Source organism: Phodopus roborovskii, unplaced genomic scaffold, assembly GCF_943737965.1.
Source record: "Phodopus roborovskii unplaced genomic scaffold, PHOROB, whole genome shotgun sequence".
Classification (NCBI taxonomy): domain Eukaryota; kingdom Metazoa; phylum Chordata; class Mammalia; order Rodentia; family Cricetidae; genus Phodopus; species Phodopus roborovskii.
Genome location: NW_026125554.1, coordinates 1,451,184 through 1,576,918, shown reverse-complemented (window position 1 = coordinate 1,576,918; position 125,735 = coordinate 1,451,184). Strand labels below are relative to the sequence as shown.

General features: G+C 53.7%; 8 protein-coding genes across 26 annotated transcripts; 2 read left to right on the top strand and 6 right to left on the bottom strand.

Moving 5' to 3' along the window:
* Positions 1 to 2,562: 2,562 nt before the first annotated feature.
* On the bottom strand, positions 2,563 to 3,808 carry CUNH19orf25 (chromosome unknown C19orf25 homolog). Its single transcript, XM_051177393.1, has 2 exons — positions 3,521 to 3,808; positions 2,563 to 3,005 (listed from the first exon to the last, which is right to left on the bottom strand). The coding sequence occupies exons 1-2, from the start codon at positions 3,648 to 3,650 to the stop codon at positions 2,806 to 2,808; spliced, it is 330 nt and encodes a 109-aa protein (XP_051033350.1). The 5' UTR covers positions 3,651 to 3,808; the 3' UTR covers positions 2,563 to 2,805.
* A 698-nt stretch (positions 3,809 to 4,506) lies between these two features.
* Pcsk4 (proprotein convertase subtilisin/kexin type 4) lies at positions 4,507 to 13,856 on the bottom strand. The gene is given in 16 exon segments (XM_051177391.1): positions 4,507 to 4,988; positions 4,991 to 5,080; positions 5,207 to 5,329; positions 5,780 to 5,904; positions 6,047 to 6,229; positions 6,527 to 6,644; positions 6,717 to 6,820; positions 6,897 to 6,997; positions 8,200 to 8,412; positions 8,499 to 8,671; positions 8,849 to 8,937; positions 9,036 to 9,112; positions 9,401 to 9,529; positions 9,659 to 9,751; positions 13,176 to 13,280; positions 13,529 to 13,856. Coding segments are annotated over 16 exon segments (2,091 nt in total). The 5' UTR covers positions 13,847 to 13,856; the 3' UTR covers positions 4,507 to 4,938.
* Positions 13,857 to 14,416: 560 nt separating this feature from the next.
* Reep6 (receptor accessory protein 6) lies at positions 14,417 to 19,221 on the top strand. 2 transcript variants are annotated; one of them, XM_051177389.1, is made up of 6 exons: positions 14,417 to 14,616; positions 17,643 to 17,736; positions 17,825 to 17,963; positions 18,089 to 18,257; positions 18,738 to 18,818; positions 19,085 to 19,221. In XM_051177389.1, the coding sequence occupies exons 1-6, from the start codon at positions 14,502 to 14,504 to the stop codon at positions 19,120 to 19,122; spliced, it is 636 nt and encodes a 211-aa protein (XP_051033346.1). In that variant the 5' UTR covers positions 14,417 to 14,501; the 3' UTR covers positions 19,123 to 19,221. The 2 variants fall into 2 exon arrangements, with proteins under 2 accessions (XP_051033346.1, XP_051033347.1); XM_051177390.1 differs by lacking the exon at positions 18,738 to 18,818.
* Positions 19,222 to 22,867: 3,646 nt separating this feature from the next.
* Adamtsl5 (ADAMTS like 5) lies at positions 22,868 to 30,744 on the bottom strand. Of its 4 annotated transcripts, none has more exons than XM_051177385.1 (14): positions 30,533 to 30,740; positions 29,735 to 29,803; positions 29,499 to 29,597; positions 28,297 to 28,488; positions 28,099 to 28,190; positions 27,837 to 27,897; positions 27,594 to 27,702; positions 26,513 to 26,640; positions 25,932 to 26,043; positions 25,376 to 25,462; positions 25,127 to 25,290; positions 24,799 to 24,997; positions 24,642 to 24,713; positions 22,868 to 24,503 (listed from the first exon to the last, which is right to left on the bottom strand). In XM_051177385.1, exons 4-14 carry the CDS (start codon positions 28,426 to 28,428, stop codon positions 24,202 to 24,204), a joined length of 1,458 nt encoding a protein of 485 aa, XP_051033342.1. In that variant the 5' UTR covers positions 28,429 to 28,488; positions 29,499 to 29,597; positions 29,735 to 29,803; positions 30,533 to 30,740; the 3' UTR covers positions 22,868 to 24,201. The 4 variants fall into 4 exon arrangements, with proteins under 4 accessions (XP_051033342.1, XP_051033343.1, XP_051033344.1 ...); XM_051177386.1 differs by having other exon boundaries at positions 28,297 to 28,483; XM_051177387.1 differs by having other exon boundaries at positions 29,512 to 29,597.
* An 8,404-nt stretch (positions 30,745 to 39,148) lies between these two features.
* Plk5 (polo like kinase 5 (inactive)) lies at positions 39,149 to 46,246 on the top strand. The gene is made up of 15 exons (XM_051177221.1): positions 39,149 to 39,296; positions 40,485 to 40,592; positions 40,699 to 40,815; positions 41,154 to 41,283; positions 41,382 to 41,469; positions 41,552 to 41,647; positions 42,241 to 42,439; positions 42,526 to 42,652; positions 42,826 to 42,902; positions 43,293 to 43,365; positions 43,587 to 43,664; positions 43,833 to 43,989; positions 44,890 to 45,019; positions 45,097 to 45,207; positions 46,052 to 46,246. The coding sequence occupies exons 1-15, from the start codon at positions 39,189 to 39,191 to the stop codon at positions 46,244 to 46,246; spliced, it is 1,794 nt and encodes a 597-aa protein (XP_051033178.1). The 5' UTR covers positions 39,149 to 39,188.
* Positions 46,247 to 60,688: 14,442 nt separating this feature from the next.
* Mex3d (mex-3 RNA binding family member D) lies at positions 60,689 to 67,211 on the bottom strand. The gene is made up of 2 exons (XM_051177384.1): positions 66,165 to 67,211; positions 60,689 to 62,422 (listed from the first exon to the last, which is right to left on the bottom strand). Exons 1-2 carry the CDS (start codon positions 66,997 to 66,999, stop codon positions 61,029 to 61,031), a joined length of 2,229 nt encoding a protein of 742 aa, XP_051033341.1. The 5' UTR covers positions 67,000 to 67,211; the 3' UTR covers positions 60,689 to 61,028.
* A 4,813-nt stretch (positions 67,212 to 72,024) lies between these two features.
* Positions 72,025 to 78,777, bottom strand: Mbd3 (methyl-CpG binding domain protein 3). Of its 4 annotated transcripts, none has more exons than XM_051177380.1 (7): positions 78,463 to 78,777; positions 74,881 to 75,040; positions 74,510 to 74,731; positions 74,038 to 74,128; positions 73,340 to 73,517; positions 72,564 to 72,749; positions 72,025 to 72,484 (listed from the first exon to the last, which is right to left on the bottom strand). In XM_051177380.1, exons 1-6 carry the CDS (start codon positions 78,570 to 78,572, stop codon positions 72,569 to 72,571), a joined length of 942 nt encoding a protein of 313 aa, XP_051033337.1. In that variant the 5' UTR covers positions 78,573 to 78,777; the 3' UTR covers positions 72,025 to 72,484; positions 72,564 to 72,568. The 4 variants fall into 4 exon arrangements, with proteins under 4 accessions (XP_051033337.1, XP_051033338.1, XP_051033340.1 ...); XM_051177381.1 differs by having other exon boundaries at positions 74,510 to 74,647; positions 78,463 to 78,772; XM_051177383.1 differs by having other exon boundaries at positions 74,510 to 74,647; positions 78,559 to 78,770.
* Positions 78,778 to 87,742: 8,965 nt separating this feature from the next.
* Tcf3 (transcription factor 3) lies at positions 87,743 to 109,146 on the bottom strand. Of its 12 annotated transcripts, none has more exons than XM_051177367.1 (19): positions 108,997 to 109,146; positions 106,547 to 106,678; positions 103,461 to 103,533; positions 99,187 to 99,260; positions 98,977 to 99,055; positions 98,034 to 98,101; positions 97,501 to 97,633; positions 97,082 to 97,134; positions 95,940 to 96,042; positions 95,715 to 95,872; positions 95,473 to 95,602; positions 95,105 to 95,163; positions 94,933 to 95,011; positions 94,209 to 94,282; positions 93,610 to 93,768; positions 93,406 to 93,532; positions 91,479 to 91,611; positions 91,093 to 91,328; positions 87,743 to 88,484 (listed from the first exon to the last, which is right to left on the bottom strand). In XM_051177367.1, the coding sequence occupies exons 2-19, from the start codon at positions 106,616 to 106,618 to the stop codon at positions 88,342 to 88,344; spliced, it is 1,953 nt and encodes a 650-aa protein (XP_051033324.1). In that variant the 5' UTR covers positions 106,619 to 106,678; positions 108,997 to 109,146; the 3' UTR covers positions 87,743 to 88,341. The 12 variants fall into 12 exon arrangements, with proteins under 12 accessions (XP_051033324.1, XP_051033329.1, XP_051033332.1 ...); XM_051177372.1 differs by lacking the exon at positions 91,093 to 91,328 and adding an exon at positions 88,614 to 88,840; XM_051177375.1 differs by lacking the exon at positions 91,093 to 91,328 and adding an exon at positions 88,614 to 88,837.
* Between the last annotated feature and the right edge of the window lie 16,589 nt (positions 109,147 to 125,735).

Here is a 125,735-nt window from a genome sequence, read left to right as displayed (position 1 = left end):
CTGAGGGGCGAGGAAGGGAGAGCAGGCCTAGTCAGCTGGCATCCCTGGGGAGGTGGGGCGAGGACCAGCACTGCCGGGAGGAGACAGGTCCATCTGTGAGAGCCTGGTCCTTCCCAGTGTCTTGTGTGTCTATTACGATGCAGGGAATGTCAGGATCCTCATCCCTGGCTCACCCACAGCCTGGAAGCAATGTGTGGAATTGCAGGGAGGCCTGGGGCTGCCATGGAGAGCAGGGATCAAGAGTTTGGTAAAGACCGAAGGTATGTGGGCCTTTGAGGTCTTGGGTCTCAGCTCAGCATGTCTTCCTGCAGAGAGAGCCAACAACCTCTCTCCTGTGGGACCCCAGGCTGCTCTCTACAAGGGGACCTGTAGCCACGGTCACCTGCAGTTGTTCGGAGGACACCACCCTTGAGCTGGCCTCAAGTCCCTGCTCTGAAATGAGGGAAGTGGTTTCTGAGAAGGTGGGAGGCCCTAGAAAGGACTGCAGGCATCACTGCCCCTTCCCGCCACAATTGCCATTACAACTGAAAACAGTGACAACCAGGAGACACCACCAGGGCTGACCCTACAGAGCTGTGCAACTTAACATCTGTCCTAACATGTGTATCCTAACACCTGTCCAGTGCTTTGAAATCCCAGTCCCAGAGATGCCTGGTGCTTTCCTTGCCCAGGGCTCTGCCCCTCATCACAGCAGGAACACCAGGTACCAACTCTTCAATTCCAGGACGATGCCTTCTGGACAGGGCTCTGGCAGAGTCCAGAGGACATGCTGGCCTAAGTGAGACTGTAGGGAGAGGATGAGGAAGCAAGGCGACTCTGGGACACAGCTCATACCAACCATGGACCCTAGGATGTCACCTGTGGTGGGGACATTGGCGCTAGACAGATGTCCTGCTGGGGCTGGAGAGGTGACCATCTTCTGCAGAGTGACCTGTAAACCACACACTGTGAGACCCTAGGTGGCACACATGCTGCTCTGTGCCTCAGTTTCCCCATGTGGGTCGTGAGGAGGACTCAAAGTGGAGCAGAGAGGACCATCACTCTTTTTCGTTGTATTTTTTGAGACAGGATTTCTCTGTGTAACTGTCCTGGAACTCACTCTGTAGACCAGGCTGGCCTCGAACTCACAGAGATCTGCCTGCCTCTGCCTCCCAAGTGCTGGGATTAAAGGTGTGCGCCACCAGCGCCTGGCGGACCATCACTCTTCTGGCCACCCCCTCTGTCCTGTCGCCTTGGGTCCAGCAGCCATGTTTGCCTTCTCCACCCCACACAGTGGGGTATATAAGCCACAGAGCAACATCCAGGCAAAGGTAGGTAAGAGCTGTCCTGAAGGGTGACCAAAGCCAGGAAACCAGCCTGTCTCTGGAGTGTTCTTAGAGATGGAAGAGGGGCCCGCTGTCCTCCAGGTTGGCAATGGCTGCGGGCACCCTGAGCTGGAGACCAGTGGTCCATTGGAGACTAACCACTGGGTGCTTCACCAGGACGACACGCCCACCACTTACCTCACCTCCTGTCCTGAGTGTAACACTGCCATATGGCGAATGTCATCTCCTTGCTCACACCTGGGTGGTTTGTCCTCTGCCGCATCTCTGTCCTGTCTACAGGGTTAACGTTTCTGTACATACTGACCCCTCAACCCCAGGTAGATACACCCAGCAGGACACCTAGCCTGGCTTCTGGTTCTTGTTCACATTTTAATAAAGTCAGCCACTGAGAGTTCCTCTGGGGTTGCCCAAGGCTTTAATCTTCAACATGGGCTCGGGGCGGGGGGTGTCATCCCAGAACCTTCTACTGAACCTACAGTCCAACCCCACAAGGCATTGGTGCATGGAACTGAGCTCCCCACAGACTGGACACTGCACTAAGTCTCCACATGCTAGAGTGGAGGTCAATTCAGGGTCAACCAAGCCATACCTGGCCATTTGCTCTCACACACCAGGCATGGTGTGGAGCTAGGAACTGGGAAACCCAGAGTAAACAGGTCTCTGTGACTACTAGGAATGGCCACCTCTGACACAGTACCGGCCAGCTTGGGGCATGATAAGGTATGTGGGATGGGGGAGGGTGTGAAGGGGCTGATATGGACTTGGGCTCCAGTGAGTCCAGCTCAGGGGAGTTCTAAGCTCCACAATCAACTCTGATGTTCCAGAAATAGAGCCTGTCCACTCAGGAGTGGTGGGTCTTCAGCAAGGTCAACTGAACCCCAGGTCCAGAAGGGGCAGAGTCCACCACACCGGAGTCCTGTGGGTGCCCAGTTGAGCTTCTATGACACATGGACCTGCAGAGATCCCTGAAATGTCACCCCCTGCCTTTGGGTTCCTTCTGTATCCCTGGACTCCCCAGAAATGAAACCCCCTTGCTGAGTTCCTCTAGCCACAGAGAAAAGGGACAGGAGAGCAGGGAAGGCCATGGGCGCTGCAGGACCAAACCTGGCTCTAGGAAGAGGGCAGTCAACCAAAGTGACACTGGACATATAGATTCTGGCCTGCTATGGATGTTTGGGATGGAGACCCTAGCTGCCCAGGGCAACATGGGACAGGAAGCAGGACCAGAGCACAGTGGTGGAGGGCTGGTCACCCTGGGGCAGCCAACTCTTAGATTCAATTCAGAATAGTGCCCCCATGAATAAGGAGGTAGCCACATAACTAAGCCCCACCACAAAATAGAGGGAACCAAGACCCAAAGCCTATTGAGTGGGCCACTGGGACCCCTCAGTCCAATGCTGGGCAGCAGATGTTGACCCAGAGCCTCCGGCTGACAGCTAGGTGCCTGGCCATGGATGGAGGGCCTCAGGTGTCCTTGGCTCTAGGAGGTGGCTGAGGTCACCTGGCTGACATCCCGCTCTAGCCTCTGACCAGCCTGCCGAAGGTCCTCGAACTTCTGCCTCAGTGTGTCCTTCGCCTGCCGAAGCTTCTCATTCATGGCCACATAGGCCCGGCTCTGCTGGTAGATCTGCTCATGCTGCCCTTCAGGGTCCTCGGCCCTTGGGGATGAATCTGGGGGGTCTGGAGAGGAGAAACAGTGTCACCACCCACAGGTCATCCTTGGCTATACAGTGAGCTGGAGGCCTGTCTGGACTACATGAGACCTATCTAAACCCTAGAAAATAGAGTCACAGTTACAGGCCTGAAAAATCCCAACGTTTGCGGGTCACCAAGTGGACAGGACCCCTCCAGCCACCATGGCCTTGCTGTCCCATCCAGGACTGCCTAGGTTCCTGGATTCTAGGGCCGGACTTGCAAAAAAATGGCCCCTTCTTGTATAGTTTCCCCAGATTTCCACTTAGGAGCCACGCGGCATTGGGCCTTTTTCTTTTTCTCTTTGAGACAAGGTCTTGAACTCACAGCAATCCTCCTGCCCCAGACTCCTGGGTTGGTTTAGGTTACCAAGCTCACGGGCCCCTCAGCTTTGCTTTTGATGATTCCACTTGAGTCAGAGAGGGTCGGTGACAGAAAAAGATTCGTCCCTAGGGGAGCGGCTGCAATTAGGTTTGCTCCTGATCGGACAGTCGTCCTCCTACCTTCTGGGGCCAGGGCGGTAAAAACAGGATCGTGGGCGGGCGCCCCTCGCACGTCCTCCAGGATCTGCTCCACTGTGGGAGGTGCGGGGCGCGTGGGCAGCACCACGCGTTTCTTGCCCTTGGAGCTCATCTTATGGCGGAGGAGCGCGAGCTAACTGCAGGTTCACTCTCTACTTGGCTTTCTCACCCCGCGAAATTCTATGCCCGCGTTACGGCCCTGCGCCGAGGCCCAGTCCCAGTCTTGCCTTCCCTTTTGCCGGGATCTCAGTTTGGCTCAAACTTGATTGGCCTCAGTTTGTCCCCAAAATCCCTACAGCCTATCTCCGCTCCAAAAACCTGCACCGCCGGCGCAACTTCTGCTTCCGGTTTGAGCGCCGCTCGGTTCTTGCACTTCCGGTCCGCTTCAGCTCGGCTCTTCGCGAAACCCTCCCCTGTCTTAAAGAGCCCTAGTTCTAGAGGGTACTACGAGTTATCTAAATGGACCAAAGAGAGCTCAGCTTCCCTGTCCATGAGTGGGGAGCGTGAGTTCGAGTCCCCCTGTCTAGGCAGCAACTAGGAGTCAGTGTCTAACCACTGCCAGGTACACAGTGGGCGCTTAATAGATGCTGGATGGTGCCTAAATAAAACGTTCCAGGAGCTGTGCTTCCTTGTCCCGAGTGGCGGCCCAAGCTGTAATCCCAGCACTCGGGAGGCAGAGACAGGCAAATCTCAGTGAGTTCAAAGCCAGCCTGGTTTACAGGGCAGCCTGAGCTACACAGAGAAACCCTGTCTGGAAAAACACTACCACCAACAACAACAAAGGGGAGAGAACACCACACACCTATTCATGGGTGAAAAAGTAAAGTGGGCACTACAGATGGTGCTCATGGGCCTGTGGCATTCCCACACTGGTATGAACAGTGGGCCTACTAGGGTTCTCTGGGCCTGGAGTAGTCTTCCTTTATGGCTCCTTAGTCTACACCCTGCCCTGAAGGACACCACAAATGTGACATCTTCTATTTAACTTTTATTTAGCAACTATGAGGTCAGACACAGGGCTTGTGGACGGTTCTGCACCCTTGTCCTCCAAAATGAGCAGCTGTGGCCCATGCAGTGGCCTGCTGATGACCTGCCAGGGCCTTTTGGGGCAGGGTCCTATGCCAGCCTGGAAGCGGGGCCGTGGGGTACCGCCCTCCTGTCCTTCTAATGAGGCATCTCTGGCTCCCCAGCCTTCAGGGTCTCGGGCATTGGGGTGTCTAGCCTAGGGGGGGGGTGGGCCTTCCTCAAGCCGAGAGGGGTCTCCTGAAGGTCCTGGCCAGCTGGGCCAGCACCATGGCCTGGGACTGGTAGCCAGGGAGGCGGCCGGAGACAGCGGGCCTTGGAGGAGCCCTGGAGCTCGCCCAGCACAAGGGATAGGGGACAAGCAGTTTAGTCACTGGTCAAGCTGCCCCAGCAGGTGTAATAGGAGGGTGACAGCTGGCCTGTCCCTGGTCACTGGCTGCTCTGTGTGACTGTCGAGCCACCATTGCCGGCTGGAGACGAGGCAGAGCCTGGCCAGGATGTCGGGGGGAATGTGACTTTCTGTATTGGGACAGAATGGAAATGGAGGTGAGGCTGCAGGTGGAGGACACAGCCAGTGCCCGCCCACCCATCCCTGGCCGCTGCGCCTCCTCCCCCATCAAGTGACCATGCGCTGCGGCCACTCACCCTGGCGCAGCCCCTCTGTGTCCCTCTGCACACACGCGCGGCTGGTCACCTGGGGGCCCTGGGGCCGCGCTGTCATGTCCTCAGCCGTCCCGTACAGCAGCAGTGTGTAGTAGTAGAGAGTTCCTGGGCAGGGGTCGCGGTGGGCACCGAGAGGGACAGGTTGTCGGTGGCCTGCCAGGCTCTGTAGCCAGCCTTAACAGCTCCCACCCAGGGCCCCATATCAACGGAGTCTGGCTGCTAAACATCTACTTGTTCCAGTGGCTGGAGGTCCCCACTTCCTCAGGACAACTGCACCTGCTGTGCACTAATGGCCAGACTCCCCAACTTCCCAAGGGTATTACACCTACTGTGTGCCAGTGGCCAGATCCTCCCTCTTCCATGTTACCCATAACAGTACACCTACTGTGCATGGGTGGCTGGGATCCAACCATCATCCTGGTAGCAACATATACTGCTAAAGTATTGCATGGTCTTTCCAAGAAAACCCCAGGATCTTCTGTGGCTGTGGGTTAACTAGAACAGGGTCCCCAGCCCTACAGCCCACAGCCCAGCAGCCACAGCCAGCTCTCTCACCTGTGTTAAAATAGTAACCCTTGTTCTCCAGGCCCAGGGTCCACAGGCCCTGCGGGTCCTCATCCCAGTAGTGGGTGGACATGAAGATCCAGTTGTTGTAGCCTTGGCCGCTGATATCCAAAGGTCTGTGGCAGGCAGGTGGCAAGGGAGACAGGACCGGTGGCGTCTAACACACGTTTTCTGAGTCCCACCCTCGCAGAGTAACCATCTGCAAGAGGCTAGGCAGGTATCCACTGGCCCACGAGGTCCCTTAGGAGGATCTCACACCTGATGGCCACGAGCGTGGAACGTGTACCCATAGGGCTGGTGAGGGAGATCTCCAAGTCCCCGCGGCGGCTGTAGGAGAGTGACAACTGAACCTGCACATGCTCGAGTGAGCGGATGAGGCGGTGCGAGCCATCGGAACATGCGGACACGTTCTTCGACACCAGCATCCGAGTCAGGATGGGGCTAATAAGGTGAGGATGATCCTGTGGGCCTGCCGTGGGCCGGGTAGCGCCGGGAGGCGGGCCTGGGGATCCAAGGGCCTGAGGGCACTCTCCTTCCTCAGATGGGCAAATTGAGGATTTGGGGCATCTTCCCTCCTTTGGACTAGGGTGGGGAGGTAGGGGAGGAGGGAGGCTGCAACAACGTGCAAGGTGGAGACAATCTGGACCTGCCTCCTTGGAGTATGGGCGGGGCCTCCCTCCAGTGGGTGTGTCTGGGGCCCTCCCCGGAGGGGCGGAGTGGGGGCGGGGCCTTTCTCACGTGGGGGTGCGCACCACCCGAATGGCACATTTCTTCTGCGGCTGCGTGGGAAGCCACACGCGAGCCAGGTCCACCAGCAGCCCCGCGTCCAGCAGCCCGTAGCCGTAGTGGTGGCTCACTGCGCGGGAGAGGTAGCTGTCACTCGACCTGCGTGCATGGCACCCCGGTCCCCTGCCTGGCCCCGCCGCACCTTGGCGCCCCACGCCGTTGATCCTCCAGTCCTCCGCCTGCAGCTGCGCCGGCCTGGACGCGCGGACCACCAGGTGCTGTAGGTCCCTCCAGGTCAGGAGCGGGCTGGGGGGGCGAGGGCGGGTGAGCCGGGCGCCGCCCGTGGGGGCGGGGCGGTGGGCGGGGCCCCACGGTCACCTACTTGGCCTCCAGAGCCAGGGCGATCATGCCAGCGGCCAACGGGGCGGAGGCCGAGGTGCCCGTGTGCTTGTCTGTGCACTGGTGGTGCAGGTCCGTGGTGACCTGGGGACAGACAGCAGAGGGATCTTGAGCACAGTGCGTGGCCCAGATGGAGAACTTGTTGGAAAGGTACTAGGGACTAAGTTCACAAAGATTAAGTGCTGAAGATTAAGCTAAGTATGAAGACAGACGGAGGAGGATAAAATTCAAAAGGTACTAATAGCCCCAGGCCTGGACGGGTGTTGGTGGTGCATGCCTTTTGTCCCAGCACTCGGGAGACAGAGGCAGGCGGATTTCTGTGAGTTCGAGACCAGCCTGGTCTACAAGAGCTAGTTCCAGGACAGGTTCCAAAGTTATAGAGAAACCCTGTCACGAAAAACAAAAACAAACACAAAACCAAAAGCCCCAGGCCTGGTGATGCAGGCCTTCAATCCCAGTATTCATGGGGCAAAGCAGGTGTAATTGTGACTCCTGTCTTGGTCTACATGGTGAAAACAAACGACTAAGTTTAGCAGGTACTTAGTCAACAATGACTAGGGGCCAAGATTTAAAACTGCTAAGGCCTAGGTTCCAAAACCACTGGATTCAAAATGACAAAGGGCCCTAAGTCTAAAAAGTACCAAGACCAGTTGGCTGTGCTGGCGAAAGCATTTATTTAATTCCAGCCCTTGGGAGGCAGAGGTAGGCGGATCTCTGAGTTTGGGACCAGCCTGGACTACAGAGTGAGTTCCAGGACAGTCAGGGCTAGAGAAAAAGCAAACAAAAAACAGTGTCAAGATTCTGAGACTCAGTCTCAGCAAGTGCCCAAGTCCTGGTGCTTGGCCCCTATCTGAGGGACAGAAGTGCTGAGGGACAAGGAGCCACAGGGACCCCATGTGTCACCTGTAGGGTGGGAAACCTGGGAGCCGGTAGCACAGCCCTGCAGGGTGTGTGTGTGTGTGTGTGTGTGTGTGCGCGTGCATGACCTCAGGGCCAGCCCCAGCAGAGGCAAGGAGCTGCAGGAGGCCTCCAGGTAGGCAGAGGGCAGTTGCCAAGTGAGCCTACATGGTTGCCTCTCAGTTTTGAATGGGGTCAGAGGGGCTGTAAGCCTGGGCAGGAAGGGCAGGGCCTGTGTGGGCCATGTCTTGTGGAGTGGGACTTGCTTGGGAATCGGGATCTAGAGGGATGAGCTCTCTGCCCAATGGAAGTCTTGGGGTTGGGCAGGAGGACACGGGCTAGTGAGGTCCCTGCGGAGGAAGGGCCTGAGGTGTGGGCTGGGTGCTCACGATCTGTGGGTCGGTGACCACTCCGCTGCTGAAGGTGGTGGTGAACGTGGAGGCGCAGGCCTCGCTGTACCAGGGCACTCGGCCCTGCTGCGTGGTGCTGCCCACTGATAGTGTGTGGATGCTGTTGGTGTAGCCATCACAATTGCAGTTGTCGTAATGGAGGCCACCATTTCCTGAGGCCCAGATGAACAGTGTGCCCAGCCCTTGGCGGCCCTGGGTGGGGAGTGACCCAGGAGAACAGAGTCAGCCCTCCAACCTCAGGGTTGGTACCCTCCACCAAAGGTGCGCTCCCTGTGCACCTTGGTCACGCCACGCCTGAAGGCCTCCCGAGTGAGGATACCCGGTCCGTCCACCGTGCGACCATCATCCTCGGGCCCCCAACTGGCGCTATAGATGTGTATGTGTTGCGGCTGCAGGCTGAGGGACTGGGCCTCCACGATGTCGGTGATGGTTCCATCCAACATACGTACGCCTGGGCGGGTTGTTGTGGGCCTTGCGCCAGCACCAAAACTAATTGCCCTACTAGGCCACCTCCCTGCCACCTTTTAGTCACCCTCAGTAATCAGTGGTAGAAATGGGGAAGGGGTTACGGGTGGTGTTTCTCCATCGGTCAGCCTATCTCATATCCCCCAGCCTCCACCCCTGGTACCTCCAATTCTGGCGTTGAAGGCCACACCAGCACCACAGAAGCCGTTGTTAGCTGTGGCAGACACTTCCCCAGCACAGCGGGTTCCATGCCTAATTCCACGGCAAGGAGGAAAGCATTCATGGGTCTCAGCCTGCCCTGGCATTTCTGCAGGCCCAGGGAACACCTGCCACAGCAGCACCTAGCTCACCGGTTCTCATCACTGGGTGTGTAACGAGGCTGGGGATCTGGGTCATAGTCATTGAAGTCATAGCTGGCCAGAGGATCCTGGAGGGTAGGCAGAGAAAGAAAGATAGGAACGAGGTGAGCACAGGTCCATCTGGGGAGCTGCCCTGCTGCCCCTTTCCTGGGAGAACTCACATAATTTTTTTAAAAGATTTATTTGTTATATACAGTGTTTGCCTGCATGTATGCCTCCATGCCAGAAGAGGGCACCAGATCTCATTATGGATGGTTGTGAGCCACCATATGGGTGCTGGAAATTGAACTCAGGACCTCTGGAGGAGAAGGCATTGCTCTTAACCACTGAGCCACCTCTCTAGCCCAAGGACTCACATAATTAGCCCAGAGGTCTGGATGGTCTTTCTCAATGCCGTCGTCTAAGATGGAGACCACCACTCCCCGGCCAGTCAGTCCCTGGTTCCAAACCTTCAGGATGTTGAGATCTGGCTGTATCTCGTTGTTCTATGACAAAGAGGCCCCTAAAGTCAGTAGGCCTCAGGCTGGTATCATGTGTGTCCCTCCCCCCGCCCTGTCCAGTCCCATCCCCCGTCCCCATCCCCCCAGTCCACTTAGTCCATCCCAAGTACTCACCATGTACCACTGCTTAGAAAACCAGGGGTCCGTGGGCACCACCAGGGAGCGCTTCACCCGCCGCCTCAAAGTCTGCTGCTCAAACCACTGCACCTGCAGAGGGCACAGAGGCTGGAGCAGCCACTACCAAGGGTGTGAGAGTTTAGACAAGGGGACTGTGGACCTCCATGGAGGTCCTTGCTAAGACTTAGGGATGTTGGCTTGGACTGCTTTTGGCTGTGTTCTCAGAGACAGCTGAAGCCTGAGGATGCATGAGTGAAGCTGCTGGGATGGACGGGTGCGGCTCTTATGTTTCCAATCCTACTCCTTCCTCCTTCCTTGTTCTGGATCCTTCTCCCCAAGTCCTGAGGGCGTGTTACACAGCACTAGGGTTTCTTTTGAGACAGGGTTGTGCTGTGTAGCCCTGGCTGGCCTGGAACTCACTGTTTAGACAAGCTGGGGTATGCCACCTTTCACTCCTGGCCTGGCAGCACTTTGAAAACCCACCACTTCCTACTACGCGGACCTCAGAATTATGCAGTGAGAGTTCAGTGCATACTTCAGCGGTTAGCCCATCAGAGACACACATCTCATGGAGGGATATTGTCACCAGAGATGCACATCTCATAGGCTTTATTTAGCTAAGCGATAAGGAATCCTGCCTTCCGATTGTCTTAGCTGTCTTCATTGCAGACTTCTTGTGTGAAGAGCTCTTCCCATAGCACCACAGTGTATTAATTGTTTACTGGGCACATTTCCCCCTATGCATTGGTATATTGGATGACTCCCCCAGCTATGTGTGATTCTGGCAAGAAAGAAATCACAGTCGATACCTTACTCTCTCAATAAGGTCTTTTTTTCCCCCTATAAACTTAGAAGTCTGCCTTCCCCCTTAATTATCTTCTTTTGCAGACAGATGGGCAGTGTTAAGTGTCCAGGCAAAGAGGCCCCAAATGAAACATTTACAGATGCCCAAGGACAAGCATGTCTGAAGTTGTTCAGCCATAGTTCTCAGAGATAGAGAACAAGAGAGTCCTGGACTCCCTCTGCCAGCAGATAGGGAGTGCTAACCCTTAAAGCAAACCGTAACTCTCTACTTATTTTTACCTCAGTCTATTGAAGCAAGAAATAGCATAGGGTGTGATCCTTAGAGCCAAAAGGTTCCCTTTAGCCAGCTAACATCTGGCAAGAGTGCTAATACAAACCAAAAGCCACATGCTTCCCCTGTTGTTTACATATGTTGCCTAGTTACCCAACACTCCTCCCACCTGCTGGAGAAAAGCGGCACACTAAGATGACTCTTGTCTTGCTTGTGATTTAGTTTATTTACTTAATCTCATTTAAGGAAATAATGAAAAAAAGAAAATATCGAAGCGCATGCATTCCAGTCTTAAATTTTCCAAATGATTTAGCCTCTCCCTCTCTCTTAATTTAACCCCCTTCTCCTTTAAGAAGTTCTTGGAAGCTTAACTACTTCCACTTTGAGCCATAAAGAGAGGCTGACAGTTACCACTTGGTGTAAAGCTTTTATCTGTTTCTATGACACAGAATTGCTGATTGTGTCTGTGTGTATATATAAACTGGAAACTGGATGATGGCAGGACAGGATAGCAGAACAATAAAGAGCAAATGAAATGAAGAATATGACTGTCAGATGGTGTGTGAAGTTACTATAGAAATCGTTTACCGCCTGGCAGTGGTGGTGCACACTTTTAATCCCAGCACTGGGGAGGCAGAGGCAGGAGGATCTCTGTGAGTTTGAGGCCAGCCTGGTCTACAAGAGCTGGTTCCAGGATAGCCTCAAAAGCCACCTGTCTCGGGGAAAAAAAAAAAAAACAAAAAAAACTTTTACCCCTCCTTCACTCCTGAGAAGCATGTCACCTTTGGGACCCTGGGTAGGGGTTGGAGCTGGTCTCCTGGCCCTCACAACTTCTGACACTCTTCTTGGGCCAGGACACCCTTGGCCCCATGTCCACAGCTTCTGCCACCTCCTAATGTGTACTCTCCCTCTTGTTTTACATTTGTATATTCTCTCCCGCCCTCTCGTCTCCTCTGTCTCTCAGTGTGCATCTGTGTCTGTGTGTGTGCCCCACAGCATATGTGGAGGTCAAAGGACAGCTGAAGGGACTGAGAGATGGCTCAGTGGTTAAGAGTACTGGCCGCTCTAGGAGGGGACCAGGGTTCAATTCCCAACACTGGCATGGCAGCTCACAACCACCTGGGACAAGTTTCAAATACATTTTGTGCCCTCTTCTGACTCCCAAGGACACCTGTGTACATGTGGTGCACATATGGGCAAGCAAGGAGGAGAAACACTAATACAAGTTAGTCAAAGGAAAGACAAAATTTTTTAAAAAGTAACCATGGGAATCAGTTTTCTCCTTCCACTATGTGGACCCTGGGGAGAACTCAGCCAGGTTGGGCTGCAGCCATCTTTACTCTCTGAGCCATTTCACTATTTTCTGAGATAGGGTCTCATCTCATGTAGCTGAGGATGACCTTAAAAACCTGATCCTCCTGCCTCTACTTCCCTAGTGCAGGGATGACAGGTGTACGTTTCCATGCCTGCACTGGGATGGAACTCGGGACTGCCTGCTTGCTGAACAAGTGGCCCACCCACTGAGCCTCAGCCCCTGTCATGTCCCTCTTGGTCCAACATCACCAAACTTAATGCCCTGCTGGCCTCCAGCAGTCAGCCTGCTCCTCACTCAGTTACGCGTAGCAACCAGGAAGGAGCTCATGTATTCTCATCCACCCAGGACCGCTACATGTGCTGTTCTGCCAGCCCAAACCAGCTCCTTACACCTCCATTTTGGTCTCACGAGCCACGCTCTCCTGGGTAACCTGGCTTGACCTATAGGTCCATGTACCCATCCACCTCATCTCTTGTTCCCTCCACTGTCCCAGTGTGCCAGTCCACCTGCCTGCTGCCATGCTCCTCGACATGGTGGTCATGGGTTCACCCTCTGGTTCTGTAGTATCCAATTAACTCTTCTTTCTATAAGTTGCCTTGATCATGGCATTTTTGTCTCAGCAATAGGACAGTAACTACAACAGTTCCCCATATAAGTGAGTACCTCTTCAGTGTATCTTGTAACCAACCCTCTATGGCTCCCACTCACACAACTCCATGCCATTCTTTGACTACTGTCTAAGGGCTGTTTCCTATGGAGGACTGGCCTACTGTGGATGTATCTAGAGAATCCAAGGCACCATAGGCTCCGCTCCTGATTCAGTTGCACACTCACTGATTCACAGTTTTCCAGTCTGTTAAGATGGACCAGTTCCCTTCCCTACATCCTATGGCTTGGAGCAGGGAAGGACCAGTGCACGAGAACCTCTTTCCTTGAGAAGTAGGGCAGGGGCTGTCAGTAAGAGACTCCCTGCTCCAAGTGCCATGTTGTGGTAGGTGTCATGCTCATACATGACTTCCCCCAAGCAGTCCCCACTTGACACACCTACAGGCCACTCATAAAAGTAACAAGAATGACAAGGTGGCTGGTTGGCCTTAGGAAATGGCAGCCATGGGCCCACTCACCTTGGGCTCTTTCTTTAGGCGCAGACGATGGCCCCAGTGTGGGGTCAGGGACTGCTGGGCCACACCCCGGTGCCGTAGATGGAAGTAGTGGTCGTCAGGAAAGATCTGGGAATGTGATGGACAGGGGCATTGCTGGGACCTGGCTCCTTTGAATAGTCCCAAAGATGGAGTCCAGTTTCTGCGGCTTATACACCCCAACCAGGTGTGCAGGATCTCAAATTGAATATGGAGGGGGCACGCAGACACGTTCTTCATATCCGGGGAGGTCTTGGGTGCCCCCTCCCATCTGTCCAAGTCTGAGATCATCCAGTTCCCACCCATGTCCCATCCACCCAGATCCCTCTCCCACCCACCTGTCCCAGGTTGATGAAGCCAAATTTACGTGCCAGGCGCTCAGCCTCCTGGTAACCTTTGGTCACCCGCACGGCCCAGCTGCTGACATAGATGGGAGCCCGGGCTTTGGCCCACCCCACAGCCAGGAGGGCCAAAGCCAAAGCCAGACCCAGCCACAGCGCAGTCGGGGAGGGCCGCATAGCGGGGGGCGGGGTGGGGGGCGGGGCCTCAGGAAGCCACCCCATCCCGGACTCCATAGCAACCCCGAAGCTTTCAACTCCCAAGGGGCCTTGCGGTTTCCTCTTCCCCCATCCATGAGGGGTGGGACTATCCCACATGAAGAGACATCCACACAAACCTAAGCCTTCAGGAGCCTCAGTTTCCCCACTTGTACATAGGCAACCACTCCTTCTGGCCCTTAGGAGCAGGTTGAAGATCACAGGGATGCCCTCAACCATTTATTCGGCCCCGCCCACTTTCCTCCACGCCCCTCCTTCGAGAATCAACCCTGCCTCTCCACATCTTCCAACCAGCATCGTTTTTGTCCAGTGTAGTCCCGCCTCCTTTGTGATCAACCCCGCCTTCTCTAGTCTGTCCAATCAGCGTTGGCCCCTCCCACCTGTTCCTCAACTAGCTCCACCCACCTTCACCGCTCTCCGTCAATAATCTAAGGCCACTCCCTCTTGACCAATCAACGCACCGGCAGCCTGGCGCCCCGCCCCCTCCGGCCTCCTTGCGGCCCGGCCGGCTTTAGCCCTGGCCAGAGGGCGATGCGGCGGGGGAGAAGGGGCAGGCCCCACCTCCTTTGTCCGCCTTGCCCTCCCATTGGCCAGAGCCGGGGGTCGGGGGCGGAGCCGGGGCCGGGGGAAAAAAGCAGCGGGTCAGGGGCGGGGCCTGGCCAAGCGGGAGAGGCTAAGGCTTTTCGCCGTCGGCGGGGCCGGTGCGCGAGGCTGCGGGTGTGCTTGAGCGGCCTGCCCCGGGCCCGCCGCTACCATGGACGGTCTGCGCCAGCGCTTCGAGCGTTTTCTAGAGCAGAAGAACGTAGCCACCGAAGCTCTCGGGGCGCTCGAAGCCAGGACCGGTGTAGAGAAGCGGTATCTCGCCGCGGGTGAGTCTGGAGAGGGGTGCACGTCGCGGGGCCCCCGGCGGGCACCATAAAGTCCTGGGTTCCCATCCTGGAAGGGGTGCATGGCCCAAGTACCGGATGGGCACATTGAAGTCTTGGGTGCCCTCACCCTGGGAAAGGTTCACACCTTAGGTCTGACGGTTATGGGAGGCTCCAAAAACTCAGAACTAGGTGCTGTATCCTTGGTCCCTGATTAGGCGTCGTGAGGTCCTGGGTACTCTGATCTGGAAGGAATGCCTATCTCAGGTCCCTGATGGACCTGATGAAAGGCCTCGTGAAGTTCTAGGTGCCCAAGCATGACTTTAGGGTCTCATACTTCCTGTAAAGGGTGCACAGTTTGGTCTCCAACAGGAAGCCAAGATATCCTGAGACTCCATCCATGGAAGGGGAACATGTTCTGGTTTCCTCGTGGACCCTGACATTATCTGGGGACTCTGACCTGCATGTGGCGTCTTATTCTAGATTCTGGAGAAAAGGGACTTTAATTTGCCTGCACCTCCTCCAAAGTCTTTGGAAAAGGCCACCCCTGTGTCCTAAAGTACTCTGCTGTGCAGCCTGCAGGCAGGCCAGGCCCCAAGCCCCAGCAACTTTGGTTTTTAAGCTGACCCCTATGTGGGTAGACAAACAAGGGGCATCCTCCACTCAATCCCCTTCGTGTTCCCAACTCCTTGAATGTTCTCATGGAGAAATGACCCCATACGTTTCTGGAACACAAAGACTGACCAAGCGCCCAACACTGGGCCTTTCTTCGTCTTTGCCCCAACTCAATAGCTTTGAGTTAATATTTGTTGATCTGAGGTGTCAGCTACGGTTTGGGGGGGTGGGGAACCTGGAAGAGGGAACACCCAAGCATCCCAATTGTAGGTCCATCCTAGTTCCAGGTTCTGTCAGCAAGTATGGTAAGGGCCCCTGTGTGTCTTTACAAAATGATTTTCGTGTGCCCCTTTTTTGTATCTTCAGAAGCCCACAGCCTTGTCCCAAAGTTCCTTTCTGAATCACAGGACAGAGGGGTCTGTGTGAAGGACTAGTGTCACAGGTCATGAAACCCCTTCTCCAGACAGATCCTGAGTTCTTTACTCTCACTTTCCTGTCAGCTGGAGGGTGGGCTCCCATACCCCAGTGTGCGTGTGTGTGTGTAGTGTGCTAATATCTGTGCCCAGACCCCAGGATGCCCTTCTCTTTGGGATGACTCAGCACCCCTAGACAGCCCATTGTCCCACTGTATGGGCCCCAGGTACCGGCTGCAACCTCTGTTCTGGCTTTCCACATCACTAGGGAAATTGCATCATAGTGCCCTGGGTGACCAGGAGGGTAACAGCTTGGGCATCACTAGGAAGGAAACTGAGGCAATGGAGTCAGAGCTGTGCTGGAAAGCTGTCCATCATCTCCACATGTGGCCCCCTCTGTCACTGTGCCTCCTCTTCCTGCCCTACAGCAGCTTGGTGTCCACAGTTATCTTCCTCCTGCTGAGGTTGCAGTTAAAGAGATTGAGGGGACTAGTACACTGGGACAGCCCTTCCCCCATCAATGCCAGAGACAGAGTGACAGCCCCCACCTGCTTCAGGACCCTTAACAGAGACAGATCCCTGGATTTCAGCTGCCCCAAAGGCCACCCTGTGCCCCCAGACACTAAGTGAGGCAGGCTTCTTAGACTTGAGGCAATGATGGGAAGGTCACCCTGGCCAGCTGGGGGCCCCCTCCTCTTCAGCCTCAGGTCCAGGAGGATAAGACCCAGAGCAGATGGAAGGAGGGGCAGGGACTCTGACCTTAGACACAGAAGCCTGTGTCCCAGCAGATAGCAGCCTGGGGGAGGAAGCAGGACACATCTCAGTCCCGGCTTCCCCAGGGCAAAGGTCCCCTCTAGTAGATAAGCCCTTCCCACCTCCCCAGCTCAGCCCAGCCTCTGACCTTCACTGGAGTAGATAAAGCCCCAGGTCTCCCAAGCACTTTCCCACATGTCCCAAGCTCTCTGGTTTATAGCATCAAATTTATAATGGTAGCCGAGTCCCAGGCTTTTCATTGCTAAGAATGTCTCAGTGGGCAAAAGGCCATTCCCTAGAGTGTGGTGAGGCAGACTGACTGAACCACAGCCCAGGAGTGCCAGCCATACCTGCATGTGGAGAGTCCAGCCTTGTGCAGAGATCTGATCAGGTGAAACTGTAGAACAAGGAAAAGCTCAATAGCTTACCTTGTTTGTTTTGGGGCTTTCTAACATGACAGAGGGAGAGGGAGAGACACACAGAGAGAAGTGTTTTCTCCTTTCATCAAGTTGTTTCAGTAGATTAGGTGTCCTGATTGATTACTTGGCAAGTACCCTCTGGCTGGCTACTCTCCACTTTCTCTGGGGATGGCATTTCACTGAACTTGTAGCTCATCACTTCAGTTTCACTGACTGTCCAATGAGGTCCAAGGATCCATTTGTGTCTGTCACCCTCTGCCAAGTGCTGGAGTAGCAGGCACCCTGTAGCAAGCCCATTTTGTTTAGTTTGGTTGGTATGTACTGGCATCTAAGCTCGAGTCATCATGCTGCAAAAAGAGCATTTCATCAACTGCGCCACCCTCCAACCCTTTTTTAGGTAGTGGGGTTTGAGACATGGCCTCATGTCGCCGAGGCTGGCATTGAACTCACTACTCGAAAAAAACAAAACAAAAAACAAGACAGGGTTTCTCTGTGGCTTTGGAGGTTGTCCTGGAACTCGCTCTGAAGACCAGGCTGGCCTCGAACTCACAGAGATCCTCCTGTCTCTGCTTCCCCAGTGCTGGGATTAAAGGTGTGCCCACCACCTCCCAGCCCCAGAAAAGAACTCTTCACCCAGCCTGGAGCTAAATGAGGTCTTTGCCTGCTCTGAGGCGCTCCCACCCCATGAGGGAGATGCAACAGACTTGAGACTGTTCTCAAGTCTGTTCAAGGCAACAGCAGGGGAATGCATTGCCCAGAGTGTCACCAGGAAGTGGGTGCAGGTTGCAGACTCCATCTGAGGCATTTCGTGCTGCTCTTGTCTTCACAGGAGCCCTCGCCCTTCTAAGCCTGTATCTTCTATTCGGCTACGGGGCCTCTCTACTGTGCAATGTCATCGGATTTGTATACCCCGCATATGCTTCGTGAGTGAGCAGGCAGTCTACAGGGGTGGGGAGGCTTCTGGGGGTCCCAGGACCACCAAAGAAGACATGTGTGTTCCCATCTGGACAGAGTCAAAGCCATCGAGAGCCCAAACAAGGAAGACGACACTGTGTGGCTAACCTACTGGGTGGTGTACGCCCTGTTCGGCCTGGTCGAGTTCTTCAGCGATCTACTCCTGTTCTGGTTCCCTTTCTACTACGCGGGCAAGGTGGGCAGGCCATCAGCCCCATTGGGGAAGGGCAGAGAAAAGGGGCAGGGAGCCTATGTGACAGTGTGATGTATCCTGTGTGTGTGGCAGGGCCCTGTGTGACCGCACGGTGTGTCTCCATACAGTGCGCCTTCCTGTTATTCTGCATGAGCCCGGGACCGTGGAACGGGGCTCTAATACTGTACCATCGCGTCATACGACCACTATTTCTAAAACACCACATAGCCCTAGACAGCGCCGTGAGCCAGCTAAGCGGAAGAGCATTGGACATAGCAGCTGGGATAACCAGGGACGGTGTGTACCGGGGGTGGATGCTCAATGGGTGTGATCTGGATTTGGGGGGGTATTTGTTTTTCCCTTGGGGTTGTTTTTTGTTTGTTTTTTTGAGACAGGATCTTATGTATACCAGGCTGGCCTGGAACTCATAGAGATCTTGGAACCTCCCAAGAGTTAGGATTGAAGTTGTGTGCCATCAGATATGTAGCCCAGGCTAGCCTCCACCTCAGTAGCTGAGGGTCACCTTTGGATTCTGATCTTGCCTTCCTGAGTGTTGTGATGACAGGTGTGACTGTCACACTGCCCCAGCTGGCTCCTGGGTCTCAACTGACCCTGCCTCCGTTGTCTGTTCCCTTGGCTGGATTTGCCTCTGTCTGTCGGCCTGTTTCGAGACTCCTGACTATGGCTACACTCCCTGTCTTGCATCTTGACCACCCCCTGCATGGCTCTGCTATTCTCTTACTGTCCGCCTCTCTCTCCCTGGCTGTCCGGAACCAGTACTGCAGGCCCTAGCACGGGGCCGAGCTCTCATCACCCCAGCATCAACAACGGAGCCCCCAGCCGCTCTGGAACCGGACCGTATGTAATTCCCAGGAGGGACTATGCAGGGGTTGTGTGCATTCAGTGTGGTTCTGCATCCGTGTGTGTATGTATGGTGGTGCTACTGCAGGTGTCCATGGACAAGTGTGTGCATGCGCCCACGAGGGGTAGAGTGTGTCGGGTCTGTGTTCGGATGTCTGCAGGGGATGACCAGCTCATCTCTGCACCTGAGCTGGGGACACATTCCCACCAGCTCCCCAGCCACTCTCATCTACCCTCATACACCATCCCTTTCCTCTCCACAGCCAAGTCAAGTCAGACTCCGCTCCTGAAGCACAAGTGAGGTCCCCTGGCAGTCTGTGCGCGGAGCCCCTGGCCAATGACAAGGGACATGCTGCTGACACCCAGGCCACTGACTCCTCCTCGGACTCCCAGACAGAGACCCAACACCAACGCCGAACTTCGAGCCCAAGTAAGACAGCAGGAAGCCCGTCACGAGCCATGAACGGGCAGTCCCCGTCCCCAGTCAGCCCAGGCTCCGCATCTGCGTCCCGGGGCCAGCTGGCCACTGGCTCTGTCAGTGGCTCCCAGGTTCCCAGCAAGGCCCGGGGCCATCGCAGCCGGGGCAGTGTGACTTCCAGGCCTGCACAGCGTACCCGGCTCCCCAGTGCATCCTTGGGGCCCTCTCAACCAGCCATGCGATCTGGGGGGCCCTCACAACCAACAGGCCATTCTGCAGGACCCGCTCGGACAGCAAGCCGGTACCTAGGAAACAACCAGCAGACCCCTCAGGCCCCAGCATCAGGCCAGCAGGCTGGTCGATCGACAGCAGTTTCATCAGCACCCACCTCTACACAGCGTGTCAGCGTCTCCAACCAAGGCTCACCCAGGGCCCAGTCACCCAGCACACTCCCTGACCCTAACCAGGCTGGCAACAAGGCCCCCAGTGAGCCAGGGGATGTGGGTTCTAAGAACAACAAGCAAAGTCAGAAGACACAGGTCACAGAGGTGGCTGGCAGCAGCTCAGTGCCTGATTTGATGGCTCCCTGTCATTCTGAGTCCTCTCTGGAATATGTGTCCGAGTCCACAACGGAGATCACCTGTAAGTGGCCGAGCTATAGTCACCAGCTGCGGTGCCCGAGACACTGCTGGCTCTTACAGCACCTGGCATACTAGGGCCATGCTTAGACACCTGCCCACAGGAGCCACATGAAACACTAGACCACCAGAGCACCATATGAGTCACATCAGACACCCATCCATGAGAACCACAGAAAACACCCACAGAACAAAGTCAAACATCCACCATGGTACCATGTGAAACACTCACCGGATGCCCCCCCCCCCCTGTAAAACCTGCCCATGGATTCCCATGTGATGCATCTACCACAGGAACCTTATGAGGAACACCATCTGGGGGTCCCGTGCATAACATCTTTCCTCCAAGACACAATAAAATCACCCGCTCAGGCCCACGAATGTGTCAGTTCAGCTGCTGGGGGGCTGCTATCAGAAATTAACAACTGTGTGGTCAGAACCAAGGAAACTGAGTCGGGGAGGCAAGGTCACTTACCTGAGTCCTGCCTAAGGGGCCAAGACATGCAAAAACCCAGGGAGAAAACCCATGTTCTCTCTCCCTGAGACAGCATTTTGGTGTGTAGCCCAGGCTGGCTGGAAACAGTCTCCTGCCTCAACCACTCAGGTTCTGATATCACCACTATAAGCCACCCTGCGTGGGAAGAAAATACTATTAGTGTTCGCTCCAGATAGACCAGGCAGGCACAGGCCAAAAACATGCAATGGGCCAGGTCTGGCTGGGAGTGGAGTTTATTGAGATCACCCCAGCCAGTCCTCTCCATGTCATTGTTCATAAGACCACAAAGATTTCTTGGGGTTTTCTAAGATTTTTAATTTTTATATCTGTCTGTTGGTCTGTGCATGAGGTGCCCATTACTGCCAGAGGCACAGTTGCAGCCACCAACATGAATGCTGGGAACTGAACTTGGATCCTCTGTAACAGCATCACACCTGGTTCTTTGGACAGTTTCTTGAGGCTCCCTCCTCCGTTTTCTTTCTGTTTTCCCCTCCTTATATCAGTTTGAACAACACAGCCACACACAGATCAATCACACCACCACCACCTCTGTCATAGACTTGTGGCCAAGTTCCTTCCCCAGAAGCAGAGGTGGGAAATTCAAATCCTATATATAGATTTGCTTGAAGAGGAAGCCAGGAATATCAAGCAGGTGATGTCATGGGAGAGGACAGCTCTTGACACACCTGAGACTTTCTGGGCAGGTGCAGTGCTGGACTATGCACTTGAGATCAGTACTCTGCAGACAACCTGATCACAGACCAAGACTGTCGGTGTTTACATTTTACTTTTTATAGTTCTGGGATGGAATCCAGGGATTCCTGAATACTGTACCATTGCTCCAAACCTGACCATACCCCAGACTCTCACTGAGGAATTCTAGGCAGGGCCCCACCCTGACCACACCCTCAGCCCCACACTATCCACTCATAGCCTTTCAAATGGAATATCCAGTAGAAACAGCAGTAGGATCAGCTATAAGCTCTAATGTATTTGCTCACAGGACTGTCACCGAGTGGCCTCTAGGCATCCAACATGATTTCCAGAAAGTGGAACAGCTTAGAGCCGTCAACAGCCATCCCCCTGCCTTGGTGCATTCAAATGTAGAAGGGGAAGACTCAATGCGCTAAGATCACCCTCTCTGCGGAGGGAGTTAGAAAAAGCTAGTCTGGGCTATATAAAGACCTTTTCAGTAGCATTTGGGCTAGGTGTGGTATCACAGATCTTTAATCCCAGCACATGGGAGGTAGAGGCAGGAGGAGGATCTCTGAATCTGAAGCCAGTCTGGTCTACATAGCAGTTCCAGGCCAGCCAGGGCTAGCTACATGACAAGTTAAAACTCCTAAAAAACTGGGTGATGGTGGTGCACACCTTTAGTCCCAGCACTCGGGAGGCAGAGAGGTAAATCTCTGAATTTGAGGCCAACCTTGTCTACAGAGTGAGTTCCAGGACAGGCACCAAAGGTACAGAGACATCCTGTCTCAAAAAAGAAAAAAAAAGTTAATAAAATGTAAGCAAATCATTGCATAAATAAGACCATGAAGACTTTGGACAGCAGTCCAAAGGCTCTGGGGCAGAGGGCAGCCTGTGCAAAGTCCTGAGTCAGGATGGAGACTAGCATGTTGGGGAGGCAGTGAGCAAAAGCCCTTCTCCCTGTAGCAGATAGGGTGATGGAGCCTGAGAAGACAAGGGAAGCCTGAGGGCAGAGCAGCCTGCATTTTCTTGGAGATCCTGGGGAGGACTTTGGCTTTTGCTCTGGAAGGATCCAGGGTGGGCATTAACCTCCCTCAGGCCCAGGTAATTGTCCCCTTGGACACTAGAGACAGGTTGCAACAGCTGGTTTGAAAATGTGATCTGACCACAAGTTTGGCCTGGGGTGAGGCATGATTGGGGTAGGTGGGAATCCAGCTTGCTTAGAGTTGGGGATGGGACGACTACAGAAGGGAACTTGCAATAGCTTCTTCCCTGTAAGGTGGTCCCCACCCACCCAGGTCAGCCAATGGAGATACAGTGGAAGGGAGGGGCCCTCCTCATGCCAGAAGCAGACTTTGTTTCTCACCTTGGCCTGTTAATGTAAACCACAGATCAGCCATGTATGGGTTAGGTTAGGATTGGGGGATACCAGGGTAGTCTTCATTACATAGTGAGTTAGGGTCTAGCCTGGGCTACATGAGACCTTACCGACTCTCCATCTCACTAAACCAGGAAGTCATGAATTTGGCCTGACTGGCCGTCAGCCCCAGGATCCTCTGTCCAGCTTTTTACACAGCTCCAGGGGATTTGAACTCAGGTCCTCAGGCTTGCGGAGCAATCATTTTTCCACCTGAGCCACAGCTTTGGGCCACTCTATCTACTTTTTATTTTGGAACAGGTTCTTAAGTTTCCCAGGCAGCCCCGATGATCCTCCTGCCTCCACTCCCCGCTGGGATCACAGTCCTGGACCAGAGAAGCCTCTTCCTATGGTTTTATTTCTATTTACTAATGACTCTCAATGTTTTCAAATTAAAACATCCCCCCTCTTTATTGGTTACCACAAAGATCCAAATTTGAGATGAACAGCATTTGTGGGGATGGCTACCTGTCATTGGAACCAGCAGGCTGAGCAATGCTGCAGTCCAGGGGAACATCTGGCCTCTGTCATGTGCACTGGCCTCAGCACCAGGACCTGGCCAGAGATGACCTGTCCTGGTCTCTAGTGTCACCTTAGACAGCCATTATGGGTGGGTGTGAGGTCTCCAAGACCTGCTGAAGCGGGCCCCTGCCAACCATCTCCCAGCCTGGGGGATTCAGCCACCAGGGGGCGCTGGGACCCCACAAATCCCTGCAGACCCCCAACTACAAGTTTTGTGGAATTTTGGAGAGATTCTTGGTGCTCTCTGCACCCCACCCTGTGCCATAAAAGACTACTACATAAAGCCCTATTTTAAAAAAAGTGACCCTCTTCTTACCCCATAACAGTACTGCACTTCCGCCTGGGTCTCCACATACAGTCAGTGCTCAGTAAGTATTCATGGGAATAAGAGTTCACAGACAGAGCTAAGAGATGGGAAAACAGAGGCCTTTGGAAGTCTGAGGTGACTGACTGCTCTGCCCTCAAGAGTGCAGTTGCAGTCAGAGGCCAGAGGGGCTCTTGGGAAGAAGCAAGGACAAGGTTGATAGTCCAATGGCCTCTGGGTCCCAGAGCTGGATGGTCACTGTGGACAAGTTAGACCACATGACAGAGACAGGACCCAGACAGGACAGCTTTAAGGAATGCCTCACTGGGAATGGTTTGCTGAGTGGCCATGATGTTCAGAAGCTACAGTGAACTCAGCCTGAATAGAGAACAGGACAGGAGACACATAAATTCTCATGCTTCCTGTGCTGGTCTGGTAATGGGTTCAGTGCACTGGGAGGCAGGGTCAGGAAAGGATGGTAATGGGGTGTCTGAGCACAGTGGCTGCCACTCAATTGGGGGTGTCCTCACACCTGAACAGCTAAGTAATGGGAAGGGCTTTGCTCTTTTTCCAAGTTCTTGTGAAAATTAAATAGTAGTTTAAAAACGGATGGACCAAAGTCTTTTGGTGGAAAGGAAACCAGGATCTTGAAGGTCCTTAAAGTTCTTGGATACAGCACAGGTATGTCTTTAGTCCCAACACTCGGGAGGAGAGGCAGGGGGATCTCTGTGACTTCGAGGCCAGCCTGGTCTATTCAGCAAACTCTAGGCCAGCTGGGCAAGGTTAACATACACAGTGAGAGACCTTGTTTCAAAATATACTGGCAGGAGATTTTCCCGAATTAGTTGCGACACCAGAACAAGAGCCTGGTGAGGCTCCAACCTCTGGGGGTTTAGACTGGACAGCGCCGGGCAGCCAGGCGAAGTCTGCTGTCCTCTGCAGGACTCCAGAGCCGAGCATAACCAGCGTGGGGCAGCAGTAGCCGGTCCTGTGTGCCATCATGGCTGACCAGTCGCCTGGCAGCCAACAGGTACTCTCGATGGGGAGCCAGTGGTGGGCAGGGACAGTGGCCTGGCGCCCACACATACTCTCGAGTGCGCAGCGGTGAGCGGCTTTTATAGATGAGCAGGATACGCACCTCATAGCGCGTCTCCTGGGCCTGGCGGTGCCGGCCCAGCACGCGGGCCTGGAACACTGCATAAAGGTGACAGAGGGTCAAGTGGGTCCTCAGGCCGTTGAGTCAGCTAAGGTCAACGGAGAGCGTCAGAGCAACTATCCAGGAGTTAAGGATCATGGGGGTTAGTAGAAGGGGCCAAAGGTCAGGAGCCTCACCAAAATCGCTGCCGCAGTAGTGCAGAAGCCGGTGTGCACGACCCCGGCTGTCAGGGCATGGCCCGCAGGAGTCTACGGGGTGGGGTGTTGTGAGTGACACGGTCCTTGTCACCTGCCTGATCCCCCGTCCCCCTCCCCTCGCGTTGTTCTGTCTCACCTGGTGCCAGGGATGCAACCTGGGCAGGGATGGCCTCCCGGACCACAGGGGTCTCTGCAAGCTGAGGCTCCACCTCCCGAGGCTGAGGCTGTCGCAGGGGCCAGCTCAGGGCCTGTGCCTGAGCCTGGAAGAGACCATAGCGCTCCCGGGGCAGCCAGAACTCGAAGTGCACGCCTGGGTTGGGCTCCCGCAGCAGCACCTGGAGCGGGAGGGCGCTCTTGAGTTGATGGCCCACCCTCCGCCTCAGGCCGCTGCCTCCCCATCTAACTGACACCAGTGTTCCGCCTCTGTCCCAGGCTCCCGCCTCAAGTCATCCACGCCGGCCCACCTGCAACAACAACTCCTGGGAGGTGGGCCCGATCGCCTGCAGGGTCTCTTCCGGGCTCGCGTCCCGGGTGTAGACCACGCGGGTATCCGCGACCTCGTAGGTGCCAGGCGGGCTGAGCACCCCGTCGCCATTGATCACGTAGTGCCCGTCGCGGGCCACCAGAGCTGTAAGGAACCAGTCAGCCTGTGCTCAAGGGAACTGCCTGTCCCCTACACCCCAGCCTTAGTTTCCCTAGACGCCCCGCGGTACCCAGGTGATTATGGCTGCGCTGTGCCACGCGAATGTGTCTGGCGCCCTCGGGGATCAGAGTCACGTTCCAGTAGCCGGCGAAGGCACCTGGAGTAGGCAGGAGGTTGTGGGTATAGCGCGGCAGGATTTCCTGGGATGCGCTATTGTGCGCATGGGTGTGCAGTAGCTGGATGCACTGGGACGTACTGGGGTACCCCGGGCAGCGATGCTCTGAGGTACATAGGGGAGAGATGCTCTGGGGTACACAGAGCAGGGGTGAGCTGGGACGCGCAGGGGAGGGATGCTCTGGGGCTGACAGTGGCGAGGTGCACTTTAGGTGCGAGAGTGTGCACAGGGAAGGAAAGCTCCGGATTAAACGAGATGCTACTGAGAGGCGGGGGAGGGGTTAAACCTGTTCGAGAGAGGGTGGGATGCTCTGTCAGGGGAAATGCTCGAGGAGGGGGTCCTCGGAATGTCCAATCAACGAGTCTTGGCTCCCGGGAGCCCGACTTGTTAAAGGGACACCCCTCTCCAGGATACTCCTCAATGGCATGCTGAGGCGGGACGGGGCAGTCACCGGCGTCGTGGAACACGCGCTGGACGAACAAGCACGAGTCGTTGGCGCCACCGCAGAGGCCGCAGCGGTCCTCGAGAGCGCCGGAGCCCAGCAGCCCGTCACAGCCGGTGCTCTGCGAGTGACACTGGGTCAGGATGGGCGGGGAGCAGTGAATGGGCGGGGCTAAGGGTAAAGAGGCAGGGCTGGAGAGCGCACGGAAGGGACCTAGTGAGAGCTAAGCAAGGTGGGCGGGCAGGGTCTGGTGATAAGGTCCTGTAGTGGGCGGGGCAAGTTGTGGTGGGCGGGGCCTGAAAGGAGGAAGGGCCTAGGCAGAACCCAGGTAGGATTGGGGGAGCCACGAGCATGTGACTAGGGGGTGGGTGGAGCCGGGCGTTAAATGGGTGTGGCTTGAAGGAGACGGAAAGAGGGGCTTAGGGCCCTGACCTGGATGATAGGCAGGCTGTAGTTTGTAGGGGCGGGACTTATATAATTGGCTGGAGGCAGGGCCACATATAAAGGCGGGGTCTTAGGGAAAGGAGAGTGGTGGAGGGGGGATTGAGGGGGGGTGAGGGGGCGAGGAGGGGGAGGCAATGGGTCCTCACCAGACAGCGGCCTGCTATGCAGAGGCCCTGAGACCCCGGGGTGCAGGGGGTGCCATCCAGCACACGGCCGAAGCTATGGTAGAAGGCGTGGCCCTCAGCCAAGCAATTGAGGTCACACAGGTTAGGTGCTGAGGGTGGGAGGGGTGTGTGAGTCCCGGGCCTCCATCCCATTTATTGCCAGTCCCTACAGCCAGCTCATTGTAGCTCCCCCAGCTTAAACTAGGAACGCCAGCCCTCACCTGCAGCTTCCTTCCTCCACGCTCTGCCCTCTTCATGGCCCACCTCCACCCTCCCCTCTCCAGGCCATGTACTTTTTGTTTTTTGTTTTATTTTTGAGACAGGGTCTCTGTACTACTAATTGCTTTGTAGACCAGACTGGCCTCGGACTCACAGGGATCCACCTGCCTCTGCCTCTCTTGCCCTGGGTAAGGCATCCTACACCCCCAAGTCTTCTCCATTCCCCATTGCTCCATTTCTCCAAGCCCTGCCCCTCCCATGCCACACCTCCATTCCCTTCCCTCCTTCCCATTCAGGCACAATAAAACTGCCCTGGAGCTTGGCTGTATTACCGGCCTGCAGGGTACCTCAGTTTCCCCTCCCTGTCAGATGAGACCTGCAGGTTGGCTGACAGCAGACCCTGCCGGTGACAAGGCCAACCTAGTCAACACTGTGGGGGTGAGATGGGGCAAATGCAAGGAAGCCCCAAGAGTTGATGGAATGTTCTCTGTTTTAGGCTGGTCTTGTCTGTCTCCACCACAACAGCCAGCCGCTGAAGCTGCCTGTCTCCCTTCAATGTGGAGGCGTGATGCCCGGGGCACCCAGTTATATAAGCTGCTATTTTCAGCTCCGTGCGACAACATTTCCTGTTAGTGGGATCAGCTTGAAAACTATTGGCCTCTAGATAAAACTCTAAGTCACCCCTCTGCCTGGAGTTTGTCCCTGTGCAAAGGGACCACTTTCTTCCTTCACCAGCTCCTATAGATGCTTCAAACCCCATCCCAATGCCTGCTCTTCTGGGTATTTCTTAACTCCTTTCAAAGTTCTCTTTTTCTTTTTAACCCCAGGAGGTCAGGTTACTCACCCCCATGGAAGGGCACCCATTGATAGGTCTTCTGGATGCCCAGGACAGGATGGCCATTATAGAGAGCACACTGCAGGTCTCGGAAGGGTATTGCCCCTGGGGGGCAGTTCTGAGAGAGGAGATAGAGAGAGAGAGATCTGGGAAACCAAGTAGGGATGTTTGCAGTGGGTATGAAAAAGCATAGGGATGTTTGCAGTGGGTATGAAAAAGCAAGAGGGAGTAAAGGCGGACCCTAGGCCTTACCGGCTGCTGGCACACCCGATATTCATGGCTGTCCCCCCAGCAAGGTTTCTCCCCAGGAAGTCTACAAGAAACAGAGTGGTCAGAGTATAGCAGGACTCCCCTACATCAGGGACCCCTTCCCATCACCCGCCAGGCCACCCTCCGCCCCCACCAGCCCCACCCGCATTCCAGCTGGCTCCATGGGATTAAAGGGCACACTGCGTGTGTGGGCAGGCAGAGGGCGCGGCCCGGCAGGCGGCAGAGGGAGGGGCTCCCGGCTTACTGGACACAACGGCGGCTGCGCACCGAGACGCCCTGGCCGCATGAGCTGGAACACCTGCTCCAAGACCCCCAGGGCGTCCATTCCCCCAGACCCTACTTGAGGGCAGAGAGGAGAATCAGCCCAGAGGAAAGCTGGGGTCCCCCCTCCTCCGCCACATCCATATTCCTATGTGCTTCCTGGGTTCCTTCACCCCTTTACCTGAGCAGTACCCCCCAAATGACAACTCAGGAGGGTCCACAACAAGAGCAGAAGATTTCGGAAGAGGCAGTGTCTGAGGGAGCACAGGATTCCCAAGAGGCAGTGACCAGCAGGATCAGGGTGGATTGCCATCTCATCCCTGGCTGGCTGTGTGATCTCCGATGGCGACTAAACCTCTCTGTGCCTTCTTGTCTCTAAAAAGAAACGAGGTAACAACAGCCCGGCCCTTTTCGGAAAGCTTTGTGAGGGGGTTATTGGCTCAGGTCAGGCACTCAGTAGGGACTAGGAAATTTATTGTTACTTATTTAAAAATTAATTTTATAGCCAGGTGGTGGTGGCCCATGTCTTTCATCGTAGGGCTCAGGAGACAGAGACAGGTAGATCTGAGTTCGAGGCAAGCCTGGTCTACAGAGTGAGTTCCAGGACAACTAGGGCTACACAGAGAAACCGTTTCTTAAAAAACAAAAACAAAACAGAGGATTTATTTCTACTTAACGTGCAGCGCCTGAGGATGCAAAATCGTCATCTCCATTTGAGCTGAGTCAGGTTACTGTTGTGAGCAGCCTTGCAAGGTACTAGGAAGCAAACGTGAGCTCTCTTAAACAGTGGGATGAGATCTTGAACCCTAAACATCTCTCCAGCTCTTTGTTTATTTGAGATGGGTCTCACTGTGTAGCCCCAGGCTGGTGTGGAACTTTCCAAGTAGACCAGGCTGGCCTCCAACTCACTGAGATCCACCTGCTTCAGCCTCCCGGGTGCTAGGATTAAGGTGTGTGTCACCATGCCTGGGTTATTTAATTTTTAATTTTTTTTTTTTGTAGCCCAATCTAGCCTTAAATTCCCTAGGTAGCTGAGGGTGACCTTGGTCTCATTTCCTTTGTGCCTTCCCTTCTAGTTCTGGGACGACAGGCATTAGGTGTTTGCCTTAGGACCTGGCTTCTCTTTCTTCTTCTTCTTCTTCTCCTCCTACTTCTCTTCCTCTTCCTCCTCCTCCTTCGAGACAGTCTTGTTCCGGTAGCTCAGGTTAGGCCTGCCTCAGCCTCCTGGGTCATGACTAATAGGCCTGGGCTGCCACACACTCAGCTTAATCTACTATTATTATTGGTAGTGTGTTCTTTTCTAATGCACACAGTAGGTACCTAATGCCAACGACAGGAGGAATCCTGTAAGGACAGTGTTTGGGTAGCGGAAAGTTTATCCACCTCTTCCATCTACCTTCCTGGATGGCCAGGAGCCAACCATTCCGTTTCCTCAGGCCTCTATTTTCCTAGTTTGCCCAGTGTCCATGCATCTCCGAGACCCTGTAGAGGGGGCAGCCAGGGGGGGCTCATTCAGAAACTCGGTATACAAAGAATGCCACCCTCCCAGCTGCTTCCCAGCCTCTGGGGATCCCTCATAGCCTAGGGAATCTCCCTGTGGTGAGGCGTGTTAAGCTGACCTGGCCTCTTTCCAACATGTGCGTCATGATTTCATCTGCCAGGGGTGTGGGCTGCTGTGCCCAGCGGGTCTGCAGAGAAAGCAGGCAGGGTAGGGTTGAGTAGAGTCCTCAGTTTCCCCATCTACATGGACAGGATGAAGTCATTCTCAGCCCACACCCTCCTCGTGATCCGAGCCTGGCAGGCCAAGCCAGGAGGGAAAGGAACCAAGGCCCCATGAGTCCCTTCTGGGGCCAGGGCCAGGAGCTCTGAAGGGCACACAGGATCTCAAAAGTTCCGTTCAGCAGCCTGCAGGGTCCAGGTACCTGATAAAGGGGAAGGCCGGAGGTTCCCCAGCCTGGCTGGAGCTAGGGTTTCCCCGGTTGTCAGCTAGTCTGATGCTGTCATTCCATTCTTTAGAGCACTTTGGGGACCGAGGTGCCTGTAGAAGTTGGAGACCCTGGGGAATTGCTCCTCGATGCCCATCGGGAGCCCGTCCTCTGAGGCCCTAGAGGCTGGGCTTGCTCGGGAAAGAAGAGAGGCTGCAGAGGGGACTTGGCAGTCCCACAACCCCTTCGTGGGGAGCCTCCTACCCACGCCTGTCAATGCGCTCTCCGAATCAGTACACCCATCTCCTGCACTGGCATAGAAGTCACTGGACAAGCCAGTCCTCAGAACCTCAGTTCCACCCCGGAGGAAGTGCAACCTCCAAACTCACCACCATCCTAGGGATCGCTACTTTCGGCCCAAGGAGGGAAAGAAGCCAATTACATTGTTGCTACGCCAGCTGGGACAGTGGCAGGATGAGAAGAGGGACTTACCGGCTGTTCAGAGCCCAAGGCAAGGCGTCCAGGCTTCCCTGGGACGCCCCAGGGACTGGCGGAAGCGGCGGGGCCCCGAGGTGCGGGACTGGGAATTCAGTCGGTCCCTCCCACCCGGGCCTCCCAGGCGCGCCCAGGCTGGGGTCACTGAGGGCGCAGGCCCGGGGCGCCCTCGTGCGGCAGGAGAGGGTGCACGCGTTGGGCATGGAGCTGAGGCAGGGGACTGGCTGACTGAGCCCGGCAGTGTCGTGGCTCAATGTTGGTCCTGGTATCCTGGGTGTCAATGACATTGGAAAATCTAGCTGCGGTGCGCTGCGCAGGTGTGTGTGTGTGTGTGTGTGTGTGTGTGTGTGTGTGTGTGTGTGTGAGAGAGAGAGAGAGAGAGAGAGAGAGAGAGAGAGAGAGAGAGAGAGAGAGAGAGAGAGAGAGAGAGTGACCGGGCAGCACTCAGAGCCAGGGAATGTTCCTGGAGCTGGGGTTTGGAGTGGATACTAGGGTGCACACTAGGATGCCCTCCCACCCTGAGTACCCCATCCTGGTCCGCATCACCCTGCAACCAAACTCTCCACACCAACCCTAGTCCCCATCATCCACTCATCCCAGGCTCCTCGACCTGTCCCAACTGTCCATCTCAGGGACTCCCAATTCGGTCCCATCACCCCCAATTAGACTTCCCCACCCTGGTCCCCATTTCCCCTAATTAGTCCTTCCCGTCCTGGTCCCCATCTCCCCTCTATAACCAGACTCCCCACCCGGGTCCCCAGCATCCCCTCACGAGGCCCCAGGCCCACAGGCCCGCTGTGGGTGGAGGGACTCTCCCTGCCACACATTCCCCAGCGCTGCCGTCACCGATGCTCCACCCAGTCCCGCCCTCCAGGCTCGCTGCCAAGGCAGTTTCCCTTGCCTGGTTCTGGCCTCAAGTCCTCCGCCTCAGTTTCCCCAACTCCGGTACCCAGTCAGCTTGTTCTGGATCCTCCAAAGCTCCTACTATTCCCATCTCCATGGCGTACCCTGGCAGCCCGGTGGAAGTTAGTGACACTGCAATGGTCAGCCCTGTGTGGACCGTGCTGTTCCTGGGTGCTGAAGTTGCCTTCTCTAGGAAGCCCACCTGGATGCCCCGGTTTGGAGTGCTTTCCCTTCAGGGCTCAGTGTCTCATGTATGCAGTCCCTGAAAAGCAGACCGCCTGTAGTGTCCACTCCATGCAGGGCACAGTGCCTTTGTATACTCCTGCTTCAGGGCCCAGCAAGGGACAGCCATTGGAAACATCTCAGAGTGTATCCACTCAGTGTCGTTTTGCAGGCTCCTGTGTGCACATAGCTGTAGGCAAAGCAGCCAGTTCCAGCATGGGGAGGAGGCCACCCTTGGCCCTCACTCCAACTTCAATCATCCCATTGAAGAAAAGATTTAAGGCCTAGCATGGAGTGTCAGAAGGGGTCCCACTGAACAGGGGTCAGAGAGAGGGATGGTCTAGCCCGGGCCAGCACAAAAATAAAGGACAGTCCTGAAGTCCTGGTGTGGGAGGAAGGCACCTCAGTGAAGCAAAGATGAGGACAGTGTGGGGGAAGGAAGCTCAGGCAGCAGACTGATTTCCCGGGGAAAAATGCAATAGGAACTGTGCTTTTTTTTTTTTTTTTTTTTTTTTTTTTCTCTGTGTAGTTTGGAGCCTGGGATTCTGTCCTGGAACTAGCCCTGTAGACCAGGCTGGCCTGGAACTCACAGAGATATGCCTGCCTCTGCCTCTCAAGTGCTGGGATTAAAGGTGTGGGCCACCAACACGGGGCAGGAACTATACTCTTTAGGGGGTGCATTTAGCGGTCACTGAAGGGGAGGTACACATCAGGCACCATGTACTTCATGATACGTGTATACAGGAAGCATTGTGTTTTGCAGGATGTGCATACAGCAGGCACTGTGCCCGGCATGGCAAACATATACTATAGGCATTCTCTCTTGTGGGGGTAGTATACAGCAGGCACTCTGCTCTGCAGCCACTGCCTACAGGAGGCATTATGCCCTGAAGAGTGTGTCATTGGATGTGGTTCTTTTCCCAGAGTTCCTACAGCAGTCGCTATACTCGGTAAAGCAGGAGCGCAGCAAAAGCGCTGCAAAAACTGAGCCTTGCAAGGAGCCATACAGCGAGCACTGATCCTACCAGAGCATTCACTGTAGGTGCGGAGCTCAGGAGGTGTGTTCGGAGCAGGCGCTGTGCGGCGCCTCATGCAGTCCCGCCTTCATCTGGCAGAGGGCGCAGCACAGCACCAGAGTTCCTGCTGTCCCAAGAGTTGCTGCTGGGGACAGCTTAGCCCCAAACCTCCCAGCCAGCTGGGTCCTCACCCTCAGAGCGCCTAGGACCCATTTCCCCCGAGGTTGGGCCAGAACGAGATGCAAACAGGGAACAGAGTGTAGTGGGCTCTTGACTACCATATGTTCAGGGTCCTGGGCTTACAAACCAAATGGCCAACAGCTTGGCTTATGCTCTTTAACATTTATCAAGAGGGTACAAGTGGGCTTGCAAAGAGTTTAAGGTCATCCTCAGATCCATAGGATGCTTGAACCAACCTGGGCTACATGAAATTCAGTCAGGAGCTGTTACAAACACTTGGCATCCCAGAACTTAGGAGGGTGGATGCAGGAGCATCAGGAGTTCAAAGTCATCATTAGCTACAGAGTAAGACTTCCTCAAAAAATCAGGAAGGAAGGCTGAACCTCGTCAGAACTCTCCTGAGGTCCTTGGGGCCTGAGGCCTTGCCTCCTGGTTCCCCGGGTGCTCCCTCATGCCTCCCCAGGCCCTGGGGTCCCAGCACTGCTATCCAGACTCTATGCCTCTCTGGGGCTCCTGGCTGTCCCACGGCACAGGAATGAGGGGGACAGAACAGGACCCACATTGACCAGGTCATCTTGTGTGTTTGTGAGTGTGTGTTGAGGAGCTCTGGGCTCCTGTCTTCCCTGTGGGGTGCTAACTGATGGAGGAAACATTTTGTTGTCTTTTGGCTTTTCCCAGTGGCTGGCACTGGGCTCATACACCTGGTACCTGCTGCATTGTCAGCCCAAGAACTGCAGGGAGGCAGAAGCAGGGTCTGAGAAACTGGAGTTACTGGATCTAGCATGATCTGAAGGCAGATGACTCAGTTGTTGTCTACTTTGGCAACATTGGGTTCAGTTGGCTTCTGTGTATGCATGCGTGTGAAGGCCAGGATGAATTTCAGGTGTCTTCCTCAATTGGTGTTCCCCCATGTTTTTTCAAACAGGGTCTTTCACTCTCTGGAACTCACTGGTTCTCCTAGGCTGGCTGGCCAGGGAGCCCTGATCCTCCCCATCTCCAACTCCCCATTGCTGGGGTTATAACTGTGTATATTATCTTGAGACATGATTTCAAATAGCCCAGGCTGGACTTGAACTCTTTCTGTAGCAGAGGATGACCTTGACCCTAAACTCCAAATCCTTATGCCTCCATTCCTGAGTTTTGGGATGACAGGTACGTGCTACCATACCTGGCTCAGTAGCTCACTTCCCCTCCCCCGCTACACACTCAGCTTTTTCCCTGCCATTAGCAAAAAGACCCACACAGACAAAAACAGATTACTTCTGCAGAAACCTCACCAGTTCCAATGTCCACACAGCACCCTGCTCAGCAAAGTTGATCAATGTCCCCACTTGGAGGTCAATGCCATGTCTGGAAGGGTAAAGGATTTGGGGAGGGGCCTGTGCTGCAGGAGCCCAACCTGCTGGTCAGTGGCACCAAGGACACAGATCCCCTGAGGACACTGAGACTCTCAGCAGGAAGGCAGGAGAGCAGGGATACCTCAAGGACAAATCAGACCTTGAAGCTGCAGGTAGAACCACTTGGGGGCAACAAGGGGTAGGTGAGATTTCAGGGCCTACCCCTCAATTCTCAGCACTCAGGAGGCAGAGGCAGGCAGATCTCTGTGAGTTCGAGTCCAGCCTGGTCTACAGAGTGAGCTCCAGGGCTACACAGGGAAACCCTGTCTCAAGAAAAGAGAACAGAGGTTGAAGAGAGGGCTCACAGAGTTTGCTTCTGCCAAGTTCAGCTCCCAGAACCTGCATTGGGCAGCTCTGGGAGAATCAGGGTGAGGGGGGTTGGCAAGTACATGCCCATACCCATACCCAGACACACACAATTAAAAATAAAATAAAAATTCAATAACTATAAAATGTAAAAAACAAAGAAAAAGTCAGAGCAGACCCATTCAGCAATAGAGAATTGTTTTTTCTCTTTTCAAATTTTATTTTCATCTTATTTTTTAATGTGTATTAGTGTTTTGCCTGCATTTATGTCTGTGTGAGGGTGTTGGATCCTGGAGCTAGAGTTACAGACAGAGCTGCCATGTGGGTGCTGGGAATTGAACCCAGCTCCTCTGGAAAAGTAGTCAGTGCTCCTAACCCAAAAGCCATCTCTTCAGCCAGGGGAGTTATGTCCTTGATTCTCCAGTTGCAGCATTGTTCGGAGAGCCTCACTCCTGTTTGGGCTGTATGATATTCCAGCCTTTAGATGGGGCACACTGTGTCCACATCCATCTTGGATACTGGGTTGTCCTGGAAAGATTTGTAATGAGAGTGCTCTGTGAAGATGCCACTATGTGTGCAAAGGCCCTGGGGTAGGACAGGCTGGGTGTGGGTGTGAGAAGTTACAGGAAGACCAGAGTAACCCAACCCTGAGGCTACTACAGCGTCGAGACCTTCTTGAGCGTCCTGGTGGTTCTGGAGTGGACACATGACAGTTGACATCCAGGGTGTGGCCACTGGCCAGTGAGGATGTGTTCAGATGTGGTCCATTGTCACTGTGAAAGTCTCACGGGTTCTGATTCCCCAGTTGGGTCCCTGCCTCAGTGGCCTTGAGAGTGAGCAGCTTCCAATTGGCTCTGCCCAGAGCCCTTGCTTCAGGCTCTGAATTTGAGAGGCTGAGACTGAGAGGTGGGAGGGACAAGAGTAGTTCATATCAGCCCACTCCCACCACCACTGCTAAAGTCACCTTCCTGGGCAGTCAGCACATTAGGTGTCCCTCCTACACACACTCATGCTGGGTCACTTTGCCCAGATCCTGGGGTGTTGGGAACGCTCAGGATAGTCACTGTACTCCTGCCTCTTAGTGCTCGGGACTCCAAGTCTCTGGGGACATTTTGTGAGTGACTGAGGGCTCACGGGTGCAGCCACGTGGAGCCCAGATAGGGACAAGGCACTGTTTCTCGGTCATGTGGTTGGGAAGCCTGGGCCACCTCGAGGACCCATGCACAAGCCCGGAGAGTCTCAGTGGCGGGCAGCAGCCACCCCCTCCACCTGCAGCAGGCATTTTAAGCAATGCTTCCTAAAGCTTCTCCAGAGGAATCTGCTGAGTCTGAAGGGTTATCTCAGTTCAGCAAAAGCACAGAGATGGAAGGAACCAGAGCTGGGTCTGGGGCGCAGCAGATTCAGGGTGTTTAGGCTGAAGTTCATGCCTAAGACCTCAGGCTATGGAGGCTCAGTGATGATGTCTAGTGTAAAGCTGGCCAGTTTTTGCCAGGTGTGATGGTATTTGCCTGTCATCTAGAACCCAGGAGGTTGAAGCAGGAGGATTAGGAGTTCAAGGCTATCCTATGCTACATGGGTATTTCTATCTTCTTACTGCATGGCTCATTCACATGCAACTGCCCCTACCATCCATCTCCAGAACTTTCCATTTACCTATGCTGAAGCTCCCTTGACATTCACTATGAACTCTCCAGCACCCACAAACCCACTTCCTGTCTCTAGGGATTAGCCTGTCCTGGACATTTCCTGTTCTGGAGTCCATACTATATGGCCTTTTGTATCTGGGTCTCTCACTGAGCACCATGTCCCTAAGGACCCTCCATGCTGTAGGTGCCAGAACCTCACTCCTGTTCATAGGGCATGATATTCCAGTATGGGAACAGAACCCACCAAGTGTTTGTCCATCATGATTCGTGGGCACTAGCTGCTTCTGCCTTCTGGCTGTGGTGCATCTTTTTTTTTTTTTTTTCTGTCAGTTTTTGTTGTTGCTGGTGGGTTTTGTTTTTTCAGACAGGGTTTCTCTGTGTAGCCCGAAGACTGACCTGGAATTCACTCTGTAGACCAGGCTGGCCTCAAACTCACAGAAATCTGCCTGCCTCAGCCTCCCAAGTGCTGGGATTAAAGGTGTGCACCACCAAGTGGCTCCTTTAAGTTTTTGAGACAGGGTCTCAGTTAGCACAGGTTACCTCTTGAGCTCACTCTGTAACTAAAGCTAGCCTGGAACTCACAATCCTTCTGCCTTAACCCCTGAAGAACTAGGCTCAAAGCCCCTCCCCCAGCCTTGTAATGTGTGCAAAGCACACACACCATTCACATCTTCCCAGACCCACTGCACAGTGACACTGGAGTGTATTTCACTTAGACAGTTTTTTCATCACTCCCAAAGGAGACCCCAAACCCATCCTACAACCCTCCATCTCCTAACACTGCCAGAGACCTTCCAGGAGAGCCAAGAGTGGCTTGGACCAGGTGGGGGGGGGCAGGGGCTCTGGGGAGTAGGGTGTGTCAGTGAGGCACAGGCTGGCAGGAGGCTGCCGCTCTCAGGTGCAGGCTCAACCACAGACATCCCAGGAGCAGCCAGGAGGGAGAGGGTGGGGGGAGAGCTGTCAGCGGATGCACACTGCAGGGCTCCAGGCCAGGAGCTCTGTTTCTTCTATCCCAGGAAGTTGCTATATTCTGTGGACTCAGCCACCCACCCAAGTGCTTGTCCCTGGGGCTGGAAGTCGGGGGAACAAAATACAAACGCTCCACTGGGAGACCCTGAGCTTGAATGAGCCTCCTTGCCTGCCACTTGGGGTTTGAATGGCACCTAACTTAGGGACTGGATCCCAGAAAAAAACCTTGGAAGTCTTGGCTTGCAGCCCACAATGCCTTTTAAATTTTGCCATTGTTACTACTGTTTGTGTGAGCGAGAACACGAACATGGCACAGCACATGTGTGGAGGGATGTTGCACGACACCTTTTGGGAGTCTGGAATTTGGTTGCCCAGAATCAAACTCCTGTTGGCAGTCTTCCCAGGCAAGTGATTTTAGCTGCTGAGCCATCTCACAGACCCCCAGACATTTCCTCTTCCTCCATGTGCTTGAACCTTGGACCAATTCCTTGCAGCTTCTTCTTCTTTGTTTTGTTTTGTTTTTGTTTGAGACAGGGTTTCTCTGTATTGTTTTGTAGCCTGTCCTGAAACTCACTGTGTACACCAGGCTGGCCTGGAACTCACAGAGACCCACCTGCTTCTGCCTCCTGAGTGCTGGGACTAAAGGTGTGTCCATCAATGCCCAGCTTCCTTGTAGCTTCTTAAACATACCATTTTACATGACTGGGCTGGGGCTGTCTGGGAGAACAAGGTAAGTACTCAGCCAATCCAAAGATGCTTAGCAAACACAGTAGATGTTCAACCCACAGTAATCCAACACAGAAAGAGGGGTGTATGACCGAGAAGGTTCCACCCCCACCCGCACCAGCTTAGAGTTATCAGGGATTCTGGGCTCTCTGGCTGAAGCTGTCTGGCCCCTAAGCAACTGGGGACCCTTACCTCAGCCGCAAAAGAGATCCACAAGTGACTTGTATCAGCCTTGTTCCACAAGATACACGGGGCTCATCCCTGAACTCATCCAGGGGGACACTAAGACGTGAGCACTCAAGGGGTGTTTCTTGTCTCCCCTCAGTGGCACGGGCCAGGCCAGATTCCAAATTCTGGCTCTGGAAAATTCCATAGCCTGAATCCAGCCGCTCAGAGTCAGGCTAATCCCTCCCCATTTATTGTGTTATATAACATTCGGGGATTAATACTAGAGACAGATGGCGGGCTCACACCCTGCCCTGTGCCTGCCTGGCTTTGTGAGTGAGGGGACTCCCACCTGGCACATGGAGGCGGGGCCCAGGGGCCTAGATTCCTGCGGTGCAGAAATGGTTTATCGCAGCATGTGGGTGTGGTAGAAGTGGGAGGTGAGGGGTGGGCTCGGGTAAGAGGTAGCCCGAGTTTCTCAAAAGTCCCATCCATGGCTACCTTGGTATCTCTTCTACCAGCTCCATCTTAGCCTCTACCTACATCTTATGGGTTAATTCTAATTCAGCCATCAGAGCCAGTATCACACACCATCTGCCCCTCATCCTGGTTGCCCTGTTGTGCCTGTAGTCTTCCAGCCCCGCTTCTTTGGTCCCTAGGTTGTCAAACTTCCCTAGGCGGCCCTCCCTCTAAATCCTGCTGTGGCTTTCCAGTGTCCAAGGTGATGAAGCCCCACAGGTCGCTCATGTATGGAGGACCCAGCCAGATGCTTCAGGCCTCCGATGTACCCCAGACGGACTCTTGGCCACCCACCCCTTTGCAAAGGAACCAGCTGAGTCCTGTGGGCTTCAGTTTCCTGGGTGGGTGAACCCGACCCTGTCAACAGGTCCCAGGAGACTAGAGAGTGGTAGAATTGAGCCTGGCTCCGGGTTGGCGCCAGAGCACCTGCCACTCCACCCCGACTCTGGCAGGATCCCACGGGAGTCCGGGACCCGCCCCGCCCCGCCCCCCTCTCCAATAAGACCCGCTCCGCTAATCGCCCGGCCCAGAGCAGCGGTGCTGCAGGCAGCACTGGGTTGCGCAGTCCCTGCTGCCGCTGCGTGCCCAGGCCCATCCCGCGCAGATGGAGTCCCGGTCACAGCGGCGGCGGCGGAGTCGCCAGCTGGTGGCCGCCTTCCTGCACGACCCAGGATCCGGGCGTGTGTACCGGCGCGGGAAGTTGATCGGCAAGGTGGGGGATCCCGCGCGTGCTCACACACACCCGAGTTCAAAAGGTGGGGAGGTGGAGAGCTGGGGGTGTGTGTGTGTCTCGGGCAGGGCGGCAATTCCTGCATGATGGCTGGCGTCCCCGGTTCCCTGAGTTTGGGCTCCAGGGGTGGATGGCGAGGCTGGAACCGTATTTGGCACGCTGTGTGCGGAGCGTGTGTATCGCCGGCATTAGCCGGGCACTGAGCGTTCTCTGGGTCCACAGCTGGTGCTCAGCACGCAGTGACCGGGTTGTCACTTTCCTCCGCGGTGGGTGAGGAGATGCGTGTGGGGTCTGCGCCCTGCACCCAGCTCTCTCCTACCTGGCTGCGGCTGGGGATTGCTCCCTTCGTAGCCGTGTGCTAGGCTTGGACTCTAGAGGGTGTTAAGCTGAGTCTGAGTGTCGTGCCATGTGTCCAGAGGTTGTATATGGGGTGTACCTGGGTGCTGTGTTTTGTGTCTGGGTGCTGTGTTTTGTGTCTGGGTGTTGTGTTTGAGGACCTTCATGTGTTAAATGTTGTATGTGTCTGGATAGTGTGTGTAAGCTGTGTATCTGCGTGTGGTGTGTCTAGCTGTTGTGTTCTGTGTCCAGATATTTTGTATGTGTGTGTGGAGTGTGTTTGTGTGTGTGTCTTGTTTTGTGGGTGCTGTGTGTCTGAGTGTTGTTGGTCTGGGTGCTGTGTGTGTAGTTGTGTGTAGAAATGCTGGGGGGGTGTCTGGCTGGGTGTGTGTGTAGGCGTTTTGTATGTAGGTGCTGTGTGTGTATGTTGTGTGTGTGTGTGTGTATGTGTATGCCAAGTGGTGGGTGCTGTTTGTAGGTGTGTGTGTGGAAGTGCTGTGAGGGGGTGTGTCTGGGTGTTGTGTATATGGTTGCTGTATGTGGGTATAGTGTGTCTGGGTAATGTGTGTGAATGTTGTGGGGGGGGTGCTGTTTGTCGGGGGAAGTGCTGTGTGTGGATGTTGTGTTTCTGGGTGTCATGGGTCTCTGACTGTCCTGTGCAGTAGAGTTCATGGAGCTCCTGATTGGCAAGGTCCGTGGGACCCATCTATTTAGTGGGCGACTGTGGTGTGAGGTATCCGGGTGTGACAGCTGCGGTATCTTGGCTGAGTGTGTTGCAGACCTGTGTCTCTGGGTGTGGCCCGCTGTCCACACCTTGTCTCTTGTCCTCTGCAGGGCGCTTTCAGCCGCTGCTACAAGCTCACAGACATGTCCACCAGCGGGGTGTTCGCCCTCAAGGTGGTGCCGAGGGGCGGGGTGGGGCGGCTGCGCCTGCGCGGAAAGGTGAGACACCCGCCCAGCCTCTCCCAGGGCAATCCTTCTTCCCTCCTTGAGAGCAAGGGAACTGGGTCGCCTGCACAGCAGCTGAGGGGCTTTCATGGGGACACAGGTGGAGCGTGAAATCGCCCTGCACAGCCGCCTGCGCCACCGCAACATCGTGGCCTTCCATGGGCACTTCGCAGACCGCGACCACGTGTACATGGTGCTGGAGTACTGCAGCCGTCAGGTGGTCGCGGGCCTTGGAGGGAGGGGCGGGGCTTCTTGATGGGCGGGTCTTGGCGTGTGGCAGGGCTTGGTTGATGGTTCTGTTGCTTGAGGGGCTGACTCTGGGGTGAGACTTGGCTCAGGCAACTGAGAGCCAGGCAGGCCTCTTCTCTGTCCAGCCTATGTCTATGTGTCCTCATAACTACCGGTGTCCCCTGTCCCCACATATGACCTCCTCCTGCACCCACTTGGGCCCACACATCCTCAGCCTTGCTCTCCCTGGCAGAGTGGGGTTTCCCTGTGCCCGGGTGTGAACCTAGAATCCACAGCTCATCTAATGAATGCCAGGTTCTCCTATAGTCCCTGGCTCATGTGCTAAAAGTGCGACGAACCCTGACGGAGCCTGAGGTGCGCTATTATCTTCGGGGTCTGGTCAGCGGCTTGCGCTACCTGCACCAACAACGCATCGTGCACAGGGATCTGAAGCCCAGTAAGCATACAGAGGGGACTTTTGGGGGGCCTGGGAGGATCGTAAAGGACTGGGAAGCCTCCCTCATGCCCCCATGCCATGTTCCTCCCTACCTGCAGGTAATTTCTTCCTTAGCAAGAACATGGAGGTGAAGATCGGAGACCTAGGACTGGCTGCCCGGGTGGGGCCTGCCGGTCACTGCCATAGGTGAGGGTGGTAGGGTCTGTGTGGTACTGAGTGGGACCAGGAAGCCCTCGACTTTCTGAACCTCCCGTGATTCCCCTCCCAGGGTGCTCTGCGGGACTCCAAATTTCCAGGCTCCTGAAGTGGTGTCCCGAAATGGACACTCCTGCAAGTCTGATATCTGGGCTCTGGGCTGCATCATGTAAGTAAGGGACCTGGGTCTAAGGAAGGTGGCAGGAGGTGGGGCGGGGAGGGGGAAGGGGGACTAGGTATGGGCAGAAAGAACAATGGGGGTGGGTGTGTATGCATGTGACAGATTAGACACATGTTAGCTAGAGTTGGAACTCGCTATGTACATCAGCCTGGCCCTGAACTCAGAGATGCACTTGCCTCTGCCTCCCCAGTGCTGAGATTAAAGGTGCACACACCCAGTGAGCATATGGCCCTTTATGTCCAGGTCTTGGTTTCTTGCCCCATCTTGGGCGCCAATTACATTGAAGTGTGGCTGGGGCTAGGGTTTGGTTGGCAAATCTCCAGCCTAGCATGCATGAAAGCCCCAGGTGCCATGCCCAGAACCTGTCACGCCAGCACGGGGGGAGGCGAAGAGAGCAGGACGCAGGTTGGTGGGCAGCCAGACAGAGTGTGTCTTGGGCAGATGTGAAGACAGGAGAGCCAGAAGACATAGGTGGGTGGGATTGGCTATGCTATAAAGAAGGAATGGTGTAAACATGGGAACACTTCCTGAATACACAGGGAATTCCTGACTCATTCTTTCCCTGCCCAACCTGGCCCCAGGTACACGGTGCTGACCGGCACACCACCCTTTACTGCGGCACCCTTGTCAGAGATGTACCAAAATATCCGTGATGGCCACTACCCGGAGCCTACTCACCTATCACCCAACGCTCGAAACCTCATTTCACGGCTCCTGGCACCCGACCCTGCTGAGCGGCCCAGCCTCGACCATTTACTCCAAGATGATTTCTTTACTCAGGTGAGGGCGTGTCCCGCAGGGTGGGTCTCTGGGGACCCAGGGGCCATCCAGATCCAGGGCTGACCCTGAGCTCACCAACTCCTAAGGGCTTCACTCCAGAGCGGCTGCCTCCCCATTCCTGCCACAGCCCACCTGTTTTCGCCTTCCCACCGCCATTGGGCAGATTGTTCCGAAAAGTGGGCCAACTCCTGCTGACCCAGTGCCGGCCACCCTGTGAGTCACAGCCTCTTACCTGCCTCAGCCCTGACTTCTGCCATCTGTTCCTCCCCATCTGCACTTGTCTCTTCCTTCCATGGGCATTTCTCCATGGCCATGACAGAGGTGAATGGTGGGACAGCGGGGGTAGCTGTGACCATCACTGCCCACCACACTTGTGCTTTCCTCAGGTCCCTTTACCTCTAAAGAGGCTTCAGGCCCTGGAGAAGAAGGGACAGAACTTGACCACATGGAGTCCAGCAATGAGGTGAATAGTTCAGTGAAGGCTACGGACAAGACCTTCTGGGCCTCTCTGAAACCCCAGACTGTAGATTTCATCCATGCACTCTAGAGACCTCAGACCATAAACCCTGCCACCCCTGGATCCATGCACCAGCCCCTCACTGGGGGATTCTAGGACAGTCTGTTACAGCTCCTGTTCCACCTGTCCCTCAAACTGAGACCCTGGGACCCTATTCACATCATTTTTCATTGTACTACATTTATTGAATGCCTTCTGTGTGACTTTGTGCAGCTCATAGGTTTTGTCTGAAGAGGAAACCTGTTCTTTGCATAAAGTGAGATGGTGGGCTCTGGGGGCCCTCTGGCATGGGGTTACATTTCACCTCTGATCTCTCCAAACCCCTCTCTGTCCCAGGAAGGGGCTCCTCTCTGTGCTGAGAGCCCAGCCCACCTCCTCACACTCGGGACCCTGCAGACAGACCTGGCCGGTGAGCAGCACACCGCCCCATCCCAGGCACAGGGCTGCAGATGCTGAGTGTCCTGGCCTCAGTTTGTTCATCTGTAGAATGTAACAAATGCCTGGGATAATCAGGGTTTGTTAAGACACTTTCAGGGATGGAGGTTGGGAACCTCGCTGGTGGTGGGAGGAAACCCCCTCTTGGGTGGAAGTCCAGGGCTTTTTGGGCACCACATGACTTTGTCTTTACAGATCCAAAGGGGAGCTTGGCCCTTCAGGTAGAGGTGGCAACCAGGAAAATGCACCTATGTTTGGACTCAGGACCCGTGGGTAGGAGAACCACCAAAAAGTGAGGCAGCCAAGAGTGGCCCTAGCCCAGCCACAGCCCCACCACAATATACTCCAGCAAAACCCACCCTATCCCTGCCCCAGCCCCGCCCGGCCCTGCCCAGCCCAGCCTAGCACCTGACCCTGGCTCCTTTCTCTCCCTTTGCTCAGCTGCACAGGGTCTCCCAGGGGAGCAGCAGCCTGTCCTCTGGGCTCCCAAGTGGGTGGATTATTCCCTCAAGTATGGCTTTGGCTACCAGCTGTCAGATGGAGGCAGCGGCGTGCTCTTTCGGGACGGCTCCCACATGGCCCTGCGCCCCCCAGGAGGGTAATTTGTGGGGCTCATATCCCCAGGGAAGCAGGCTCTACCCTGGCCTCTCTTGAAAATGGGTGTCTGCCAGTAGGAGACATGGTGAAACGAATGATGGAGTTGGCTTTGCGTTCTTTTCCACGTGACAAATACCAACAGAGATGGGAAAGAGGACTTGTAATAACATGAACACTGTTGTGTGTCACTGGGGAGGCCATGTTTGTGGAGGTCAGGCTGTGGCTCAGTAGGCAGAGCACTCACCTGGCATGCACAAGGCCCAGGATTCCCTCACCACCACCAGAGTGTGAACGATAGTGCTGCACACCTGTCATCCCAGCAGCCGTATGTGGAGGGAGGACCAGGAGTTCAAGGTCATCCTCAGCTACACTGCAAGTTCAAGGCCAGCCTGGTCTACTTGAGACAGGGAAACACATTGTCCCCAAACACAAAGGAGCTGACAGCAGACTGGAACTGAGTCCTGGTGCTGGGGTTACGGACCTGCACCACCACACCACCTTACCTGGGTGCTGGATCCGAACCCAGCTTCTCATGCTGGGGCATCTTCTTGGCCTCATGACTCATTTCTATTATTCTTTATGTTGGGGATGGAACCCAGAGCCTCAGGAGTCCTCTGCCCACTGAGGCCACCTCTGAGGCCCTGATATTTTACCATAGTGTTCTTGGTGTGAGAGAGGTGGCTAGACAGGGAGGTAGCCCGGCTGGCCAGGAGGGCAGTGGCCATTTCTATGAAGACAGTAGAGGAGGATCTGACATAGTTGGGTGATGAGAGGTACATCTAGGGTTCTCTGTAGTCACAGTGGTGGTCAGAGTAGAAGCAAGTGCAGCTGTGTGGGAGGACCCCCCAACCCCAGGCATGGGTGTCCAGGTAAGAGACTCATTCAGGTCCCTGGTCCCCAGCCACGTGTCCTACCAACCTGACCAAGGGACTCTGTGGACCTTCACCCTGAGGGACATCCCCAGCCCACTGCGGGCCAAGCTGGCTGTCCTGCGGCTCTTTGCCTGCTACATGCAGAAACGTGTTCGAGAGGTAAGAGCCTGGAGTGTGGGGAGGAACGGGAGACGTAGGTGCAACCCAAGGGACCCTGATCCAGCATGTCCCCACAGGAGGGGACCATGTCCATGCCTGTGACACCGGCCTCTCCTGACTTCTCTCTGTTGAGCTTTGTTGCTGACTCCCGGGCTCTGGTCATGCTGTTTAGCAATGGGACAGTGCAGGTAAGTAGTCACCAGAACACCAGGCTGTCAAGAGCCAGCATTCAGAACAACAGGAGAAATCCAAAGGTCACATCCTGTGTCCTTGACCCAAGCTGATAATATTCAGTCCCAGCCAGACAGCAGGTGCCACTGCCCTAGAGAATCCTGGGTCGCTGAGCACAGTGGAGTCCAGGGGGCAGAGACCCAGAGAGGGACTGTCCTGGAGCTAGGATCTGGGGTGGACCTGAGATGACCTGAAGTTACTGCTGAGGCTGGGTGCAAGGCTGAGGCTGTGCTGGGCATATGGAAATATAAATAATAGGACAGGAAATCTTTATGATAAAGAGGCCCGGGAGATCAAGGTCATCCTTGGCTACATAGCAACTTTGAAGCCAGCCTGAGCCACAGGAGGCAGTGTCATAGGAAAACAAAGAACCAAACAGACTAAAGGGTGGATTGACAAGATGGCTCAGTGCTCAAGGCACTTGCCTCCAAGCCCGGTGACCTGAGTTCAATCCCCAGGACCGTCCTTCCACATGGTGTAAGGACAGCAGACTCCTGCATGTTGTACTCTGACCTCTCCATGTGTACCATAGCAAACCCATGCACAAATACATACAAATTGTAAATTAAAATGTAGAGAGAAAATAAAGGAAAGGGGTATGTGCTACCCAGTTGATGTGGTTGGGGTGGGGAGATCCACTGCTGAGCCCTCTTCTTTGTTGATTTCAAGGAGCCCTTGGCCTTGAGTCTTAGCTCTTACAGGTACAGCTCCTACGGCAGTGTTTGTACCCATCCCCAGGGTCAGCACTGAGGCCAGTGGGGTCAGCCTTTGTCACTTGATCTTAGTGTCACTCTCTCCCAGGTCAGCCTCAGGACATCCCAAACCCATTTGGTGCTGAGTGGGGAAGGTGAGCGCGTTCTGCTCACCCTCTGGGAGCCAGGAGGACCCAGCCCCGGTATCTCCTACTCACTAGATGTCTTACGGAGTCATGGCTGCACCCCCACCATCCAGCAGCTCCTGTGCCAAGGGCTGTACCTGCTGCAGACTGTCAAATGAGTTCTGAGTGGACCTCTGCGTGTTGGTGCTGGAGGCCTGCCTTTGTTTCTGTCTGCTACTGCTCCACCCCTAGCGTCCACAGAGACTGGACACACTGGAGCTACCGATGGGGGGGGATCTCTCTTTGATTTTTGGTATGACTATTCAAGCTAGAATTTTGTTGGTCACTGCTGGATTTTCATTAAAGAAAACTTGTCCCTGTAAGCTGGTCTCTGTTTTAGATTTGCTTGTATTTTATGTGTATGAGTATTCTGCCTTCATGTATGTCTGGGTACCACATGAGTGTCTATTCTGTTTGGAGAGCAGAAGAGGGTGTCCAGGTCCTACCCCACTCCTGGAACTGGAATTACAAATGGTTGTAAGCCACCATATACGTGCTGAGAAGTGAATCTGGCTCCTCTTCAAGAGCAACAAATGTTCTCACCCACTGAGCTATCTCTCCAGCACACTTTTGTTTATGAATCAGGGTGACCTGGCCAGACTGGCCTGGAACATGTTGAAGACTATTTGTTTAACTATGCAAAGAGGTGCTGCATTTGCTTAACCATAAAAAAAAAATGTGTTGCATTTGTTTATGTTGAGGAATGTTTGTTTAACTATGTAAAATATGTTGCTGTTTTACTTTGCCTGCCTAAGATACCTGACTGATCTAATAAAGAGCCAATAGCGACGCAGGAGGTATAGGTAGGGCTTCCATGCAGGGACAGCAAGTAGGAGGAGGAATTTAGGCTCAGGGGAAGAAAGAAAAGACACCAGGGGCCAGAAAGACAGACAGACACAGAGGAAGCAGGAAAGTATAGCACAAAATCTAATTGGTCTTAATAAAAAGTCAGAGTCAGATATTAGGGGGAATGCTGAAAGATCAGAGAAACAAAACAGCCAGTCACTAGTCTCACCTCTACCTCAGACTGAAAGGGCTCATCCTGTCTTCATGACTCTTCAGACTGATTGCCTCTCTCGTCATCTCTCTCTGCCCAGCCACATCCTTTCCTGTGTCCACCTCCCTAGTGCTGGGATCACCTTTGTGTGGTCTCTGTTTCTCTTTTAGACAGATTCAGTCTTGTGTAGCCCAGGGTGGCCTTGAACTCACAGAGATCTATCTGCCTTTGTCTCCTAAGTGCTGGGATTAAAGGTGTTTGCCACCACTGCCTGTCCTCTATGACTAACTAGTGTGGCAAGCAAGCTTTGCTCTCTGATCATCAGGCAAGCTTTATTTGTTAGATCATAACAAAATATCACCACAGGACAGTAGGACATACAGAATGAAAGAAAAGTAAAAAGCCCTGAGGCAAAGCATAGATGAATAGAAAAGGGTTAAAATAAATTAAAAAGAGCTGGTAGGACAAGCTGACACTAAGGACAAGCATTCATAATGAATAATAAGTCTTTATTTGGGAGCCAATCAGCAGTCCAAGGAAGATTTCGACTACAGGAACTTATTTCACATCTTAGGGGATTGATGGGAGATGTCATTCTGTAAATATGTTTCTCATACTGGTTAATGAATAAAGCACTGTTGGCCAATAGGAAAGCAAGATGGGCGGGACTAGGAGACAAGGAGGATTGGAGGAAGTAGTAGGAAGGAGTCAGCATGGAGAGACTGGAGAGAGCAGAACCTCCGGCCCCCTCTGGTAAGATGAGACCACGTGGAAATACTTAGATTAATAGAAACGGGTTAATAATTAAGACAGAGCTAGCCGATAAGAAACTAGTACCTGGCCAACAGCATTATATCAAATACAGAGTCTCGGTGTGTTATTTGGGGCTGGCGGCGTGGTGGGTCCAGGCTGGCAGGAAAAACCTTACTCCTAACAGGGGATGACCTTGAACTCCTGATCCTCCTGCCTCTGTCTCCTGTGGGCTGAGATGTGTTTTCAGACATAATCGTATTCTGTAGCCTGGAACTGGAGGCAATTTTGCTTTAGCCTCCCCTGAGCACAGGAGCAGCTGTGCACCATCTAGATTTTCACATCTAACAATTAGTACCAGAAGTGGGGGTACTATTACAATAGCTACAACAACAGATGTTCACTTAAATGAGAGGCTTCAGGAAAAGGACTGAAGCACAGCATGGTGAGACCTGGGCTGGGCCTGGGGACATGGATGGCTGTCCTGCACAGAGTGGGTGAGATGGGCCCAGCATCTTCAGGGCCCAGGATGCTTCCCTGAGAGCCTGGTACAGTGTCCTCAATGCCTTAACTGCATCACACTCATCTCTGATGTGCTTTCTCATGGGACAAACACACTGACCAAAAGCAGCTTGGTGAGGACAGAGTCTGTTTGGCTTATACTTCACGTCACCATCCGTCATGAAGGACATCATGGCAGGAACCTGGAGGCAGGGAGAGGCTGTGGAAGAGTGCTCCTGACTGGCTTGTTCCTCCTGGCTGCTCAACTTACAATTATTTTTTTCAAAGAGTGTCTCACAGTGGAGCCCTGGCTGTGCTAGAACTTACCACGTAGGCCAGTTGGGCCTCAAACTCACTAGGATCCACCTGTGTCTGTCTCCCAAGTGCTGGGATTAAAGGGGTGTGCCACTGCCCAGCAGCTTATTTTCTTGTGCACCTAGGCCACCAGACCCTCCCAATCAATTTCCCACAGCCCAATCTAATAGAAGTATTTTCTCAAATGAGTTTCCTCAATTCTGGCTCTATCAAGTTAATAAAATAAAACAAAATAAAGCAAATAAACAAAAAAAAAAAAAAAATAAAACCTAACTAGGACAGATACAATGCCTGAGGCATGTGACCTCTACCGTCAAAACATGGAGCTAGGAGACAATGGCGGGAGAATCAGTGGCCAGGCAACCTTGAGTACCCAAGTGTAGTCACACACAGAAACTCATGCCTGTCATCTGGCACGTGGGAGGCTAATGCTACATCCAAGAGCTGTCACTGCCTGGGAGGGACCTGAGTGGGGATGATACAGGGAGGGGGGTACTAAGAGTAGGGGCTGGGGCTGAGTGTGGGGCTGCTGCTGGGCAGGGCTAAGTGTGGAGGGTGGGGTGAGGGGTGGGGCTGGGGGGACTAAGGGAGGAACTGCGGGTGGGCTAAAGGAGGCAGGGAGTAAGGGTGGGCCTACAAGTAGGACGGTGAGGGGGGCTAATGTTGAGACCGGGTGGGTTGAGGGCTAAGGGATGAGGATAGGGTTAAAGGTGAGGCTGGATGGGGCTAAGGGCTGGCTGATGTGCAGAGTGGAGGGGCTGGGGTTTGATGGGTGGGGCTGAGGGAGGGGTAGATGGGCAGGGCTGAGGAAGGGACAGAGGGTGGGGTTGACTAGGACAGGTTTAGGGTAGAGCCTAGGGAAGGAATGGGCAGGGATGGGAAGGGCGGAGTTGTCATTGGGTGGAGCCTGCTCCTTAGGACCTAGCTGGTAGAGATCCTGCCTGTGGCTTTCTTTATTGGATGAGGCCATGGAAATCAGCAGTTTTGTGAGGATGTTGGGGGAGGGGAGAAGATTGCACACAGATAGCAGTGATCACTTCAAGTGAAGGCAGTGTGTGCCCTGGACCAAGGCCACAGTGCCTTCCTTTGCATGGACTGGAGGGATGATGGGATCTGCATGGAGCAGGGCAGGGTTTTTGGAAGCCCTAGGGATGGCGGTGGGGTGTGTGTGTGTGGGGATGAAGTGAGGGAGAGGATCTGAGAAAGCAGAAGAAAAACATCAGCCAAGCTCAGGGAGTGTTTTGTTCTTGAGCTAAAATTTACCCTTTAGTTGACATTTCTCCATCACAGCTCTGTGTAGACATGGTTCCCTGATTCCTCCTCATCTACACCAACCTATCTTCTCCCCAGGCCAGGCACCCATAATCCCCCTTCCAGCTCTGGGGTCTCTTGCGCCCATCATGTCATGTGATGGAGTCCCAGGCTGTGTGGACTGGTGTTCTCAAGGTCCCTTCATGCTTTGGTGTCGCAGCCTCCCTCTTGTTCATCGCTATGTAGTCCTCCAGTGTGTGGGAACTCGTGTGTATCTGCTATTGGAAATAACTGGGGCAGGTGTCTGACACCAGAAAGCAATGGCTGCAGGGACAGGCGGTCTGGGCTCAAACAAAGGCAAGGATTCTCTTTGAACACAGCAACACTTTTAAAGGAAAACATTTAATTGAGGTGGTAGCTTGCAGTTTCAGAAGTTTGGTCCATTATCATCATGGTTGGACATAGTGGCATGCAGGCAGACATGGTGCTGGCTACCTCTTGATCAGAAGGCAACAGGAAGTAGTCTATTTCACAGGCATGGCTTGAGCACATAAGAGACTTCAAAGACCAACTCCCCAGTGACACACTTCCTCCAATAAGACCACGCCTCCTAATAGTGCCCCTTCCTTTGGAGTCCATTTTCTTTCAAATCACCACACTGCCCCATCTTCTTTCAAGCAAACACAACCTGCCTGTAAAAATAGACTGGTGGGCTGAAGGAACAGCTCAACAGTTAGAGCTCAACAGTTAGAACCCTTGCTGCTCTTGCAGAGAACCCAGGTTCAATTCCCAAAACCACATGCAGGCTCACAACCAACTGTAACTCCAGTTTCAGGGGATTGATCTGATTTCATCTTCTGGCCTCCACTGTACTGGAACACATGTGGCACACAGACGTACATTCAGGCAAAACACTATGCCCATAAAATAAGAATAAACACGCCATTAAGCCAGGCAGTGGTGGTACACTTTTAATCCCAGCACTTGGGAGGCAAAGGCAGATTGATCTCTGTGTGTTCAAGACCAGCCTGGTCTGCAGAGCAAGTCCCAAGGAGACCCACAGTGAATCTCCTTGTGAGACCCATAACAACAAAAAACCCAAATGATCACTTGCCTAGCCCTGAGGAGGCCCTGGGCTCCTTCACTAGCAGAACATATCTCAGGAACCTAGAAGCAAAAGCATTAGAGCCAGTCAGGAGTCAGTGAGTTTGGGGCCCTGCCCTGTTGAGGCCTGGGTCTCAAGATCTCACCCACTAGGTAGTAAACTGACACTGTAATTGATGTCATACCCTCAATTGAAATCTCTCTCTGTCTGTCTCTGTCTGCCCCCCCCCAGGGTTTCTGTGAGCCCTGGCTGTCCTGGAACTCACTCTGCAGACAAGGCTGGCCTCAAACTCACAGAGATCCTGTTGCCTCTGTCTCACATGTGCTGAGATTAAAGGAGTGCACCACCACTACCTGACAAAAATCTATCTCTTTGTATTCTTATATCTGTGTGTGTATGTATGTATGTGTGTGTGTGTATGTATGTATGTATGTATGTATGTATGTATGTGTATGCTATGATCGTTCAGTACATGCAGTACCTGCAGAGGCCAGGAGAGGGCTACGCTGCACTGAGCTGGATTTACAGGAGCTGTGAGCCACCACGTGGGTGTTAGCAAGGGAGCCCAGGTCCTTAGAACCAGCCACGGCTTTGGCCCCCACCCCTCCTCCACCCCAGCCAAGGCTGCAGCCCCAACCCCTTTGGTCTCACCCAGTAGCAAGGTCCCCCTGTAAACTCAGAGCACTGCTCCTCTGGGCTGGGATGAGAGGTGAGCCATCACATCTGACTTTGTGGTTGGAGATCAAGCTTAGGGTGACTTTGTGACTTCTGTGTCTACCCAGAATGCTCCTCTCTGGGGTAAGAACAGGACAGAATGCGAGCAGCCTACCCAAGTGACTATCTTGCTAAATGACCTACCTAGCATGCTTATTTCCATCTGTCCGTGGGCGTCCAAGCAGGGTGATCTGTGAGAATCTCCCACGCCCTGAGCCCACAATGGGTGGTTTATTAAAAATAAACTAACTACAGAATACATTAATTCCTAACCTCCCAGGACGATTTATTTCTAGGCAGAAAACTTTAACAAATGGAAGCTTGCCCTCTCTGCCACCCACTGAAACACTGGAACTTTCTTCGGAGGGGTTAGCGGGGAGATCAAGAAACAAAATTATTGACCCAGGTGTGGTGACATTTGTCTGTCATCCCAGTTGGGGAGGTAGATGTGGGAAGATAAGAAGTTCAAGGTCATCCCCAACCACATACTGAGTTCCAGGCTAGCCTGTGTTACATGACACTTCTATCTCAAAAACACAAACAAAACAAAACCGACAATAAAAAAAAATCCTGGGCTGGTAAGACTGTTCTGTGGGTAAGGGAAGCCTGAGGCCCTGGGTTTGATCCGAGATCCACATGGTAGAATGAAAACACTCCCAGAAGTTGTCTTCTGACCACCACACTCACAGGGAGGCACAAGAACACACAGATTATATGCATGTGCACTCAGCCATAATAAATAGTAAACAGCCAAATGAATGTGACCAGGGGGAAGAAAAGACAAGGGGGAATTGTTAAACTGGTCCTGATAACAAATGCCTGGATTGCCGGCTCTCAGGAACCCGATGCAGGAAGATTACTATGAGTTTTCAATCAGCCTAGGAGGGAAAATGTGAGTCTGTCTCAAAAACAAAATGAAAACCCGGCCTTCTTTAATCTCCTCACTCAGGAGACAGAGGCACACCAATCTCTGAGTTCAAGGCCAGCCTGGTCTACAGAGTGAGTTCCAGGACAGTCAGAGCTACACACACAAACCCTGTCTCAAAAACAACAAAACGAAAACGAAAAGCAAATAAAACCCTCACTAAATCTCACCTAACACTGCTTGCATGTGTGTGTCTCTGAGGAAAACCCTACATCTACTTAACACAAAAAAGGAGACCAGTTCTCCCTTCTCCTAATCTGGAAGCAACAAGTGACCCTGGAATACCTCATTGGTGCTTTTGGAAAAGTGACATCTCCAATCAGGAGCAAGAAAGAAGCCTGCAGCTGCGGGTAGAGGCTGCCATGGCAACCTTGAGTGACAGTGGCTGTGTGAAATCCCTAAACGCTGGGATTCCTCATTATGTAAACTGTAGGGACAATGGGGATGAATTTGGGACTCTTGGCACAGATCAGTCATCCTAGTACTAGAAAGGCAGAGGCAGGAGGACAGCCTGGATAACCTAGACACACTCTCTAAGAAACCAAAAAGAACTTTGGGGACAGGGGTGGTGTCCCTCCTGGAATCCCTCAGTGAGGGGCTGGGGTGTGGTCAACATGGAACCCCGCCTAGAATCCCCCAGAGAGAACTTGGGGGCGTGGTCACAGCGGAGGTCTGCTTGAGTTCCCCACCGAGGTGTTGGAGTGAGACTCATGCTGTGTTAATGCAGGTGATCTCTGATGTGGTGGGTTGTGTCTTTGTGTAGCTGATCTCTGAGAATCTGTCTCTCTCCTTCCTATCACCAAGTCTCAGTGGGGACATAAATCTATCTTGGGCTGCTTAGAATAAATCAGATATGAATTTTCTACCTAGTAGGGTAGAACCTGGTGTGGGCATGGGAGGACCCAGGGGTACTAAGGGACATTTTGACTCAAACTGGTTTGACCTGGTGTTGTTTTGCTGTTCCATTTTATTCCAAGGGAACTGAAACACCCATTACCCAGGTCTGGCAGCACATGCCTGCTGTGGTGCTTGTAAACTGGATGCAAGATGAAGGCCACAAATTTAAGCTCAGCCAAGGGACTCCAGGTGAAGCAGATCTGCAACCTGAAACCCTGTCTCAGTGAGACACCAAGCCAAGCATGTGGTGGCTCATACTTTTTTAAGTAGGCAGAGGGAGGAGGATCTCTGTGAGTTCCAGGCCAGCCTGGTCTACAGAGTGAGTTCCAGGACAGCCAGGGATACTTAGGAAGACCCTGTCTGGAGAGAAAAAAAAGAAAAAAAAGAAAGACAGGAAACAGGGGACGAAGGGACATAAAAGCTCCTGGCCCAGGGGTCCAGCTAGAGGGGTTCTCCTCTCCTAAGAACACTTTGGGAATATTGGGCCTGTCACAACTAAGGGAGTTCTGGCATGGAGTGGGTAGAAGCCAGGGAAACTGCTCAGCACTTTGTAGGGGCCAGGATATTAACAACCCAGAATTGTGTTCCTTAGCTCAGGAGGAAGAGACTCTACAGCAATTATTTGGGAAAAAGATTAATGGCCAGCAGGAAGGCTCAGAGGGTGAAGAGGCTTACCGCCAAATTTGAGCATATGTGTTCAATCTCACGGTCACATGGTAGAATCGACCCCCACAAGTTGCTTTCTGGCCCCATGTACCATGGCATAGGCACCTCCCCCATAGCACACAACAAAGAAAATACTTTCGAAGAGAATGGATTTTTTCCCTTAACCACATTAAACCCCAAAGCCAGCAAGATGTTTCCAAGTGATCCCAGCTGCTTCTGCCTTGTAATCCCACTCAGTATGGGGTTTCCACATAGCACCCACAGACCATGGGGCACAGATATATCACTGGGGATGTCACTGTGCCCCCGAGGAGATCCTGGGTCATGTGTGACTGTCACACTGGGGAATCCACTGGCACAGAGGACCAAGCTTCCTCTTACTCAGTCAGCACCCTGTAGGGCCTAGGAATGACCTAAAATAGTGCCCACAAAGTCAGCTCAAAACAATGCTTCAAAAACAGAACGTCACTTCTGCATAAATGATGGACTGGGGACTGTGAGGACAGACCTGCACACAGATGGACTGCCTGGAGGGGGGGGATGGTGAGATGTCTCAGAGATTAGAGCACTGGCTGCTCTTACAGAGGACCCAGGTTCGAATCCCATCACGCACACAGTTCAGAATTGTAACTCCAGATGCAGGGGGATCTGATGCCTCCTTCTGGCTTCTGCAGGTACTACATACAGGTAGTACACATACATGTGTGGAAAGCATGTACAAATCCTGTATAATAAAACTAAACTCATAAAAGTATAAATGGCCAAAGCAAGTTGATTCTTTGCTATAGAGAGAGATCTAAAAACTGACAGTTTTGCCAGGTATGGTGATGCTCACCTTTAATTCCAGCACTTGGGAGGCAGAAGCAGGGGGATCTCTGAGTTCGAGGCCAGCCTGGTCTACAGAGGAAATTCCAGGACAGCTAGGGTTACATAGTGGGATGTTGTGTGAAGAAAAAAAATTTTAAATAAAATTTCAAAAACCCATTCAGGTTATTATTGTCAGAGTCTGGGGCAAGAGAACCGCTGGGGTCCTGGGACATAGCACTGGAGGGCCTGGTGGCAAGCAGTACAAGATCACAGAGAGAGGCTTGGTGGGACTAGGCTCAGCGTGCCGACCGCGCCACCTCGCGGCAGGTGGTGGAAGTGCACACAGAGGTTGTGGACAGGGCTCTATGTGAAGCTCTGGCCACACGGGGGCGATAGAAGATGGGCCTCCGGGTCTAAGGCCAGGATTTCCTCTGTGTATCCCGAGCTGTCCTAGAACTGGCTCTGTAGACCAGGCTTTGGTCCCAGTGGGTGAATTTTTTAGCATAAAATTTTTAAATAAATTTAAAAAATAAGTGCTTATTTGTTGTGTGTATGTGTACACGCTCGAGGGTCCGTGGGGGTAGGTCAGAGAACTAATTAGTGGCATCACTCTCTTTCATCTTGTGGGTCACCATGTGGGTCCTGGGGATTGCAGGTTGCCGGCCATCTCACAGACCCAGGACAAATATTTGTATAACCCAAGGCTTCCTCTCTGTCTCCACCATTCGTTGTGAAATTATTATATTTAGCAAGTAAAAGGCTCCCCCATTACATTTGAATTCCTAATGGACAGAACAGCCTTAATCAGTTTGGCAACTACACCAAGAAACGATTCTACTAGGTTCAATATGTACATGTATGCATGTCTGTATGTATTACATATATTTTATATAAATATGAAAAAATGAAAATAGTCAGGCTATGGTGGCACACACCTTTAATTCCAGCACTGGGGGGGAGGGGTAGACATCTCTGAGTTGGAGGCTAGCCTGGTCTACAAAGCAAATTCCAGGACAACTAGGGCTACAGAGAAAACCTATCTCAAAAAAAAAAATGGAAAAAAAGAAAGAAAACAATATAGATGAAATAAAGCATTTGTCTCTGATGCAGAGAGTTAAATATTTTATCTTCCATGCCCCCATTTCATGGGTCTCATGAAGCTCAAGCTGACCTTCCAACTCATGTAGCCCAGGCTTGAGTCGAACTCCTGATCTTCCCCTCCACCTGCAGAGGCTGCCTGGATCCTGTAACTCTCCAAGGTGGCTTTATTATAACTTAGCCACTACAAGCAAGCCTATGTGGATATCCTGTTCCCTTGTGGTCAGGAATGACACCATGCAGTGTCTTTGACTCTGTTTAGATGACATCTGGGGATGTTTCTGAAGTTGTTACTTTGATGTTTATTGTTTTTGGTTTTGTTTTGATTTGATTTTTTTGTTCGTTTGCTTGGTTTTGGGACTTGCTCTGTAGACCCCTCCCAAGTTCTGGGATTAAACGTGTGCATCACCACCACCAGCTCTTTGGTGTGTTTTAAGTCACGTTTTTTGCTTGTGTGTATGGGGGGGTTGCTATGATACCTGTGGAGTGCAGAGGACACATTTATAGTTGTTTCTCTCTACTCCAGCCCTCAAAGTTAGCATCAAGTACCCTCACCCACCAAGCCTCAGCTTGTTTTTATAAAATGTCACTGTGTCACCCTTATTAACTTGGAACACACAGAGAGCCACTTGCTTCCTGAGTGTTGGGGTTTAGATTTTATTTAATGTGTATGCTTACATATATGCCCGGCACACACTGAGACCAGAAGAGGGTGTCAGGTCCCAGAAGGTGCTGGAGAATGAACCCTGGTCCTCTGTAAGAGCAACCAGTGCTCTAACTGGGCCATCTCCCGGGTCAGCTTTTGATCCTTGATGAGCTGTGTGTGCAGCAAGCACGGTGCACGGTGTCCACACCTGAATGTTAAAGGAGCTGGGCAGTGGCACATGCCTTCCTTTAATCCCAGCCCTCGAGAAGCAGAGGCCAACCCGGTCTACAGAAAGAGTTCAGAACAGCCAGGACTGTTACACAGAGAAACCCTGTCTTGGAAAACCAAAATAATTTTAATAAGAAAAAAAAGTTGGAAGTAGAGTGTGACCCCAGCACTCAGGAATCAGGGGACTTCGAGGAGATCCCCTGTGGGAAAACACCTGCCATGCACTTGGAATCCACATGAAGCTGGACAAAGCTGTGTGTTGGGATCTCAGTATCCTGAGATTAGTGGAGAATTCAGGGTGGCTCAACGGGTAACATTTGCTATGCCAGGCCTGCTAATGTGAGTTTGCTTCCTGAGAATGGACTCCTGCAGGTTGTCTTCTGACCTTTGCAAGCAAGCACACACACAAAGTAACTAAACAAAGTACCGGGGCTGGAGAGATGCCCAGTGGCTGAGAATACTTGGCTGCTCTTGCAGAGGACCCAGGTTGGATTCCCAGCACCTGTGTCGAGTGGCTCATGACTGTTGTTCCAGCTCTGGGAGACCCACCACCCCTTGTGGCCTCTGCCAGCACTACACATAGAAACACATTTAAAAAAATAATTTTTTAAAAGTTTGGTTTTTTTTGAGACAGGGTTTTTCCAGCTGTGAGCACTAGCCCCATAGAGAGTTTGAACCAGTCAGTTAGTAAGAACCTATCTAAAAAAAGAAAAAGAAGAAAAAAGAAAACTAAAGGAAGAGGGGTGGAGAGAAACTCAGCGGTTAGCAAACAGGCTGCCCCCACAGCAGATGCAGCCGATTCCCAGCTCACAACCACCTGTGACTCCAGTTCTGGGGAACCAATGCCCCCGTCTGGCTTCCTCGGGTACTGCATGCCCTTGGTGCTCAAACATGCAAACCGACCTAAAACATTAAATTTTAAAAGAAAGTAAGGGCACATATGAGATTAAATGTGCTGTGGTCTCAGGCTGACCTCTGACTTTTGCAGAACTGCTGTGACACCACCTACCCCACTAATATACATGCAGACACGTGCACCCAAGAGCATAAAAATCAAAATAAGTAAGTCTTGAAACTTAAAAGAGGGTAGGGCTGGGTGGTAGAGCCACGCTCAGGTCCCTACAGGGGAGTGCCACAGGGTCATGGTGCCATTTGGAACTCTCTAGGACCCCTCCAGGCCGCCCATGTGCCCTGTCCTGTTCCTGAGCCCTTGGCTGCCTGAGGGTTATTTTCTCTTCATTTCCAAACTGCGGATTCTTGGCTGCTGCCATCTGCACACCCTCCCACACATAGCCAGGCTACATGTCCTGTGCCCCTGGGTGACCCTGTGGCCATGGCCACATTCCGATGCTGACCTGCCACTCACCTTCATGGCCTTTGGAATTGTAGTCTTGGGTTAGCGCTGTGGGGACAAAGCCTCAGTGGAGTCGCTGAGGCATCAGACTGATTCTGTAATTATACGGCTGAAGTCTCAGGGTCCTTGGGCTGTGTCCCAGGCCATCACCTCAGGCTCTGACTCCTGAGCTATCCCACCCACTATTGGCTCCAAATCCTGTCCCAGCCTCCTGAGTGCTGGGATGACAGCCGTCCCAGCTCACCTGGCTTACCCAGGGCCCCATGCATGCTGGGTAAAGGCTCTGCCCAGTCACGCCCCAACCCATCCCTATTCTGCTTTTTAGTTTCTTTCATGAGACAGGTTCTCATGCAGAGTGGTGAGTGGGTGGCACGTGACCCAGGTGAGTGACACAACAGGGGCCAGTCTCTCTTCCCTGGACACCTGTCACAGGATCTGGGGCCCTAAGCCAGGATGACCTCCAGGTCCTTCTTTTACATTTTTGAGACAGGGATTCCCTGTGTAACCCTGGCTGTCCTGGAACTCACTCTGTAGCTGGCCTCAGAGACCTGCCTGCCTCTGCCTTCTGAGTGCTGGGGTTAAACGCATGTGTCATCAAGACCACCCAGGGGTCTCCAGGCCCTTCTTTGCTTCTAGAAAGGTCCTAGTGGAAGGAAGGCTCTTGGGATTTATCTTTCTGTGTGGCAGAGGTAAGGCTAGCTCTCGTTAAAACAGCAGTCCCCAGCTCCCAGGATAGGAGGTAGGCTGCAGGAGACACCCCATTTCCTATGGGGTACCGTGTGCAGCGGGCCACCCCTTCCTTCTGCGTGCCATGGTAGCCTGTCACCTCCTCCAAGAAGCCCCCAGCATGCCTAGCTTTGCCCCTCCCCTCCTTCTGTGGATTAGTCCCTAGTAGCTGGAACATTGGCAGGAAGGAGGCCTGTTAGTTAATACATTCTGGGGTCCCAAAGTCGAAAACAATGGGAGGCCGTGTCTGACCCCGACCAGGTGCAGGTCACGTGAGCTGCCTATAGGCTGTGCAGTGCGCTCCAGGTTCCCAGCTTTGTGAGCTGTCACCCATGCTGGGGTGGGCTTTGTGACACAGCTGTCCTTGAGTCGTTTCTCTGACCCCTATTGGTTCACCGAGTTGCACTTGGTGATGGCCTCACTTGTCATGCGCTCCATACACAGGGTAAGTAGAAGTGTGCTGTGTCCTCCACCCCCACCCCCACAGCACCTCCCTGACCCTTGCCTGATGTCAGAATGGCATGACACCCATGTCACACATTCCAGGTTTTTGTAAATGGATGGGTGGTATCTACTGATCAGCAACTTACTAGTTGGTTATTCCCTCATCCAGCTGGGCTGTCTTGGCGGGCGAGGGCAATTCCTGGGATGACTTCCGGGTGGATGGTAGGTCTGCTCACCAGGCAGATATCCTGCAAGGGCACTTGCCTTTTCGTGGGTCTCAGCTCATATTATTATGGTGGGGGCCAAAGCATCAGGCACATACCAGGGCTAGTTCTATCTCAAAACCCACTGATTTTTTTTTTTTTTTTTTTTGAGACAGTGTTTGTGTAGCCCTAGCTGTCCTGGAACTCACTCTGTAGACCAGGGAGACCTTGAACTCAGAGATCCACTTGCCTTTGCCTCCCAAGTGCTGGAATTACAGGTGTGGGACACCATAGCCCAGCAACTCCATTTCTCACAGTTGGGGGACAATGAAGAGAAGCACAGATCAGCACCTCCCTCCTCCCACACCATGTGGACGCCAGCGCTTACATATAGGAAAACAACTTTATTAAGAAGGCTGTCAAGTCCAAAAATAAAACTCTTGATACAATTTTTTAAACCCTTAAATCAGTTCAGCAAATATATAATCAGTGATTTAGCTGTCAAAGATTAAAGGTCCGTTGCTTTATTTAAAATAAAATATATTTTAGTTCTTAAAATTTATTCCGTAAAGTACATATATCTAATATAAATTCCCTACATATACACAGGAAATATGAAGTAAAAATAACAATAAAAAAAAACTTTAAAAACCTTTTTAAAAAACAACAAAAAAAAAACCGCAACACTGAGTCTTAATTTAAAAAAAAACAAAACAAAACCAAAAAAACCACAATAAAACAAAGCCTATAAATTTGTTGATGGGACACCCCTTAATACCCTCCCCTTGCCCTCCTCTGGCCACCCCGTGGCTGATGTATACAAAATGGTATATATTTGCCCCAAAAAAAGGGAGTGTGTGTGAGTGTGTCGAGGGGTAAAAGCCACCTGCCTTTTTCTGGAAGTTTCTACAAGAATCCACACTGTTAAATCCAGTGAGAGTTGTAAATATCGTGTTATTTTTTTGTTTTAAGATCACCCCAGAAACGGGGAGGGGTGTCTTAATAAAAAGTGCAAACAGAGAATTCTCCGGTTTTATTGTCACCGGTTCACTCAATACTGTCACTTGTCAAGAGCGGAGGCGCTGCCGCTGGGCCGCAAGCTGATGGCCTCGACGCCTGCTGCAGGAGTTAAAGCTGTTTGCGACACGCGTGGGCCCCTCTCCCTCCCCACCTCTCCCAAGTCAGGCCCTGCCCTGTCCCCCCTCTCCCACCCCTGAGGTCCAAGGACCTCCTGCTTGGGGAAGCCAGGGCCACCCCGTGAAGTAGGGGTGAAACTAGGAAAAGATATGAATGGCTTGGGTAGCAGGTGTGCGGCAGGCGGGACACTCTGGCTCACTCTTCCCACAGATGCGGACAGCACAATCCATGCAGAAAAGGTTGTGGCCACAGGGGACCAAGGCGGCCATGGCCTCACCTTCTGCACACACCACGCATTCACGAGCCAAGGCTGCTGCGGGTGGGCTGGGCACTGCTGCGGATGCAGAGGAGTTCGCTGCTGTGGTAGATGGCTTGTGGTTGCCCTCCGAGGCGACGGTGTCCAAGGTGGAGGACACGGGGGTGGTGCTGGGCAGAGACGGGGCCGTGGAGAAAGTGGTGCTGCCGGAGAAGGGCGGGAGTGTGCTCTGCGGGGGTCGCCAAGGCACAGCACCCACTGGATCCGGGACACCTCTGCGTGCCAGCGGCAGCTCCAGGCTCAGTCCTCCAGGCTCGGGCAGCGTGGGTGAGTGGCGTGGCGTGCTGGAAGCCCCGCTGCTGCTGCGCCGTGTGCCTGCACTGGGTTGTACGGGTGCCCCATTGACTGCAGGGCAGCCGCTGAAGGCTGGCAGGGGTGCAGCTCGCTCAAAGGGTGCCCAAATGGTAGCCGTGGCAGGCACAGTTAGGTCCAGCGCAAGGAAGTCAAAACCAAAGTCGCAGTCCTCGGGGGTGGCTGTCCCCGTGGGGGCTCCGGGTCCGTCCCCACCAAACGTGAAGCCCCCGTTGCCTGAGCCCCCATAAGGGCTGCTGGGACTCGGGTCCGGTAGGGGTGGCCCTCCGCGGCTGCCCACGTAGAAGGGCTCAGGGGTGCTGGCTGCGCCCAGGACGCTGTCCCCACGCAGGCCACTGGTGGTGGCTGGGGGCCTCCGTCCCGGGTGGGGGGCCTTGGCCCAGAGGCTGGCGGCGGCTCCCAGCAGGTCCAGACACACGTCGGTACCATTGGCATGGAAGTCGCTGTCGGGCCCTGCGTCTGTAAAGGCCCCGGTGCGCAGCGTGATGTGCGCCTCGATCTCCTCCCGCGCACGGTCCACGTTCTCAGGCATTCCGGTCACTGCGAACACTGGCTCCTTGTCACGACCAGGGGTCACAATGTACGTGTGCGTCCTTTGCTGGATCCGTTTTATGGTGGCACCCTTAGGACCCACCACCAGCCCCACCACGCGGTAGGGAACGCGCACCTGGATGGTCGTTTGGCCGGGCAGGTTGGGGGGACCTGCGGTGGCCCCCGACAGCCCGCCTGCCTTGCTGCGGGTGGCTCGGATAAGCGAGAAGTGCTCGGCGGCCGACAGGATCTCGCGCTTGGCCATCTCCACATCCTCCTTGCGCCCAGTTACGATGAAGACTGGCTCCTCGCCACGCACGGGAGTCTTGATGTAGGTATTGGTCTTTGCACGCAAAGCCTTGATCTTGCACCCTAGGAAGACGGGAGACACGTGACCCAGGACACCCAAGCCTGATACATCCAAGTCTGACCCATCTTCCGCAGTCTGTCCCCAGACACTACATGGACCTCCTAGCCTGAGCTCATTGCCATCTCTGGGTACAAACAAATGGCCAGAAGAGCAAGTCCCCAGCAGGGAAGGAGAACTGGCTTGAGGGTTAGAGGGTCTGCTCAAACCACCAAGATCAATGTGGTGGAACAAGAGAACCAACTCCCATTTGACCTCTGACCGCCTTATTGTCTTGAATCGGCTCCCCTCAGGGATGAATGAATGAAGGAAGGAAACCTGGTGTAGCCTCCTCAGAGTTCAAACCCACCAGCTGCGGCTTGACTATGTCCCTCTGCAGTCTTAGTAGGAATTTGATAATCAGCATAAGAGGACTCAGAAGCCATGTCAGGAGCCTGCCACCAACCTCAATGGGCTTACCCTGAATGTGGTGGCACACTCCTGCCACCCCAGTGATACCCAGTCTCATCTCAAGCACTGGTGATGTGGAGCAGGAGGATAGGAGTTTGAGGCCAGCCCGAGCTAACATGAGCACTTCTTTGGGTCCTAGACCCTCTAACAGCAGTGTGCGGGGTGGGGAGCTGTGGCACAGGGAATTGGACTCCTGGGCCATAATTCTGGGACACTGAAGGGGGGGAGCTTTGCCTGTGGGCTGTAGACATCTCCCCCACTACAATCCGAGACGCTCCAGCTTGGGGGAGGGGGTGCGGGATGCCAGGCAGGCGGAGCTGGAACACACTGTCAGCACTACCCAGCACAGAGGGCTGCAGAAGGCAACAGTGTTGCTCTCGTCTGCAGCAAAGCAGAAGGGAAGCAGGGGACCAGCAGGCCAAGGCTGTGTGCACCATGACCACCACAACTGGGGTCACCTCTCACCAAAATGTGACCAGAGTTTCCTTCCACCTCCTGGGCTGGGGTTGAGGCTGTTCCCCCACCTGGCTACATGTCTTCTTCCATGGGACCCCATAACAAGCTGGTACCCAAAGCACTGACACCCCTAAAGTGCCCCAGGCTTGTCCCTGATCTGGCTGCCCTGGTGGAGTCTAGTCTGTTCCCAGTTCAGGCGCCCCTTACAGCAGAGAAGGTTTACAGAAACAGCCCAGTTCATAGACTGACTTTCACACAAGAGCTGGGATTCAGGTGTGGGGGATGGTGGAGGCTGGGGACAGGCTTGTGAACCTGGAGGGGGAGGCAGTAAATGAGGAAAGGACCCCCCCACACACACACACACAGCTGCTACTCCTTCGTTGGGCCCACATGCCTTGGCCCAGATGGCAACCTTAGGTAGGGCCCTAAGCACCAAGAGGCTATAAGAAGGTGGACATGTTGGCATACACTGGTCACCTCAGCACTCAGGAGGCTGAGGAAGGGACTGTCCCAAGATGGAGGTCAGCCTGGGCTACAAACAAACAAAAACTGGATCTAGGCCTGCAGGGGTGTGGACCAAAGTACCCTCCAAACTATTCTTCAGCATGATGTCAGGGCACAAGCTGGCCTTGGGCCCTGTTGCTCTGGTCAGGTGTGTAGGTCACATAAGGGAACGTCTTCTGTGTTCCAGGGGAAACGGTATACATGACCTGGGTGTTGACTGGTGAGCTTGAGTAGTTCAGGGAACCAGCCCAGGGGAGAGAAGGGGGTGAACACAGGGACACAAGGGCAAGGGCAACAAGAGACGTGACTGATGACTTGTCAACTTGAGTCAAAGCTAGGCACACCTGGGAAGAGGAATCTCAACTGACAACCTCATCCATCAGACTGGCCTGTGGGTATGATTTGTGGGGCATTTTCAAGATTAGTGATTGAAGGGGAAAGGGCCTAGCCCCTGATGGGTGAGGCCACCCTGAGGGTGGTGATCCTGAGTGCTCAGAACGACTGAGCAAGCCATGGGGAGCAGCCAGTAGGCAGCACCCTCTGAGGCCTCTGCTCCAGGTCCTGCTCTGACTTCTCTCAGTGATGGGTGGTAGCTGGGAGATTAAGTCTTTACCCTTTTCCTCTTGGGCTGCCTTTGGTCAGGGTTTTATCACACACAGCCACAGCCAGCCAGCTAGGATGGATGGATGCATTTGGGCGGGAGTGAGGCTAGCATCATGTTTCCACATTCAGGTGCCCTCCCTGTGGTCTGAGCCCATTACTCAGTACATACTTGTACCACAATGAACCAGGATTTAAGAATACTTGCTTAGTGTCCCGTGTGGGGGCACCCAGAACTCAGTGAGCTCTGCCAGACTTATGAGGGCCAAGAACATCCTGAAATCCCAATTACACTGCAGGCAGGGTCGAGCACAGAGCACCTGGATTTGACTGTCCGCCAAAGAGTGGTCAGCTGTACGTTTACACACTCTGTGGCAGGACCTACCCCAGGAAGAGGCGGCAACCAGGTTTAGGACAAAAGACTACAGGCCTTTGATTTCCACAACTGTCCACACAGACTCCGAACAAATCGGGAAAAGCTAGCCCAGGGTGGCAGAGGCTCCCTACACAAAGGGATAGCTGGCTTACTCTATGATCTGTTCCCATTTTCGCCTTTGCCACTCCTACCCACGAGCCCTTTGGGCACCGAACAGTTCATTCTCAGAAAGCATGAAACAGGTAAAATGAACGACCAGAAAGGTAGGAGACACTGGCTGTGACCCACCTACCAAGAATTAGGGAAGGTGGCCATGAGGTGTCCCTGGCTGCTGGAGGGTGACAGCTGACCCTGCAATTCAAACTACCCACATCCTCCATCGGTTACAGAGAGTCTAGAGATGCCTGAGCCCCACCCTAAAGTTCTTACAACCAGGTGGATCCCCATCTCAGAGGGTGGTGCTGGGGCAGGCTACTGTGGGTGGGGAATGCAGCAGAAAGTTGGGGGCCACTGTTATCCTGGCTTGTGGATATATGAAGGGCCAGGCACTGCCCACCACCCTCATGCCCGCCCCAGCAGCTCAAGGGCCAATGAGCAACGGCTGGCCTGATGTCACCGTGCGAATCTCAGCCTGGCTTTCGAACAAAGAGAACAATGGGGAGGGCAGCAGAGACACTCCCCAGCTCCACAGTGCTGCAGCAGGGACCCCCAGACTCTGGGTAGCTTGGATCCCTAAGCCCTAGACTTGCCGGGGGTCAACATGTCAAGATGGGCTCAAAGAGGGGTGCACCTCATTGGAGAGCTGCAGCCAGGAGGTCCTCCTATAAATTCCAGATTCTCAAACTCAGGATACGCCTAGGGCTAGAGCCCTTTTCTAAGGCGACCCCTTAGGGCACTGAGGGAGGCACCTTCTAAGCTACTACACTTCCCTCCTTAGCCTCCAGGCACCCTCCCTGGGATACCAAATCTGAGCTGGCCCCGCCCCATGTCTATGGTGGTGGTGGTGTGGGGGGGTGGAGCACCCACTGCCCAGCCCTGGCTGCCGCTTCTGAGGGGCCCGTGTTTCAGGGTGTCCCCAGCTAAGGCACATAGACTGTGGCTGTCCCCAGGAACCCAGACAAAAGCAGCAGCAGTGACCATAGCTTGGGCTGTGCCCAACTTCTGCAGCAGCCGGCAGCTTTGAACAAAGGCGCCAAGGAATCCACCAAGGCCTAGAACCCACGCGGGGCGTGTCCTGGGTCTCCTGGTCACATCCACACAGGGTTAGACTAAGCCAGAGCTTGTTCCTTCCTTCTCCCAAAACACACCCCCCTGACATCTATTCACGTGCAACCCCCACCTCCTCGACGGCAGCCACTCACCCTGACGACCCACGATCTCCGCAACATGCTCCGAGCTGGGCACCGGCACACACTCGGTCATATTCACGCTCTTCTTTCGACTGCCGATCACGTTCAACTGCTCAGCCAGCAGCGTCGAGGGACCCAAGGCGCCCGGGTGTGGCGCGAAGCTGGCGAACACGTCTGGGGGCGATGGCCGGGGGCTCACGTCGGGGTCCAGAAGAGGCAGCCCGCCGGGGGCTACCGAGGAAGCTACAGCCATTGTGGGTGCCAGGGTCACCGAGTGTCCTACAGTCACTGAGGGTGTCAGTGCCATCGAAGGTGCCACGGTCACCGAGGGTGCCACAGCCATGCAGGGTGCACAGGTCACCGAGGGTCCAACGGCCATCGGGGGTGCACTGGTCACCGACGGTGCCAGCGCTATCGAGGGTGCACCAGTCACCGAGGGTGCCAGAGCCATCGAGGGTGCACCAGTCACCGAGGGTGCCAGAGCCATCGAGGGTGCACCGGTTATGGAGGGTCCCACGCCCATTGAGGGCGCACCAGTCACCGGGGGCACCATGGCCGTCTCGAGTTCGTCGGGGGGCGCGGACCCGTCCTCCTCGCGCTCCGCCGCCCCGTCCGCGCTGCGCGTAGCCGTCCCCTCCTTATCTCCGGGGCGCGCGCCCCCCAGCCCGAGCGCGGACAGCTGGTCCAGCGCCAGGCGCAGCGCAGCGGCCGCGTCGTCGGGCTCGGGTGGCGGCCGGGGCGCGGCATCCTCCGCTCCCGCGAGTGCAAGGTGCGGATGCCCGGGGTCGCCGGCGGTGGTCCCGGTTCCCGCGCCGCCAGCGTCGGGCTGCCCGCTGGAGCCCGGCATGGCTTTAGCGCTCGGGCCCGCGCCGCCGCCGCCGCCCGCGCCGCCCTCCGCGTCTGCGAGCTCGGCCGCCGGCCGCCGGCATCCAGCGGCGGGGCGGGGACGGCGGCGCGGGGATGCTGCGGGGACGCGGGGCTGCGGGGCGGTGGCGCTGTGGCGGGGCTGGCGACGGCTCCTGGGCGGCCGAGGCGGCGGCGGCGGCGGCGGCGGCTGCGGCGGCGGCAGCGGTGGCACGGGACGCTCGTGCCCTCCCTCCCTCCGCCCTCCCGCCGCCCCGCCCCGGCCCCGCCCCGCGACGTCACCGCAGCCAACAATGGGCACCGCCGCTGCGCACGCGCGGGCCGGGCCGACGGTCACGTGTTCGACCCTCCCCCCCCCCCAGCGTGCTGGCACGTGCGGGAGGCGCCGCAGGTGGGTTGCGGGAACCCGGGATACTCAGAGCCTCCTTTTTGCGTCCCAGGGAATCTGGGGAGGGTCGTGTGCTCCAGGGGCCCTCCCCATCACCTCTGGCTTTCCCGGCCGCCCAGTGCGCGCCAGGGGACCTTTGGGATCTCTGGGATCATCTCGCGGTCACACTTTCCCCTCCACATCCCACTCTAAGAACGGACTCTTTCCTGTGCGCAAAAGTTTGGTGTCCCCCTTCCTTGTCTATCTTCCCAAGTCAGTCCCCGCCCTTCGAAAGCAGAGAATTTCTTCCTTGCGCCTGGGGACATCGGGACCCTCTAGCAGTGATCACCTCGGGGCCACACGGTGTTTTCTCTTTCCCACCTCACTCTTGTGTCAGCTCAAAGGCTTAGCTATGGTCCTTATCCTGTGCCTGGCTTGCCCCAGCTTGTCTCTGCTCTCCAGAAGCCCGGGGCTTATACCTTTGTGCATCTGGGGACCCTCTCATTTCGTGTAGCACGGTGCTTCCCGCCCCCCATTTCATCCCCAAAGTCATGGAACTTTTCTCCACGCAACAGGCTGGCGTCCCTCTCCCGTGCCTGTCTTCTCCCAGCTGCTCCGTTCTTCCCTTCGTGGGGCCTCTACTCCAAGCACATGTAATGACCTGGGGTCACTTAAGATATGACCTTCCATTTTGGCATCATGTTATCGCAATCCGCTGGTGGGTGGGCTACCTCTTGGCATGGTGCCTAGGCAGTCCCTGGGGTACTTTTCCCCAAGTGAAGCCTCCAGTCCCAACATATTTTTCCTTGGATGAATGTACCCCCAAACTTAGACATCATCCCCTGGATGGGGCTCCTGGGGTGAGTAGCTTGTCACCAGCCACTGTCCACTATCATTGAGTCCCACCCTCACCTAAGGTACCTGGGCTCTGAAGGAAGAGAACTTTGTTCACAGGCTCTGTCCATCCAGGGCCACCCTGTCCCCAGCTTGGTTCACACACCTCAGCGCTCCTGTTAAGATTTCTCATGATGAACTGATGGGGAACAGGATGGACCTTGCCTGGGTCCCTACTTATGGCTGATTGCAACCTCAGGCCAGTTGTGTGGGTCTCAGGGCATAGGCTGTCCCATTCCAGCCACAGCAGGGGCCCCTGTGTGTTGTGTGTGTCCTGGCCATGGCTTTTGGTTACTTTTACAATCATTTTAGACACAAGTATAGGTTGCAACACTGAGGAGTGTCCTACTCACACCTTCCAGAGTGTTGGGTCTTCTGCCCAGAAGCCACCCTCACTCAAAAGGTCAAGAGCTGGCAGAGTATTGTGGCTCCATACCTTTAAGTGCCAGACCAACCAGGGATATGCAGTTATAGCCTATCTACAAACAACAATTCTGTTAAGAAGTCAAAGCCTGGAGACAGTGGTCCACACCTTTAATCCCAGCATTGGGGAAGCAGAGGCAGGCAGATTTCTGTGAGTTCAAGGTCAGCCTGCTGTACAGAGCAAATTCTAGGACAGCCAGGGCTACACAGAGAAACCCTGCCTTGCTGGGGAGTACTAATTTGTTTTCCTAACACGTGATGTCAAGCCCCTCCCTCCCTGGACTCACCTACAGGCCTTGCCCTTCCCTTTGCAGAAGCTTTGGCAGGTACTCAAAGCCAGAGGCTGTGTTGGGACGTATGAAGTCAATGGGGTCACCTCTGCCCAATCCCAGGTCTTTGAATCTGAGGCTGGTTTGGTGGACTGATGGAGCATAGAAGAAAGTTCTGGGGAGGGAGATATACAGCAGGGAGAGGAGAAAGGGAGAGCCTCTGAAAAGTCAAAGTCACAATTTGTTCTGAGGAATCAATGCAATTCAAGAGATTAGGGAAGAGGGGCTGAGGAGACAACGCAAAGGTGAGGCCCCAAATTCAAGTTACAGCAGTGACCCCAGCACCCGGAAGTGCATCCCTGGGCAGCAGCTCATGCTAAACCCCTCTTTGGGCTCCTATATGCATATGGTGCAAACACATAAAGTCAAGCATGTACACCTAAAATTTTAAAGTTAAACTGGAGAGTTAACGGAGTATGGTGGTGCCCCGCCTTTAGCCCCAGCACTCAGGAGGCAGAGGCAGGTGGATCTATGAATTCAAAGCCAGCCTAGGCTACATAAAGTTGGGGCTGCAGAATGAGAGAGACCCTGTCTCCAAACAAATAGACAAGAATCCCAGGGCTTGGGAGGGAAAGGCAGGTGGATCTCTGTGTCTCCCAATCTGCCTGCTCTAGAGAGTGAGACTATGTCTAGAAATATCACAAGAAAACAAGGGCCTTAACTCACTAGCTTTGTTCTTGCCTAATATGGAGGGAGCCCTGGGTTCCAGTCAGCACCACAGAAATGGGCTGTACTGGTTCAAGGCTGTCATTCCAGTACTCCCAAACCTAGGGTTAGGGGAAGGTGATGTGATGAGGGGGTGTCTGGAGGAACCATGGAAGTGTGGAGGTGAACCCAGGACTAGTCAGCTTACTCACTGGGTGAAGAACTTGGGGGTGTGACATTCCTTGATATGGTGGGAATGCCTGACCCTGAGAGTGATCTGAAGGTACCCAAGGGATGACACCAGAATGTTCCTGACAGATACCTGCTTGCAGGAGCGCACTTGCAAGTGAACACACACACACACACACACACACACACACACACTATGAACAAACTAATAAAGTAAAACACAAAATAAATGGGACACTTCAGGGGCTGTGATGTGTCTCAGTGGTAGGGTACATCCCAGCATGCACTTGGCCCTAGGTTCATTCTCCATCTCCACAATAAGAACTAAATATGGAGGCCAGGAGAGATGATGACTCAGTGGTTAAAGGTTCTGGCTGCTTTCCTAGTAGATGCAGGTTCAATTTCCAGTACCCACCACAGTGGCTTACAACCATCTTAATTCTAGTCATATGGTGGGTGCTGACATACTCTTCTGGCTTCTGTGTGCAGAGCACACACATGTTATTCTTAGAGGCAAAACACCCATACACATGAGTAGATGAAGGCATCTAAAGGCACTTGCTTCCAAACATGACAACTTGCATTCAATACTGGGACCTGTTCCTCAGCCCAATGCTGTGGGGTTAAAGGTGTGTATCCCACTTTGAATACAGATTGGGAGGCAATTTTCGAAACAATGTGGAAGGCAAGGTGGATCCTGGTCATACTGAAGCCAGTATTGGCACACAAGGCTCTGAGCATGTGAGCACTCTTGGCACTTCAAGCTTCACATACTACTAATAAAGCTAAATTTGGAGTCCTTTGACTCATTTGAAAATGACTGCAGGAGTCAGTGTAGATGACCTCTCCCTGGGGGGCAGAATTTAACCCTTGACCAGCATGGTGCCCTGGGTTTCACTAAAATATCTAATTATGTCCATGGAGCTCCAGAATATTCCATCATCACAAGAGGCCATGTCCTCACAAGCCTTTGATGTCCCCACCTCCCAGCACTCCTCACTGTCCCTGCTTTTTCCAGTCCCACTGTGAGCTTTGACTGCATCACCCTGGCATGACATCCTGGCTGTGTGGCATTGCTTTCCTGCTCATGGCCTAGTAATATTCTGGCAAGTGGGTGGCCTCATCCAGGTAAGCCTTTATCTATATTGCCACTATCCTGACTCATGGTAGCCAGTGGACAGAGACATGCCCTGGAGGAGCTGAGCAAGTTTGTAGTGGCTGCAGGACAGCAGGGCACAAGGTCTTGTGGGAGGGTCATGGGATTGTCGGGTAATCTGAGGTCTGTGGGCTGGATGATAAGTATCAGGTAGATTGCAGAAAGATTCAGGGGTTGTGGAGCTGGGAAAGACTACAGGGAGCCCGAGAGCCTTTAGCTTAACTCCTGGCCAGTTTCTTGGGAACTCTCAGCCCAGGCCCAGAACCCTCTGGAGGGGTGCCCACCAGGGGCTGTACACTATCTCTTGGCCTGTTGCGCCCCCAGTGACTTAGAGCCTACACAAGGGGGCAGGTTATGTTGGGCAGGCCATGTAGAAGGCCCTGCGGGGGAACAGTCACCAGGGCAGGCCCAGGTCCTATCTGAAGGATGTAGACCTGCCCAAGGAAAGTGGGTCTTAAAGTGGAGGGGGTAAGAGACAGAGAACAGGGATGGGCATCCCCTCATTAGTAGGGGCAGCAGGGGTGATGGCGGCATCCCAGAGCTGTCCAGACTATTCACAGGTTAGTGGGCTATAGGATGGAGCCTTGGGGAGGCCTCGCCTCACGTCTTCCAGGCATGCTGGGGCCATTGGTCCCTATCCTGGAGAGAACTTACAAACCCTGGGTCCTCTGGAATGGCCACAACGGTCAGCGCTAGAGAGAACCCAACCACAGAATTGTGGCATCTTGCTGGGGGAGGCTGCCCCAGTATGATCCAATGACAGGAAGGGTGGTCCTTATGGTGACAGCAGCCCAGAGGAGATCCCAATGTGACAGAAGTGACACAGGGCGACCAGGCGCAGTCACTGGGCTCTGTAGAACCGCTCAAGTGTCTGATGGGTGACACTGGTAGAAGCTGGGGTGAAGTGGGGTGTCCCACAACCTGGGCAGCAGGCACTGTGGGTTCACCAAGCACCCTCAGAACTGTGGCTTACACACAACAGTGAGAAGTCAGAGGCCTGAAAAGTTCCTACCATTGGTTTATTGAAGGAAGTGAGTTCTTGGCTGGCTGCTGGCCCTCAGCTCAAGGAGGCTGGGCGACCCTGAGACCCTGGCCCATGACACTGAGAGGCGGGAACAGCCAGGTGTGTTTCCAGAACATTCTTCCAGTGCCAGACAAAGCTTGTAGCTCCCTGGTGATGAGCAGGGCCTCTTCCTATGGTGAGGAGTCAGGAAGGCCACCTTCCAGCCAGGCCCTCTGACCTTCAGCTTTCAGTGTGGGGCTTCTTGCAGGGAGTGCAGGAGCAAATGAGTCTAAGGCCCACAGGGCTCTCTACACTGAGACCCAGGAGCTAGAGAAGGTGTCCTGGGAAGAAGATGGAGGCCTGCCTCCTGCTGGTCTGGCCGCCACCTGGTCCAGGCAAGGCTGAGGGAAGTCTGCAGGTGGCCATGCAAGGCAGAGTACAACCCAGCCTTGGGCAGGGCATCTGGAAAAGGCACAAGGGAAGCCATTAGCAGCCTGACTAGGAGATGAGGCCAACACCTGGTCACCCTGGCCTGCAGCACCTGTGCTAGACACGCTCAGATTCCGGCTCATCATCTTCCTCATCCTCATCCTCATCGTCCTCAGTGCAAGCCTTGTTCAGTGGCACCTCCCCATCACGGGCCAGCTCCTCCACGTGTGCCAGCATGTCCGCCATCAGCGCCTCCTCTAGGCGCTTGCGCACCTGCTGCACCAGCTCCTCCTGCTTCCTGGGAAGACATACTCTGACAGGGCACACAGGCTGGGGACTGGTCACCTCACAGCCTCAAGAACTCACTGATCAGTCCACAAGCACGCCACCACAATCCCTTCCAGGAACTCCACAGAGTTCCCCATCAGCTTGAGTGACCACTGGCCCCATAACATTTTCAACTACTCATGCCCAAGCTACGTAGAAGCCAGAGCCTACAGCTAACTCCAGGTCCACGTCCACCCTAGATTCTGGGCCCTGCTCTTGTCGCTATCTAATCCAGGCCAGCCCCTCTGAGCCAGGGCTTCTTGCTCTGGAGCCTTGTCTCAGGTGCTCAGCCCTGGTCCACACTAAAACGCAGAGCCATGTCAAGTCCTCTACTTCCCTGGCCATTCCCAGCCTGGACCCTTCCTCAGATCCAGCCCCACTCAGTTTCTCTTAGTTTCCCAATTCTCCAAGGTCCATGGTAGTCATGGTTACTGAACCAAGACTGCACTTCACTGTCTTACCCATGCCACACCAGACCCGAGCCCTCAGGAATCTGAGAAACCAGGTAGTTGCTGGCTTGCCCTGCATCCCTGTGGAGATAGGGGTGGGGCCACCAGTTACCTAATGTCGTCGTCAGTCACCATGAAGGCTTTGCACAGTGGCTGGGCAGTGTTTAGCCACACGCCAGGATTCTTTTCCACAGCTGCAGACAGCTGGCCGGTGATGGGCAGGGTGCTGGTGTGCAGTGCACTGGCGATAGCTGACAGCAGCGTCTCATCTGTACAGCCTGGACCCACCCCTGTGGAAGAATGGCAGTGTGGGCAGGATCACAGGAATGGCATAGGTTCTTCCACTTCCGTGGGCCTAGAGTTCCACCTGGGAAGCCATGACCTCATCCCAGGCCAGTCTCTGTCAAAAGAGCCAATCCAGAGGCCCCACCAAAGCCTGGAGTGGTGGCACTCTCCTATAAGCCCAGGCAAAGGCGGAAGATGGGAAGATGGGCGTATGTGTGAGCTGAGGCCTGCCAGGGCTTCACAGTAGAATCTGGAGGGAGGGCTGGCATACGAGTGCTCACTACGTTTCCCAGTGACCACGAGAGAGGGCTCAAAACTGTGTGAACTCGAGTTGCATGGGGCCTATGCTCTCTGGCCTTCACTGACACCAGGACGCATGCAGTACACATAAACACGCACAGGCAGGCGCGCACGCGCACACACACAAATCAATATATCTTAAAAAAAAATAAAAAAGAGTCCTTACCAGGGCACCCACCCACTTCATCTAAATCTAGAGGGCTGCTGCTACCCGCCCCAGCTCACCCTGCAGGCCCTTGGGCAGGTCCATGGTTCTGACAAGCTCCTCTGCGATGTCAAAGGCACTCAAGCCACTCAGCTTCTTCTCCCAGAACAGCTTTAGGGCAAGAGAAGCAAAGTTACAGGAAGCAGAGATGGGAGGGGCCCTGGGGGTGTTTACAAACAGGCCTGAAAAACACAAAGGAGCCTGGGGTTTTGTTATGTTGATTTCTTCTTTTTCTTAAAAGTCTAGGTTTCTTGCTAAGCCTACTAAAATCTACTGCCTCAGACTCCTCTAAGTGCTGGACAAAGGGCATGGGCCATGAAGCTTGGCCTGCCCTTCTAAGAAGTAAATGCTTTCCAAGCAAAGATATAGAAGCTGGAGCAGGAGGCTTGCGTATCTCACCCAAGGCACTGGCTCCTTTCACCCTTAAAGAGCGAGCTTTTGTACTAAACCAAGAGGCCGCCTAGAAACCGCGGGGGATAGGGTGGGGCTCACCTGCCTCGGCTGGTCCACTGCCTTCTGCGGGTCACTCTTGACCTTGTTGCTGGGGTGGTTGGTGATCTTGGTCACCGGTTGCTTGAAGATGGATGCGGTCTGCCGTACAGGCAGTGCAGTGTTCAGGTCAGGTTTGCCCTGGGGGGAGAAGACTCTGCAGCGGGCCGCTCCGACCGGGGTCCATGGAGGGTTGGAGGGGCCAGGGAGGCGTTTAGCCAGAGCCTGAATGGTGTTGGGTGGGCGATCAGGCGGGCAGATCTCACACCCACCAAACCAAATGCGCGCCATGCTTTTGCCAGCAGATACTGACTCGATGGCGATGGTGGCTAATCCAGAGGGCCCGCCCCCTACCCTGACGTCACAACCCTCACCTTGACCTGGTTGGAGGAGTCATAGCGCACGCGCTGGCGGCTCTTATTCATCTTGTTCATCAGCATTTTGCCAGTGCGGAAATCGAAGGTGCTGAGGTCCATGGAGCCGCCCAGGTAACGTGCCAGCTGTGGCTTGCTGCGGAATTTCTTGCCGCTGGGGCTGCGGGCGGGAGGCTGGTCAGCCCGAGCAGGACACACCCCTACCCACCACGCCTCAGGGTTTCATAAGGTCATAAGTAAGCGGGAAGAACAGGCCTAAGGAGCTGGGCGTTGGGCTAGTACTTCTGGGAAGCCCAAAGGGACCTGTACCCCTCTGATGCCTGGGCCGGAAGCCAGTCCCTTGTTCTCCAGGGATTACCTATTTGTAGGGCTACAGGGCTGTATTCATTTATTTTAGGGGGCAGGTCTCAAAACTCACTATGTAGCCAAGAATTCCTAATTCTGCTGCTTCCAGCTCCTGAGTGGCCATTGCCCGGATTCAAGTGTTGCTGAAGATAGGATCCATGGCTTCAGGGGCAGCTAGACCAACGCTCATCAACTGTGTAAGCCCCGGTTTTGTTTTTTGTTTTGATTTTTGAGAAAGGGTCTCATGTACTTCAGGCTAGACTTGAACTTGCCATATAGTCAATGCTGCCTTCAACTCCCAAGTGTGGGATGGCATGTTCTCTTTTTTTTTCAAGACAGGGTTTCTCCAATGTAGCCCTGGCTGTACTGGAACTTGCTTTGTAGGCCAGGCTGGCCTTGAACTCGAAGAAATCCACCTGCCTCTGCTTCCTGAGTGCTGGGATTAAAGGCGTGTACCACCACAGCCTGGTCCTGCATGTTCTCTTGAGCTCATGTATATAGGATAGTCTAAATTCCAGGTCTTCTGGAGACTGGATCATACCCAAACCTGTGCTGGACACTCAGAGCCCAAAGGGTGGGGGCAGCCTTTGTGGTCCTAGATGGACAGTCAGCTCCTCCACATAGTGGAGTATTATTCAGCAATGGAAAGGAGCAAAGCTCTGATGTAGAATATGGAGGAGCCCTGAGGATGTTGTCCTTAGGAAGCCATTAAAGGCTACACCATGTGGGGAACCCAATAGATAGGAATGTTCCAGAATAAGTAGATTTGTCAGGGCTGGAGTGCAATGTTCTGGGGTTGGTTTTATAGTTGCAGTCATTGTTATCAGTAAAGTCAGAAATGATGACAGGCTGGGTGTGGCTCAGTGGTGAGCTAGCACTGGCTAGCTCGGGTTCCATCCCAGTTTCAGCCCGAAAGGGACAGTGTCTGGCTCACGGTACATCTCACTGGCAATCACTGTCACTCTTTGTAGCTGAGATTGGTGTTGTCTGCTGAGAGCCTCTTGCATGGGACTGTCCTGCATAGACAGACAATGATGCCCCAGACATGCACAGGATCTTACCGTGCCCTCAGAATCCACTCTGCCAGAAAGGAAGAGTCCCCGATATGAGGACCACACAGAAAACAGCTGGCCAATGGCTTGGTATGTCTCTGGTCTAGAATGAGGCACCCCACACTGCTTGCCAGGACTGGGATCCAAAAAGCACCGGGCTGCCACTAAGCCTACATGCTATCCCAGGCTTTAGCTGTGTGGACCCCAGCCAGGCCCAAGACTGACCGGCAGCACTTAGGGGGTGGGAGGGAGCATTGGGTAGTATAAGGCAACAGCAGACTATAGCTAAGGTGACTGACATCACGGTCCTCCCATTTCCACTTTCTGAGTGCCGTCATGACAGACACAGTGCAACCTGTTTGATTTTTTTGTTTTTGCTGCTGGGGATGAACCTGGGGCTGACTGCATGCTAGGCAAGCACTCTGCTCACAGAGCTCCATCCAGCCTTAGCCCCTAGCTCATTTTAAATGATAAATATTCTGGAATCCAATTTGATATTTGCCCACCTGTCTGAACATGCTAAAAGCCCACTGCCTCTTAAGTGGTTCTGGAATACAGGTTGGATCTCAACAAAGCTATATTAATTAAAAAAACAAACAAAATAACACCTCTCTGAAGAAGGAGGGTCCCCAAGTGATCAGGCCAGCCTGGGCTACACAGCAAGACCCTGCCTCAAAAAAATAAAACAATGGTTGTTGGCAGCTTTGTGTGTAGCAAACCCTGCAGGGCCCTGTTGAAACACTACGTCAACAGAGAAGTCTACCTGACAGCTTACCAGGTAAGTTGTAATGAACCCACAGAGCAGGGTAGCTCCAACTTCACAAACTGCCTGGACAGGGTCCCCAGGCCTAACAGTTAATGGTGTCAGGCTACGTGTATGGGAGGGTCCTCAAGTGAGGACCTTAACACCAGAGTCCTTTTGACAGTGACAGGGTGGCATGAACAAATGAGTTGGGTGGCATTTGTAGCTATCCTGTGCAAACATAGAAGTTTGGGGACAAGACAAGTGGGATAACTACAGTCTGGGGACGGCGTGGCTCTGGACAACTCCCAAAGGAGGAGGGCACTGTCTGGGCCACAGTCCCCACCAGGCACCAGGTGTTTTCAGCACTCCATGCTTTAGACAGAGGTGGAGACAGTTCTGCTCTCTAGTGGCAGGTCCAGGTCCAGGCACCAGCCAAGGCAGGCAAGTCAGGGAGAAGGGGGTTGTGACCCAGAAAAAACCTCAGACCTTTAGGAACCAACAGCCTGCCATTCTTTTTATCCTAAAGGGAGCCTGAGTAGGTACTAGCCTCCAACTTTATCTAGTACTCAAACCCATGACTCCACAAGACCAAACGGCCTGCCAGATATCCGCACAAAGTACCCATGCAATGCTGACTGCAACGAGGAAGGGCAACTATAATCAGCTCAAGATGTGTAGCAGGGCACTGGCCTAGCATGCACTAGGCCCGGGGTTCAATGCCCAACACAGGGGTTAAAAAAGGCGAGGGAAGACAATAGCAGATGGTGGCTGCCCGGCTGCAATTTGGACAGCCCTGCCACAGGTGTCGCAAGCCAGCCTCCTTGGACACAAAAGCAACAAAGCCTCAATGTTTACAATGCTTAGAAGCTGCTGTGGCAGATGTCACTTCTGGGGGGCAAAAGCTTTAGAAGAACCACAAAAATGGGGGCATTTTGGAAAAGAGCCAGAAATACGTAGCTGAGGGTATCAAGCCACCTGGGTAAGTTCGCCCTGCTCCCCGGAAGCCCCGTATGGTCACCACGAGATTCCCAAGAGGGTCAATGGGTCAGTCCAGCCCCCCCCCCCCCGCTTCCCAGCGGCGTCTGGCGAAGGCCGGGAGCCCCTCGCCGGCGTGCACGGTCCCTGACTCCGCAGAGAACAAAAGCTCGCGCCACAGGCAGCACCAAGCCACGAGGCTGGTGTAGCAGGCAATGCGCACGCGCGCTGAGTGACAGTCGCGCTGAACGGTGCGGACAAGCTCTGAGCTGGGTCGGACGCACGCGCACTGGGCGACGAGCCGAGGCCGACGCGTGCGCATTGGCCACAGCTAGCACGTAGGACGCACGCTCGGACGCACGTCGCCAGGCCCAGACTGCGGCCCGCAGTGGGGGCGCCCAGGCCGCCGCAGAGGCCGCTGGGAGGCGCCCGTTGGGGCCCTGCGCGGCCGGCGCTCTCATTCACCTATAGTAAAAGACATCCCTGTGGCCGGCCGACAGCCCCGACCTCCTGGGCACTTCTTCCCTTTCCCAGCCCTGCGGGAGCGCCGGGCACTCCCACCTCTTCCGCTCCATTGCGCCCCGGCTCTCCGCCCGCCTCCGGGCCCGCCGCCGCCGCTGCCGCCGCCGCCACTCGCGACCCCCCGATCGTCGCCGTCTCGGTTCCCTCCGCCGCCACCGCCACTCGCCGCGGCTGTTCCGACCCACGGGCCTCCGCCCTCCGCCCCCAGCCGGGCGCGCGCCGGCTTTGCCACCCGCTCGGCCCCCTCCCCGTGCTTCACAGCCCCCGCTAGGGGGGCCGCTCCGCCCACCCGCCCGCGCGTGGAGCCTGTCTGCGCAGTCGCGGCGTTGGCTCCGCCCCTCCCAGCTCGTAGGACTTGTCTGAAGGCGGTCGGGCTCTCTGCGCAGCCGCAGCCTCGGTCCCGCCCCCACTCGCTCTCAAGACCGGCCTCGCTGAGGTAAGGGCAATCGGATCACTCTGCGCTCTTCGGCTCAGAAGTACCTTGCGGGCTCCGCCCAGTCTCATTAGCAGGACACACCCATCGCTGTGAGACCAATCAGAGTGCTCAAGATGTCGTCTTTACTTGTATAGCCCGCCCAGAGACTGGGGCGACCAATCAACGTGATGGGGACGGCACAGCGACCGCGCTTGCGCTCGGGGACTCCAACCAAATTGGGTCCTGCACCTGGTCCCTACCACGGTGGAATTGTTTCCACCGGGAGGCGTTTCTGTCTTAGGGTCGCGCTCTGTTGCACCTGCGCAGTGTGCGTTTGCCAGGAACTCCTAGGGTATGACAGTAACCAGGTACAGCTCCAATTCAATTCCGCTTACCTCTGCGTCTCGTGCTAGTCTCGAATTCGCGGCAGTTCTCCTGCCTCAGCCCCGACACTGCTGGAGGGACAGGTGTGCCCCATCACACCCGGCTTCACCCAAAACTTTTAAAAGTTTATTCTTAGCCGGGCAATGGCGGCACATGTCTTTAATGCCAGCACTTGGGGAGGGGGTGAGAAACAGGCAAATATCTGCGAGTCCAAGGCCAACCTGGTCTACAGGCTAGCCAGGGCTACACAGAGAAGTCCCGTCTTGGAAAAATAATAAAGAGAATTGTATTTTTTCCTATCCAGAACCATCTAATTTTCCAGGTAGGGTCTCTCAACGTGTAACTCACCGTTTTGCCTAGACTGGGTGCCAGGGAGGTTCCCAGCATCGGGGTTACAGGCTAAAGCCCTGCTGGACTTTGCTGTGGATGCTGAAGAGGTTCATGTTCTCATGTTTGCTTGGTAGTAGGTTACTGAACGGTACCCCTTCCATTTTTCTAAACTAATAAGGGGACTCACTTAGCCTACCTAGGGTGTTCCCGACCTTGCTTCATAGCTGGGGATGGATGACCTTGTGCTGACCTTTCTGCCTACCCGCACAGTGCTGGAATCGACAGAGCCTTGTACATGCTGAGGGGCTACATCCCAAGTCTGTCCTGTAGACCTGCAGTTTTCCTGATTCACTTCCTGCCTGAACAGGTCCCAGAGGTTGAACTCCAGTGGTCAAGTCTGATGGAATCACACCCCAGCCTCCCTTTTAGCCTAGTTTAGGACAGGCTATGTTCTGCAGCCGAGGCTGTCAATTTCCCCATTCTTCCTCAGCCTTCCAAGTCGTATCTTGAAGTCCCCGAAGTCAAAAGCATCACTGAATCACTCCAGCTAGCCTAACTTTCCAATCCCCCTCCTGCAGTAGCTGGAATGACAGGCCTGCACTACCAGGCCTAGGATTTCTTTTTATTAAAGATCTATATGAGTATTTTGTCTGCATGTCTGTCTGTGCACCAGGTGTGTATGTGGTGCTCATTAAGGCCAGGAGAGGGTACGGGATTCCCTGAGACTGGAACCCTATCTAGGTACTGAGACTAGAACTTGGTCCTCTACAAGGACGAGGGCTCTTTACTATGGAGCCATCTCCATAGTCACCTCTCCCCTCCCCCACTCTTGAGACCAGGTCTCATGTAGCTCAGGGTGGCTTGTCCAGGCTGACTCTGAACTCTTGATCCTCTTGTGAGACAAAGTCACTGCATATCCTACTGTCTGAACTTACAGAAATCTGGCAGCAGCAGATAGTAAAGTACTTAGATAAAAACGTATACCACTGTGCCAGGACAGATGGCAGCTTTTCTTTTTACCAGAACCACTTTCTAGGGCTGTGTCTGTAGCTCACTTGGTCGAACTCTCACTTTCTAGACAGGGAGCCCTGGGGGAGGGGGCACTCTCAACCCTGTAAGCAAGCATGGCAGCACATACCTGTCATCCCGGGGGGGGGGGAGGGCAGTGGGTAAGGAGTTTAAGGTCAGCCTTGCTTACATACTGAGTTTGAGGCCAGCCTGGGCTACAGAGCTAGTTCCCGGACAACCTCTAAAGCCACAGAGAAACCCTGTCTCAAAAAAAAAAAAAAAAAAAAAAAAAAAAAAAAGAATTTCGGCCTGCTGTTGAAGATTCTTGCAGATGTCCAAATATTGGCTGCTGAAAGGGGCCCTGAGGTGGGGAAGCCTTAAGGATGAGTAGCAGAGAGCCAGGTGGAGAGCATGAGGAGACCCAGGTGTCAGAGGTGTGAGAACAAGGTTTAATGCTACACCCATCAATAAGGCAGCCCAAGTAAGTGTCCATCGTTTCAGAGGCTCCCCGGGAGGATGCAAGCTTCCGCAGTGTCTGGCTTCCTCAGTATTCTTCACTAGGCTAAGCATTTTCCGAGGCAGCAGGCTGTGACACCTGAGGGAGAGCACAACACAGCTCAGTACACAAGGAGCCAGCCCAGGGGCCCCTAGCTCTGTGAATGATGTCAAAAGTGTTACTACAGGTCCTTGTCTGTAGTAAGATGGGGACCAACAGGGATGTGCCTACCACAGAAACATGATGATGTGAGTTCCATTTCCAACAGACATGCAAAACCAAAACCAAAAAGAGACCTCTTTGGTTGGCACTGGAGATGGTTCAGCAGTGAAGCATGGCTGCTCTTGCAGAGGACCTGGTTTAGTTCCCAGCAGTGCACCTGCTCATAACCACCAGTGACTCCAGGTCCAAGGGTTCTTGTGCCCTCTTCTGGACTCTGTGGGCACTGCAGGTGTGTGTGTAGAAGGGCTAGAGAGATGGCCCAGTAAGAGGCTGCTGTGTAAGAATGAGGAACTGAGCTCAAATCTCTGATACCACAGAAGAGCCAGAGACTGCTCTGCATGCCTGTAGTCCCAGTACTCGGGAAGAGGTGGCAAGACAAACATCCCACCAAGTCACTGGCCTGCCAAATAATCTAACCAAAGGGACAGACTTCAGGTTCAGTGAGAGACCTTGTTCAAGGCAATAAAATGGAGACAGATAGGGGAAGTCATCATCTCAGTCCCTCCAACCTGTACACACACACACACACACACACACACACACACACGCGCGCGCGCGCTCGACAGGGCATGACTGGTCTACATAGGATTGTCTTGTGGACAGCAAGCTATCAACAAAAGCAAAATAACCAGTTTGGTGTGGTTTGATGAAGATACAGTATTGCCCACTCTCAGCACACCCTAAGAGCCCTGGGGCATGGGACAGTCTTAACTCTCCCATCTGTACAATGGGTGTCTGCATCCCACCAGACTCAGGCACCAGCTCTGTGAGCTAGGCCTAGCCAGTCTATCAGCTGAGGGTGTGTCCAGGACACAAAATCCTGGGTTTCCGGAAGATACAAGGTATCCCCCATTCTGCCTCCAGGTCACAGAAATCTCAACCCACAGCATTTAGGTCCAACACTCAAGACTCACCGGAGATCCTATGTGTGGCGGGTGTTTGCCTAATCATCCTTCTTAAACTTGCCATTGATGTAAGGCACCCAATCCAGGATCAGCCGCCAGTCTGTGGCCCACACCACCCCTACGGCGCCCACAGCACCCCACATGCTGGCCGTGGGGATCCTGGCGGGGACAGAGGCAGTTAGACATTGACCTAGCTTTTGAGAACCTTCTCCCATGACACACCATTAATGTCAATCAAGGACCCTCCCAGTGCCTGACTGAAAGGAACTTGCAAAGCTGAGGCAGGAAGGCTGCTTTGAATTCAAAACCAGCCTGAGAGGCTGGATCTAAGGGTACACACCTTTAATCCTGGGCCTTAGGAGGCAGAGGCAGGCAGATCTCTGATTTTGTGACCAGCCTGGTCTACAGAGTGAGTTCCAGGACAACCAGAGCTATTTCACAGAGAAACCCTGTCTCGAAAAAGACAGACAGACACAAGAACTGGGTGGCCATGAAACCTTTGTATGGGGTAACTTGGGACTAGTTCATCATAAGACCTTTCCCTTTTGGGCAACAGGCCCAGGCTGCTGGGAGTCCAGTTCACACACTGGTCCAGTTGGTTATGCCACTGCGACCATGTAAAGTTTGAAGAGAGCCTGTGAACCTCACTATGCAGATCACCAAGATAACAGCCACTCAGCTACACTGCTAGAAACTCCCCTCCCCTGTCCTCTACCAAGACACCAGGGTCACCTCCAAAATTCAAATACAAATAGCACCTCCTGCAGGTGTGCCCCAACACCTGGCCTCCCAACAGGTGTAGCAGTCACAAAACCTACACTGCCACCCACCAAGGTCACCAATGCCAACAGACTACTACCCTGTGGGGGTCAGGCATGGTGTAGCTATAGGCATTAATGCATTTATTATCTATCTAACAATCATCTATCCATGCATCTGTCAATCAATCAATCTATCATCTATTTATTGAGACAGGGCTCCATGTACCACCACCCTCTGGCTTGGAATTCACTATGTATCAGAGGATAGCCATGAATTCCTGGTTCTCCTGCCTGCGTATCCCCAATGCTATGCTGGTACTGGGGATGGCCCGTGAGACCTCAAAATTGTGTGAGGTATTGGAAGGGTGACTTTGAGACTGTAGTATTAATTTGATAACTTTTATAATATACACACTTTGTTGTGTGTTGAGATGGGATCTCTTATATCCAAAGCTGGCCTTGAATTCCTAATCCTCCTGCCTCCATCTCCTAAGTGCTGGGTCTGTACAACAATGCCAGGCACCTGTGCAGTATAAGTACTGGGTATTGGAACAGAGCCTTATGCATGCTGAATGAGCCACAGCTGTAGATTCAACACTTCTGATTGACAACTGTTTTAGAGGGCTGGGGGTGTCACTCAGTATGAGCTTGACAAAAGTCTTATGATACTGAATCTCATTCCCATTGTTGCAAAAAAGGCAAAAATTAAATTAAAAAAGTTTAAAGCTGGGAGGTGGGAACGGGAGAGATGGCTCAGTGGTTGGGAGTGCTCACTGCTGTTACAGAAGACCCATGTCTCCAGATACAAGGGATCCAACCCCTTCTGGACCCTTCGGGGACCTGCACTCACATGCACACAAACTCACACATACACATGTGAATGGAAACAAACCAAAACTTAAAAATGATCAAAAGAGGCTGGAGACATGGCTCCAGGATCCAGGTTCGATTCCCAGCACCCACATGGTGCTCACAGCCATCTCTAGTTCTGGGTCCAAGGGATCCGATGCCCTCTTCTCGCTCACTCACTACCAGGCTACACGGCACATAGATATGCATACAAACAGAACACTCAAGTAACTGTAGGTGACTGTGATTTCAGTCTTCAAGGAGTGTGAGACAAGGAGGATTGCTGGGAGTTCGAGGCCAACTTGATTTACAGAAACTGTTTAAAAGAATAAAAAAGATAAAATCAGAGTCGAAGTCTACAAGGTACTATAGGCTGAAAGTTGGAATCGTGAGCCTTGGGAGCCCAGGGCACCCACCCGTACCACACAGGGATCCTCTGGTCAGGCTGGGGGAAACTGAGGCTCCGAGCAGCTCAGACTGATCTCGAATACTCCAGACTCAGTTTCCCCCTCTGTATCCAGGGCACACGGGTGGGATGATAGGCGGCCTTCTCACCAGTTCTTGGCCAATTCCCGGTAACGCGGGCCCAGAAACCTGCTCAGCATTGCTGCAGGGTCTCAACACTTCAGGTCACCCTGTTCCCGCTGCCTTGGAGCACTGCGCATGTGCGGACCAACAGCGCATGTGCAAAGGGAAACGCTTCCGGCGGATTCCGAAAATTTTGACGTATACTTCCGGGGAGGGCCGACGGACGTTGCTAGACCCCGCCTCTGTTTTCAGGGAGTCCAGAGGCTGGGTGCTCAGAGGCTCTGAGCCTGAGCTATTAGTACATCCTGCGCTGTAGCCATGCGGCCTGAGGCTTCCGGCCCTGAGTACTAATTTGATAACTTTAATAATACACACCAGTGGTGCCTTACACCTTTAATCCGTGCACTCGGGAGACAGAGGAACGACAATCTCTGTGAGTTCGAGGCCAGCCTGGCCTACAGATTTCCAGGACAGCCAGGGCTACACAGAGAACACAGATAAACTCTGCTAAAACAAAACAAAACTGACACTTGGTTGTTTTTGAGATGGTGGTCTCCTATATCCAGGGGAGGCGTTGAATTCCTCATCCTCCTGCGCACCTCCTAAGTGCTGGGCTGCACCAGCAGGCCTGGTGTAGGGCCTTGAGCAGGCTAGACTAGAGCACGCTACCCACTGAGCCACAGCCCTGCCCTTGATCAAGAGAAATTAGAGGGAACAGGCTATACAGGCAAGGAACTCCAGAGGCCTGGAGGGGGAAAGCTTGGACCAGGGGTTGTCCCCACTCACCTTGGGTTCCCTTGGTTGGCACACAGGCCTCATTGGTCACACTTTCTGCTAAAGCCCATCGTGTCTGAACTCCCACAACAAGCACATTGAAACTTCTCAGTAAACTCCCTGACCATACCCCAGACTGGCAGAAAGGTGTGAACACCCTCAAATACATATTCCTCAGGAATCGTTCAGGGCTCTCCCACCAAGATGGAGGGACACAAAAGCCCATAGGAAGGTTCATCCTTTGTCCATTGGGCCCCACTTTTAAAGTGTCTAGTGGATAGCGACTGGCATGTGGGTACCTGAGGCTCTCCCTGGGGACTGTTCTGCCACAGTACTGGGATCTCAGGAGTGAGCCTTGCTACAGCTACAATTTTAATCCCAGATCTAGGAAGGCAGGCACAGGAGGCAAAGGCTCAATGCTGAACTACTCTGGCCTAATAAGTTTCAGGTACAAAGAAGGGAGCCAGGCAGTGGTGGCACATGCCTTTAACCCAGCACTTGGGAGACAGGAGGTGGTTCTTTGAGTTCAAGGCCAGCCTGGTCTACAGTTTCAGGACAGGCTCCAAAGCTACAGAGAAATCCTGTCTTGAAAAACATAAACTAAAAAGAAAACACCGGATGCTCTTGAAGAGGAACTGGGTTTGGTTCCCAGCACCCATATGGCTGCTCACAACTACTTGTAACTCCAATTCTGGAGTATATGACACCCTCTTTTGGCTGTCAGTCTGCACACACATGATGCACACATACATATACAAGCAAAATACCCATACATTTAAAATAAAAAAGTTGGGAGCTGGGCGTTAGTGGTGCACACCTTTAATCCCAGCACTTGGGAGCCAGAGGCAGGTGAATCTCTATGAGTTCCAGGCCAGCCTGGCATACAGAGTGAGTTCTGGTACAGGCTCCAAAGCTGCTACACAGAGAAACCCTGTCTTTAAAAAAAAAAAAAAAAAAAAAAAAAAAAAAAAGTTGGTGCCATGTTTTAACCCTAGCACTTGGGAGCCTGGCACATCTAGAACATCTGGAGATGAGTTCCAAGGACCAGGAACCAGGCCAAGTAGACATACAGGGCAACTTGAGAGGGAAGGGAAAGGGGGATGTAGAGGGAGAGATACCAACCAACCAGCTTGGTCTACAGAGTGAATTCCAGGATAGCCAGGGCTGTTACAGAGAAACCAGGTTCAAAAATAAGCACACACACACCCCCTCCAAACTAAACCCAATATGGTGGAGGGGCTCAGTGGTAAGGTGCCTGCTGGGCAGGCATGGGAACTTGACTTTTGATACCTGGCACCTATGTAAATGGATCCAGTGACAGCCCTCTACTCGAGCTCAGGGGGGGCTGGTATACAGGTGGTCCCGAATCCAGGGCTTTGTGCACATATATAAGTTTAACACTCTACAACTGAATTACAAACTCAATCCACCCTCCATGCTTTTGTAACTGGGCAGCAGTGTACCGAGGGTCTGAGGACAGGTGGATTGCTTCTGGATACCCCAGCAGATGGGGAACCTGGATGAGCCCACATTGCCTGCCAGTCTACCTTGAGAACTGGCCAAGGAAGCAGGAATGTGGCAGGGTAGTCTTGTGCTCCTCCAATCCAGCTATTCCTCTCGCAGACTTCCAGAGGTGCTGACTCCCCCGCTAAAGGTGTGAATGTCTGCCATAGTGTTACTGTTACCAGTCGTCCCCCCCCAGATCTCCCTCCTGGAGATTTGTGGGGTTTCCTAAGGGAGAGTAGTTTGTAGGGATGGAGGTCATCATGGAGCAGGTATGAACAGTGCTGTATGTAGGAGGATCTTTGATGGTCCCACCAATATCCTTCCCAGAAGCCAGGATACGAAGAATGGCGCCACCAGGATCTGAAAAATGGGAGGGGACCAAAGCCTGCACCATTTACTGAGGAGCCAGCTGCAGCCATGTGTGTGGTAGCTAAGTTACTGTTCGCTTTACATCTGGAAGTAACCAAAGCAGCTGGGCACACCTGTGGGGCCTCTCCTGACTGGACCCTACATTCTGGTAGCAGCCCACATATAATAGCATAGGAGGAAGCATTAGCTCTTTGCCTGCTTGCCCTCACTCTCGCTGGCAGGTGCATCTACCCTGCTGCTGAGACATCCCTTCACTGGTGTTAGAGCCCACTTCTTCAGGATTCCAGTGCAGACTGAAAATCAACAGTTCCTCAGGAACCCTCCAGGACTCAGTGCTGGATTGGGACTGCTGAAACACTCACTTCATGGAGACATCACAGCCCATAAGCTATGCTAATACCCCTACCCACATATGCAGGCATGTATCTGTATATATTCAGACCCCTACAACTTGTCATTCAAGCATTCAGGGCAGTGAGAAAAAAAAAAAAGAGCAGAGTTCATGTCCTGTGGGGGCAACTGGTCTGGCTGTTTCGTAAGAGGCAAGACTGGTTCAGCTGTTGGACTCATGCCAGGAAGACCCTGGGTTCATGTGCAGTGCAAACAGTGAGGGAACCCTGAACACCCAGACTCTGTCAGGCTTTAGGGTAGGTGTGGCCCTTAGATCAACACTGGGTCTTTTGAATGCTACTTTAATAACCTTATAGACCATGAAATACGACGCTGAGTTCTAGAAACAGCAACAGACAGGAGACTTTTATACAAAAATTTGTTGCTTACAAAACATACGCAAAAGAAAGCTTAAAAAAAAAAAAAAAAAACAAAAACAAAAAACCCCCAAAAAACAGACACAGAAGGCCTCATTCTTGCTAAGTTTTGTCTACATTTAAAAAAAAAAAAAAATCTGATAACTAATGTTCTTTTATTCTCCTTAAAAAAAATATGCTTAGGCACGGTGTGCTGGTGGCTCTCAACCAGAAGCCAGTCCCCGCCACCCCTCACCAGGGTGCGGTCCCATTCTCCCGTCTTCCACAGTTAAGGCATCTTTTTTTCTTTTCTGAAAAGTGAGCATGCTGCTTATTTCCAGTTTCGGTTAATCGAGGGGGGGAGCTCCCTTCAGCTTGGTCACTGGGGTCAGGACACAGGGCTGTCACTGAGCCTTGAGGCCCCCTGAGGCCCTGCAGTGTTTCTGGAGCCTGAGCCTTGGGCCAGGGTCATCCTGGGAGTACCCTGGGAAGCTTGTGGTGGTCCCTGGTCCCACGGAGACCCATGTGATCACAGGTGCCCGGGCGGGTTGTGGGCCTCACCCAGGCCAGGGTGGGCAGCCGACAGCGCCAGCTGGGGATCTCCGACCACACCAGACACCTTCTCCTCCTCCCGCCGCTTCAAGCAGGCCGCTTTGGGATTCAGGTTGCGCTCTAGAGGAAGTGGGGGAGGAGAGTGCAGTGGGAAACTGTCCCCATTTGGGAATAGGGGTTGGGACTGCTGTGGCCACCCCTGGCCAGCAACAGGCCGGGGCAGAGCAGGGTGGGGCGGGAGCAGCCTACCTCGCACCTGCTGCTCCAGGCCCAGGATAACCTGCACTGCCTGCTGCAGGATCAGCAGCTTGGTCTGCGCCTTATCCGACTTGAGGTGCAGCTGGCACATGCGGCCCAGCTCCCGGAAGGCCTCGTTAATGTCCCGCACTCGCACCCGCTCCCGTGCGTTATTGGCCATGCGCCTCTCCCGGTCCCTCAGGTCCTTCTCCTCCAGGGACAGCACCTCGTCCGTACTGCTGGGTCACAGCACCGAGCCTCCATCAGGGGGGCCCGGGCCATTTCCTGCTATGTGCTAGTGTGTGACAAGGTGGGTGGCAGCCAATGTGGGGTGTGTGCATGATAGACGAGTGATGGGTGGCAGCCCTGCAGTGTGGACAACGGTGCCCTGTGCAGGTGACCCATGTCTCCGGGAAGCCGGGTGGTCACTCTGGGAAGAACAGAGGCCTCACTGTCCTCTAACACATGTGAAGACATGTGGGACCTTACAAGGCAGTGGATTCTTAGTCATCCCTGTCCCTGCTCATGGCTCAGGGTGACAGCACTGAGGGCTGCACTGGCCCGCAAAGCTGAGGCCTGGTCCGAGGCAGGGCTCATGGGAGCAAACAGCACTCAGATTTGAACCCCAGACCTCAGAGCCAGGCCACCCTAGCTAGGCCAAGAGCATTGACTCCCAGGCCCAGGGGCTATCTCCTCCACTGTGATGGACACCCATGCAGTGGCTCCAGATAACTGAATACAAGGCCCTGTCTATGGCCTAAAGCCTAAAGCTTCCTGATAGGAATCACCTGCTGGCATAGGTTCCCTCACCCTGTGCCTCAGTTTCCTCCCTGGAAGAGTAGGTGGCAGCCAATGTCCTGGCACCTAGGCTGTGAAGAAGCCTGACACCACACCCTTTGCTACCCATGTTCTCTGCTGCCCTTGGATGGACTAGATTCCTCTGGGTGGCGGCAATGGCCCCAGACCTCAGGACAAGCGCACAGACCAAACTGCATGTGGGCACCAGAGGCTGTGCCCAGTGGACACTTCTCTTCCCCCGAGGCCATGCAGAGCCTTATGGGACAAAAGGCCCCTAGGTGACAGTGCAGCCAGCCCTGTCCACAGGGCTGCAGGTGCGAGGTGAAGGGCGGCAGGTGGCAAGCGAAGGCAGGGGATGGATAGGGTAAAGGGAATAGTGTGAAAGACAGAGCAGATAAGGCAGACTCTGGGACACAAGGTGGGCCACACACTCTGCCACCACAGACAGAGCCCTTGGACAGCTGGGCAGAGCCCACCATGCTGCAGGAGAGAAAGGGTTAATGGCAGGCAGGCCATGTGGAGCACAGGTTAAGGAAGCAGTGGGGTCCAAGCTGGAGTCCTCCCTCACCAGTCCTGGGGCAGGTGGATTAATACCATCTTGGATGGAGAAATCGAGCCCGGGAGTAGCTCTGAGGGGTGGGTTGGGGCCCTGCCAGGGTGAATAGTGATGGAGGCTCACATACCAGCTAGCATCTCTGGGTTTGTTTTTTAGGGGGGGGTGGCATTGCCCCTAACAGCCAGGCTGAGCTAGCAAGAGCCTGGGGATGGAACAGTCTTGGGAGTCCTCAGGCCAGTGGGGCCAGGGTGGCAGAGTCCAGACCTGTCAGAGACTGTCCTCAAGGCCAGAAAGGTAGAAAGTCAGTCAGTCAGTATAGGGAAGGAGACAGTAGGTATGGAAGATGGTCAGTATGGGGACAGTCTACTTGGATGGCCAGCAGAAAGGAACTACCTGTCATGGGACATCAGTGCAGGGACAGGGTCCGTGTAGGGGACAGTCAGTGTGGGAACAGTCAGTAATGGTGACTGGTATTAGGAAAATCAGCATGGGAAATACTCCATGTGAGGAACAGTCAGTATGGGAGCAGCCGATATCAAAGAGTTGTGATGTCAACAGGTTATTATCAGTGTGGATGGGGTCAGGAGGTGTGGATAAAGTTGGTGTGAATGGAGTCAGCATGGGTCAGTCTAGTCAGTGTGAATGAACTAGGTCAGTGTGGATGGAGTCAATGTGAACAAGCTCAGGCAGTGTGGATGGAATCAGTGTGAACGAGCTCAGTGTGGATGGGGTCAGTGTGAACGAGCTCAGGCAGTGTGGATGGGGTCAGTGTGAACGAGTTCAGTCAGTGTGAATGGGGTCAGTGTGAACAAGCTCAGTCAGTGTGGATGGAATCAGTGTGGATGGGGTCAGTGTGAACGGGGTCAGTGTGAATGAGCTCAGTCAGTGTGGACGGGGTCATTGTGGGGCAGTGAGTGTGGGGCGGTCAGCATGGAGGTGAGGGCTGATTATTAGCAACAGTGTGGAGAACAAAGCAGGGACAGTCAGTTCAGGAAGTCAGTACAGGGAACAGCGAGTGCAGGGAACCCTGTCTGGGGACCAGAAGGTGCAAGAGTAAGGGACAGTCACTGTGCACTCTGGCTAGGGCAGCAGGGAGGGGAGTGTCGCGGAGGCGCGGGGCGCGGGCCGCCCACTGACCTCGCACCTGCTGCTCCAGGCTGAGGATGACGGCCACGGCCTGGTGCAGGATGAGCAGTTTGGTCTGCGGCTTCTCACTGCTGAGGTGCAGCTGGCACATGCGGCCCAGCTCCTTAAAGGCCTCATTGATGTCGCGGACCCGCAGGCGCTCGCGGGCATTATTGGCCACCCGGCGCTCCTTCTCCCGCTCGGCCTTCTGCTCTGGGGGGAGAAGGTCGTCCTCGTCCTCGTCTGGGCTACGGTGGAGGGGAGTCGGGGACCAGAGGGAGATAGTGAGGTGATGTGGTGGCCTACAGGGCCTCCTGGGGTCTGTGTGCATGTGTGATGTGTGTGAGCATGTGGCATGTAATGTGTGCGTGCATGGCCTGAGGGGAGGGGTTTGGCACCTGGTGCGCGTGCGTGCAGCCTTCAGGTCCTTCTTATCCTCCTCAGCGTCTGCCACTGATGCATTCTCCTCATCATCTTTCTCCTCCCGCTTGATCTCGCTGGCGCCCGCTGCAGCACCTGCCCTTCCGAGTCCTGTAACAAGTCTGAGATGAAGGGTGGCAGTAGCCACCAAGTATACCTGTGGGGCCCCTTGCCAGGGCACAGCTTCATTTGCGGGGAGACGAAGATGAAAAATAAAACAAGGCCATCAGGACTGCTCCTCAGGCCAAGATTAGAGGCACTCCTCCCCACTCAAGTTCTCTGCCTGCTGCTAACCAGACTAGAATCCTGCCTCACACCACTCAGCAACTGGAGACAGAAACCTGCACGGTTTTATTAGCACACATTCACAACTTTGACAACTAGTGGGACAAACCCTGCTGTAAATTCTGGGGCAGGGAATGAGTTTGCGAAATGCTACAAGAGGAACCAGAGAATGTACACCCATCACACCAGCATGTGGAAGCTGAGGGATAAGGATTTTCAAGTTCAAGACCAGCCTGTATTATAGTGAGGTTCCTTAATAACAAAAACTAAAATCCTAACCCTGATGTGGTGGCACATGATGTCATCCCAGCATTTGGGATGCCTCAAAAAGAGACCGTCATCTCAGCTACACAAAACGCTGGTGTGGAAGCAGCCTGGGGACAACAAGCCAGCTTAGGAGAGGCTGAGGGCAAAAACCATTCACAGTTGACAGCTAGGAGTGGGTCTTCCTCTGTGGGATGTCACCCCTAGCCTCACCCACTCCATACCCCAGCCCTTAACACTGGCAACATTATCCCTACGGCCACCAGAAGGCACCTGTCAGTTCCAAGGCGGGACATTTCTGCCCTGTCCTCCACTGGCCGAATGCTCCCTACAGCCCAAAGGGTCCCTTGTCTGCTGACCTAGCCTTCGTTGTCCTCCATCTCTCTTGTTCTCCCTACAAGGGATCAGCTCTGCCTCCAACCCATTAGGCTCCACCCTGTCCCAGGCTTCTGCACAGGGCCCTCTTGCTGGAGCCTCCTCTCCAGGTTACTTCCTAGACTAAGCACAGCACGGTCACCCTCTCTATTGTCACCCACCCCAATTCCCTTCCACACTTGCCCTAAACTACAGCCCGCTGCCCCTAATATCCTCCAAAACTGCTCCAAGGGAATTGCCACCACCACCCTGCTCACACCCACTATGGAAACCACACCTATCACAGGCCCTCATCTGAGAAGCAGGCACCTCCTGCCAAAGGTATCGGCCTGGCCCTGCTGGGATAGCGGGCTCCACCCTGTGTGCCTCAGTGTCCCCAGACTGAATCAGGAAGCAATAGTCCCAAGCTTACAGGCTGAAGTGAAGATCTGAAACAGAGTAGACAGCCTGATTGCTCTTGGCCTCTTGGTGGCAAATGACAGTCTGTGTGTGTGCATGTGTGTGATTGCACATGTGTGCATATAGGAGTAAGAACAGAGACCAGAGAAAACCGTCCATCAAGTGTCCCACTCCCGAGATGACTCTCACTGAACTTGGAGCTCACTGTTTTCCAGCTAAGCTTCCCTTATTCCCATCCCCCGCAAGGAACCTCCTGCCTCCTCAGTGCTGGGCTACAAGATATACACTCATGTGAAAAGCACCAACTGAACCATGTCCCCAACACTGTGGCCTTTTGTTTTGAGGCACAGGCTCTCATGAACCTGGGGTTTGCCAACTGCAACTTGCTGGCCAGTGAGGTAGCCTGTTTCTGCTTCCCCAGCGCAGGAGGCCCAGGCACACACCACCGTGTATCCAGTTCAGGTCCACAGGCTTCAGAGGTACAGACTGAGTCACCCCTCCAGCCTCTAGGAACAGCAATTCTGTCCTTCCCTTTTCATCGATCAGGCCCAAAAAGACCTTCAGCTTCCCTCTGAGACTTACCGCTGTAAGAGTCAGGTGGCCTCTGCGAGAGGTCAGGGAGGGAGCTGGGCTGGCTGGGGAGGCTGGCATGGTTATGCAAAAGACTGGCACCACTGGTGAGGCCATCCTCAGGGTGGCCTCCACCAACCTAACAACGAGAGGGGCACATCAGGGTGGCTAGAGTCCCTATGTGCCACCCCCATCTGGTCTCAGGCTGATACTCACCAGGCCAGTATGCCGCCCTCCCAGTGGCATGGGGCCTGGGAAACTTGTGGTCAGTGCCCCATGGCCAGGCAGAAGTCCATGGAGATCACTAGCAGTGCCCACAGCGTGGCTTCGAAGGACATGGATGGCCTCATCCAAGCGATCCTCCATTTTGCTCTGCTGTTAGGGTGGGTAGAAAAGGTACTCAGAGGTGCATGCGCGCACGCACGCACACACGCACGCACACATGCACACTCTCACTCTGCATGTGGGGTCTTCCTCATGGTCCACTATGAACTTAAACTTGTAATCCCCCTGACTTATTCCTGAAAACCCTTCAACTCCTCCTCATCCTCTGGCTTCCACCTCCCCAGTGCAGAGATGACATGTGGGCTCTATCACAGCCAGGAACCATAGTGCCAGTAGGTAAGCACTGCCCACTGAGCCCTGGCAGGAGACTCTTCCTGCCCCTGACTCAGACTTGTGGTTCCCCAAACTCTCCTTGAGCTGCCCCTGAGACAATGAGTTGACTGCTCTCCCTGAAGGGCTCCGAATTCGATTATGTGGTGATGGGCTTGACTGACACTTGGGTGTCTGGCCAGCAGGGAGGGGACACTCACCAGGCCATGGAGACCCCCTTCATAGCCGGGAGATAAGGCACTAGGCGCTCCTGCCCTGGGCCACTGTGATGTCCCTGGAGGGGAAGGAAAGACATGAGGGAAGACAGGCAGTGGGGACAGGGAGGGAAGGTCACCCGTAGCTGGATGCATTCAGAAATGCCTGACACAGCCACTCAGATACCAGACACCGCAAACCCCACCTCTTTTCACAGCTTCAGGGGGTACAGCAGGGACCTCAAGGACAGTTCCTCTCTGTCCCCTCCACACCTGGGAACACTGCTCTGAACTCAAGCTAAGGGCAGGTGGTTGGTGCCAGAGGACAGGCCAAGCTGTGGACCGGTGTGGAACTCACTCTGCAAACCAGGCTGGCCTCTAACTCACAGATATACCTGCTTCTGCCTCCTGAGTGCTAGATCAAGACATGCACCACACCAGGCAAAGTGGTTTGTTTTTAACCCCAACCTCCCTGGACTTGTAGAGTCTTCCAGCTCCCACTTTCCCTCACCCCTAACGGATGCCCTGGCACCACCTACCCTGAAGTGGTGTGTTTCACCAGAGCAGAGCCTGAGGTCAACAATCAGATCTAATGGTTAGTAAATAGACAAGCAGCAGGTGGAAGCCCACCTCTTCCTCATGCCACCTCACCTCCTGGCTAGGACTACAGACTACAGACTGGGGACAGTCCTGAGGTCACTCATGGTTTCCATGCCCATCCCATACACACCTGGCAGGCCCTGGGGTGAACCCACAGGTGTCGAGGGGCTAGGCGAGAAATTATTGCTGGAGTGATCTGGGGAGTAGATCTGCAGTGGTGGGGACAGAGGGATGGGCAGTCAGGGTCACCATGAGGCTATCAGAAGCCCCGCTATCCACCACCAGCCCAGGACCCTGCTCACCGAGGCCAGTGCCTTCCCAAGGGCATCTCCTGAGCTGCTGGCTGTAGTCCCTCGGGTGCCTGTTGGGGGAGACAGGTGAGCCCAGTGCTGGGACCCTCCCTTTTAGGACACCTGCCTTCTCTAGTGTCAGCACCGCAGAAGCAGTGACCAGTGTCCAAGTCCTGCCCAATACACCTACTCCCCAGGTGGACAAGGTTTCCTCTTTCTGCCTCAGTTTCCCCCAGAGTGAGGCGGAAGACCTGCTTTTCATGGGGTCTGTTCCTGATAAAGGCCAGGGCCAACCTAGGTGGCTCAAGGAGGGATTACGCCCTCTAGCTCTCCATGGATCCCCGATGCCCACCCAGGCCTAGGAAACCCTAGGACCTCACCCATGAGGCTGTCAGCCCCGCTCACAGGTGGCGTGTGGCCAGAAGTCCCACCGTAAGTGCCAGGGGCAGATGAGAAGCTGGACACAGCTGGAAGTGTGCCATTGACCTCAGATCCATGCAGCTGGTAGCTCTGAGAAGACAATTAGTAGATGAGAGGCAGGGTGACGCTTAAGGGGTGAGCAGGACCAGGCAGGTGTTGGCATCATCCAGGATCCCCCGCCACCTCTGACCACAGCACCTACCATGCGTTCCTGCTGCTGGAGACCCCCAAAGGCACCACTGCCCACAGAACTGCTGCCCGGTGCAAGGGGCAGAGGGGATGAGCCATCACCTAACATGGGCCCAAAGCCTGCTTGACTGGGGGGACTCCACAGCTCCGCCGACGGGTGCAAGCTGCCATCTGTGTGGAAGAGGATGGTGAGGCTATGTCCCCACCCCTGCAGAGAGCACCGGGGAACCCCACGCACCTGCCACGTAGAAAGGGGAGGGGTAGGCGCTGCTGGGGGTCTTGGCGGAGGGGTAGGCTACAGCGTCCCTGCTGTAGCTGTCACCTGAGCTGGGTGGATACACCTGTGACAGGATGACACAGTTAGAGAGGAGCTGTGAGGGACAGATCCTGCCAGCCTCACCCTCCCAAAACTCCCTGTCCTTCTGGGGACATAGGATCCTAAGCCACAGGGGAAGTGTCCCAGCATCGCATCTGGTTGCCCGGCAGCACTGAAGGTGCAGAGGGAACAACCAACAGCATCATCAACTCTGACTAGGTAGCACTGGCTGCAGCTGACAGCCTGAAGAAACATGTAGGGGTATACCAAAAATGTCTGCCCTAGCAGAGGACTCAGGAGGGGATAGGCTGTTCATGCCTGCCCAGGCAGGGAAGCGGGCAGCAAGTCAAAGCTGGTTGCTGGCGTAATGTCCATTTAGCTTAACTGGATTCTGTTGGCCATTTTCTCTGACCTTAGCTCTATTTCAATATATATGTTATTAGGGAGCCTTGGCCTATGCCCTTCACCATTGCCCACCCCAGTACTGACATCAAAGGAAATTATAGGGTTTTGGGGGCACAGAGGAAGCAGGGGCTTGAGGCTTTAGTATACAAAGTGCACTGTTAGCTAGGCCAGCCTAGACCTTGAAACCTTACCTCCCAAGTGCTAGGGGAGACGGCCAGGCTAGAGAATCCAGCACACTGCCTTTCTTAATGTGATTAAATCACAGGCACATGGCACCACGAACCACTGAGGGCCAGCCACCATCTGCCAACGTGGGCAACCCGCCAAACATCAAGCCAGTGGGCGGGAACACTCCCAGCCTTGGCAGGTGGGTGTGGCTGGGGAATAGGTAGGACCTCGCTGGCCCAGCTACCAGGGCCCCCATCACCACCCCCCAACTCCCTACCATTAAAGGTAACAGCCACAAAAACCCACTCTTAAAGCAAGAGGGAGTGAGATAGACCCAATGAAGGACTTCCCTAGGGAAGAGGGGGCATGCTCAGTTCACATATTATTAGCCCCCAAAGCCTGATCAACTTTGGGATGTGACCACAGCTTCTGGCATTGAAAACCAAAGCAAGCCGTGGAGACAGGAGGTGCCAGAGCGGCCCCATACTCACGGAGGAGGGCAGACCAGGTGGAACCTTCCGGACCTTCTTGGGCTGTGTATCTGCTGGGGGTAAGAGCAGGAGGAGGATGGGTAAAATGCCCTCTCTACATTTCCTCATGTGGACCCTGCCAGGCAGGGGTCAGTACCCAGGAGTACCACACTCCTGACACTTGAGGGGCCTCATTAGCACAGCCATGAAAGCACGTATTTCATCCCAGCACACGGGAGGTAGAAGCAGGCAGATCTCTGTGAGTTCAAGGCCAGCCTGGTCTACAGAGCGAGTCCCTGGGACTCCGGCGGAGGGGCTGTGCACAGGGGTCAGGACAGCCTAACAGCCCTAGGGTCAGCACTCCCTGTAGGCACCCAGTCCAGAAATCAGTCTCTGCCACAACCACCCTCACTGTATCCATGTCCCCAGCACCAACTCACCCAGGCCACTGTCTGCAGCTCTCCGCCGAGGGTTGCTGGGGTATGAGGGGTAATACTGGGAGCCGCTCTTGACACCCGATGGAGACAGTGGCCCAGAGCTGCTAAGGCCCAGCTCACCCGGTAGGAAGCCAGCCTGGGTAATGGGGACACCAGGAAGCTGGGGTTGATGTCTAAACCCAGGCTTCTCTGTTTGTAGACCCTTCCAGCTGTGAAGATCAACGCCACAAGGGCTGGGCCAGGCCCCCAAGCCTCACTGTTACACAGCACCCAGGACACACCTTTCCTCAACCATCATGCTCAGTCCCACAGCCACCTCTCACCTCGGGGCACAGAAGCCCACACTGGGGTCCACATTCCTGACAGTGGACCCCAGTGTAAGCAGCTGAGTGGGGGCTTTGAGACCCGTACGCCGTACTCTGCCCAGTTCTGCTCTTACTGAGCAGCTCAGGTAACAACCACAGCTCCCATGACATAGTCTCAACCCAAGGGTCATCTTAGAGGTCAGGCCAACTCTGCCCTTCTGCCTCAGTTACCTGACTCAGTGCACTAACACTGGTGTCTCTCCCGAAGGTGGCATAGGCACTCCGCTCGCTGCCTTTGCCTGCAAGGGACAGAAGGAAGTCACAAGGAGGGTCTCTCAGACAGTAGAGGGGTTACACATGGTGGGCCTGCTGCCCGGTCCCCCTGGATACAGGATAGGGGACAAGGGAACCAACTGATCTGCACACTTCGCTATTTTTTTTATATTTAAGACTGAGTCATCATTTTATGTGCTTGAGTGTTTTGCCTGCGAGTATGTTTGTGCGCCACATATGTGCCTGGAAGAGGATATCAGATTCCTTGGGACTGGAGTCATGAATGCTGTAAGCCACTATGTAGGTACCTGAACTGAACCTAGGTCCTTTGCAAGAGTAGTAAGTGCTCATAACCACTGAGCTGTCTCTCCACCTGATTTGCTTTGAGGCAGGGTCTCATGTAGCCTGGCTAGCCCTGACTTCCAAATCGTCCTGCTTCAGCCTCCTGAGCAGCTGGATTCTGAGGGCTACTAACCCTGCCAGCCCTCAGTGCTCAGGGTCCACCCTGGGCAATGGGGGTGGGGAGGACACAGCTGGCCTCTGTGGGAACTGCCCTGTCACCCTATCAGGCAGGACACCTGAGGAAGAGGCAGGAGAAGGAAGCCTAAAAGGGAACATGCACCCCACAACTGCAGAGGCCACTTCGGGCCATGGTGGAAGGAGGGGTCAGTGCTGACCAGTTCCGGACTCTAGAACAGATTTAACTCTTGAGTTAAAGCAACAACCTTCATGATCTTTCAGTCCCCGGTTCACAGCCACCCACGTGGGAAGTTCTGGTACACCGCCTGCCTAGATTACCAGGCTGGTCAAAGGCCAGGGTTACTGATGTGATGGCTGGTGCTCTACTACCCTGTTGTGCCCCGAGGCCCTCTTGGGGTCACCACAGAGTATCCACACTTACCTCCAAGCCCAGGCCCTAAGAATGTGGAAGAAGACAGGCTGTTGTGGGACTCACTGAAGTGGGCGCCTTCACTGTACGTCTAGGGGAGACAGGCAGGGTAAGACACTAGTGACTGAGTGCAATTGTCCCGGAGGGTGACCAGAGGCTGTTTCCTCATCCCCTGCCCAGGGAAGGACAACCAGGGACCTGGGCCTCATAAAGGCATCTCACCCGACTGGGGTCGAAGGAAGAACTGTTCTGATCATTGTTGCCCCAGGAACCTGAGCTGGGTCGGTCCTCAAGTCCTGTAGGAGGTAAAGGGAGCCCAGTTCTCAGGGGACCTAGAAGGCTTTGGGATCCCTTTCACCTAGATATTCCTACCAGCAATAAGAGCAGACCCCTCTATCCTACACGGCCTGGGACTGTTCCTACAAAGGCTGCTATAGCTCTTATGTGACTACCAGCTGTCTCTCTGGCAGACTTTTACTCATCTGTCAAAACCTCAGCTACGGTCCCATGGCCAGGCCTCTCATTTAGGCCTATGTCTGATCACACAGGACTGGGTATCTGAGTCAGAAATGGTTGACAAAAGTTCACAGTGCCCCGGGACTTCAGAAGTAGAGTCTCCCTGGTAAGGCTGACTCGCTCAGTGGGTAAGGCAGAGACACACCTAGCTCCTGCAGCCTCAGAGGAAGGTCAAGGGTTTATGTGGTAAGGCAGGGGTTAACAAGCCTGGAAACCAGAGGACCTTGTCCTGGGGGTGGAGTAAAGCAGGGCTGGGCCCTTATCTCCACCAACACTCCTCATAGGCAGCTAACGGCTATGCCCATAGAATAGTCTCCACCTGCAGCAAATTCACTCCTCCCTGGCACCCTGGTCCCTGTCCCCATACACAGGGACCACAGGGTCCAACCTTGATTCCACCTTCCAACTTGGCTACATGGCCATGCGTGTACTTCAGTTTCCCTACTGGACTGACAAGCAGGCTCAGGACTGAAGTGTCCATGTCCACATTCAAAACTCCAAGGGAAGAGGCTCTGGTATTCAGCCTCCCCTCCGCACCCCATGAATCCCCTTATGCCACCCAGCTTCACACCAGAAACTTTCAAGCCCCAGAGGCTTTATTATGGCCTTTGTGCTCATCATCCCCACCCTGGAGAACAGTGTTTAATTGCAGTCTAATTTGCATAGTTATGCATATTAATCCCACGACGATATGAATATTCATTCCCCTACCCCTTCCTGTTTCCTGATAAAGTTCCAGAGTATTGGCAGTGGGGGGCTGGGGTGCAGCCCTAGGGGCTCCAGGAAGCCCTCCAACATCAGGTGTAGTCTATGAATGTCCACACCCCAAATTTTTTAGCTTGTGGTGAGAGTGGGGATGTTGGGCAGCTAGCACCTACACTGTTTTGGTCCTATCAACTCTCACTCAGCACAAACCCCAGAGATATACAGGATGCTTGCTCTAGAAGCCCAGACAGGGCCTGGGTGACACCTGAACAGTGGGTGACCCCAGCAAAGTGTCGTATCCCCCAGAACCTGGCAATGTGGAGGACTCCCCAAGACCCTCCCAGCACAGAGCCTGTCTTCCCTTCTATAAATGACAACTCAGGAGGTTCCTCCTCCACCCCATTAATACAGTTATTAAAATCACCCCACCGATAAATTATGCATTGTAATAACCCCAACATGAATATTCATAGTTCGATTTCACTTGCATACTAATTAAAACATTCTAATAGATGTCGATGTCAGGCTACCCCCCACCCCCGCCCTTTCAGTTTCTCCTCCTGTCCCTCAAGGTGAAGCACCAAGAAACAGGCACCTCCACCCAGAGCTTGGCTCAATCAAGCTCAGCCAACTTAGGACAAGGCCCATATTTGGAGTTTTATTCTTTTACAGGGACAATTCACACTTTTTGGCTTGCTTTTATAAATAAAGTTTACTGGCACACAGCTCTCCTGTTCATGTGCTGCCCACAGCTGCACTCACGACGGGGCTTATACATTATTTGGTCACCTGGAAGCCCAGCCCAGCAGGAGGAGCAGCCTACAGCATGGCCCAGCACCAATCCACATGAGCCTTCTAATCAGGTACATGGATCAACACACCTACCCCAAGCATCTCTCGCCCTCACTTTCACTGCCCACTCAACAGGGATGATGTCAGCCAATGCAGCCAGTGTTAGGGACATATCCACCCAAGGTCCAGTTGACACTGTCCAGAGCAAGTATGACAAAGCTCACAAACAGAACCTGCCTTCCCTCCTACTAGCTCTACCCAGAACAACGCAAGGCAAAGCCCTGAGAGAGAAAACAAGTTTGAGACCAGCCTAGTTTCCATAACACACCTCAAAAGAACCAAAAGAAGGGCTAAGTTCAATTCCCAGCACCCACATGGAGGCTTGACACTGGCCACAATTCCAGTTACAGGAATTCCCAGGTCTCTGGCTTTTGGCTTCCTATCATACTGCATATTTCCACATAGGTAACACACACATAACTGAAAAATAGTAAAAGTAAACAAAACAAAAAGAAAACAATATGGTTGCATGACTAAGTTAGCTGTGATACAAAGAAGAAAATTCAGTTGAGAACAACATAGCTGAGAATTCTAGGCGGGGCTCTACCCTGACCACACCCCCAGCTCCTTGCTGGGATTCTAGACAAGGCTCCACCCCTGACTACACCCCCAGCCCCTCACTGGGGTTCCACCCTGACCACACCCAAGTTTGCCCCTCAAAGTCAAGCCTGCATCTGCCTAACATGCTTGAAGGACTGGATTCCATCCTAACACACCTTCCCTTACCAAATCAAAAAAGATTAGTGAACTTGTGGATTCTAAAACTCCTGAACTCCAGGAAAAAAAGATAAGAACTTTTAAAAGAGGAATTAAGATCAAAGTAGAAAGGAGTCAATGGCAAATATTGATTCTCAAGGAGAAGATTCCACAGCAAAATCAACACAACAGATTCAGGAGGCAGCCAAGGACGAAGGGACAGAGGTGGGAAGGCAACTTTATAGGCAGCCGTGGGACACTGGAAACTGGAGGGATGGCCCTCCCACACTTCTCCTAAATGACAGTGGGCAAGTGGAGGGGTTAGCACACAGCCTTTGAGTGGGCTGGCTGACCGTGTATGGGTGACAGGACAGGCAGGGCAGGCTTGCGATACAGCAAAGCTGGCCAATCAGATCAGGGGATGCCAGAAACTGAGAGGCAGAGAGGCGAGGATGCTGGGGAGATGGTCTTTTTGGGAAGTGTGTGCTACAGAAGCATAAGGACCTGAGTTCAAGTCCCAGGGCCCAGGTAAAAAGGCAGGCACAGTGCTATACACAAGTCGGGACCCTGGCACTGGTACTGGTAGAGACAGGAAGACCCTGGGGCTCACTGGCTGGCCAGCTTAGCTGGATAGAGGAGCAGGTGTACAGAGAGACCCTGTTTCAAAAAACACAGTGAGGCTGGGCAGTGGTGGCACACACCTTTCAATCCCAGCACTCCAAGGCAGAGGCAGGTGGATCTCTGAGGTCCAGGCCAGCCAGGTACCAGTGGTAATTAAGGAAAAGACAAATGCCAATTTCCAGTGTGCACATAACTATGCTTCTCTAGGACTGAATGTGAGTCTGGTACCCAACGGTCTGAGAATGTGGGTGAGGGCAGGTCTGGAGGGTGAGACACGCTAGAAAGAAACCATAAAAACCAGTGGGTGATATCTTCAAGGTCCTGTCCTGCCAGGCCAGCCTTGCAGGGAAAGGGCCATCAGCCTATGCCATGCCCAAAAGAATCCACCTCTAGATCCCAGAGCAGGCCTTGGTGACGAAGGAAAGAGTCTGGACAACTGTGCTGACAACTCCACTCCAACCTCACAGTAGCTGCCAAACTGACTTAAACCTCCCACACCCATCCTGGGCCAGAAGCCTGGGCACTTCGGATTGGGGGCTGCTTCCGGGGTGATGGAAGCCTGTGGGGATTTCCAGGTCTTTAGGAGTGCCCAGATGGCTCTCCATCCACTTCCTCAGGCTGAGGGGAAGACCAGCAGGGTAGTGACTGATGGTCTTGCTTTTGAGTGGGGTAAGCAAGAGCTACCCACACCAGCTTCCCAAATGTGTCCCCCACATAGCCCAGAACGACCCTTGTTTAATGAAAGCCAGCCAACTTCAACCATCCATCCATGTCAGCTCAGGTCTATGAGATGTTTCTCCTCTGAGACCTCAGATGTCTTGGGTCCTAGAAGTCCCCTGTCCCTGTGGTCCCATCATCCAGGCTAGACCATGTATATACCAAGCACATAATATTTGTTCAGAATACAATCACTGGAGAAGGCTAGGCCCTACTGTGGACCTTGTAGTTGAAACAGAAAAGACACAAGAGGCCTGGGCTTCAGTCAGCCCAACTCAATGGGCTCTAAGCAACCACACTCGGTGGGAGGAAATACTACTGTCCACAGGGCCGTCCATCAGACCTCCTAACATCCACACAAACACATCCCCCATGCCCTTCAATCCTACCTGTGCCTGCAAACTGGGTTCCGGCCAGGGAGGCAGGCCGGCCCTTCCCGTTAGCCACAGGGAGCGGAAACATCTGTGGGGACAGAGGAGAGCGGTGAGTGGTAGAGTAGTTTGGGGGTGGCAGGGGCGTCCATCTGGAGAGGCTGGGAGCACCAGACTGCTATGGTCAGGGTGACCCCAGTGGCAGGTCATGCTTGGAAGCAAACAACCACACACTCAGCCCCAAGCTGAAATACCCAGACCTCTAGGATTCCAGGTTAAAGGGGAGGGACACTGTCCCACTTGCTACAGAAAACGACTCACAACTTGTTTTTGTGTGTGCACAATTTTGGGTGTCGTCATGTCTCAGGAGCCACACTTAGTTTTGTTTTTGAGACAGGATCTCTCTATGTAGCCCTAGCTCTCCTGGAAATTGCTGTGCAGCCCAGGCTGGCCTCGAACTCAAAGAGATCCATCTGCCTCTGCCTCCCGAGTGCTGGGATTAAAGGCCTGAGCCACTGCTGCCCGGTGATTTCTTCTTTCTCTTTTCTCTTCCTTCCTTCCTTTTTCCAAGACAAGATTTCTCTGTAGCTTTGGAGGCTGTCCTGGAACTAGCTCTGTAGACCAGGCTTGTCCTGAACTCACAGAGATCCGCCTGTCTCTGCCTCCCAAGTGCTGGGATTAAAGGAGTGGACCACTACCGCTGGGCTGATGTCTTGTTTCCTGAGACAGTTTCTGGCTGTCCTACAGCTAGCCTGACTGGTCAGAGCTCCCCGGTAGTCTCCTGTCTGGTTCCCAGAGCCAGTCAGGGTTACAGATGCATGTCACCATGCTCCATTTTTTTATAGGAGCACATGATGACAAGGGTATGTATGCTACCATGCCTAAAACCGTCTGCTCTGGAGGCAATATGTCCTCCCCCAGCTTGACTACAACATGCTCTATTCAACAGGTAGATTCCGAACCCCTTGGCCAGCATCCTGTGCATTTGGACATTCCCAGACAACATGGAGGCTTCCCACTTGTCTGAATGGCTCACTTAAGGGCACCATGAACCGGAAGAGGCACACTGCCTGGAAGTATGGCCCAGCCCCTACTAAGGGGAAACTGAGGTTGTCATCCCAGAACTTGGGAAGTAGAGGCAGGAGGATAAGGTTGTTTAAGGTTATCCTCGGCCACACAGGGAGTGAGAGTACACATAAGACCTTGTCTCAAACAAAAATGGGAAAGGGGACTGAGGCACTAGGTGGCAGAGCTGGGCGTGTGTGTGGGGGCCATGACCCTTGCCACACCCACATGCCCCCTCCCAGCTCTTCCATGCCCAGTGCTAGTGCCTGCATATTAAAGGGCTCAGAGGCACAAACAGCTAACTCCCAACCACAGAGTGCCAGCTCTCACCGGCGTGGGCCCAAGTGACAGGCTGTCCACACTGTCCTCTGGACCTCCCCTAGACAACTAGGTAATGGCAGTATACCCCATAGTCAGGACATGTGCAGGAGTCACCAACCCTACCCCCTCATACAGAAGGAATGTGGCTCTGTTTGGGGCCAGCATGGGCTGCAGAGTAAGACTCTGCCTCAAAAATGAAAGAGGCACAGGGCCAGAGAGAAGGCTCAACGGTTAACACACTGGCTGCTCTTCCAGGGCTCACAACCATCTATAACTCCAATTCCAGGGAATCTGCCTTCTTCTGACCCAAGGGCACTGGGCATAAACATGGTGTACATACATGCATGCTTACACATGAATAATGAAAGCTGGACAAGGTGGCATAGGCCCTGTCTCCCATAACACTCAAAGGCTAGAGGATTAGGAACTCAAGACCAGCCTGGGCTGCATGAGACCATAGCTCAAAAAAACCCAAAAACCTCCAACGAGGGACTTGCCTCCCAACTTGACCACACAAGGTCTGGCTATGGGATGGGACTCCCTACCTGCCTCAGTTTCTCTTTGCCTCAGGATGCTCTCTGACCTAAGTGAGGGGAAACCCTGAGCCCTTTGAACTAAAGAAGAGATGGCCCAGAGGCTTAGGGTGCTCCCATGGGTCCAACAGAGCTGAGCTGCACCCCCAAGCTAGTGTGTTCCAGGCCACTAGGCCGTGACCTGTCAGTTTAACAATAACAAAAAAAACGAGCGGCCCAGGGCCTCTGCCTACTCAGCCAGTGAGGCAAAAATAAGACGGACCTTAAAAATACCAGCAGGGCCTTCCGGAGCCTTGGAGACTGTCCCCAGGACTGCTTTGCCGCAGGCTAGCTGTGGGTGCTGCCTCAGTGCAGACTCACTTGTTTTTGGCAGAATGCTGTGGCCTAGGCACCTTGTGGGGATGAGCAGGGGAATTCAGACCGGAAGTTGCCCTAGGAGCTGTAAGGCACAGGGTGTTTCTGGGGGTGGGGCCAAAATTTGAGAGCTTAAATGTCATACTGGTTCTTGAAGGACAGGATGCCCACTGCACAAAAGGGCGAGTGGAGGGCACTAGGCTGTGGAGATGTCCAGCAAAAGACCAATCTGACCAGCTTGTTACTATGCTCTGTGACTTTTTGTGGACCAGCAACCTCTCTGGGCATTTACACAGCTGGAGAACAAAGACTTCCACAGGGGATATGTCTCCCCAACTGGGACTGACATGTGCTAATGGAGCAGGGTTGTGGAAAGCCTTTTAGGGGGTAGGGGTGTGCCCACAGATCCTCCATCACTGACATAGGAGCCTAAGCGCCTGCTCCACAAGTGGTGGCTTTCCTCTCTGAGGTCCCCGGCATGGGCCAGCACAGCCTGTGACCTCATTCTCACATCTGTAACTTTGATGGTCACATTCATGACTAGCTAGTCAAGGCCATGAGCCCCCACTGCCACACGGGGCTTTTGCAGTGAGTAAACTGGGGCGAGGGGCCGGAGCTCTGACAAGCCCCTACCTCTCTCTGGGCTCAGCTCTCCCATTTGTGAAGTGGTTAAGTTGGCCCATTTCTTATGGGTGTCACCATGCCTGTGTGTCCTCCTACTTTTGTAAACTGAGGGCTCCATTCCCAACTGTCAAGACACTTCTACCCCTTCAGAGGTAGCTTCCAACCTGGGAGCAGGGGACAGGCACTGGGGGGGGGGGGGTGGCTCACCATACTGAAGTCCAGGAGATCACTCAGCTCTTTGTCGGAGCCCACAGGTGCCATTCTCTGAGACTGGTTCATTGTCTGGCCAGGGCAGCAGGAGTGAAAACTGGGGTGGGTTCCCCAGACCTAGAGACAGCACTGTGCAGTGACCCCCCAGAGACAGGAGGAAGAAATGGAGATGTGTGAGTGCAGACAAGCAGGGTTTACAGGCACTGGCCTGGGGTGGATGGGGCCCGGGAGGGAGGAGGCAGGGAACCTGGTTTGGGGGGACCCTTTTAGATCCTTCCCTAGAGCAAATATATGGCTTCAACAATAGAGAGGGAACACATATCAACTCTCCATTCCCAGAGGACCACTAAAGCATCAAGTTGTACATTTCAAACTGGTGTTGGGGGTAGCTAGGAACACTCCTATCACCTCCAACCCCAAGCGGCCTGTCAATGGGCCCTGTCTAGGAGGGGAGTGATGGCCCAGGATCTGCCTCTTCCAAATAAATTTGGTAAAACCATCCCATTCAGCACCTGTCACAGAACACTCAAAATCCTGGTCACCCCCCCAAAATCAAAACACAAAACAAAATCCTAGTTTCAAACCTTCACTGGTGGAAAGGATGCTTTGCCTGGGCCCCTCAAATTGTCCCTTTCACCCCCAAAACCAAACCTCATTCAGAAAAGTTAAAAAAAAACAAAACAAAACAAAAGCAAGCAGCCTGTCTTATTGTCAGGATGTATCCGGGAATTATTTGGATTGAGGTTTGAAAACATCCTTTTACCAACATCACCCTGGGGGGGGGGGGGTGTCCTAAGACCTGGGATTCCCCTTCAGGTCCCAGGGGCTCTGCTCCACCAGCGGGGGAGGGGACCCACCTGCCAGGCTGCATCCCAGCCACCCCAGGGAAGAGAGAAGCTTAGCTACCCACCACACATTCAAAAAAAAAAAAAAAAAAAAAAAAAAAAAAATTAACTTTTTTCCAGGGTTCCCCAGCAAGGAGAAACAGTTGGAGAGACCTGAGAAACCCCAGGGATGGGAAGGAGGTTCAGGGGTTGAAGGAGGACTCCAGCCCAGAAGCTCTAAGACCCCAACTCTTTTGTTCACCACCTCAGACAAGGGTGTGAAAGAGTACCTAGAGCACCCCTCCCCCGCTGTTTCTTTTCTTTTCCTTTCCGGTTTTTTTTTTAATCCTTTTTGGGGGACTGTGAAACTGACTTTTTTTTCTTCTAAGTTGTACAGTTGTACGAAACCACACTTTTGTGTGTATGGTACTTGAAACCGATTTTTCTAGGTAACCCCAGGGGGAGAGGTGAAGCACTGCTTGATCGGGGTGACACAAACACTTTGCGGATGGGAGGAGGGGGACCTGAGACTTCTGGGATTGTTGGGAAGGAAGCAGAATTGGGGGCAACCCTCTTTTCCCTCCCTCGCCCACTCCAGCAGCGAGTGTGGGAGGGAAGAGAGGCTGGAAGCTCTCTGAGGCTCGAAGGCAGGCCACCACGGCGCCCCAAACCCAGGGCTGTGCCGCGCCCCACATTAACACAGAGCAGATGTTACCATCTTGGGGGTCCCCATGTCTCCCCTTCTCTAAACCCAGGAGTCCCTTTCTTGTAGCAGACAAAAGGACCTGTTCTTTTTTCCTTCAAACTCTAGTTTGAATTAAGGGGCCCATTCCTGAGTGTGGGGGATGTGTCTCCCAATATCTCCCAGGAGTTGGGGAACCCCTAGCTAACAAACTGAAGAGATTGTCCCCACTCTCCCTTCCAAGCTACAACTCGGATGGAGGGTTGGGAGGCCTCCCAGGCTGAGGGTAGGTGGGAAAGGGATACCTCCCTCAAAATCCGCACGAGTTAGGGAACCCTAGTTAGTGGAGTGCAGGGATAACCCTCACCCCTCCGAACTCCAGCTAGCATCAAGGAGAAACCTCCTCAAACGAAGGGAAGGAGGTCGGCGGTATGGGAACACCTCCTCTAAGATACCCACGAGTTGGGGCAACCCTAGCTGATGGAATGAGGAGATGGTCCTCTCCCCTCCAAACTCCAGTTCCGATACCTGAGGATGGGGGTTGAAGGTAGATAGTAAGGAAACACCTCCCCCAAGGTCCCATGAGTTAGAGAACCCGTATCTGATGAAGTTGGGTGACCGTCCAAAGAGAACCGCCACAAAAGAGGCCTGGGCAAAGTTTGCTTCCAAGTGCGCGCGTCCTCCACGTCGCCCCCCTCTCCAAGCGCGCAAAGTTGAAGGCAGAGAACAATGCGCCGCCGGGCCCGGGGCCCTGTGTAAGGGGGACGCGTGCAACCCTCCCCCGGGGGCTCGCCCTATCCCTAGCCTCCCCGCGGACCCGAGAGAGACCCGGAGGCAACTTTTTTTTTCCATGCACTAAGCAGAGAAAGGGGGGGGTCCCCACCGTGCGCGCGTCCCCGGGCGCCCCACGCGCGCGCCCGGGCCCCTCCGCGTGCGCTCACCTGCTGGGCGGGGGCATGCACCGGGTCCACCGGGGCTCCCTGCTGCCCACCGCCCTCGGGGACCCCGGGGACAAAAGGGTGGCGGGCGCGTCCCCGAGGGTCGCGCGTGGGCGGCGGGAGCGCGCAGGGCTCGGGGGCGCGCGTCCTTCCTCCTCCTCCCCACTCGCGTTCGCGTCGCCTGGCCCCTCTCGAGCTTCTCGCAGAACAGGCCCCACGGGAAGGGACCGTACCAGAGGCGGCGGCGCGCGGCGGTGGACCGCGGTGGCCCGCTACGCCCGCAGCCGCCGGCGCTGCCTCATCTTCCTGCGGCGGGAGACATGTTCCGCCCCCCCACCCCGCCCCGTGCCGCCCGCGAAAGCCACGCCCGCGGCAAGCCACGCCCCCAGCATCAGAAAGCCACCTCCCCTAATCGCCGCAGCCGCACCCCGACCGGATGCACTCCACGGATCCCTCCACCACCTCTTGAGGCAATACTAACATACACCACCTCACAACAGTCCACTGCCAAAACACCCACAAAGATTACCATGACACCAAGAATCAACCAGTATCTGATATTAAAATGCTTCCGGCGGAGACATTATCTATCAACCTCAGGGACTATGTTCCTACGCGGTGGAATACATGCATTGAGCAAAGCGTCCGTGACGCAAACGGGAAGGACCATGAGATTGAAAGATAAGGACCAGATAGCCAATGTGAAAGCGGGAAGCTTAGATTGACAGCAACTTTAACCATTGAAAGTGAAGCACAGTCTGCATTCCCGCCCCCACAGCAGAGGCGGGATTCTCAGAGCGAGAGGCCGCGAGAAGCTCTCTCAACGGGAAGGCGGTGGAAGGGCGGAGGTTGGAGTTTTATTTTCTGGTTGTTATGCCCGCCGGCGCCGCCTCGTCGTGTGGGTTCTATTTGAGTTTGTAGGGTCCTCCCTGGGTCTTAGGTGTTGCGAGCGGGTATATCAGAGTCGGGAGGGTTATCAGATCCTTGATGAGAGGCTAGGAAACTATGGGTCATTCTGTCTCGTGCTAAGGGACCCCCACGTGGTTCAACTTTTCCTTCTCTTGAAAATAGATGCTCCGGGATCGGGATAATAAAAAAAATGCCTGGCGTGGTGGCGCACGCATTTAAATCCCAGCGCTCAGGAGGCAGAGGTAGTCAGATCTCTGAGGTCAAGGCCAGCCTCGAAGAACAAAAACATTTTTAAGATGAAAATACAATTTAAAAAAGAGCGGGGCATTGGTGGTGCACACCTTTAGTCCCAGCAGGAGGCAGAGGCAGGTGGATCTCTGTGAGTTCAAGACTAGCCTGATCTACAGAGCTAGTTCCAGGACAGGCTCCAAAGCGATACAGAGATGTCTCGAAAATACCAAAAAAAAAAAATAATAATAAAATAAAAGAACGAGGCTAGATTTGGTGGTGCACGCCTTTAATCTCAGCTCTGGGGAGGGGAGGCAGAGGGAGGCGGGTCTGAGTTTGAAGTCTGCTACCTGTGTGTTTATAGCAGAGTTTCAGGCCTGAGGAAACACTTTTCCATTTCTCCCCGGGGGTTCCCTCCTAGCCTTGCTCTGGCATGTCCTGTGTCAGCACAGCTGGGTCTTCAAGGCTCACTGGGGCTCCCAGCCTGGTGAAACTAGGAAGACAGAAGAGGTGTCCCACGGGAAATTCAGCTCCAGTCCGATGTCAAGGACTTCCCCCAGCATAATACAGGTTGGGGACTAGTGTGAATCAGAACTCTAGGTGCCAATTCTGGCAGGAGTAGAGTTGAGAAAGGATCTCATGTAGCCCAGGCTGGGCCCTGACTTTCTTTGTAGCCAAGGAGGCCACCCACACACACCCACTTAGTGCTACAATTATACGGTGCTGGAATAAAACTTAGAGCTTCATATATCCTAATGGAGTTCTTTACTAAGTCAGCCCTAGTTCCAATCCTTTATCCCCTCCCCCACATGTCTCAGAACCCTTAGACTGTTTCTTAGTACTTGTTGGGACTCAGTTTACCCATGAGGAAAATGGATGAGTATAATCATGGCCTCACAGGTGTCACTCCACAGCCCTGCCTGGTCCCTGTATGTCCCTGCTGAGGGACTTGGGTCTCTGGATTGGATCTGTCCTTGTAGCCCTAAGCCCTTGCTGTGGCTTGACCCTGATTCTATGAATTCGAATGACAACCCACTTGGGGGTGCAGCATGATTTGCCCCTGGCATTGACTGGTGCCCTGGGGGTTGCAATGCCTCTAGTCTTGTCATCCAAAGCAAGAAGGCTCAACAGAGACTCCCTTCTTCATCTGCCCCAAATGTACTCCTTCCAACCACAAGTGCCATGTCCTCCCCAGAGAGTGGGTCCATTGTACGTGGAAAGTGACTGAGGTTCTGAGTCCCCAATGCACCCTGGGGCCACACACCTGTAGGAAAGCTCTACAGGCGCCCACAAGCCACCATTGTCTTTCCCCAGGAGGCCCATCTTGGGGCTGAGTCACCCGGTGGAACAGCCCATGGTAGCAAGCCCTCACTGGCTGTCACCTCTGCCCAGCCCTGAGGTTTGGGTGTGCCCTGGCGTGAGTACAAGCTGCCAGGGGCTGGAGCCAGGGCCCCTGTAGGCAGCCTGTGCACAGCCCGCCCGCCCCCACACTCCTGACTGTGCCCTTTGTTCTGCTGTGGATGCTGAGGAGGTCTGTTCACCTGCCAGGGAACCTGTGTGCCCAAGCTGGAGCCTGAAGTAATTTTTGCAGGAGTATGGGGCACCAAGCACAGATCCGCCAGAGAGGACGGAAAGCCGGGCTTCTGTGCAGGCCCTTCACCTCAGCTACTAGGGAGACTGAGGAAGGAGCAAGTCCAAGCACACCCTGCAAAGCTTGTGGGTAATGCTTTTCTGAAAAGCCAGGAAGAGGTTGGGGGTGTTGCTCAGGGGTAGAGCTAACTAGAGCCCTCCACTGACGGGCTGGGGACTTGTGTGAGCTGAGGACCTGGGCTCCATCCCCATATGTGGGTGCTGACCAACAGACAAGGCCCTGACATTTGGCTGCAAACTCCAGCAGTTGGTTCTGAGTGTGGGAGATGAAGGAAGGAAGGCGAGCAGGGGTTTGCGGCCCTGAGGTGGAGCCAGGGCTCAGCCAGGAGGCCTACCTGGGTAAGAAGTAGATAAACGGGAGGAGTAGCCATTGTTACAGCAGGCCCCTAACACTGGACCAGCCTTGCACCAAACTTTCAGCTTTCCCTTTTCTTTTCCTTTTGTTTTAGAAGATTCTCATGTAGCCCAGGCTGTCCTTGAATTCACTAAATAGCCAAGGGTATTTTTGAACTCCTGGTCTTACCATCTCCACCTCCTGAGTGTTAAGATGACAGGTGTGCATCACCACGTATGACTTAGTGATGTTGGGAATGGGACCCAGAACTTGTGTGTATTGTGTGCATCCCAGCTGAATCCACAGAATACAGCGCCAGCCCTGAGCCCCAGACTTCTTTAGAAAATTGTGTGTGCTCTAGTGTGTGTATGTGCATAGGCCACCTGTGTGAAGGAGTCCTCAGAGGTCAGAAGAGGGCATCAGATCTCCCAGAACTGCAGTTATAGATGGTTGTAAGCCTCCACATGGATGCTGGGAATTGAACCAAGGTCCTCTGCAAAAGCTATGCGTGCTTTTACCTGCTGAGCCATCTCTGCAGCCCTGACCTCTTATCCAGCCCCTGACCTCAGTGTGAACCCAACCCTAATACAGAGGCCTTCAGTTTGAACTTGAGCCCAGCTAAGAGGACCCCACCATGGTCCCCGAGTCCCTCCTGATGCATCTCAGGATGGTGTCACCTGCCTAGGAAGACAACAACAACCTAGCTCCTGGCCAGGCACCTCAGGCCCTGACTCAGGTCCCCTGGGGCCTGCTCTGCCACATTCCAGGACAACATGTCCAAATGCTGGGCGCCTCCCCATCAGCCCCCACGGGCACCATCCGGCCTAGTGACCCCAGGGGGAGGCACAGTAGGGGACAAGGAGCCCAGCCTAGTTCCTACCCACACACTAGCCTGCAGGGCATCACAGATGACCTCTGCCTGCAGTGGCAAGGGTGACGCTTTGGCCATCTACACTAGCAGGGTACCCACCTTCTTCCCAGGATTTTCCCTGAGGGACTGAGCAAACCATGCACTATTCATATGAGGAAACTGAGGCTCACAGTCAGTGGTCCCTTGCTTGAGGGTAAGCTTGGCTCTTAGGTCTTGGCTCACCCACCTACACAGAAGAGGGGAAGGTATCTGGGCTATACCAGCCCTGAGGGACAAAGGGCAAAAGGTCAGAAGTCACTGATGGCCACTTCCTTATGCTGAGGACTTGTGGGGGTTACTCAGAAGAAGCTGGGGACACAAAGGACCTGATGTCAGTGGAACCTGGCTGTGGGAAGACATCAAGGGTTAACAATGACAGACAAGAGCCCCATTTGATAGACTCCACAGGCAGCAATGAGGAAGTCCTGAGACCACGAGGGGTAAATGGGACACAGACATCCCCAAATCTGTATGTGAGAGCTGAACTCAAGGTGAAAACTCAGGGCCTGGGAACCGCTGGTGACAGCAGATCGTCACCAATTGACGAGCAACAGACCAACTAACCGATGTTCCCTTTCAGTATAGGTCACCCTGCTGGGAGCTGGCCTCCCAGACTCCCTCACTGCCTCAGTCTGGTTCAACTCTGAGTGTCCATGTGCCCTTAATGTCCTTTTCATCCAAGCCCTGGGGCCCCTCCCAACTGGCAGATTGAGGCCTTTTCCTAGGCTATGCCCCAACTAAGTGGGTTATCTTCCCTCTTGTATAGAAGCCTCACATCTCAATATTAATCTTCTGTGGTTGCTGGCAGATTAGCTCCCCCACCCCAACACTTCCAAAGGCAGGGACTCCCTGTCTTGCCATTGCAATGTGTATGGCCATCATGCATAATCCAAGCTCTAAGATTCCAGGGAGGAAGCTGGCAAGATGGATGGCTCAGCTGGTAATGGAGCTACCAAGGCTGATGACCTGAGTTTAATCCCAGGATCCACACACACGCACACACATACACAGACACACACACATATGCACACATACACACACACACACACACACACACACACACACATTCACTGCTAGAATTGTCTGCTTTAAGATGAGTTTCTTGTATTCTTGGGGTCCCTGCCCTCTTCCTAGGGCAGGAAAAAGGCTTGAACCCAGTACTACCAAAGCTAGATGTGGAGGGAGGAGGAAGAGGGCAGAAGAGGGGACAGAACACCCATCATTCCAACTCTCAGGGCCAACCTGGGTTACAGAGCAAGACTCAGTCTCACATAAACAACAACAAAAACCAAATGGCTCTGAATTTGACTAAACATTTAAACACTCCCAACTGTAGCCAACTAGGAGTTGGAGCTGGAGACATGTGATAGTTGGGTGAAAAGACCATGACATATTGAAACCCATAAAGTAAGTGTTACACACACACACACACACACACACACACACACACACACACACACACAGAGAGAGAGAGAGAGAGAGAGAGAGAGAGAGAGAGAGAGAGAGGAGAGTTCCTACAAAAAACAAACAAGAACAAAAACAGCGGGAGGAAAAACAAACAATGAACATGAGAAAATAGCAAGGGCTGGCTAGGTCGCTTGGCGGCTGGAACTCCTGCCTAGCATGCAGGCCCCGCTAGGGTCCACCCCAACTCCATGGAATCTGACAAGTGGTGCACGCCTGTCGCCCCTGCACTTGAGAGATGAGGCAGGAGGGTTAGGAGTTCAAGGCCATCCTCGGCTCCCCAGGTGCTGGAGTTACAGAGAGCTGTGAGCCACCATGTAGTTAGTGTTGAGAAGTCCACAGTGGGTCCCCTGGAGGTGGCAGGTCCAAGCCATCACACCCTGCTCCACTCTTATTAATCGTTTATTGAGGGGAGACAGGGTAGAAGGCCCCGCTTGCTATCCCAGGCTGTCCTGGAGCTCTCCATCCTCCCAGCTGGGCCTCGCTGGGCATCTCAGGCTTGTTCACCTAAGAATCTATTTGGGAATACAAGCAAAGGAAAAAGTGTGTGGGTGCTGAACAGAGATGGGAGTTCTGGAGGAAGGGAGACACTCTCAGTTCTTTACAGTTTGATTTGAGAAGTCAACTCTATCCACAGTTTGTGTTGGCTTTGCTCTCTAGTGTGTTCCATGTGTTGTTTGTTTGGTTGGTTGATTTTGTTTATCTCTATATACGTTGTGTTTGCCTGAGCAGGTCAGAGGTCAACACTGGTTATCGTCCTTTATTGCTCACTGACTTATTTATACATTGAAAAAAATATATATTTAGCCGGGCAGTGGTGACACACACCTTCAATTCCAGCATGTAGAGGCAGAGACAGGAGGATTTCTATGAGTTTGGAGCCAACCTGGTCTATAGAGTGAGTTCCAGGACACAGAGAAACCCTGTCTAAAAACACAAAACAAAACAAAAACTAGGGAAAAGAGCCAGCCAAAAAAAAAAAAAAAAAAAAAAAAAAAAAACCCACTTCAGCCCTAGAATCAGAGCCAGTGAAAGGAATATGCCCTGGCCTTGAAATTAGAGCCAAAAGGCTAAAAAGGGCCAGTGAAAGAAACACAGGTCAGCCCTGAAACAAGAGAGCACAAAACCAACCAATTCCTAAACAGGAAAACCAACCAATCCCTGAGCATTAGGTCTAGCCAATCTGAGAGATTAAGGGATTGCAATATAACCAATTCCCACCCTGAAAAATCTTCTCCCTGGGAAAACTCTGCCCCTAAGGAGCCCTATGTAAGCCCTGAACCTGTTCAGTTTACTGTTACTTTTTCCCACCCTGGCAGAGGCAGCCACTCTCCTGGATCCTTCCCTCCCAATAAACCTCTCCCCCCTCTCTCTCTCTCCTCTCTCTCTCTCTCTCTCTCTCTCTCTCTCTCTCTCTCTCTCTCTCTCTCTCCTCTCTTTGACTTTTTTGAGACAGGGTTTCTCCGTAGCTTTGGAGTTTGTCCTGGAACTCACTATTGTAGACCAGGTTGGCCTCCAACTCAGAGATCCACCTGCCTCTGCCTCCCAAGTGCTGGGGTTAAAGGTGTGTGCCACCACTGCCTGGCTTCCCAATAAATCTCTTGAATGAGGTTTGAGTGAGACCTTCTTTTGTCAGAACAGAGCAGAGAAGAGAAGTAACACCTTTTCCCTGGAGCAGAAGTGGAGCTAGTACATTGGGGAAGCCTTCCCTGGAGGAGGAACAGGACTTACTGTGACCTGTGATATTCCTTAGCTCCCGACTGCCAGGATCCCTTTCCATCCAAGTCACAATGCTTGCCATGTGTGGTGCACACCCTGAATGGCAACACTTGGAAGGCAGAAGCAGATGGATCTCCAGGGTTAGAGAGTGAGTTCCAGACTAGCCTGGTCAACAAGGCTTGATAGTGAGACCTTATCTCTAAGTACATAAATGAATGAATGAATAGATAAATGAAATGTCTTGATTACACATGCTCCGTCATGCCAATGTATCAGTGCGAGGATAGCTTGCAGGCACAAATTCTCAAAGGCCACCGTGTGGGTCCAGAACCAAATTCAGGTCACCTAGCCCCTCCAAATTAAGTTTTTGAGACTGGACCTCTTACTGAACATAAAGATCCCCAATTTGGCTAGCCTGAGTAGCCAGTGAATGCCTGCCTGAAGGCTTCCTTCCCATCCTCCAAGTGTGCACAGCCATACCCAGCTTTTTATGTGGGTTTTGGGGCTTAAACTAGGGTTCTCATGCCTACATGGCAAGCAGTTTACTGACTGAACTGTCCCCCCTCCCGCCTTTTGAGACAGGCTCTCACTATGCAGCCCAGGCTGGCCTGGAAGGCGCTACCTTCCTGCTGCAGCCTCCCAAGTGCTGGGGACATGGGTGTGGATCACCATGGCTGGTCTTTCATGAAGAAGAAGAACCATGGTCCAGGACAGCCAAGTCACAGGGCTGTGGGAAGTCACAGGGGTCTCGGTCTCGGTGTGGAGGCTGGGGCCCTGCAGGTGTCTGGGGATTGAGGAGGGGCAGTCCCTTCAAGGAGCCTGGGAGCCTAGGGAGGGCCCCTGTGGCCACACAGGAGGAAGTGGGTTGCAGAACCCAGGGCTCAGGAAGGCCAGGGGTGATGATGATGAGATTGGCCCAGTGGGGAAGAGCACTTGTTGTTCTTCCATTGGACCTGAGTTCTAATCCCGGCCGGCCTCTGCGTCAGGCAGCACACAACCACCTGTAAATCCACCCCAGGGTGTCCAGCGCCTTCAAGTGGCAGACACAGACACAGTTATGTACACATAAACACATATGGATAGGTAAGTAAATAGCCTTATAAAAATGGTGGGAGAGGAGGCTAACCTTTGGCTGTGTACCCTTGTGACCTCCTTGTCTACTGGCTGTCGGGGCGGGCCAGGGGTGTCCACATCCCTTGCAACAACAGACAGCCCCCAAGTAGAGCTCTGAGTCCCACTCTAGTATGTAAACTCTGTGGCACAGGCTGAGGCAGGAGGGCTGTTCTGAGTTTTGGGCCAGCCTGGACTACAAACAGATTGAGACCCTGTCTCAAAATAACCAAATCCACTGGCCAGGCATGGTACACAGGAGGGTCGGAGTTCGGGGCCACTCTCCAAGGCCACGCCCTCTCCTGTGTGTTGCCTGTTACCGTCTCTGCTGACCACAGTCTTTGTATTTGCTGACCCCAAGGCAATTCTGCTACTTGTACCCCCTGGCCAGCACAACCTGCTGGGTTATTAGATGATAACAATATATTTATTACATTTTCTTTATTTTGTGTGTATATATGTGTGTGACACATGTGTAAGAATTGGTTTCTGAGCCAGGCGATGATGGCACACACCTTTAATCCCAGCACTTGGGAGGCAGAGGCAGGTGGATCTCTGTGAGAAACCCTGTCTTGAAAAATTAAAAAGCAAAACAAAAAATTGGTTTTTGCCTTACCACCAGGTACTTCTGGGAATTGAACTCAAGTCATCTGACTTGGCAGCAAGCACCTTTCTCTGCTGAGCCCTCTTACTGGCCCTTCCTAACTATTTTTGCCAGGTCCTGCAGACCCCTTGCAGCCCCTGCACTGAGAGGGAGGAGGGGAAGGATGACAGAGAAAACTGAGTCTGAAGGCCACACAGCCCCAGCTTCCACGCAGTACACTTTGGGGTCTCAGACAGGGAGGGCAGCAGCTGCAGGGGCTGGAAGTGGTGTGCAGTGTGTGGCCTGTAGCAGCTGAGCCACCCACCCCCACCAGAGGGGGAGGGGAGCCGAGGCGGCAGCTGGTGGCTGGCACCTGGCCAGATGGAAAGGGATGCTGCCTCTGCCTCTGTAGGGCTTCCCCACACTCTCAAATGAGACAGGGTTCAGGATGGCTTTGAACTCTCTGTGTAGCCATGGTGGTCTTGAACTTATGATCCCCCTGCCTCTGCTTGCAGAGAGCCGGTTGTGTGTGATGTACCTCTGTCTTTGTCTGTCTGTCTGTCTCTGTGCACTCTCTCTCTCTGGTTCCTGCCTTGGCTGTGCTCTGACCTCTGGTTTTGTCCCTCCCATGTGCTTCCCTTTGTGGCGACCAAACTGGGCTAGCCTCAGCCTCAGGTGACCATGAAGGCCCCTCTTCTGGCTGCAGGCTGGGGACCTTGTGCAGACCACGTCTGGTGTCTGCATGATGTTCTCTGACCACCAAGGGGCAGGGTTGTTCCTGCTTGGTGGTTCATGGCTGCCTGGGAAGCACGGTGACACACAGGTCACCTCCACAGACACTGGCAGCTTCGGCCAGGTGAGGCTGGCCAGGGTAGGGCTGATGCAATACAATGGCCAGGAGGCTTCAGCCACCCTTGACCAAGTTCCTGTTCCCACCTCTGTTCCCATGGTGGGGTGAGGATGGGGGCGCTGTCCTCATTAAAACTCTGTAAGTGAGCTATACCCCAGTACAACAGCATGCTAGCCTCATACAGGCAGCAGAGCCAGTTGCTGGGGGGGGGGGAGCATTATTATGCCTCATATTTGCATATTACGAAGGCAGCTGCAACTTTTGCTGCCCATCACTGAAATCTACAAGTGGTTGGGGTCTGGCCTTCCTCATCTGGCCTGGGGTTCTCTAAGCTCTCAGGGGCTGCCTTCCCCACCTTGATTTTGGGATCTCCACCTCAGCTCCAGAGGAACTCGAGTGCTGGAGTTTTCTTCAAGTTGTCTGTTCTGAAAACTCCAGTTTTTGGAAAACTAAGACTCAGAGATCAGAATCCATCTGAAACATCTCCTGGGTCCTAGATCCCAGGAGACCTCAAATCCCACAATGTCCCTGCCCCCTACAATTTGGACAGAAGCCTGAGGCCCCTCAGCAGCCTAGCCTTGAGACCTTGAAATCTAGCCAGGCCTTGGGGCACCAGCCACAGAGCCTTTGCACATGCCTCCACACCTTGGCTCTTTCTGGAAAGGCCCCCTTGGTAGTTTAGGCCAGGTTAGTTCTTATACACTGGGGAAACTAAGAAGCAGAACTATGAGGCCACATGCTTGTGGTCAGAGACTCTAATCCAGACCCCTGGACTCCTCTTACTGAGGATATGGGGTGGGATCCAGGGCCTTCCTGTGTGCACTATGACCCAAGATGCCACCTACTGCTATCTCTGTATGTGGCCATGGGTAGCGCTGAGAATGGGATCTGGTCTCAGGGTGTCTGTTGCTGTGGTAAACAGCATGACCAAACGTGACTTGGGAGGAAAGGGCTCACTGCATCTAACAGCTACAGTCCATCGGGAGGGCAGTCTGGCAGGAACATGCTCAAGGCTAGAGCTGATGTGCAGGCCTTGGAGGAGCTACTGGCTGCTTATACAGCCCAGGACCACCAGCCAGGAGAGTCCCACAGGGGCGGGACTCTCTCACATCAATCACCCATTAGGAAAATGCAATAAAGACTTGCCCACGGGGCAATATGAGCTGAGAGTCCCTCCTCCCAGATGATTCTGGCTTGTGTAAGGGTGACAAAAACTAACCAGAAAAGAACCCCACGATAACTCCAGGGGACAGGTGGGCCAGGAAAGCCTCGGGAATACGAAGCTGACTCCATAAATAAGAGCCCATCCAGACATCAGGCAGAGATGGGGGTGTCCTTCCTGTCTGTCCCGTCTTTGACCCCTTCATATCCTCGTCTTGACTCCATTCTTCCCAGCTTTTAGTCCAGTGAAACTATGCTAAACACTAGTCCCCAGAAGGGAGGCAGAGGTAGCCCTGCCCCTCCGCCCCGCCCCGCTCTGCAATTTTTCCTGTATGGAGGTGGCTGCAGTTCAGAGATGTCCACTAGATGGCGGACAACGCTCAGAAACGCACTCGAGTTCGTCTGTGACCAAGGGCTCAGAGCTCTCAAGCTCACGTGCTTCGTGCTCCAGGGTTTCTTAACATCCTATGTGAGTTTGTACTTACACAGCGTGTTGGTGCGCACGCACGCATGTTGTGGCCATTCGTGTCCTGTAGTATCAAATTATGCTCACATTTCATGCATAAGTCTGTGTGTTTTCTGTGCTGGGCAATCTTGGTGCTGGGAACCTCTTCATATGCATAGTGGGCCCTCATGGACTCAACAACTGGCACTTCCATTACCTCAGCTCATTCGCCCCAGATTCCCCCTACAGATTCTTATGTCCCTTGCCTTTCCTCACCATAACCTCTATCATGAGCACATGCTCGGTTTGCTCCTGTTATCCCAATTTCCTCCATGTGTAGCCTGACACTGCTGACAAGCCAAATTTGTGGCTAATGGGTGCCCTTACACCTAAAGTTGGCCATGCAGTAAACCTGCAGCTTGGTTGGCTAAAGGATGGGCTCAGCTGCTGAGGTGATAATGCAAATCCCACTACATGATTTTCACCAGGCCTGCCAAACAGAGACCAGAGGGGCCAGAGGAGGAACTGTCTCCCTTGGCTATGTGTAGGAGGCTGAACTCCTATTTACCCTGCAAGGCTCTGGGGCATTGACCTTCCATATAGAATGCCTTGTGTGGTCTTCTGGGGTGAATGTAATACAGGCTATTGGAGGAAATCAGGCAGCATGTCATCTGGGTGCCACTGGGTGGCTGCTGCTGGCCTGAACCTGCAGACAGGAGACCACCTATGGCTGGCCAGCCGGCCACTAGAGGTGCATGGATACTCATTCCCGGATTCTTTGGTGGTCTTCACACAGCCCAGAAGCTGTCCAGGGTCTCTGATGCAGACCCTGCCTGTTTTGGCCACATGTCTGCTGTCACCTCTGTTGGCCATAGATCATCTCCTTGGCAACGGAAGCCACCGGGTCAATTGTGCCACCAACCACAGATCACACTTACAATCCCAACAAGACCTGGAAGATGATGAGGTTGGGAGTCAGCTAGGGTGTCAGGGGGTGACCTGTGCGTCTGCAGAGTCAGAGGGCTGTCCCTGGGCCTCAGTTTCCCCACACACTCAGCTTCTCTGACCTCAAGACTGTGTCCACTGTGGTCATTGCTGTATGGACAGTGGTCTGATGGGAGGGAGACTCAGTCTTAATCCCAGTTGCTGGTGAGTGAGCAGCGCCAAGGGGTCACTGGAAATCAGCTGGATAGCAAGCCCAGGGCCATAGCTCTTGAGCAATCAGAAGAGCTGGATGCTTCCAGGGCAATCCAACAAGATTTCATCATTATTGTTCCTGGTAGGCTACCATTGCTATTTCTAGAAGTCTCTATCAGCCCAGCTCTGGAGCAACTTTCCATCTCAGAACATTCCACCCCTGCTGACTCTGGAAGCTTCCACCCTCGCATCTCTGCAGAGATCCAGATGTCAGTTTCCTGAGGTGACTCGGGCTCCTCTTGGTCCTGGTGGGATGGGGGAGCTGAGAAGACCAGGCCTGACCTTTTTTAGTAAATGCCTCTGAACAGACCCTGGGATGAGGTTGGGTTGTGGTCTGCTCAGGAGGACAGGTGTGAAGAACACAGGGTGGCAGGCTGCAGGGGTGGGCAGAAGCCAAACCTGTCCTTATCCCAGTTCCCCATTTGGGCAGACCCAAATACACGAAGTACTGGGTCCTGTGTGCCCTGTAGCTCTCTCTGATAGGTCAGGTTACTTGCCTGGGCCACACAGCCAGCAGATGGGGTCAATGAAGGACATTTTTTGCTGGCTGAGGCTAAGGGACCTATCCCCAATGGCCAGTCGGGCTGCTAGCCCTTTAAGAGCCTCTTTTTTTTTTTTTTGGGCACTGCCTGGGGGTTATTGATCGAAGCCTTGGAAACAAGATTAGATTATTGGACTGAGAACGGCAGCCTGGGGGCCTGGGAAAGAGGATGGTTTCTTGTAAAAGGCTCCCCAGGGTACTAGGGACTCTTTTCTGGGGGCCTCCCCAGATCTGTGTTCCCTGAGAGGCCCTCAGTTTGGAAACTGAGGCACACACAGAGTGGCTGCATCTTTCTCCAAAGTAGCCTGGCCAGAAATTAGCATTGATGTCTGCCTTTATGGGGTATTTAGTGTACAGTAAGCCCAACTGTCTGATTCCCTGGCCTTGTGGGGCTGTGTGTACCTAGGATGGGAGGAACCAATCCCATTCCACGGTAGGGGAAACTTAGGTCCTTACAGAGGGTTGCTCTGTGTGTCTCCAAACGCAGTCTAGGTGAGATGGTTGGAAGGCCCTATATACACAGGAATCTAGTAAATGCACAGTTGGGCTAGGAGTCCAGCCAGCCTTTGGGCACCTCGCCTCTATGTACGAGGGACCCTGTGTTCTTCCACAGCTGTCTAAGTTTCCTAGCCCACCCAAAGGCTGAGCGGTTTGCCAGCCCCTCATAGACTCCCTCATTAGGAGCTCCAGTGACCTGTCACCAGCCACCAAGAACCTCCTAGAGGCAGCCACCAGTACCTGGATCTGTAACAACTGGGAAAAGCCAGCAGTTTCGGTAGCCAAGGGTCTGAGCTAATGTCTCTGGCCCCTCATGGGTCCCTCTACTGGCCCCATGTCCCTCCTCAGGCCTAGGGATCATGGATATTGAACAGGGATGGGGAACAGTGAAGGCTCAGGTAGCATCGGGGTCCCTGCCAGCAGCCAGCAGCCAGCAGCCTCCACACTGTCCTCCATCTACCTGGGAGGACTCCAAGGGCAAGCAGGGCCTGTCTGTCCAAGGTCACAGGTGGGAAAACTGAGGCCCCACAGATCACACGATTCAGGGGGTGGATGCAAGCCTTCAATCTATTTTTTTGTTTGAGACAGGGTCTCACGTATCCCAGGCTACCTTAAACTCCAGAACCACCCCCACTCCACCTCCCAAAACTGGGATGGTAGAGGCGAACCTCCATACCTGGTTTCTATGGTGCTGGGGTGGAATGTAGGTCTTGGTTCATGCCAAGCAAATAAATGCTCTACCATTGAGTCCAAACTCTGGCCATAGCCCCCTCCCGCTGGCTATCCTGGAATTCTCTTTGTAGCTCAGGGTGCCCTCAAACTCATAAAGATCTGCCTGCTTCTGCCTCTGGAGTGCTGGGATTAGATATGTGAGCCACCATAGTCTGGCTCTACCTATTTTCAAAGCATTCAGAAGATCCAGGCCCCCATGGACCCCAAGTGAGTGATCAAAGAGGGGGTGTGTAAGAGGGCAGCTGGGGTCTGAGAGAGTTTCTAGGAAGAGGAACTTTTAAAATTTAATAGTTATGTGTCTGAGCATTGTCCTTGTATGTATGTGTGTCCACCACATGCATGCCTGGTGCCCATGGTGGCTTTTAGAAGGAGGCATCAGATTCCTTGTGACTGGAGTTACAGATGGTTGGAGGAGCCATGTTTCTAGACCTGAAAGAGGAATTTTAAGTTGTTGCATGAGAAGAGCTTAGTTCTTGGCAGAAGGACAGGGGGTTTGATGGTCCTGTCTGGGGTCTTGCAGCATGCTGCACAAGAGGCTCTTCCTCTGCTGTGTACTGAAGAGAGAGAGAGAGAAAGAGAGAGAGAGAGAGAGAGAGAGAGAGAGAGAGAGAGAGAGAGAGAGAGATTGCTGGGTGTTGAAGTACCCAGGGCTTGCACAAACTAGGAAGGGCTCCACCCTGACCATGCCCCTAGCTCCTCACTGGAGAATTATACAGAGGAACTCCATTCTGACCACGCCTCCAGCCCCTCATTAGGGGATTCTAGGCAGGATTTCCACCTCCCAGGCATATCCTACCAGTCCTGGGGAAGGTGGCTAAGCTGAGGGGTCATGATGACACAGATGAGTCCTGAGTTTGGCACAGATGTATCCAGGAAAAGGTAGTAGTATGGGCTTCCCATCCATGCCCTCAGGGCCCCTTCAGGGACACATCTTAGTGGATTCTGGGGGACCTTGGCTGTGTGCAGTAACAGGGCTGCTAGCCCCACCGCAGCAGTAATTAAGGGCTCTGGGCATCCCCACGGTGTGATGTATGTGTGCCTTAACTAATCATTTATTAGGTCACTGATGGCTCGTCAATATTAATTCATTTATTTAAACAACTCGGTCCTGTAATGAAGATGTTGTCTGAGAGGGGAGGCAGGAGGGCAGTGGAGCCGAGACACACACCGGGGTGTTTTCAGAGATAACAAGCAAGCAGACTGGGGAGTGTGAGTACCACCTGAATGCCCCAACGGTGTGGGTGATGAGGCCAAGGTCACAGCAGAGTACTTCCTGAGTGTTGCATGTGGCTGGAGAAGCCTGGGGGACTCATCTTGGCTGGTCTGGACACTCAGGGGTCTCCTCCACCCTGTCCCAGAAAGGCATACTGCTCCCTGGGCTCTGCAGAATCTGAGCTGCTGCCTAGTGGCTTTGTCGCCAGGGGACATTTAAGACAGCAGGTGGTGCTAGAGAGACAGGATTCAGTGGTTAAGAACACTGGCTTCTCTTCTAGATGATCCGATCCAGTTTGGTTCCCAGCACCCATATGGTGACTTACAAACATTCTCGTGACTCGGGTTCCATTGGAGTCCTCTTCATGAACTTCACGCATGTGCATGACTGAAAGCACGTCACTTACACACATAAAATGAAAATGAATAGAATCCAAGAACAGCAGCCGAGAAGCTCGGTGGATAAAGGTCTGGCAACCGGCATTCCACGTAAAGGAGGATGGATAGACATTTGAGGTCTGTCTGGGTTACATGGTCAGATTCTGTCTCAAGTCTCTCTATATATATATTACATCAGATCTCGCCCGTCCCTGCTCCAGAGCCACCTGCATGCCCTAATGCCCTGGGGAAGACTGGTCTCGATGGCCTCAGTTGGCATCTGCACCTCTATTGTCTTTCCAGCCTCACTCCAACCTCAGGGTCTTCGACACCTGCCAGTGGCCCTGCTCTTCCAGAAAGATCAGGTCCCACACATCACTTGCTGACACCTGGGTCATGCACGGATCCATTTGATGCTTCTAGATTTTATGAGACTGGGTCTCACTCTGGCTCAGGTTACACCAGGCTTTTGAGGGCTGTGATGACAGACAGGTGACCCCATCAGCCTGCCTTTGCTTCTGATGGCAAAGAGGCCAGGCACACACCTGTAAGGCTGAAGGAGGAGGATCCCAGGTCACATGGTAGCCTGGGCCACAAAGTGGAGGAGCGAGAGCAATGGAGAAGGGACCAGAACAGAGAGGTCTCCTTAGCTGCCTGAGGTTGCAGAGCCTAGAACTGTGGTTTTCTCTCACAGCACATTCTCTGTCTCCATTGGTTTCTTTTTCTTTCTCCTTTTTTTTTCCTATTTATTTATTTGCTTGTTTGTTGAATTTCTTTCTTTTTGAGACAGGGTTCTTCTGTATAACAGTCCTAGCTGTCCT

Bases quoted from the DNA above. Each gene is read 5' to 3' on its own strand.
- CUNH19orf25 (XM_051177393.1), bottom strand. From the start codon at position 3,650: ATGAGCTCCAAGGGCAAGAAACGCGTGGTGCTGCCCACGCGCCCCGCA. The intron at 3,006-3,520 runs GTAGGAGGACGA...TCTCCTCTCCAG, and splicing joins TACCGCCCTGGCCCCAGAAG to ACCCCCCAGATTCATCCCCA.
- Tcf3 (XM_051177367.1), bottom strand. From the start codon at position 106,618: ATGAACCAGTCTCAGAGAATGGCACCTGTGGGCTCCGACAAAGAGCTG. The intron at 93,533-93,609 runs GTGAGTATCAGC...TCTCGTTGTTAG, and splicing joins GAGGGCGGCATACTGGCCTG to GTTGGTGGAGGCCACCCTGA. The intron at 91,612-93,405 runs GTAAGTCTCAGA...GACTTGTTACAG, and splicing joins GCCACCTGACTCTTACAGCG to GACTCGGAAGGGCAGGTGCT.
- Mex3d (XM_051177384.1), bottom strand. From the start codon at position 66,999: ATGCCGGGCTCCAGCGGGCAGCCCGACGCTGGCGGCGCGGGAACCGGG. The intron at 62,423-66,164 runs GTGAGTGGCTGC...CCGTCTTCCTAG, and splicing joins GGAGATCGTGGGTCGTCAGG to GGTGCAAGATCAAGGCTTTG.
- Mbd3 (XM_051177380.1), bottom strand. From the start codon at position 78,572: ATGGAGCGGAAGAGGTGGGAGTGCCCGGCGCTCCCGCAGGGCTGGGAA. The intron at 75,041-78,462 runs GTGAATGAGAGC...TCCCGCCCGCAG, and splicing joins AGGGATGTCTTTTACTATAG to CCCCAGCGGCAAGAAATTCC. The intron at 74,129-74,509 runs GTGAGCCCCACC...CTTGCCCTAAAG, and splicing joins CAGTGGACCAGCCGAGGCAG to CTGTTCTGGGAGAAGAAGCT.
- Plk5 (XM_051177221.1), top strand. From the start codon at position 39,189: ATGGAGTCCCGGTCACAGCGGCGGCGGCGGAGTCGCCAGCTGGTGGCC. The intron at 45,020-45,096 runs GTAAGAGCCTGG...ATGTCCCCACAG, and splicing joins TGCAGAAACGTGTTCGAGAG to GAGGGGACCATGTCCATGCC. The intron at 45,208-46,051 runs GTAAGTAGTCAC...ACTCTCTCCCAG, and splicing joins TTAGCAATGGGACAGTGCAG to GTCAGCCTCAGGACATCCCA.
- Adamtsl5 (XM_051177385.1), bottom strand. From the start codon at position 28,428: ATGGCAATCCACCCTGATCCTGCTGGTCACTGCCTCTTGGGAATCCTG. The intron at 27,898-28,098 runs GTAAGCCGGGAG...TGTTTCTTGTAG, and splicing joins CGCAGCCGCCGTTGTGTCCA to ACTTCCTGGGGAGAAACCTT. The intron at 26,044-26,512 runs GTGAGGACCCAT...TGTCACTCGCAG, and splicing joins GCATAGCAGGCCGCTGTCTG to AGCACCGGCTGTGACGGGCT.
- Reep6 (XM_051177389.1), top strand. From the start codon at position 14,502: ATGGACGGTCTGCGCCAGCGCTTCGAGCGTTTTCTAGAGCAGAAGAAC. The intron at 14,617-17,642 runs GTGAGTCTGGAG...TTGTCTTCACAG, and splicing joins GAAGCGGTATCTCGCCGCGG to GAGCCCTCGCCCTTCTAAGC. The intron at 18,258-18,737 runs GTGTGTACCGGG...GTCCGGAACCAG, and splicing joins AGCTGGGATAACCAGGGACG to TACTGCAGGCCCTAGCACGG.